The sequence below is a fragment of the Sebastes fasciatus genome, chromosome 10, assembly GCF_043250625.1.
Source record: "Sebastes fasciatus isolate fSebFas1 chromosome 10, fSebFas1.pri, whole genome shotgun sequence".
NCBI classification, from domain to species: Eukaryota; Metazoa; Chordata; class Actinopteri; order Perciformes; family Sebastidae; genus Sebastes; species Sebastes fasciatus.
Window position 1 is genome coordinate 22,807,730 of NC_133804.1, and position 142,691 is coordinate 22,950,420.

General features: G+C 40.5%; 4 protein-coding genes and 1 long non-coding RNA gene across 6 annotated transcripts; 1 reads left to right on the forward strand and 4 right to left on the reverse strand.

The window, feature by feature from the left end:
• Nucleotides 1-11,203: 11,203 nt before the first annotated feature.
• On the reverse strand, nt 11,204-15,059 carry LOC141775550 (uncharacterized). The gene is made up of 3 exons (XR_012595618.1): nt 14,995-15,059; nt 11,558-11,653; nt 11,204-11,301 (listed from the first exon to the last, which is right to left on the reverse strand). It is a non-coding gene; the product is annotated as an uncharacterized LOC141775550 (long non-coding RNA).
• Nucleotides 15,060-32,879: 17,820 nt separating this feature from the next.
• Nucleotides 32,880-58,337, reverse strand: arhgef37 (Rho guanine nucleotide exchange factor (GEF) 37). The gene is made up of 16 exons (XM_074649028.1): nt 58,199-58,337; nt 57,689-57,795; nt 54,110-54,568; nt 50,800-50,929; nt 48,593-48,740; nt 48,258-48,457; nt 47,956-48,086; nt 46,500-46,604; nt 44,986-45,099; nt 44,657-44,826; nt 44,048-44,195; nt 43,780-43,908; nt 41,982-42,177; nt 41,021-41,199; nt 37,076-37,953; nt 32,880-36,394 (listed from the first exon to the last, which is right to left on the reverse strand). Exons 3-15 carry the CDS (start codon nt 54,557-54,559, stop codon nt 37,738-37,740), a joined length of 2,316 nt encoding a protein of 771 aa, XP_074505129.1. The 5' UTR covers nt 54,560-54,568; nt 57,689-57,795; nt 58,199-58,337; the 3' UTR covers nt 32,880-36,394; nt 37,076-37,737.
• Nucleotides 58,338-65,705: 7,368 nt separating this feature from the next.
• On the forward strand, nt 65,706-79,660 carry elp1 (elongator acetyltransferase complex subunit 1). Its single transcript, XM_074649029.1, has 36 exons — nt 65,706-65,820; nt 67,275-67,476; nt 67,709-67,861; nt 68,051-68,132; nt 68,636-68,716; nt 68,894-68,979; nt 69,089-69,279; nt 69,464-69,587; nt 69,706-69,799; nt 70,042-70,272; nt 70,360-70,530; nt 70,824-70,902; nt 71,107-71,262; nt 71,409-71,515; nt 72,515-72,618; nt 72,712-72,765; nt 72,847-72,952; nt 73,164-73,279; nt 73,410-73,483; nt 74,331-74,409; nt 74,582-74,661; nt 74,781-74,918; nt 75,017-75,102; nt 75,219-75,367; nt 75,631-75,754; nt 76,098-76,195; nt 76,525-76,726; nt 76,816-76,877; nt 76,982-77,044; nt 77,147-77,207; nt 77,379-77,492; nt 77,981-78,080; nt 78,201-78,328; nt 78,569-78,720; nt 79,209-79,305; nt 79,513-79,660. Exons 2-36 carry the CDS (start codon nt 67,327-67,329, stop codon nt 79,578-79,580), a joined length of 3,960 nt encoding a protein of 1,319 aa, XP_074505130.1. The 5' UTR covers nt 65,706-65,820; nt 67,275-67,326; the 3' UTR covers nt 79,581-79,660.
• Nucleotides 79,661-80,332: 672 nt separating this feature from the next.
• LOC141775553 (putative carboxypeptidase X1) lies at nt 80,333-95,484 on the reverse strand. 2 transcript variants are annotated; one of them, XM_074649031.1, is made up of 15 exons: nt 95,100-95,484; nt 93,336-93,491; nt 88,944-89,053; nt 88,706-88,845; nt 88,067-88,151; nt 86,756-86,915; nt 86,567-86,658; nt 85,666-85,789; nt 83,245-83,441; nt 82,973-83,152; nt 82,490-82,687; nt 82,299-82,395; nt 81,974-82,113; nt 81,570-81,672; nt 80,333-81,103 (listed from the first exon to the last, which is right to left on the reverse strand). In XM_074649031.1, the coding sequence occupies exons 1-15, from the start codon at nt 95,410-95,412 to the stop codon at nt 80,796-80,798; spliced, it is 2,403 nt and encodes an 800-aa protein (XP_074505132.1). In that variant the 5' UTR covers nt 95,413-95,484; the 3' UTR covers nt 80,333-80,795. The 2 variants fall into 2 exon arrangements, with proteins under 2 accessions (XP_074505132.1, XP_074505131.1); XM_074649030.1 differs by lacking the exon at nt 93,336-93,491 and having other exon boundaries at nt 95,100-95,483.
• An 878-nt stretch (nt 95,485-96,362) lies between these two features.
• smu1a (SMU1 DNA replication regulator and spliceosomal factor a) lies at nt 96,363-104,198 on the reverse strand. The gene is made up of 12 exons (XM_074649033.1): nt 104,066-104,198; nt 102,581-102,791; nt 102,089-102,241; nt 101,694-101,804; nt 101,367-101,495; nt 101,100-101,219; nt 100,854-100,970; nt 100,141-100,268; nt 99,903-100,029; nt 99,630-99,797; nt 99,153-99,305; nt 96,363-97,844 (listed from the first exon to the last, which is right to left on the reverse strand). The coding sequence occupies exons 1-12, from the start codon at nt 104,089-104,091 to the stop codon at nt 97,746-97,748; spliced, it is 1,542 nt and encodes a 513-aa protein (XP_074505134.1). The 5' UTR covers nt 104,092-104,198; the 3' UTR covers nt 96,363-97,745.
• Nucleotides 104,199-142,691: the final 38,493 nt, after the last annotated feature.

Below are 142,691 nucleotides of genomic sequence, written 5' to 3' on the forward strand. Positions count from 1 at the left end.
TGACATTTTATAGACTTTTTGGAAGTGTCTTGTGCTTGATTTCGTGCACGTTTGTCATTTCTGAGAATGTCTTGGAACTAAAGTAGAATTTATAATAGATTTCTTTGGGTTTGAAATTGCTTCTACACACACATTTGTTCTAAAGGACCCGATGACGGGTTCTTTAGGTGTGTTGTTTCAACTATGTGTTTGTGTGTGCGTGATGGCCAGCCAGCATTTCCTGCTTCTGAGCCTCCGTCTCTTTGTGTTTCTGTATCCTCCTCACTGTGAGCTCTTTTCCGTCATAGCTGAACTTTATTACACTAAATATTTCATCTCTCTCTTCATCTGTCTCTCACTTAGTCTGAAGTTTCAGCTGTAGAGACTCTCAGTAGCGTTTAGATGTTGGTGCTGCTCATCTATCCCTCTCTGTCTTCTCTCCGGTGGAGCAGTGACTCACAGAGTAAAGCAGAACTTCACTGTAAACCTCAGATGACTAATGCATTCATAGCAGCCGTGCTTTTCCTCTTCACCTCCTCCTCTTCTTTGTCTTTTTCCTCACCTCAGCTCCACGTCACCTGCTCTTACCTCCCCGCTCTTCCTACGCCCAATTCACACTGACAGCGACAAACGGAGATGAACAGTGGCACGAAATTCAATTAATTTCCCGTGTTGAGAAAGACTGAAGAAAGATTTCCCTCCAAACAGCAAATATCTTGAAGAGAAGTGAAGTCTCATTCCCAGTAGATAAAAAGAAGCGAAAAGTACAGACAGTTGCACGATTACTTGCAAGTTAAAAATGACAGCAGTGACTTTCACACTTCACAATATGTAGTGATGAAAATCAAAAATGGTACTTTCCAATCACACATAGGAGGTAGTCAGGGTGGATGGGTGGGTCCAAAAATACCGGACCATTGCCCAGGAGACCAGCGTTCATGTCCTATGTGAAACCAGAAGTCAACATTGATTTATTTATCATGTAAGTTACGTATCGACGTTACTTAAATCGACATGTGTTGCTGGACATTCATAGGAAAATTACCAAAAAAGGAGGAATAACTTTTTCGTAAGATATCATACGAACCGTTGTATGTGAATACGTCAGTTTGTTTGACCCATCCACCATCTCTCCTTCTGGGCCTTAGAGGACTTCTTTCTCTTAATACTACATCCGTTGCTCTGAGTCGTCTCATAGTGCCGCGGATGGGTTTGTATTGGATTTAGTTGAAAACATGGTGCGTCTTTTACAGACGCTAAAAGCTTAGGTACCAGACGCCAAAGGCCACCGCCCAGGTGTCAGTATTTGACACCCTGGGAATGAGACCGGTTTGTTTACATCTGTGACACTGTGTGGGTCACTCACTGATTAGCAGCAACCAGGCTGTGAACTGGTACTGGTATACATGCAGTGTTGGCTACTGATCACTAATCACTGATATTGATTACATCTAATGTAACGGACCAGTGCGACCAATAAGTGACCACACCTCTGGTCTGCCACAAAAACAACATTTCAGAATAAACAAGACAAACCCTGTGTTAAAAAAATGATTCTGCAGTATGACATAATAAGTTGAAAGGCACAGGCTCAAATCTCTCCGTAAGTGGTGAGTTATATTTTTTGTATAATATTTGTTATGAGGCAGCGATAGCCTCCCTCCTCCCCGCTGAAGCTGTCCATGGTTCTGACAGACTCCCCATGCATCTCCCCGCCTCTTCAGTCTCTTCACACCTCCCGTCGAGAGACAAATATGCAGCAAGTGTACCGCAGCCATGAACTCCCCCTGCACCTCCTCACTCACACTGTGGATGCAGACAGGTAGGTAGACACACACACACACACAAACACACGCGCACACACACGCACACACACACACAAACACACACACAAAGTCATTTTCACAAATACACACTCCCAAATGTGCTTATAAAGAGCTATATATCTGTCATTGTCTTTCACTCTCTCCCATAAACACATGGGCAAACACACACACACACACACACAGTTTTCCCCATAAGAGCACCCAATCCATTATTGAGAAGAACGCCGTCATTTCAGGGCCTGAAGGTCGCCGGCATCAATAACTCTGCTGGTCGCCACTCGACGACCCCGCTACCCACACACACACACTCACTCACAGCTGGTCACATGATGAAAACTGTCAGTGCCAGGAAATCCTGATTCAACAAAAAATCCATTGTAGCAGCAGGAAGCCAGGCTTCAACATGTGCAATAGAACTTGTTAATTCAAGGTGATTTCATTTTGGACTAAAGACAGAGAGCAGATTATAAAATGTAGAAGCTGTTGACACTTTTCTGTGCTTTTTTGGTGTTGACTTTTTGTCAGTTTGGGGAAGACCATTTCCTGTTTCAACATGACAATGCCCTTGAATACGAAGCAAAATCCATAAAGAAATGGTTATTCTAGTTTGGTTTGGAAGTCATTTTGTGGTTAGGGATGTCGCAAGAACCCAAATTCTGAAAACATGATGGTACTCTCTGTTTTTCTACAGTACGGTACCATCAAGGCTCGAGACTAACGGCGTCAAAGCATCGACTACTAGATATCTGGTATCATGGCATCCCTAGTTGCGGTATCCTTTATAAATATGTGAATAAAATGAATGAATGAAAAAGGACAGAGCACAATCTTGTGGCAGGACATTGAGCCTCCTTTCTGTGTGACATTGATCCTTGTTTAAAGGCGACTAAGGTCAATTCAGAGCTCCTTATCAACACTTCACTTGATCTTTTGACAAAGTCATTCATGTGTGTGTGTGTGTGTGTTGGGGTTATAACGAGGTGTAGCTCGGTTATCAGGCAAACACCGTGTCGTGCTGCTGCTGTGTTGCTGTTAATAGTTTGCCTTTGAGGAAGCAGAGTGCTGCAGTAAGCATATCAGCAGCACGACGGCTGAGCGACACGACACACGGCAGCAAAGGCATGAAGGGCGATCAGGAGAGCCGGAGTCACAGAGGTCGTCGGTGTGTTTGTGGTGGTTTACTCATTAACTCTGTGTGCCATATAATGCAGGTATAAACACACGCACATGCTGTTATAGACATTACAATGTCTGATATGTATGTTTTTAAATCAAAGAAACAATAGATATTATAGATACTGAAGAATACGTGTGCACAATATTTTCAAAAAAATATTCATGTAAACAGAAACGTTTTGACTCCTTTCAAATATAATATGCAGGTTACATAAACTTGCATTTTTTAGCACAATAGAATAAGACAAAACTTGTCAGTAAGATTCAATAAAATTCAGCAAAGCCACAAAGAAATGAAATATCAAATTACTACCTGAAGCTTTATGGTGAGTCCCAAGATGCTTCTCTAAGGAAAGAAAAATAATGAATTATTATGAAAGATATTAATTATGTCCTATTGTCCTGTATTTGCTGAGCTTGTTTTCAGCCAGTAGTGTGTTTTTCATGGAGATTATGTTTATTGTAAGGTATAATGCACATTTAATCCGCTTCATTTATCATCTCAACACAGTTTGAATGTTCAAACTTATTTGTTTTAAAGTTTGTATGAGCTTGTGTGACTGTAGCTCTGCAACAGAACTAGAGAGGAGAACTAAACAGAGAGTTTTAAAGCATTTAACCTTGGATATAATGACTGCATGTCAAAGGCTATATGGATTTGATGAAATGAGTTATGGCTACTGGGTGTGTGTGTGGGTGTGTGTGTGTGTGTGTGTGTGTGTGTGTGTGTGTGTGTGTGTGTGTGTGTGTGTGTGTGCGCGCATTCAGATTTCAGATGTGGGATTACAGCATCATCATCTGGCTAAAGAGGGCAGAAGGGTTAACATCTGAACTCTGCAGATTAACAGACTGACAGACTGTCCGCTTTACTACTACTACTACTACTACTACTACTATTGTTACTGAAAGACTGTCTGCTTTACTACTAGTACTACTACTACTAATACTACTACTACTACTACTACTGCTACTACTGGCAGACTGTCCGCTTTACTACTCCTACAACTACTACTACTATTGTTACTGAAAGACTGTCTGCTTTACTACTAGTACTACTACTGCTAATACTACTACTACTACTACTACTACTACTACTACTGCTACTACTGGCAGACTGTCCGCTTTACTACTCCTACAACTACTATTACTACTACCGTTACTGAAAGACTGTCCGCTTTACTACTACTACTACTACTACTACTATTGTTACTGAAAGACTGTCCGCTTTTACTAATACTAATACTGCTACTGACAGACCCCCGCCCGAAAAAAATTTAAGATCCAAGACAAAACTGACAGAAGGGCGGGACTCAGAGAAAAAGTCGCAATTACAAATCCGTCTGCTACTTCAGCACCACAGCCAGCGTCATGACATCGTCCCTCACCCCCCTTCAAATCGCCTACTGACTAAACCTAACCATGTAGTTTTGTACCCTAAACCTAATTGAGAGTGCCACGAGCAGTTAATACACTATAACGCTGATATACAGTTCATATACGGTTCAGATGTCAAGATTCATCGTATCCGTGGTTTGTAGAAAAGTAAGATGTCAGATGTTTTATTCTGGCTACTGGGTTGCTAATTCTCTTACTACTACTATTATTACAGCTACTGCAATAACACCACCACTACTGCTAGTACTACTACTACTTCTGCTGCCACTTGTTCCACTATTACTTGTTACTATTACATCTGCTAATACTATATGCACTGTTTAGTTTTAACATACTAATTTGCCACATTGGTTACTTCATCATCATCATCATCATCATCACCCCAGCAGAACTGGCTCGTACTGCAGAGCAACACCTCCCAGTTTCAGTCTTCGATCGTGACATCCAGCCCCTCTCCTACCGCTCGTCTCTCCGCCTGTCTGTCACGGCTGTCAGGCCGGAGGCTGGGCGCACGCCTGGCCTGAGCTGTCAGTCACTGTGACCTTTGACCCTGAATATGTCACCCATCATCAGCACCGCAGTCCTCTTGTCAACAAGAAACACAACAAGACACGAGCTTTCACACCTTCCTCTGCTTTTATTTCCTGTCCTCTGTCAATCTAGGACTTTTCCTGCACTACATAAACATTTGACTCTTTTCTGGTGTCAACGTGCTGAAACTGGGACTTCAGGGTACTTCCTTTAGCCTGGGCTTTTAAGTGAATACTCGTCTGCCAAGTGCTCATTTATCTTTATTATCATTAGTCATTACTCTGTGCTTTTTCAGTATTTAATGTTTTGTTCACATATTATTTCTCCAAAAATTATTTCTTCATTAACTTTTTTTCTCTATTTTTTATTTATGTTTCCAGAGTCATCAAGTTAGTAGGAAGTCAAAATTTATAATCTATTTTGTTTAGTTGTTTCTCCATTTGGATTTTCCATACCCTATGCACTGCAGTCATTATCACTGCTAACTCTACTGTTGACCTGTGAAGGGCTGCAGAAAGTCATGCATCATCTCTATGGTGTCACCTACCTGCGCACCAGAGAATCACTCTCCTACAGCTCAGAGAGCTATTAAATCACTGCAATGCAAAAACAATATTTCCTACTGCTGCTAGTTCACATTAAAAGCATTCAACTGGCTAAACACAGAGTCTCTTTTATTGTGAAGCAGTCACAGGAAACGCAACGGATTTGTCACTGAGGTAAGCACTGACCATGACTGTTTATCAAAAATATGTCTACAAAAGAAAACATCATTTTCTGCAGTTTGAATAATTATTGACTGACTTCTTGATAACATAACTAATAATGTTCAACCTAGTCGTCAGAAGAAATGTTGACATTCTACGTTTCTGGAAACCAGGGGATATGTTGAATGTCAACGTTTCTGAACCAAAAATACGGTTGCAGAAACACAATGCCATGTGGTTAACGTTGTGAAATGATTTATTAAGTTTAGGCAACAAAACTACTTGGTTAAGGTTAGATGGTTGGTGTTCAAATAATAACGTAACAACAATGTCACAACGTAACAACACAACAACTGTAACAACCGAAGCAACCGTAACTTGCGAGAATAAAGAAAAAAACATCCTGGTTGATTTGGCGACAGCTGTGTTTCCTGGTTGTAACAGAAAGTGCAGTTTAATACTACAGCAAACACTCTTTGAGCAGCTACTTTGTCAGAAACACAGAGGAGCAGCTGCATTTTCTCTTGTCAGTGCAGCCAAACAAACTCATGTTGCTTTAATTAATAATAATTTGTTCCAGTTTGGTTAATTTTCAACTTGCAGCAGTGATAAGCCCACGGCAGCAGTTTCTCAGAGTTTCTGCTCAAAGTTTAACCTGATAAGACGACAAAAAGTGAATCCAGTTCACATATTCCACACTAATACACCACAACATCCATGAACATGCACACGTACATCTTCATTTAATTAACTAAATACACATGCATGCAAATAAATCACCAATGCACACACATTTAAACACTAAAATACAAACACACTCATCTATTAAACTGTACAGAGAGACATATAATTACCAAAACACACCCTCAAACACACACGCACAAAGCACACACATTACCACATGTATATACTGTAATAGATGCATGCATATTGAACCGGGGTCACCGTCCCGTTTCAGCCCTCAAGTCTAATTTATAACAATATTGATCTTTTTGGAAGTAGGGCAGCACACACACACAACCCTACATCCACATATCTGACAGTTACAAACCGACATGCGTGATGTCACCAGGAAACATGCATGTTTATGGTCATGTGTGTGTTTGTATGTGTGACCCTCTCCCTCTAGTACATGTAGTATAGAGACCACACCCTCTCGCCCTCTGTCCGTCCAATCAGCATCAGCCTGTTTACAACCAAACAAGAGGGTCAAACGGAGCATGTAGTTACATTCATGGAAATAAAAGCATATTTACAGTTTATTAGTGAGAGCAGTGGTGGAAAGTAACCAAGTACATTTACATAATTTCTGTACTTAAGTACAATTTTGAAGTACATGCACTTTACTCAAGTATTTCCATTAATTTTGTACTACTTTATACTTCTTCTCAACCACATTTTAGAGGGAAATATTGTATGTTTTACTCCACTACATTTATTTGATATCTGTAGTTATTTTTCAGATTAAAGGAGAAACATATCCGATGCTCATAAAATAAATTAAAGATTGAAGTTGTGGCTCCAAAACCTTTTGACTTGTGGCCCCTTACCAAAAAAAAAACTGTAGTTAGTAAAGTCTGTACTTCACTAACGCCAGCTGTATAACAAACATACTTGTTTTAACCCAAACCACGACCTTTTCCTAAATCTAACCAAGTAGTTTTGTTGCATAAGTAAACCTAAAAACTAAGTAAACCTATGTTGGAAGTTTATTTTGAAAAGATGGATGTAACAAGCAGAAACTGTGCATTTCCTATGAAAACAGAAGTTTATTTTGAAAGAAACTAAGAATGTAATAAGTGTAAACTTACACGCCGTCCCTGACACGTCCAAAACTGACACCAGAGGGTTACGGAGAGCGTCATAGTGTGAAGCGTAGGGCCGCTGACCAAGCGGAGGTATTTGATGCGTTCTCTGGGAGTGTGTTTACAGCTCGTAGGATTATCTGGCTTCTTTTTTGTGATGTCGCCATGTTCCCAAATCACAGCAATTAGCTTGTTGAGTACAATGTTATCAATCCAAAACAGCAAAAGTATGACTCAGACTGTAATAAATCTAAATGATCCTTTAAGGTTAGTAGAAGTAACTAGCGAAGATACTTTTTCAGCTTGCAATGAAGCAAAATAGATCTATCTGTGGCTTTATTTGTTTCAACTTTGTTCTGATAAAATACTGCAAAAATATAAAGTTTGACTCCTCTGAACTCCGAATCACCTCCTCACCAAACCCAGCGTGGCTGCAGCAGGCAGCAGCTTGCCAGCCGGATACTGACGTTCATGTTTAATAGACGAGCAGAGAGGAGCAGCGTGATTTCAGTCTGAGCGACGAGAGAGATTTTCGCACGCACGCACAAACACACACACGAAGAAAATGTGTGTTTGGGATTGCAGTGTATTGACTTTAGTATAAATCCTGGCAAATCACAGGTTGTCCACATGTGCAGGCTTGATGTATGGATGCAGACACATACACATTAACACCCACACACACATACAGGTCAGACTCATAAATACACATGATAGATGGGATGCGCGGTGTTTATCAGGGGCAAACTTCCTCGGCGCAGAAGAAATATATGAAACGGCAAGAAAGTGTGTGTGTGAAGAGAGGAGGAAAATAGAGGGCAGGGAATGAAGGGAAAAAGACTAAAGGAGAAAATATTAGAAAAGTGGTGGAGAAAAATGCAAAAAAGAAAAGTGTGGATGAAATGAATACAATGAATTTATAAGATTAGACCATAGGCATGTGACCAGTGTATCCAGTCCAGACCAGTCCACAACTGACATCATCCAATCTGGACTGAGCTCCTTAATGAAAGGTTTATCTTATGGACTGCCTGTACCTATCTCTACCAAAGCCTTGTGTGCCTGAGAAAGTAATCTGGCCAAATGTCCTTGAGGGACAAAAACACTTACAGTCTCTTGTCTCTCCCTTTCAACCATCCAACACTCACATACACACAGAGTGTTGAGAACCAGCTTAGTATAAACACTGAGAGCAGAAGGGAACTGATAGCTTAGCTCAGTCAAAAGTAAAGAAAAAGTTCACTCTAACTCAAAAACTTACAGGAATAGTTCCATATTTTGGGAAATATGCTTATTTGCTTTCTGGCAGAACGTTAATTGAGGTATTGATAGGACTCCATTAGTTAAAAATAAGGCTACAGCTTACAGCCCGTTAAGATTGCTTAGCATAAAGACTCTACAGCATTACTTCCCAAAGTGTGGGCCGAGGTATTGCAGGTGGGCCTCATCAAAATATAGTCTTTGTTCTGTAAAAATTAATACATATCAAAATAACGCACAAGTATATGGCGTCAAATTTATGTCATATGTCGCGAGCGTGATAAAACATGCTCATGCTCTCGCGAATCAACCTGACTTTAGACAGTTTGGGGACGGAAACCAAGGGAGGCACCGGCCCTCTTATGATTGGTCACTTTGAATCACACCCACATAGACTGCTGTATGTCGCGTCCGCTATGTTGGAGAGGTAAGATCGACTGTTACTCACTTGATTCTGAACCGATTTTCATGAAATGTGGTTTATTATAAACATGAGAAATTGAACATGATACTGAATGCTTATTGGAATTAAAAGTGTAAATTTCTATATCTATTATATTGTCACAAAGTCACCTGGTTGCTTGTTATTGCATTAATAATTAAATCAATTCATTGCTAAAATAAACAAGACTAAATGTGCCATACAAGCACGTTTGTTTGCCCTGTTGTGTGAGGAGATGGGAAGCAACCACAAGCTCTTATTACATACCGAAGTCCGGTTGCTCTCACGTGGCAGAATGCTCACTGGACTCTTTCAGTCACGTGACGAGGTCAGAACACTTTTCTTCAACTCAATATTTGAACTTGAAGACCGCGTCTTTGTAAATTGTCCTATATACTTGGCGGACTATTTCAGCCACTTGAGTGGACTCAACCCAGCGCTATAGGCCGTCACAATCTCCCAACTACACAACACAATAGAGGCGACTGTGAAAGAAAATTGATCTGTGGGGGAAAAGAATGGCCTGAGCAAACTATGAGTCCTCGGAAAACGTGTCAGAGGTTTTGATTAAAGAGAAGAACCCACTTCCCGTCACTACAGCAGCTGCTGTGACAGCGCACGTGTAGGCATTACAGTTACAGATGCCGCACTACTGGATACAGAATCCCTTTGTCAACCATCCTCAGGATGTAATTGCGGGTCTCATCTCCAAGGAGCAGGACTATCTTGTCAATCCATCCTGCGACAGCTCTTTGAAACTGATTTTTACAGGAAGGCTTTTCACTCAGTTGTTTCTGATGTCATTTGCCACAACAACATAACTCTCTTAAAGATCAAGTACAGGAACACGTTGGGCGTTGAATCCGATCTCCGCCTGAAGCTGACTTCTAATCAAGCTTGGACAGCACCAATGCAGCAGTATCACCTATCTCATTAGGCCCTGATGCTAAGTTTGTTTCATCACACTATTACAATGTTCACAAGTTTACAATGGACCACATTGTCATTCCAACGTGATCTCATCCTATACTCATCATATTTTACCGCTCGGGCAGAAGCCTCCACCGTCACTACAATGACGTCGGGGGCAGCCTTTTGCATAGCATCTTAACGCAGAGGCTTCACATGTGGTTAACGTTGTGAAACTGTGGCGGTTAACGCTGTAACACGTGGTTAGGTTTAGTCAACAAAACTACTTCGTGAGAAAAAACATCAAGGTTTGGCTAAAAGTGAGAAGGCTTGTAATGTAATGTAAGCTACGGACATAATGTCATGTGACTCAGTGACATAACGTCACGTGACATAATGTCGTCGGTAAAAATAACTCAACTTGTGGTTTGACCCATCCACCTCCCCTCCCTCTCGCCCTTAGCATCGCTCTTTATACTATGTCAGTTGCTCTGAGCATCTAATAATGACGCGGATGGGATTACATTGGAGTTAGTTGAAAGCCTGGTGGGTCTCATACAGACGTTAAAGGGTGCTTTGTGTGTCAGTGTCAGACGCTGAGGGCCATTGCCTAAGCGTCGGTATTTGACGCCCTGGGAGTGTGACAAGGCTGGTCATTCGGTTTAAATGTGTTTAAATGAGTTGGGCCTGGAAGGTTTTGCTGAACCTTTAGGAGCCTTCAAGCATTCAAAGTTTGGAAAGCTCTGCTCTACAGTAACAGTGCAATAAATCAAACTACAGTCGGCTACATTGACCCAATGACCGACTCATGAGTCGAACCATGATACAAATTATGAATAGTGACCAACCATCTGATTGTGTAACTGTTTGTTTCTCTCTTCAAACACACACACTCAGTGACCCATCAGCTTCATCAACACATTCACAATACAAAAATATCTTTTCACCATCTCAAGATGAAATAATCAAACAGGATTTTCCACCTTCACTTCCCTTTACTGGCACAGCATCATTCTTTTCCAGCTACTGTATACATTGTGTGTCTGTGTGTGGTGTAATAGCCCATCACAGAGGGCTAATAGGAAGTCTGTGTAGGAGACTTGAACATTAAACGATGCCTCAGTGTCTCACACCAGGGAAAAGACAGACAGACAGACAGACAGACAGACAGACAGACAGACAGACAGACAGACAGTAAACTGTTTACTGGCACTCATCAATCTGTTGAGGGCAGGAATTGAAACTTCCCCACAGCCCCCTAGTGGTGACAGCTGAGCACAGCGAGTGGACAGAGGAGTCGCCAGAGGGAGGACAGTAACAGACATAGACAGAGAGACAGATAGCATGTCAGACTTTTTGTTTTACCGACTCTCCAAGTTGGCCTGATCCTGAACAACTCATCTGTCAGTGTCGAAACACTGTAAACACACACACACACTCCCAAAGAGAGAGAACAGTGGGAGCAAACTCCAGTGTACCAGTGTGCCTGTGCTGAAGGCCTACCAAGCAAGGAAATGTTTGTCTTACCTGGTGTCTGCTGATATTATGTGGAAAAACATGCGATTGGAAGCACAGGGTCCAAAATATTCCTGGTATGATGTTTCCACAGCAACGGTTTCCCTGCTGGACAACAAGGCTTACATATTAGATACTATGATTACCCGATATTAACTTTGCACAAGCACTTTGTGTGTATCTGTGATGACTTTAGGGTTCCCTAGGGGAAAAAATAAACACATGAAAATACACTCAGTGCAGTCTTTGACATTGCATTATGTGCCAAGTTCATTCAGTATGGTTGTCACATTAATGATCCTGATATTTACATCACACAAAACCTTTAACACAGTATTATGGCCTCACGCCAACGTGTTCTTTATGATAATGTGCAGTTGGGCTCTCAAAGGTCCTCCACATGTCGTCAGTCCTCATGCCAACTTGCGGCTGTACCTTTGAAGTTGGATATACTGGGGTTGGGGGTGTCATCACATGTACACCATGTAGCCTATTCACACTTTTGAAAATTCAAGCAAAACGCTGTCAACAGAAAAAATAAAAAACGTAAAGATGCAGTGTATCTGGCGGTATCTAGCTGTGAGGTTGCAGATTGCAACCAACTGAAACTTCTCCCATGTGCCAAGAGTGCAGGAGAACTACGGTGGCATGACATGAAAATGCAAATGGCTTTATCTAGGGCTTCATCCGGCTCCATGAAGAGGACTAAAAGAAAACATACTTATTAATATAATATTCCATTTCTGCCTTTATGTCACATTGATTTTTTTTTGTCCCACCCATACTCAACACAGCAGGCCCACTGTACACAGTGTCCTCTTAAAATGCCCTGTAATAACACAACAGCGTACACAACACTGCACAGTATAAGTTCTTATGTATGGTCTTAGTGTACATTGTTTTGTAAGCACATTTTTATGACACAAGACTTCCATCAAGTGCCGATGAGTCTGCATCCCACACTCTCACACAAAGGTATAATATAATATAATTACACTACATGCCCCACAAATACCATCCACAACATTTATTACAACTATTATGACTATTACATCACCATTAAAACATGTTCCCATCAGCATGTTGCAGTTCCAGCCTGTTTGTGCCGTTAGCCTGCCAGACATACAATTAACAGGTGGAGAACATATAATGACAAAACAACAGGCTACAGGTGTGCACAGGTGTGCTGCAGAACGAGGACGCTGCATCAACATTTCACTTGAATCCTCAATATCAGTGCTGCAGTCACATAACCTACTTCTGAAGCCATTAATTCACATTCAAACAGACTCTTCTCCTTTACATAAACTAATCTTTGCTCCCTTCAGACCACAGAGGGGGATTATTTTCAGTAGAAGTTGGCAGCGCATACAGCAACACGTGGCAAGTTTCCAAAGGTCATGTTTACATTTTTTGTGGTTTTGCTGATAACAATATTGTACAGCGTGACTTAAAGTGAGTGCAACTGTGAAATAAGCTTCTCCACCTCAATGGGGAACCAATCGTGTAGAGTCCATACTGTAGGTCTGAGGTTAATACAGTGAGTGCTTAGAGAAAAACAGTAGCGGAGCAATGAAGATATAAAGGATTTTTTTTTTTTAAAGAATCAGGTTTCCACCTCAAACACAACCTTAAAGTAGCAGGTGCCATCATGTGATAGTTTTTCCATGGATTCAGCTGAGTAAAGAAAAAAACTATATTAAATTGTTGAGTCAATATTGCAGTGCTGCTTCCCATGGACTCTGATTAGATCACCGTCCCCTATCAGCCTCGGCACTGTTTGGGCTTCGGTTAAAATCCTTTATGTTGGCTGCTTACACTGTAAACAGTTTTGTTGTATAGTGACAGAGTGTAAGTCTGCGTTGCTGTTGACATGTAAGCCTCATTATAACAGACTCTGGAACAGCGGCCATGTATGTGTGTGTCTTTACATCTACAGGAAACCGATTCAGAGGAAATATGTTCTTAAGAGAGCAGTAGAGTTGGAACATGTTCTTTGTTTCTATCAGAACATGTGGGTCAGATATTCTTGTGTGTGCAAGCATGTGATGTTTTAAAGGCCCTGAAAACTTATTTTCCTTATCAGCGTCTTACTATGAGTGATGGGATCCTACATGTGATACATTAGGTGTGTTTCCATCCACCTTTCATTTGTATGCACATTTTAAAGAGCCTGTGTTAATGTTTATTAAACTGTGTATCAGCTACTGTGTGTGCTAAGGTGCTTATATCTACTTCCATCTGTTCGGAGTCGCATACCTACATGTGTTGATGTACAGTAAGTGTGTGTGTGTGTGTGTGTGTGTGCGTGTGTCGAATGTGGCCGGCAGCCAAGGGAAGCATGTGGTGCAGACTCGTTCCAAATAGCCCACTGTAAGGACCGAGCTCAGGGATTACAGTCACGCTCTAACAGGAGTTTACAGCTCCGTCACCATCGCAGCCAATAAACAAATTCCTTACTGGAAACCAAGAGACTTCAGGGTGAGAGGAGGGCGAGAGCTTCTGAAGACTAACTGCTCACTATACAGGAGAAAAAAAAAACGGGAGCTCAAATCAAGAAAGCAAAACACGACAATATTTTTAGCCCGCGTTGTTTTGCTGAGTAGCACTTTTGTCTGGGAAAGTGTGACATATGCTGCTGAATCCAGGTGTAAGCAGGCAGAATATGCTGACACACAGTCTGCGCTTACTGGCGTCAATCTGATAACGGTGTCTAAAAGGGTGCAACGAGTTTAAAAAGTGTGGTTATAGAAGTGCACTAGGCATCGAAAATCCACCTGTCTCATCATCCATTACTGAAATCTGTGGATTCAAATTATTTGCCTAAATGAAATTCAAAGTTTTTTATTCTGTGTCCCCGGTATCTGTCGGAGATGTGTCGAAAAATATTATAGAGTATTTATATATATCAAAATCCCCATCTCTTCTCTTCCTGTAAAATGTTTAAATGTCTTTCATGACTCATCCTGCACTCTGCGGCGTATACATAAAAGTATGCAATCTAATTTCCAGTAAACTAAACCATTAGCTCATGTAACCTTCCTGCATTCGTCTTAGTTGCTCTATAGTTTACACTTAATAGTTCATTTTCTCCTCATTGAGTTTGACCTTTTTAACCTTATACATCAGTAAACAGATAAATGATGACGCATAATGTTTGTTTTATACATCATACTCATAGTTTAGGTATTGGTGTCAGTATATTAGTTTATATGTGTAGCGCGCACATGTGTACAGTCACACTTAAAGGGGACATATCATGACAAACTCGCTTTTCAGTGCTTGTGCTCATATATTTGTGTATCTAGAGAGCCTACCAACACACAAACTGTGAAATAAGACAATTTAGGGAGAAAAATAATGTGTTTTTTGAACATGAAAGCATGTAAACATGCTGTAGTAGAAACCTGAAAATGAGCATGATATGTTGTTATAGTTCATTGAGTTACCAGAGATGAGCGTGCTGCTGCTGGATGCTGCTGCTGCTGCTGCTGGGAGGACATCCTGTCAGTTGGCATCCTGCACCCCCTAAAGCAGAGCTGTCAAATGCAGGAAGTGGCCAATCAGAATGTACCAAGTGCTCCACATTATGGGGGGGATTAGGATTCCTAGTTTAGAGATTTTGTTTATTTTTTAGATCATATTAGTACGTTAGTGCTTTTTGTTTTTGGTTAATACCTCAAATATTTAAACTATTGGACTAATTATCATGTTTTGCTTTATTTGTAGTTCAATTGATAGTGTTTGTCTTTGTGCTACCCCCCTTTGATTGACAAATGGTCTGATCAGCCATTATATATGTTCCTCTTTGTGTTCAGTTTAGCCTGTTAGGTGAGTTTAGTTTGCTCAGATTTATTCAGTTTATGTTAAATTAATATAGCCTGAGTTTCACCTGAATTTCTGGGTATTTTATGGATTATTTTTGCCAGTTGGAACAGCTAATGTGCAACAGTGCTTTGTTAAGTCCCATGCTTTTGTGATTTAATGTGTTTACACATAAAACAGAATGACAAGGTGGGTCTTAACACAGGAAAGGACTTTAGCTGAGGATTTGAATTAGGCTTAATTGCTGAAAGGTTGACTGGATCACTACAAATATACAGCATACTCACATTTATTGAAACGATATTTCACATATTAGGAGGAGAAAAGAGTGCAGTTTAGATGCCAAAATCAGAGACTGTATATAAGAAGTGGACGTAGTCACCGTGACATCACCTGTTTGTGGACTACAGTATTGAAGCCTTCAGTTCGGCATTTTGGCAATTGCAATCTTGGTTTTTGGCCATCGCCATCTTGTTTTTTTGCAACCAGAAGTAAGAGGGAGGAGCTATGTACAACCGAATGCTGAATAAGACATTTTAAATCGACCAAAAGGTTATAATTAACTTTGATGACTGAAAACACACTGTGAAAGGGTTCAAGTTGTAAGACGAAAACACAGACAACTCCCAGAGTGTACAATGCTGTGGTAGCAACCTGTCAATCGCAAGGTAGCCATGCCCTAAGGCATCCCCTGCTTTATGGTCTATTTGACTCTAAATAGGACCATAATTTACTAAATGAACATCATGCTGTATTGAAGAAGACTTGAAACTAGAGATTGGAACCATAAACTTAATTTTACAATGTTTACTGAGGTAATAAATCAAGTGAGAAGTAGGGTCATTTGCTCATAGACTTCTATACAGTCAGACTTCTTTCTGCAACCAGAGGAGTCGCCCCCTGCTGGCTATTAGAAAGATTGCGGGTTTAAGGGATTTCAGCATTGGCTTCACTTTTCAGACCCTGAGGTTGCTGCCCTGTCAAAATACATAATTTTTTAAAACATGAATTTGGCATCTAAAGATATACCCAAGGCCACAAGGAAACAAGGAAAGGCTTTTTATGAACATGAGACCTGCAATGGAACTCCACAGACTGCAAATGCTTGATTTGATTTTAAATAGGTAGATCATGACCCGACCGCACCAGGAATAAGGGCCCCATGTAGAGCACTGCTCAGTGAGAAATAGATATTTTACCGTTTGTTCAATTTTTCTGTCGGCCTCATACTGAAGGTGTATCGAACGAATGAGCTGCAGCAAAGCAGTAAAGCAGTTTCTCTTGACTTATTTTGTTTCTTTTGACATCAATTGGTTTTAATATTTTTTCTTTTGGCTGTTATTTCTGCCTCATCCTCTACCTTACAGAAGTAGTGCTGCTTGTAAAGAACCTGCAGCTGCTTCCTCGCTGTGAAATGTGCGATAAAAATAACATTTTATTACTACCTAGTGCACTACAGTAGGCCAGTACACTGGCCATTTAACAGCTATGCCGAGGCAGTCTGGGATTCTGTGTCCTGTTCAAGGGCGAATCAACAATAGCTGAGGAAGGAAGTGTTTCTGACCTTGGTATTCAACCCAGTAATCTTACAGTGGTAAAATCATTTTCCCAAACTCAAGCGTGTTGTTGTTTACTGATAAAACTATTTTCTATGTTGTACAAGGCAGTTTGAGCCAAAGTGTCTCAGCAATCACGAGCGATCAGCGGAGGTCCAGTACGTGAGTATATTATCAGGGCGTTGGCGGCCATCTTGGGCAGGGAGCCAAAATAAACACCACCTAACGTTGGAGGTGAACGGTAGTCGTAAACAGCAGCAGGGTGATCCTAACATGGCATGAATGCAGCTACTGTGACTGTCGGCTCCCCTCTCAACCCTCAGCTTCCTCAACACCTCATATCTGCACCTCTACATGCACTGACAAGCATTCCTGCGCTCATACCAGCAGAGAGATAAATGCACCAGCACACATGTACACAAAGTGCTTTGTGATCCCTCTGATCTTTACACATGACATCTTTTTCATGACAGCAGCATTCTCCACACGACAGGCCTCTTATGGACCCGACCTTCGACTGTTTATCGACCTTGAATGACCAGCTTGCCAGTTGGCTGCCTAACTGGTATGTTGGCTTCTTCTCCATCAGACTGGGTGACACTCCACGTAGTCCATGTAACCGCAAGGGTTGATAGAAATGTTGGAAGCTGCATGTCCTCGAGTGTCTATCTGCACATCCTGTGCATCCAGAATGTGACCACGCAGACTGTGCATGTCTACAAACACACCAACACCCAATGCAGTATTTACAGAATTGAAAAACCCTATGTATGCACTGCTTTGTGTCCATTTCGGCTACCCTGGTTACTAGTTGGACGCTGGTTTGGCTGGTTGACTATCTGGTAATCTGAGGCATGTTGGGAACTGGTTTTACTGACTGATTAGCTGTATGGGTTGATTTTTATAAGTAATCTGGACTGTTAAAGAAACAGTGTGTAGTGTTTAGGGGAATCTATTAGCAGAAATGGAATATAATATTCATAACTATGTTTTCATTTCCAAAGAAAACAAAACAGAGATCTTCAAGATTGTAACTTTAAAGGTGCTTAATACGGGATAGGCAGCATTTTTTTTGGGTGCTGCACTTCCACGACGACGCCGTCGGTTGTGATTGCGTTATCAGCTGTAACCGCCATATGAGCAGTGACTGTGAGCTATCCAGTGGGGCACGCTCACATGCATGAAAATGCACCCTGCGTGGCCAGGGGTGTTAACAAAGCAAGGAGAAGCTCTGATTACAACACAAGGTAGACATTACTCCTCTATATCTTTACATAGACAATAATTGTTTGCTGCTATACTAATGTTCTGAATATCAAATTTAGCACCTTTAACTCTGTATTTAATAATCTGACTGGAAGTGAGGCTTGTTGTTTGCTGACTGGTTGCCTTGTTTGCTGGCTAATGTCGTGGTGCATTGGCATGCTGAGTAGTTACTGCATGTGGGTGGCTGTCAGGTTGGTTGGCAGCCAGTGTTAAGTGCACGGTTGGTTGGGTGTTGGTCTGTCAGCCTGATGTTTGCTGGGTGACTGACTGGTTGACTAGATGGCTGGATGGTTCAACAGCTGGCCTTGGTGGTAGAAGTAATCAGAGAGAGAGAACGCGAGAGAGAGAGAGAGAGAGAGAGAGAGAGAGAGAGAGATCCCTGAGATGTTCATGATTGCAGTGATGCAGTCTGACATGTGGAACACTAAGTGTATTAATCCAGCGTACTGCAGCCCTGTCACCATGCATCTGTCTCCTCTGCTGACACCGGCTGTGTGTGTGAGTGCATGTGTGAAAAGTGCTTTTGTACAAGTGTGTGCAGTTTTGTGTCTCTCTGTGTGGGTGTGCACACTGCGTACATTTGCACATCCATGTGTGTGTGTGTGTGCTTGTGTGTGTGCATGGACTCTAAATCTGTTCCACTACAGCTACTGAGTTTGTAATGTACACCGTGTTCCCTGGCAATCTCAGATAGAACACAGAGACATTCTCTCTCTCACTGTCTCTCACACACACGCATGCACGCACACACACACACACACACACACACACACACACACACACACACACACAATGTATTCTTTTCCGTGTCATTGTCCCTCTGTGTGTTTAATGCATGATGCACTACATGAGTCATGCACACTGCACTTTGCTAATTCCTTGTGACATCTGAGGTATGCTATGCCCTGCTTGTATTTGCATTTGTATGATCATGGACTTAAATACGTAACAGAATGATGAAACGTAATCTGATCCTAAGAGATTTGGCAGCATGTGGCCGCTGTAGTAAACAAATTGTAATCATAACCGGTAGACAGACGCCAAGACCAAAGCTATGAATATAAGAAACTGAAATTATCCTTTAAAGGTGCAGTGTGTAGGATCTGGCGGCATCTAGCAGTAGAGTTGCAGATTGAGAACTATGGTGGCTGACGCAAAAGCTTGAAAAGGCGAACAGCCCTATCTAGAGCCAGTGTTTGGATTGTCCATTCTGGGCTTCTGTAGGCGGACTCTATATAGATTTGAACACCACTTATGATTTTTAAAGCGTAAATGCATTCGCCAGAAGTAAAAAGCTAACGTTAGGCTATAAACGAACTACACTACGGTGGCATCAGCGTGAGTATACACAACGAGGCTGTAAAGGAGGACGAGTCGGCATGATGACGTTTAGTAACTTAATTTAGCCACTTGTTAACAACCGCCTTTTTTAAGACACATAAAGGCTTCAAAATTCACGAGTGGGATATTTACTGATGTATTTTATGTCGTAGAACAAAACGTTAAAATCTCTTCAGCTCGTGTTAACCACAGACCTTATTTCAGGCATCTAACTAAAAACCCATTCAAAAAAAGCCATTGACTTCCAGACGAGGGAACTGGAAGTGCTAAAATGCTAACTAATTTCTGGGTTGCAGAACTCTATATAGAATATTCCATTTCTGCCAATACAATCCCTTAAATGTTACACACTGTTCCTTTAAGCAAAAAGAGCTGTTTTTGAAGAGCCACCTTTGTTTTTGAATTATTAGGTGACCATTTTTTAGGTGGCAACATTTTCCAGAACAGACTGTGTCCACCGCAGAGACATGGGCATAAAAGTGGAATGGGCAGTTGTTGGTTTTATATGTATGTTATATGCAGTAAAATGGTTTCACCAGTGAAACGTGTCATCTATCTGCTGCTGTTTAAGGGATAAAAAACGATCTCCGAGGGCGACGGAGAGGCAGCTGTGAGTCAAGGCCAGCAGGAGAACATCTTATTGACAAAATCACTTAAGCTCTCTCCCTCTCTCTCGCTCCTTCATATTGATATACTGGAATCCTTTACTAAGCTCCTGGGTCCTTTCTTCTCCCCCCCAACCTGTTCCCTCTGTTTTTTCTCTCGGTCCGGCCCTGTCTTTACATTGACAGGGTCTTTATGGCTTTAGTGATAACGTGACCTCCTCTTCTCTTCTTTGTCGCCTGCCTAACTGTCTCCTCTTTCTGCCTCATTTTGCACTTTTTTCCCTCTTGTGACCACATAGACCTTCAACTCCCCTTACGCCACTCTTTTTCCACTCTACTTTTCCCTTTCTCCTACCCTATATTAATCCTTTTATTCCTCCATCATCTTCATCTTTTGCCTCCATGCCCTCTCCTCCTCCTTTGGCCTTTCTCGTCCTCACATTTCTCAAACATATTTTCTTCTCTCTTGACTCCCTACCTCCATCTCCTTTCCTGTATCTTCCCATCTTTATTTTCTTCCTCTAAGACAAATAGCCACTTATCCTTTTTTATTTCAGTCTTTTTACAGCTCATTGAGGTGGAGCTCAGAGGTGAATCGAGCAGAGCAAGGTCACAGAGGGATTTAGCTCTTTCTAGGAAATAAGAGATCCCAGGAAAATAGAGAGGGGGAGTGAGGGGAGGTCTCAACCTCTACAGTAGTTATTACCTGTTTGCAGCCTCGCGTGTCACAGGTAACAAATCATGTGAGATTTCCCCTCAACAGAAAAACAAAAGCATTGTTCGTTTAACCAAATGTGTTTTCCTGAAAAGCAACATTGTGTGATTGTGCAAATATTGACTCTGAAGTTGTTATTGCAGCAAAACCTTGAAATAAGGGTGGATGGTTGGGTGTACAAAGGGTGTTAGAGAAACATATTTTTATAATGCATAGAGAATATTCTTAGTTTCTTAGATCAGCTATATCATAATTATGCTTTAAAATGATGCACAGGAGGAAATTTGCTGCTTGTAACATTTTGCTTATACATATTTCATTTTGCAAGCATCTGCTAAATGTTACTGAGCCAAAGCATGGTCTTACAGTAGCATTTTTTAATATCTTATATATTATATATTTTTATATATTATTTAATGTATTTGAGGATTTTACACAGAATAAGGTCACATGTCTCAAGCGATACCATGGACAATGCAGTCCTCATTTTTGGGGGAATTGAGAAAGAAGAGACATGATGTATAAAAGGGAATAGCAGAGCTGTAGAGAAGGAGAACGGATGATTTGTAACGAAAAGAGACTTTAAGAGTGACATGAAATAGATGCAAGTTGAATTAGACAACACTCACTGCACTGATGAATGTCAAGACGTGTCAGTTGTTCCACACTTCAGATTTTCCCACCAAGTTAATCAGGTCTTTGTCGCCTCATGACCAACCTCACTTCTGGAGGACATACAGGCAGAAATAGCTCAAAAACATGATCAACCTTTTTACGTTCAGTTGATGCTCTTATCCAGACCAAAGCATAGAGACTGATAAAAAGAGATGTAATCTAATATTATTGTATCTTTAACATAAATATCATCATGTGTCAATGATCGCTTTTTGAGTTCAATTTCAGAAGCTGAAGCAAACTTTACTCTTTCACCATTTGTTGTTGCTAACTGGACATCTTTTGAAACCCACAAAGCCTTTAACATTGCTGTGATTGTAGAAAATGAATGCAAGATGAAAACAGGTAAAAAACAGGTAAATTAGAAACAATGAAACAAAACAAACATATGAGTCTATTTTGTTTCTATACTTATCAAGCCGTAACAGATCACAATCTAAAGTAGCAACCAAGTTTTAAAATTGAATTGAGATAGACGTAAACAACATATGACTACAGCAAGTAAAAATAGCGACCCACAGTTATTTTTGAATATTCATTTAGTAATATCAAATAACATAACATCACTAAGCTCAGATGGTATTTAGTTTCCTCCGTGTTTTAAGTGAGATTCAGCTGTGCGGGCTCTCTATATAATGTAACACACAGTAAGGCAGCTAATGAAGAGTGACGGGTCAGGCTGGAAGATGAGATGATAACGGTGTGTGTGTGTGTGTGTGCATGCGTTTGTGAATTCCAGTGTGTCTGTATGTCATCAGGACACTCCAAATTTAAGAGACAACAATCATCCGATACGTGTGAGAGCACGAAGTTCTCTGACTAAATATAAACCGCTTCACATAATCTGGCTTCTGTTAAGGTTGTTTGAAGCACTGTGGATCAGTTTACTGAGAGTGTGTTATTATTTTCTAACCTTTATTTATCCAGGGGGAGTCTGCAGCAGCACTGAACTTTATATTTACAACAGTCGTAAAAAAAATTGACACACTGCCCTTCCTTTTGACGTCTTCTGGTCTCCCAACACCTCCCCAACCTCCAGCATGAAATTCACTGCTGAGGCTGGGAAGGCCATCGGGTTCTCCAGTGTTTTTCTCAATTGTGAATTAACATTTGAAAGTTTTCTTTTAAAGGGCGGGTGGAAATGCCCACGCAGCTGTGAGAAAAAAGCAGTGACGTTAGTTACCACACTAAACTAATCAATATGAATAATGTGAATGCTAGAGTCAAAGTTAGCTGTGCAAAGTTTGGAAATAACTAAAAGGGTTAGTTCAGATTTTTTGAAGTGTGGTTGTATGTATACTCCCACGTTCTGAGAGGTACAATTATTATTATTATTATTATTATTATCATCAGTTTAAGTGTACACTATATTTAGAATATTTTCACCCCTTTACTTTGCCATCAGACAGCCCTTTCTGACGGGGAACTGAAGCCGTTATATTGCCGTCTTCAAAGCCACCAGACTCCATTCACAAAAACAGTAATTTTACCTCTCAGAACACGGGAGTTGCTGGTCTACCGCTGCAACGATCGGTTAGTTTGTCAGTGTTATTGTGGGACTTCTGGATCCGAACTAAGCATCCACAGTGTTACATTGCTGAGCTTCCGTGCCGGTACTAACGTTAACTAACTAACGTTAACTAACTAACGTTAATACATTGACTATAAGGATGTATATATACTATATATGTAGCAGCATCGTGATGCAGAAACCTAGGTCAGGTCACGTGGGAAAAAGTTTGAACAGAGCTTGAGAAAATAGCATTTTGACGCTATAACATACGTACTTTGACTAAAATGTGAATGTTTGGATTTGAATGCAAAAGCTACAGAATGATATAGAAACCTAAAAAAAAATAAAAAAATAATGGACCGTCCATTAATGTCACAGGCTGTCATTTGTCATTTTGATTGGTTGCTAACCTAATATGAGCCGTTCTGAGGGCAGATGCATATGGGAGGGGGGCAGCCTGGTCTCCTAAAAATTACATTCCCAGACAACGTAACTGCATTGCCAGTTACGTTTTGAGGGAACGTATTTTCTCCCCTTTTAATGTTTTTATCAAAGAACCAGATATTTTCTAACACAGTTGGTCATCTGTTTTATTTCAAAGTTCATCCAAACCTTGGAGGTGATCCAAGGAAGTGATGTGCGGATCAATACTAAAAGTATCAATACAGAGATACCTGGGTCTTTTTCAAAAGCATTATTTTTCATAGCTCTTTCCTTCCTTCATGTGTTGTGCAAATCAATTCTTACTCTTCCACCTGCTGATAAAGTGATACACCACCTTGCTGCAGTGTTAACAGAAATTACACCAAATACCCTCAGAAAATAGCAGCATAATGGAAACATACAATTACTACCGGTTGGCAACACCAGTATTGTATAATTTGATAATAGCTACAAAAAATGTATGCAACTACTGAGCTTGAGCTTTCAATGATGACCCAAAAAGAATGTCACATTTGTCCATAGGGACTGAAAACACACACACTCACACGTCACGAGTCATGTTTAAAATGAGTTGGCGTCTTGGTGCCGAATGTCAGAGATGGCGAGAGAAGAAGATGAAGGTAGAGAGACATTTCCTTATAGCACAGAGGAGACAGATGATAGCATAGTAAATATAAATTTATATGTGAGTGTGTATCAGCTTCTGTTTGTGGTTGTCTGCACGCGTGGTTGTAAGGGAGTGTACTGCACACACACAGAATACATACGACCTATGTAGGTTAGAGCCATTGACCTAATTTAACCCATGTTATAGAGAGAACGTGTTGATGATGTCACCTTTTAAACATGACACCATCCACATGACTGCAACAAATGGCAAAACACAACAGCTGCTATGAATGAGTGGAGCTGTGAGCATGATGTATATATACAGTATACATAGGCGAATCCCGTGACATGGCGCCACAATTACTGTGTTAGCACGTCATAGTGACTCACTGTCTGCTAATCGTGTTAACTGGTGACTTTCAGCCGAATGTGTTGGCGTAGATAAACACAATTAAGTAACGTTACGTATTTACAGCCCGTTTGCACAAAGAGGCGTATGAATGCCACGATAATGCGCAAGGCGTTTAGCATGCAATAAGTACACCTTTCTTGATTTCTGTGTGTCTTTTGTACGCCATGTATCCTGTACTGACTGCAATGTGAACGCATCCGAGTATGAATGCTACGGTAAGAGTTACTGACGGAGTATAAAAAGCCCACTTATGGTGGGTGGATGGGTCCGACACACACCAGACTTTCAAAGCAGGAGACCTGTGTTCGAGAACGGTGTTTTGTTTTGTAATTGTCAACGTTACCCCGAAGTCTGAAGGCGTGTAATGCCTGGTCTTACAGCAGATATTTTGGTAAAGTGCAGGTGATCAATAATTTTTAACAATGGCTCCTTTGCTCCATTGAAGTGAGTGTCCCAGTAAAGCCAGTGAACCAGCATGCAAACTACCAGGGCCTTGGAACTGGAAAATCTAAACGAAATGCAGCCATAGTTAATGGTATCATTTTCCTACTGCGTCGAGTCAAAGTTGCCGTAAAAATGGCCTATTTCAATCCATATTGGTCAGTCTGATCAAAATCACAGGGTCACAATGATATTCTGCTCATCTGTGAACAGGTTTGTAAAATGATTTGGCTTTTATTACACATTTGATGCAGAAAACAATTATGTTTTTCACTGCAGAAATGTTCACTTGTCAGCAGGTTTGAGTGATAGCGTTAACAAATAACGGCTGCATTCATTCAGTGTGTGTGTTTAAGTGTCAAGTATTGCGTATGCTGGCTCACTGATAGAAGGGAGCCGGCATTAATGATATTTTAATGTTATTAGTTACACCGGCACATTTCCTGCTACGGCAAGTTAAGATGTCTGCTGTGAGAAAGGTTTATAAAGAAAAAGCAAAGGGATCCAGAAAGGAGCTGTGGAAATTAAACTAGCAGGTGACTCACAGAGCTGTCAACCATCACAGACACAGTCTTGAAAAATTGAAGTCAGCCAATCTGCGTCTGAGTCACCGCTGGGTTGGAGGGACGTGCACACAAACGTTGAGGTGCAGTGGATCAATTTAAAAGAAAGTGGTGCGTAGCACTGAAAGGGCGACATAATCTAAGTCTTGGCACGTTTGCCGGCATCTGCATCCCATGATGACATGTTCAGTTTTCAAAGGATCCAGCCCCTGAAATCTGTCGTTATCATCTCTGTTATGTCATAAAAATACTCTCACAACTTCAGCGTGTGAAACCTCAAACTGATTCATCTTGGCAATAAGCAGGGAACGAGGAAACAAGGCAAAACAGGATGTGATACACTGATGATTTATTAACGATAAAACGCTGCATGAGGAATCTTTAATTCCTGGTGACACAGATGTGGGAGAGAGATATTAATGTGTGTATGTGTGTCAGCTCAGCACCTCTCCATCTCCTCGGGGGGTTTGACTTTGGCTGCTCCTAATTTCAGACATCAGCTGTCACTCCAAACACACACACACACATACACACACATGCACACACTTTTTACACTTTGTTCTCACAAGTGTGTAGTGATGTCGTGACAGAGTTGGCTGCAACCGATCCAGTGTGTGTTTGTGTGTGTGTGTGTGTGTGTGTGTGTGTGTGTGTGTGCATACTATAAATCGTGACATTCAGGAACAGCTGTAAATAAGGCAGCGACTGTGCAACACACACACACACACACACACAGTTCTTGCACGCAGAGGCGCAGATGGCTTGCTCTCACCCTGTGGCTGCCATTAGCAACATGAACAGTGTGGTTGACCGTTGTCGCTCTGAACACTCACACACACACACACACACACACACACACACACATACACAAAGACAGCTTCCGAACCAGGATAAAGACTCCACATGCTGGTGGAATGAAGTTTACACACTACAGTCCTTAAACACACACAAACCCTGATGCTGATGACTTTGCTTTTTTAACATTATGTATGTCAGACATGCTGTACACAAAAGAAAATGCTGATGCATGGAAAAAGGGGAGATTGCCAACCACAGTTAAAACGTATCTCCTTCTAACCTCTCAATGGAAACGAGAAGGACTATTACCCATTCTCCAGGCACGACGTTTAACCACGACTAGCTCGAAATCCACAAAACCATTCTGAAAATGAAGAATATCTGAAAGAATTGCATGAGAGTCTATGGAGCAGAGCCTGACAGCTGTCAGACGCTATAATTGGCCAGTTAGTTTTTGAGGGGCGGGACTTAGCAAAGGGTCAATTACAGAGCTGAACTTGTCAAAGTATATGTTCCTTATTTCATTTAATGTTTTATATTGTAGGAAGTGGATTTCTGTCTCAGCCTCACCTGTCCAACAGTGACCACATATAGAGAGGCAAAGTCCCGCCCCTTCTGGTGGACCACCATGGGACCTTATTTCGGATAAAATAGCATATGTACGGTAGTCAACAGCGATAGACAAATCATTTTTTGATCCCGTTTGAATTGCACCATGAATCCCACATATGATGTTTATCAATTTAAAACATCATTTTGCAAGTCAAGAAAGTCTCAGTTTGTGGTATGTGTTTGTTTGGTTGCCATGATTTTTTTGTGTCTCCTTATTTCTATAGCCAGTTTGTGGTCATTGAGCCTGAATGTGGTTAGGATCTGTCTCTGCTTTCTATCTTTGACAGTAGAGAGATATTCTGACAATTAATTATCGTTTTTTAGGGTCAGATAATATTCTAATCTTTGGCTTTTAGTTGCTTCTTTCCATTTTTCCAAATAGGATTCTTGACATTGTAATTTGGTTTACTCTGATTTGTGTTTGGAGAGCAGTGTTGTTGTGTCTTTCTTCGTTTTGTTTCTATAAGCATTCACCCACATATTGATTTTTGCATTCGTTATCTGCAACTCTGCCCACCCCAGTCTCTCCCATCTTGATTTTTTCCCCCTTTCCTTCTTTCCAGGTGAATCATTTTCCGAATCCCCATTAATCGACTTTACCTAACCACACCAACGGACACTGGAACCTCTAATGTATTATTGTAAACAGAAATAAATGATGTCAGCAGGCCTGGGTGCAGTTCTTCTGGTGTCCTCTGAGCAGCAGTGTGAACTGTGGGTCTATTTTTAGCTCAGCGTCAGTTAGCGGACAATCTATTTATAGCCTCGGATCTGTTCACTGTTACACTGCTGAGGCTCAGCCACACACACTCACACACACACACACACACACACACACACGCATATCCTCCCACAAACACTGGAAGGCATATCCACACACTGACACCAATTTATAAACCCACACTGACACTCATACATGTAGTCAATCAGAGGGTAAGAGATGCCTGAAGCTTGCATTAAACTGCTACTGACAGAAAAAAAAAAAGTTAGCTGACGTAAGCATTAATGAGCACCACACGCACACACACACGCACACACACACACACACACACACACACACACACACACACACACACACACACACACACACACACACACACACACACACACACGTCATTGTTAAAACTGAACACATGCTTGAATGGACATGTATGTTACGAACAGGAAGTCAACAGAGGAAATTTTTGCAATTCAGCAATATACATAGACAACCATAAGATATTCATGCATGCATATGTCCGTTTTTTTTTAGAACTAAGCATCCGAGCATCCATCCTCACGCACGCATACTGGCAGCATGCCTTGACGTGCTTCCACACGAATACAGAGGCAGTGTTTGTTCACTAAGTGCCACTCTAAAAGCCCCTAAACCAGCTCTCCAGTTCACACTCCAGTGCCCGCCGAAGCCGGCTAATGCTCCCTGTGGAGACGCTCGGCACAAACACTCATCTGCTCCGGTTCCACAGGCGGCTTCAGCCTTAAACACAGCAGACAAAATACGCTCTGCAGACATGATGCTGCAGCTGGGTAGGCATGCAGCACTGTGAGCTACATGCACGGAGGTTACGGAGGCCATAAAGACAAAAAACGTTTATTGGACTAAAAGAAGAATAGTTTAAATGTGAATATTTATTTATTGGAATACTGGAATCATGGATCATGATTGATAATGTTTTACATGAGAAAGCTCAGCTGCCATGTTCACCTCCATTTTCAGATTCTACTACTGCAGAGTAGGAGAAGCTTTGTGCTCATTGGTTAAACCTTTTCAAAATTCTCTGCATTGCCTGGAAGGCTCAGGTCAGGAAATAAAAACTCTCTCTCCCTGGTACATGGGATGAATCATCTGAATCAGTTTGGCCTTAAAAAAAACAAAAAACACCTAGAGACCATCTTGCAATGGGATCGCACCAGTCGTGACCAAGCAGCAACCTCCGGTGCAGAGAAATGAAGCCAATGCGGAAGTGCCAAAAACTGCATTTCTTTGAATGGTCACTTGAGGCTCCAAAAGCGAGTCAATCTCCATAGACCCCCATGTTAAAATGCCCAACTTTAAAGCAGAAATAAACATGTTTATAACCTGGTACAAAAAAAAGAAGCTAATTTCCCCGTTCATGACGACTGTAAGGGGGCTGAATCTTTATATAACTCACCCATTTAAATGATATTAAGACTTAAAGGGACTATTCGTAACTTTCGAAAATGCTTGTTAACAGTGAAACCTGTGGCCGTTAAGTCAACGTAAGTCAGCGTCGGGCTCGCGCTTTGCTCGCTCTAAATATACCTGAACGAGCATCGCTCAACACAGTGAGGTGACACACGTCAGCTAAAACCACAATATCACTCTATATTTCAGCTGCTTGGCAGTAATGTTAGCTGACCAGACAAAGGACTCTCCATGAATCTTTTCCTGCTTCAGCGTCGGGGCCGGAGCTCCGCAGCGAGACACGTTATCGCCTCCCCGACCGGGTGCCTCAGCCTCCCGAATGCACCTGCAGGGAGACACCGGCACCCGGTCGGAGGCCATAACGTGTCTCGCTGCGGAGCTCCGTCACTTCACAAACACGGGAAACCTCTGTTGGTCTGGAGGAGCTGTAGCATTTATTTCTGCACAAACGTCCACTGAACATTCACTAGATATTCTCAGAGCTAAACTAACTCTTCTGCAGTGTGGAGTGAGCGCACGTTCACGTCTAGAGGTGGAGCGAGAACGCGCGCTGTCTGAGTGAAGGCAAGCAGGCAGAGGAGACGAGAGTACAGCGGCCACACGAGAGTACAGTGGCCACACGCGAGCACGCATATGCAAGCGCATGTGTCCCGACCTGGTACATTTATACGCTTAAAAAGTTGCAGTCTCTTTAAAGTCCGGCATAATTGAGGGCGTGGCCGCTTTAAGCGACAGGTCGGTGTTGCCTCAGGTCCACCGACCATCAATCTCTTAGCCCATTTTTGGATTAGTTGGAAGTTAGGCTGTGCCGTCACTGCCAAGATGGCGACTGACAGAGCCGCCCAATTTGGGCTTCCAAACGGCTCTTCAGAATCCTATGGGTGACGTCACGGAGACCCACGTCTTTATTTCATACAGTCTATGGTCGTGACGCCAAATCGTACCAGGGGCGAAAGTGGGGGGCTAATGGCCCCTTCTTCCAGCACCCTTGCTCTGACCACACCCATCTTCAAACTCAGCCTTCATTTTTTTGATCTCAACTACACACCTGCACATTTTTGTGACTGCATCTTGCACGGTTGTGACGCTATCACGGTGACAAATTGTCCACAGCCGGACAGAAATACAAAGATCTGACAAAGTACTCCAAACCTCCTCTGTGGTAGTTCCTGCTACAGTCAGTGTCTCCAGGACTACATTTAGCCATGATGACACACACACACACACACAGACTCACAAGCTGAAAACAATACCAGCCACACGCTGTCGCAGCTGGCAGAGATATAAAAGACAGCAGAACCCTCACTGGTGTGGTGTTTTCAAGACGTAGAGCTCTGAAAACGGACAACAAATCAGTGTATTTGTCAGTCAGAACTTCATCCTGCAGTTATCCAAACTTATGTTGTTTCCAAAAACTGTAAAGCAACTCACCGAGGAAAACTGCTCGAGTTTGTTTCATCCCCTCCTGTTTGTGTGTTTTTATGTCATTAATATTTGTCATCTTGTGTTTTTCTCTGTCAGTATGAATCAATACTGGGAGTTCTTTGTCTCCATTTAGCGTTTCTTTACTCGTCTCTTTATCAATAACTCAAATAAAATCAGCCTAAAAGTAAACAAAACTGATGCTAATGACACAAAAACAAGCCATTAGAGCACCTGTGGCTGGATGTTTACTGTCTGAGAGATGAAAAAGCAGACTTCGCTAACAGCATCTGACAGGCAGAGAAAAACACAAACTATAGGAGTTAAGGTTCGGCTCAACCAACAAAACACAATATATAAAAAATACTGTCACAGCATTTTCCCCCATTTTCATTTCTCTGGGAAACATTTGCTGCTGAGCTGCTTTACATTCAAACAGCAGGTGAACGGTGCTGAACTCACACGAAACAGAAACAAAGCTAAACACAGCACAGCATATAAATGTGTGTGTCTGTGTATATACACTCACTGCAGCTTTACTGTGCATTTATTTTGCACTCCGCCGCGCTGGAGGTGTATGAAGATGAAAGAGGGACCTGCCGTGAGCGGTTCAAACTCACATCTGCTGCTCCACAGAAAACAAAATGACTAAGGTGGCTCGGAGAAAATGGGAATTTAAGAATTGTTTTATTATACACTGAGAAATAAGAGAGTGACTGTGAATGTTGAAGTGCTGAATCAATCCTGGGAATGAGATGAGGAGTTGAGGACAGGATGTGAACAACAAAGCCAACAGACGAAGAGAGGAGACACTCCAAACACAGTATTATAGATTAGGTGGTGACAGCTGCTGTGTAAATAATCCAACCAGTTTGGGCAGCAGGCCTGTTCCCACTGCAGAGCACGAAACCAGTGAGAAGACGTGTTTACTCTGCAAACATGTTCAATCTGTAAGAATCTACCACAACCAGTAAACTGTTCAGCGGTGGCTTTCTGTGCCTTGCTTAAGGGCTCAAGGGCGCCACAGTGACGGCGGTTGAGGCAGCAAGAAGCTCTTGTCAACTTCCGTTTCCAAGTTTTCCAGCTAGTCTGGGATTCAAACTTGGCACCAGTGAGGTGTGTCTGGGAGGAAAATGGATGGATTTATAAAGAAAATGATAGTATTTTATCAGCTTCAGATAAACTTTGGATTGTATTTCTGCACAGAACAAGGACTGTCACTGTTAGGAAAAGATCTTTTAATGTCCAGTATGGACAGGAGGAAATATTACAGCAAGCAAAATGTGTCTCAATGTTCATATGAGCATCTGACTAGACAGACTGGGCTTTAACAGTGTAGGGCCTACACTGTTAAAGCCCAGTCTGTCTAGTCAGATGAATGCGTAGGCAACCCACTGGGCACCAGTATTGTGATTTGTGGCCAAATTTGGTTAAAAAATGTGTTTAATATATAACCATTGTTTTAAAACCCCTCGGCGATGTCGTATACGACAGCAATGTAATGTCATGGAAAGTAACTTACTTTAAATTGCAGCCGCTTCGTCACCGCCTTAGCTTTCGAAAGAGATCATATCCCTTTCAGAAGATTTGTAATCCATCATGGAACAACTGTGTTTTTTTTAGGAGACTTCATTAAACTAATAAAGCCAACAATGAACATCTTCTGTGAGTATTTATCCATTTATCCCTGCAGAAAGGAGTTGTTGTCGTTAGCTGTTAGCCGAGGCCTACATATGGCAAGATTTATCCCATGATGCATCTGTTGATCTGACCCAATATCTTACATGTTCTTCAATGTACAGCGAGGGTTTCAGTTTATTAAATGTTAGGTCTCTGGGTTTTGGACAAAATAAGAAATTTGAAGGCATCACACTGGACTCTTTGGACGTCCAAAGACATGCAGGTTCGGTTAATTGATGACTCTAAATCGCCCGTAGGTATGTCAGTCCTGTGATTGACTGGCGACCCATCCAGGCTGTAACCCGACATGGACATCATACTCATGGGAAATGGTGATGACCATTTTTCAATATTTTCTGTCATTTTTGAGTTCAACCAGTGTCCATGTCCTTTCCTGTGAGTTCCAACATCTACGAATAATGAAAATAATCACTACAGCCCCAGAGGATTCAATGCCAACCCAAACAAGCACACATTTTCACAAAAAAAATACACTGAAAAGATTTGTTTTGATCCGATTTTAGAAAGGTTATGATTTCCCACGTTCATACATCTCACCTGATCGGATCTACAAACAATAACCCAGGTGCCTCCTTTACACAGGTTTTTATTGGTGCAGGCTGTCATTAACTCTAACTAAATATGTTTTTGGATTTGGTATTAATGCGAGGTTGATATGAGGACACTGAACAGGTTTCTGTTTAGTTTTATTGAAGCCACACAGTCAGTTCACATCTGCCCAGACACATACTGTTGCTGCACTGCAGACACTCCCATCTGCTGTGTGAATACATGTGAATGTGATTTCATAACTTTGGCAACACTTCAAAGACTTCATGATTCATCTCAGGTCAGGTAGACCTGCGGCATCAAATAAGTTAAAATGACACAAAGCAATACATTATAAACAGAAATTGCTGTACAGGCTGTAAAACCAGATTATCAGCAGGTTAAACATGTTGCTCTTCACATGGTGGTGAAGACAGACACATTGGTTTGACAGCAGGTTATTAAAAAAAATAAAAACATCACAGGTGAACTGAACAATATGAACAGAATGTACAGAGTTATGTTCAGGCTCTGCTCTCAGGCAAGCACTAATACTGATAAAGGTACAGAGGTCTAACACACTCGTTACACACTGAAATACACAGGCTCTCATACACACAGCCAACCAAGGTCTCCTACTCCCTCTCGTGGTGAAGAGTTGAAAAACAGCCTCCTTTGGCACACACACACACACACATATTTCTGTAAAGGTATCATCCCACCTGGAAGGACAAGTTAACATAGCCAAAATTGTGTCTAGTTTCTGATCAAAAAGGAAGATTTTAATACAAAAATCCACCCTTTACTTTATATATAAGGTCATATTTCATGTTTCTCAATGCTTTAAGTAATGTAGTTTAGTTTATCAGTGTGTGCATCTTTGGTAAAAAATTTCTTGAGGAATAAGAAACTACTTTAAAATGGATTCGAAATTGCAGGAAGCGTGACCAATAGCAGGTTCCCACTGTTCATTTGCCATTAATAGGAATTAAAAAAAAGAAGAATTAATAAACAGTGGATTAAATGCAAAAAATGCAAGGCTAAAACGTGCAAATTTCTCGGTAGACTAGCTACCCAACGATCTATCCTAACCTTAACTATGTGAGGTCAATGCCTAACTTCAACCATCTCGTGTGAGTTTCCAACATTGTGGGTTAACCTTCTAGACGGGTTGCAGCTAACGGTGCAAACAGTGTAAACAACAGCAACAGTGCTGACAGAGCTATTAGTGTGAACCCAGGGGGGAACCAGAGGGGTGGTGCTACGCTTCCGCAATGGTGACGTCTGACGGGATGGCGTCATCAGCTGTAAACGCTGTATGACAGCAGTCCAGAGTGACGGCTGTGAGCTAGCCAGGGGGGGCACGCTCACATGCACTAACATGAACTAGTGGCCAGCCACCCTAAATTGGCCTTTTAAGAGGTGAAAATGTGGGTTTTTTAACTTGTCCTTCCTCTTACTACCCTTGAGGACATTTGGTATTTGGGTATATTAGTAACATCTCCCCGACCCTCCTGCTGCTCTGCTCCGTCCTGACATTCACACGGATGGGAACAGCTAAGCTCCAGCTGAGCAGCTACCTCCCTCTGCTACACGTCCACAGCAGCTGATACAGCACTACCCAGTGGAAAAGAAGGCTCCATTTTATGCAAAATGTGCCACATGCAGTCAACGTCAAGCACACACCACCATTTTAGACAAATATAGAATAATAAAGAAAATACAGATTTAAATGTTGCTTTTTCCTTGAAAATGTCAAATTTCTTTGTTGCGAAAGATTCAAATTCTACTATGGATGCGGGGAAATTATCATTTTGACTGCATGTTGGGAGAGTTGTTTTCCTCCAAAAACGCATATCTTAAAATGCGCCGACTTAAAAAGTTAAATGCACAGAAATAAGAAATGTATAGAAAAGACTCTCTCTCTGCCTCCGTGTCAAACACAGAAGTGGATGTACTGAAGCCAGGGTACTTTATGGCTCTTCATGTCATGCAGGTCTGTATACTGCGTTGCAAACATTTGCTAAACCGACAAAAACAACTGAAATTCTGCTGTAGCGAAATGTTTTTCACAGTCCATCCAATTTGAAGAAAATGCCACAGAGAGACGCGACCTGCATTCATTGAACAGTATCCATAGCAACAAGCTATAAAAAACCTCAAGGAGTAATCTTACTGTAATAGGAGCTGAGAGAATGAAAGCACACATCGCCTTTACAGATACAGGAGTGAATGTAGGAAGAGAAGAGTAGATATAGAGTGGGAAAAGGGAGGAGGCTGAGACAAAATAGACATCCAGACTGCCTGCTGTTCCTCCTCACATCCTTTTTCCACTTTCCCTCCAACTCCTTCACTTCTTCTCCTTGTATGAATTCCTTCCTGTCTTTACATCTCCACCTCCTCCTCCCCTCTCTCTCTCTCTCTCTCTCTCTCCTACTCGGCCCTGGAGACATTTTACATTTACATCACATTACACAGTCTGAGATGATGAGAGCGCTGTGTACCTGTCAGTCTCGATACAGTACTGCTCCTACCTCCAGGTGAGGAGGAGGAGACCCAACACGCGCGCACACACACACACACACACACACACACACACACACGCACGTCAGCCCAATTTCACATCACACAGATGCACACACACTGTTTGCTCTCTGTGTGTTGCCTAACACACTCTAATGAGAACATGCAGTCTATCGTTTTCAATTCAAGTGTCCTTTTCTTCCCGCTGAGGATCATGGGATACCTCCCTTCGCCTTCGTAACTATTCTCCCCATCGTCTCTGCTGCTTTTGTAATAATGACCATAAAAGATTTGCAGTGCAACTTGGGAGATTGTCCTTCAGCCTTAAGATGCAGAGTTAAATCCCATCTCAGCAAAGCATCTGTCCTGCCAAAGTGCTCATGAGCAAGGCACCATATAACTGCCAGCACCAGAGTTATAGCTTCCTTCATTTTTTTTTTCCAGTGCGTCACATATATTAACACGAGTAAGGTCAAGCATTGTGTGGGGCCATGTCCACAGCAGAGGGATCTTAAAACACTGTTATCAAAGGTTATCCTCGCCCACGAGCTTTTCCAGATTGTTCTTCTGCATTGAAACATCACAACAAGAGTGCAAAATGTGTAAATGCCTTCTGTCGCCGATTGAGCCAGCAGCTTTACGCTCTTCCTGCCAACTGGCTTCCTGGCGTTTTCACACTGTTGCACCGTCAAATCATTTTTGATGAGTTTGGATGTCGTTACAGTCAGATGTCAGTGTTTTTAAAGCTTTAATTTGTTCCTTTACACCATCATGTGAGACTTGTGTCATCGCCACTTTGGAGAGCAAAAGATGTATTTTCGGCGTGGAGGGAAAAATGTATCCGAGTTAGTGCAGAAATGGCCTAAGAGAAGAACGATAAGCCCTTACTAGTAAAAGGTTACGACATTAATAATCCAACCAGGAGTCTAAGGATAGAGGCTGTAAATGCTGTACTACCCTTTGAGGCAAATTCCTGATCTTGAGCTGTATAAATAAAAAAAAAAAGATGTTTCTTTTCCTTTTCATTTTGAAAATTTGCACAGGAAGTGGGTATAGCGTAAGGAGCCGTTCACATTCCGCGTTTTTTGCGCTCTCAAATCCACTGTTGTCAATGTAGACGGGCGGAAAACACGCTCAAAAGTGAGAGCGACGACGAAATAAAAATAGCTTAACTTTTGAAATGCTGTAGCGAGCACCGTGACGAGGAACAACCAATCACAGCTCAGCAGATTTATTTTCTTTCTTCCATAAATGTCAGTCTACAGTAAATATACGGAGAAGTTAATCATTTCAGTTCAGGGCTACCCAGAGCTTTATGATCTGTCCCACGGACTATTTTACTGGCTTCACCCTTTTCCGTCTAAGAACGTCACAGCATACGGTTGAAAGGTCGACCGCCAAACTGACCCAGACAAATTAAGCTGTAAAGCTACTTTGAGGGATTCACGGTGCTGGAAACCCATTTAGCTTTGTTTTGATTGTGTTTAGATTAGTTAGGCTTCCTGCTAAATTACTGCAACTTCATCATCATCGTCATCGCAGCAAACAGGTTTTGGTTGCTTAGTAACGGCAGGAATGACAGGATCTCAACCTCCCACCTTTGATAAAAGGATGAAAGCGACACGGCTGGTGTTTTTTCACGCGTTTTTAGGCGCAACATCTAAACGGTCCCTAAGGCCCCGATTACACAGAGATACTTTGCTGGAAACGCGTCGCCAGCAAAACCACTTTGTTTCCTACGGTATATAGTGCCTGGCTTACGCTCCTTAAGTTAAGTTATTCTCAACTTTTCAGTGCAGGGCTCAGAGTCGCACCATTTCGTCAATGTCACACTGCCCAGGCCAATCAAATCAAACAAGAAGTGGACTTTACTACTTTACTACAGTTTTGGTGCCGGTAGATGTGGTAGGAACAGTGGGACAACGGCAAATGCAGACGAAAGGTTCATATTAGCTGTATTTAATTACGATGAACTATATAATTCAATAGCACAGCAAAAGGCAAGAGCTCGACGTCGGCTTGAATCCATTGTTTTTAATCACACTTGATTGCCTGGTTGCGCACGCAGCCCGGCTCCACAGGCACACCGCACTGTTTTGCCCGACATGCTTTGTCAAGGCGTTTTTGGAAGCGGCCGCGCCTGTAGTGACGTGTCTCGGTGCGATCATTGCCTAAGTCATGAAGATAAATGAAAAAAATTCCAGCGTAAAACTGAAAAACTAGTTGACAGAATTCCGCTTTTTTTAGTTCCAACACTGTGGCCATGAAATTATTGTTTTTAATGGCTCTAATGTCGGTTTAAAAACACTGATTTAGACACTGATGGCCGCATTGTAGAATCAGGCTATAGCTTGAGAAGCAGGTGCACCTTCATTATAAAAACACTGCTGTAAGCCTTCTAAAGACAGTATTGGTGAATCCCCCGTCATACTGTACATGCTGATGCTGATCGATCTCCTTCATTTCCTCCCTCCTATCAGTAGGGCCGGTACGTGCCAGGTGGCCCAGTCCCCATAGGCATGATTGTGAGGTAGTTGGAGGGCACGTAGCCTCTCATCCCACCTCTCGCCTCCACTAGGCTCCACTCAGGGTTCCCTCGTTTGTCGTGGGGCTCCAGGACACGAACAGGCTCGCCGGCCCGAATAGAGACTTCATGGTTTCCTCTCGCCGTGAAGTCATATGCCGCCAACACCTGGAAGAGAGGAGTAAAAAACAAGAGTAAAAGTCAGTCATGACAGGTACTCTGTGAGGCTGTAGTGCTGAAACAAAATGATGGGATGAGAAGAAAATGTAGAGACAACGTTGTTATTCCGTGACCTTACTAGTAATAGAGGGGGAAAATGTAACATTTGGTAGGGTGGCATCAGAGGAAAGGTCATGCACTCAAAAAGGTTTATTTTCTGTAAAGTGGCCATTTTATGACATCTCAGGCTCAATTTGTCCGGATTTGTCACACTTTGTGCAACTTTAAATCAGCCTAAGTTGACCTTATCAGCCTCAGCTCTGATTTGGGCTGAATGCAAATGCTAGCAGGCCTAGAGTTGTCATTTTATCAGGCATGTTGCCTATGGGATGGCTGATGTCTTGCATATAACATGTTAATATGCTCACAATTAGCATGTTCAGTGCAACATTGCTTTGAATTTACAGCACTTAAAGCTACTGCGAGGAACATTTATTTAGTGTTGGCGGTCCCTGTGGACAAAAGTGGTAGTGTTTCTGAAGAACCACTTTTGGAAACCTCTCATTTTACTGCAGCAGGGTCTGACAGTTTGACCTGCTCAGTCCTGGTTCTGGTTCTCCCGTGCCTTTCGTCCCGTGGTCTCGTTTACTCATATAGGTCATATCGAGGCATCAGTATTAAATTGAGACTGTTTCATAACCAGTTAAAAGTTTCTCATAGTAACTTTAGGTAGCCTAAACATATTGGATTGAACTCATATACCCAAACTTAAAGGACTCTGATTTGGATCCATAAATACGGGGGTAAGTAACACACTAATGAAAAACACACCACTTCAGGAAATGAGCATGACGTGAGAATGCATGCACACGGGTACTAATGTGAACACACACACACTAACACAACCAAAAATCATTGTAATGTTCTCCGAAAAGGTTAAGCCCACTAGTTATGTCTTGACAAATCCCATCTCATCACCACACACACACGCACACAGACACACACACACACATAGAATGAAGGCTCCCTAATGAGCCCTGTGTTGGTATGACAGAGTGCCGCAGCAGTGCTAATAGCCGAGTTTAGCCGGCTGCTCGGTGTCATTAACAAACCCTCCACCTCCGCTCACCTCTCAGCTACGACAGCAGCTCTGGCCTCGACGCTCTACACCAATTACCATTTAGCCGGGCAGAGACAAGGAGGAGAAAAAATTTTAAAAAAAGAGTAAAGTGACCATGGCTATCGGCTGCAGAGCGATTCATGTTGCAGGAGCTGGGCACAGCTGTGCTTCTGATGGAAATGAAACGAGTTGAGAGGAGTGTGGCGAAGCTAAACGGCGCCTCTTTGTGTTGATATATGATCACGACAACATGGTGGGGCCACAGATGTGAGAGGAAGGGAGTTAACCGAGACGGGAATTTATTAATAATATTATACTCTCTGTCACAGATCACAGAGAGAGTTTCAGCCAAGACAAATCTGGCACCTTCAATGCTGCTGCTGCTCTTTAAAGGTTGACAGTGATACATCATCTCTATTCTCCTCAGCCTACTAGCAAAGAACAGTATGGTTTTTGAAATCCTAACTTTTAGTGTGGATGAAAGAAAAGAAAGGAGTGAAAAAGATGCATTTTTTATCTGTACCAGTGAGGACATGGCCTGTGGGTGTGTATGTTGTGTATACAAGCAGACTCAGGGTCATGGGGGATGGACGTAGGGAGGAGAGGGCGTGAAAAAACGCCTCTATAAAGGTCACTGGAGCAATCACTCACTTTAACAGGCACTGTGGAGGCATATATCACACACACACACACACACACACACACTGACATAATGCATTCCCTACCCCCTTACCCTACCCCTAACCTGCACCTAATTCTGATCTGAACCTTAAAACTGAGTCTAAACCCTAAAACAGTTCCTCACTTTTCAAAAATGTCCTCACTCTGACGACCATAAATTGGTCCTCACAATGATAGGTGTACAAGTAAACACACACACACACACATGCGCTGTCTGACGCATTACTGCTTCCTCATCCACTCACCTAAATCTCCCTCTCTCCCCTGTACACACCCACATAAACCACCACAAATTTATAAGCTGCGACACTCCCCTCTGACACTCACATGTGTTGCAAATGTAAATCAATCTCACAACACGCAGACACACACACCCTATCTCTACCTGCAGCGCTGCAGAAATGAACCCTTCACACAGTAACCTACTTACAAGGTTAAACAACCAATTATGGACCTTTCTATTAATAACACGCACACAACATGCATGCACACACATACTCCAGTGAGCCCTCATAGATACAGGTACAGGTACACACACACACACACACGATTACACTTCCACATGGCTGGTTATGCAAGGATTCCCTCTCACACACACACACACACACATAGTCAGACATATGACAGATTGATGCTTCCGCAGCAGAACGCTGTCACATCAATCAGTTAAAGCTTCAGACACACACACACAGTCTGTAATGTATAATTAAGGAAATGAACACACACACACACACACACTCACAGTCTGGAGTCTGATGTCAGATCATTTAGTGGTAATCTGAGGTCCGTGTTACAGCCGTAACATATGCTGATTGTTGCACTAGTTAAGAAAATATTAATGTCAAAATATTTCATTTTGCATTTTGAATCATTGAGGAGTTATGCATTAAAGGTGCAGTGTTGGCGGCATCTAGCAGTGAGGTTGCACATTGCAACTGAAAGTTCTCCCGTGTGCAAAGCATGAAGGAGAACTACGGAGGCCGACGCGAAAATGCGACTGTCCCTCTCTAGAGCCAGTGTTTGGTTTGTTCATTCTGGGCTACTGTAGAAGCATAGTGGCCGGTTTTGTGAAGAGGACTCGCTCCCTATGTAGACATAAACAACTTATTCTAAGATAACGAAAACATGAGGATTCTTATTTTCAGGTGATTATACACTAAAGAAAACATACTTCTACCTCATTAATATGCAGATTTTGTAGCACAGGCAGGATTCTGTGAAGTTTCTATTGTTTAGGTTATTTAGGTACAGTCAGTCAATCAATCAATCAATCACCTGGAAGCATGGCTGGCTCATGACTGTCAGTGGGCGGCTCTCTGGGGTGTAAGAGTGTCTTCTGATTTTCTGATCTCCTGTGACGCCATCAGGCAGGGTCAGGTGTGGTGAAGGCGGCGGGTCTTCTGATGGCTGGTGATAGCGAATCAGCTTCGAGGAAGGAGCGTAGCCTCGTCTGCCTGCATGCAACACACACAGATAAAAGGAGGAGTTGTCCATATAAAAGCTGCAAAGTGTTACCATGTTATCATATATTAGGGCTGTAACTAACAATTATTTTCATCGATTTTTCTCAGCAAATGAATTAATAGTTTGGGCTACACAAAATGTCAGAACATATTCATGACATTTTTCCAGAGCTCAAGCTGATGTCTTCAGATTGCTTGTTTTCCAAAACCCAAAGATTTTCAATTTACTATCATAGAGGACTAGGAGAAAAGTTTTCACATTCGAGAAGCTGGAATCAGTGAATTTGGGACATTTTTGCATTTTTCTTTGTATAAATTATGCATCTTAACTTGTATGTAACCTTTTGGAAGTGTTTAATCCAATATCAAACTAAAACAAAACCCTGGAATCGCACTTTTTATGTACTCTGACAACAATATCCGATTTTCCTTTCTGAAATCACACTTTAACTAAAGTCCTCTTAAATGTGCCACCTATCTGCCAAAGTGCCTGGCTTACTTACCTAGACTAAATACGACTGTACCGGTGTTTGATTGCTGGTTAATCGCAATAACACCAAACACCCAAAAGATGGAGCCAAAGAGCTGCATTTAAGAAAAGCTGCACTGGCATTAGATTATTGTCTATAGCAGGATCTGCAGCATCTGTCATTCCTGAGTCTCAAGCTACTAAACATTTAATCAGATGTAAATAAGATACTGATTGAGACAAAACAAATAAAAAACACAAAAAGGTTTTATCAGTTACCCAGTAGAGATATGCTGGTTCTTACCTCCTGCGTCGACCAGCCATCTCCGTTTGTCTCCGCGGGTGTCTGCCTCACTGATGATGGCCACCAACTCCCCTCTGGTCAGGTTCAGGTCCAGGTCCCGGCTGCCCACCACCGTCCCCATCACCTGGTAGATCTTTCCAGAACCGTGCTTATCTGTGAGCTGCTTCAGACGGCGCTGAAAGGACGGACTCAGAGGCTGACGGAAAGAAAAAAAACACGAGGCAAATGAGAACGTAGAGCGAAATGTAAGGAAACTGAATATTAATTAGCCCTGACAAAGGTAAAAAGGACAAGATTGGCCTGACTTAAGTGGCCGTTTTAACTTATTTATAATAGAAAATGGACAATCGTTAGTTTCAGCTTCTGACTGGATGCAGAAAGCACTAATTGGGGATGTGGGGTGATTCATGGAAGGTTGAGTAAAGTAGTATACTTGGAATGACAGCTGAGCAAAGACATCTAACGTGTCCTGGCACTGAATATGTGAACATACCGGGAAGTGATTAATAAAGCTGCAGAACAAGAAGAATATTCAGGATCTTCTCATCTATGACTGATTTTGTAATTACACATGAATGACGTAAAGCTGCAGATATGAATCGCTGTGATGACTTGGCACATTCTTCAGTTTGTACAACATGTTAGACAGCGATGAGTACAGTGGTAAAGAGCTGTTTAAAGTCTATTCTAAGGTTATTATTATTGTAACCTAAAAATAAACATGACGTGTGCAACCTGCTCTTTCAATGGGTTACGTCTGCAGGTTGCCTGGCAGGTTTAAGGAATGTGACCCAGTGTAACACATCTGACAGGTAGTCGAGCAGGAAATACAGGAAGCAGGGACATATGTTAAAGAAAAGTTAATTGTTTAGCCAATTGAATACAAGAAATCAAAGGTGTAATTATGACATAATCACATGCAAAAACCTGTAGTCAATCATTATCCTCTCAACAATATAACAGTGCTGCTATTCTAGAGCAGGAACCATCTAACGTTAGCATCCTCTGTTAGCAGTACAATCAGGGATTTAGTTTTTGACGTATTTGATCGTTTAATAATGCCCGTTATTTGTAAAAGGTTGATTTTGTAGTTGGACTGGAAGACAAAATTAAAACTGAGAAGTAAACAAAGAGCTTCCAAAAGAGAGAGGATATTTTTAAACAACCTTTCTGCCTTCTCTATGAACCAACACATGTAACTGGTTTTACTGGGCTGATGGCAGCCGCTACACTGGTCTGAAATAAACATCACTATACTTAGAGATTACTTACAAACCGTCAGGTGACTCCTGCTACTCATACATACACACACATTCTGGTCATTTTGTTCCATGATTCAATGTGTATTATAAAGTATATGGTCATTTTTAGTAGCTGCCAGCGTCAGGCAGTTGTTATAAGAGGTCCATAAAGTAACGTTAAAGCTGGGTTGAACATCAACTAACTGCAGTGTCTTATGTTGAGTAACATTCATACAGGATGAGCGTGTCTCTTGTGACATTTTGTCCTTCACCTTCTGTGACATCTTTCTATTTCGGAACACGTAGTGTTGCGTAAATGTTTTGTACCGAACGTGCCCATTAAGTAGCTCAAATTTCTTGTGCACCTGGTGCAGCCTGGAGGTCGGTTGCTCAATGACAGCTTGCTGTGCTGACTGTGTTTTTTTACAGTCTGTTGATCTCTGTCTGTCTGTCTTTGACTTATAAAACTAGGCCTGTGTTTCAGAGGATTAATGAAGTAAATTATGCATAAACATATCAGTATTCTTGGTCAACAACCCAACAAAAAAAATCCCAACCTGGACGGCGGGAGCATTGAGCGTGTCCTGTACACTTCGACACAAAGTCTCCAGCCTCCTCGCACCTTCCAGCACTGCAGTCTCCGCCCACTCCCAGAAAGCATTGGGGTTGTGAGAGCTGTGAGGGAGCTGGAAGAAGAAATTAAACAAAAGGTTTCAATTAAACATTTTGGAAGTCATTAATGAAGACATCCTCATAGTGTACTGGAAAAAAATGGTGCCATTTATTTTCTGCTTTACCCACCCCACAGCATTCATATGAGATTACCTGTTGTGCAAAGCTCTGGAACAGCTGCTCCATGTCTGAGGACAGGTCTTTATGCAGACAGCTGAACGTCCCCAACATGCCCCAGATCATCTGCAGAGCCAAACCGTTAAACTGAGGAAGCTCATTGAGGAGCAGCGTGTTCATGGTCCTGCGAGGAGAGGAGAGGAGAGGAGAGGAGAGGAGAGGAGAGGAGAGGAGAGGAGAGGAGAGGAGAGGAGAGGAGAGGTTCACATGTAAGTTGAAGTCAGCGATAACCAAAACCATGGATTTAATTAACATTAATCCTTTCATTAGACACATCTTAACATGACTTCCAAAGGGTGTAATCATAAAGACTGTGGTCATTCAAAAGGACGAGGCTGTAAAAACAGAGCCACTGTCTGGTTTGACTCTGACTCAGACAGACTGGACTTTGTTAGTGGAGTATTTACGAGCCAAATAGCTGAAAATATTCAACAACATTAAACAGTTCAATACAATTAAAGTGGATCCCACTCTACTTAAACTGGTGGCCAAATAAATAAACCTGCTTACAAAATCAGACAAAATTTCAAACCACGCTGAAAGTCAAGTCCGTCATTTTAAAACAACCCCTCCCTCTCTCTCTACCTGTACGTGTTGGCCACATCCTGCTCCTCATAGCTCAGATTGGATTTGGCTTCTAACAGTTCATAGTCGAGCAGCTTGTCCAGTCTTTTCCTGATCAGGTTCCTCGGACCCACCAGGAGGTCGCGGAGCGCACAAAGCGGCTTGTGGATTAACGTCCTCATCCTCTTCTCCTGCATGAAAGAATAGGTGATGCTCATCATCAGACAAATGCTGCAAAGAGTGTGTTTACTTCTGATACTTGTGTAGTTTTTGTGCCAATACTTATACGTAATAATACGTAACTAATAATGCAGCAAATTTATTTGTAGTGTGTCTTTACTACTACTCACAAATGTAGGAAGAATCCACTGTCTGAGAGCCGTAGTGATCTCCTTGTAGCAAATAGGTGCCTTCTCTCCATCCATATCCAAGTCAAACTCCTCTGTTTTGCAGGCCAGGAACGCCTGCAAACCAACAAAGAAGAAGGGGTTGTCATACGCTGCTCAGGTCTCTCATGTCTGTTGGGCTAATTTTGATTAATGAAAAGATTGAGGGATTACAGAATTCACCAGTGCTTACTTTGTTTTTTTAGTTTTTAAGGTACAAACTAATTGCCAGCAAGAAGGCAACTGCATGGCCTGGTGAAAATAATTGGCCTTATATGAGTAAGAAAATGTGAAAAAGAAGGAGGATACAGTGCTGATCTTGGTGGGGAAAAAAGTAGTTTCAGTGTGGGATAATTTTAGAGTGGAAAGGTACACAGAAACTCATGTATTTTAAACTCAGGGGCCTCTGAGTTTACACAGTGTGACTCAGAAACACATGGCGACATGTTCAAGAATAAGATCCAGTTATGTTCCACTTATTCCACGCCTGCACTGGTCAGAAGTCAGAAAGTCTGTAGTTCAAGTCTTTGGACGGGTTGGTGTGATCTGAATAGGGGGAATTAATAAGATATGCACTCTCTTCACCTTTTATTCAAGACCGACAGGTTTTCTTAAGCAAAACACTTGGTTGTTGTTGTAGTCACAGTGAATATGAGGAATTGAATTAGTAAGAAAGGAACAATGCTAACAAAGAAGTATGTCATGCAAAATTAATTCATCTGGAGCCCAAAACATCCAAGGTATGATTTTCCCTTCACAAGTGACACAGATTTGATGTTTACTTTAAACATCCCAGGAATTTGGAAAAACAGGAACCTCCCAAGGTACATAAGTGGCTGGAAACAGTAGAAGACATAAATAGTATGGAAAAGGTAATTTACAAAATCAATAAGAACGAAAAGATGGGCCTTCTTTAAATTAAGTAAAGGTAATTGACTAACATATTATATGAAATATTAAACAGATCATGTTTTGTGAAGATGTTCTAAGTAAAAGTCAGCATCAGTAGAAGACCTACTTCTATAATTAAAAATCAAATGAAACCTTTTTTGTTTTATTATCTGTAGGTGAAAGATACAAATTGATAAAAATGTCTCAAGATCTTTAAATAACAGAAAGGAAAGGAAACGTATCAACGATATGTATTGACACAATAAAGTATAAAAAAAGATTTGATTTTTACTTATAAACAACATATGTGGCAAAAGCTACAAAATGACATTTCCTGAATCCCAAAGAAATGTGATGCTTATATTAGAATTTCCTTTTTTCTTTCTTTATTTCACCTGAGACAGGTTTAAAAATGGAGGTACCAAAGCAGCTTGTCTGAGAGGTGTCACCATAGAAAACAAGGCAAACAATAAGAGAAAATGTTGACATGTTCGGTATCAGATGAAATGCCAAAGTCAACAGCAACATGTTAAATATCACATAATATTATCCATTACATGGCATCATGTAGAACAAAGTCGGCCTACCTGTAGGTGGTGCAGGTACGTCTCCACGTTCTCAAGGAGCTGCAGGATGCCATGCTCCAGAACGTAGAAGAAACCTTCCAGGGCATCAAACTCCTCATCCACCAGCTGGAGCACAACACACAGGGAGACATACATTTGTCATAAAATGTGATAAAAAAAAAGATGCTTTGTTCCACTGAATGTCAGGACTTTAAAAATATTCGGAAAATACAAGATCACATCTATTCTTTTCTAAGCTCTGTAATTTCTCTCATTTCTGAGTTTTGTGTCGCCTAAATGCTTCAAATATACAGTAAATAATGCAAGTAGAACATATTTTTCAATATGCTTTTTATTTGCTTTGGTTGCAAGCTGTCAGATTTCTTTTTTTAGCTACCTGTGGAACGATGCGATACGTAGTTTACGACTTCAAATAATCACTTGTACCAAACCTTAAAATCCTCGTAAATACAGCGTTCCACATGTAGTTATGCAACACTGGTACATTTTGTCAACATGGGTTCTAAACACATAGCTTGTTCCCATCCTCCATCGCTCATCGTTAATTTCTAGTAATAATAGACACATTGGAAAGGTGCTACTGGTCCATTCTGTCCTGTAAGGCTGTAGTTGCACTCCTTTTAAATCAGGTATAGCAAATAGCAGGAGAATGCACAGATTTTTTTTTTTTTTGCGAAGCTTCAAAGTGTGATGCTGCTGCAACCTATATACTGTATGAGAAATGTAAAAAAGATCAAAAGGAAAAGTAGGAAAATGTAATCCCATGAGCAACCGCAGGAGATGTGAGGATGCTCATGGGTGTGAACTCTTTGATCAGACCTTTATAACCCTAACAAAGCACAGAGTATCAGGCCAGAGCAAACAGCAGGTTCAATAAAAGGCTATATCATATATTCTCTCTGCAGTTCAAACACAGATTAATCATTAACCACAGTATTGCAGCTGCAGGCAGGGTGTCTACTGGAAGATTATCTCTGACTCAGAGGCCTAGAAGAGTTACCTTCAGGTAGAAGCAGCCTGAAACAGCTTTGATTTTTATGGGATCGGTTCTTGTTTCTTTTCTTTCTTTTTTTTTAAATCATGCTTTTTATTGTTTCTTTGAGAAAAATTACTACAACAAACGAAACCATAACAAATAAAGTAATATGTACATATAATAACAGATAGTAACTGTAAATTGAAAAATGTGTATTCAAAAACAAAGGAGGAAAATAAATAATAATAATAAAAAATTAAAAAAAATATATATATAATAATCTAAAAATGTAAATAAAAAATAAATAATAATAATAAAAAATAAATACATAAAATAAATAAATTAATTCCCAACACCTACTTAAGGTTCTCGTTTCTAATGCCTAATTTCAAACAAGTGATTGGTCAGTGTCAGTTACAGAGCAGCATCCTAGAAAAGGACACTTCAGCAGGGAGGGTGATATTTAAACTTCTAACCTACCTTAGGTGCCATTCCAGTCTCATGCTTGATTTGCTGGCTGAGCCTCGCTGTCTTCTTTGCGATGCTGTGGGTGTTGAGGCGGTTGATCTTGTCCTTTATGGTCAGGGTTTCTGTCTTCTTGTATTTGTCAGCTACAATCACAGAATCAGGACAGTTAATCTTGAGAACAGTACGATAAACTGTGACTCTAAACAATATTGAATCCTTGACTCTCTAGATGTATCAGTGACAGTACCATAAAAGGGAATAACATTATGTTTTCTGTTATCAGCTTATATGATAATAGTGGACGCCCTTCTCACCAACTTCTCTGAAGCGCTTGTACTCGTTGATGCGACAGTTCAAGGCGATGGAGGTGTTAGCGGTCTGCTCCAGGAGTGAATACGCTGGGTGACTACTGTCCGTGTGTTTCTTGATGGTCTGCAGGAGGAGGGGGTAGCGGGCGATCCGCTGCACCGGCATCACCAGGAAGAAACTCAGAGAGGTGGCGTTCACTTCAGGCCTGAAGAGATGAATGGAAACAATGAACTGTCGTAATGTTAGGTCTATTGCTTATCCAGGTGTAATTTTATGTTTGAAGCTATATTAAATAGGGTCGGTCCCAGTGTGAGACAAACAGAAAATGATAGAAACCTACGCTGAGCTCTTGATGACTCTGACGATGTCGTTCCAGAGCGTCTCCTTCTGTTTGTAGTTGTTCTCCAACACTGTAACTTGGCTGTAGTTGGCCAGGTATTCCTTATAGGCTGCCTCAATTTCAGAAGACAAGCTGAGGAACGAATTACCTGTCAGAGAGGAAAAACTTATATTTACAAATAGAAATCATGCTCAGAGCTCAATAATGGGGTAAAGTATAATTCAGTTTTCATTTTTGTAAGGACAGGACTCACTTTAAAATGCTAACAGATGCTCAAAATAAATACAAATAAGAAAGATAGCTCATCATGTGAAACTCAATCCACGTTTTCAGTGATGCCACTTTAAGAACAATGGACTGTGAGTAACGAACAACACTCTCTTGTTGTCCAGTTAAGTGTCGTCATGGCCATCACGCAGACAGTCATTTAATCAATAGCCTCTGTGCTGAGAAACTAGAAAATGTTGTTAAGGGGACCTGGAATAAAACACATCCTTTACTTTAACTACCCCTCTTCAAAATCACTATTTTCTACTTGTACCTGTATAAAAAGTTGAAGTGTGAAGAGAAAATAAGTTTAGCTTTCTTCTAATTTTGTCTAATTTTCTGCAATTTTGCCTGCAGTATTTCTAGCCTCTGCACCCTCAAACAGAAAATACCACCTCTACTTATTATATACATGTTAGTTAGGTTTGTTTTTTCAAAAACGTATGTGTTTAAGTGTGTTTTTATTAACTTTCCCTGTAACACTTAAACACCTAGTTTCAGTTTAAAACAGGGCTTTTATATTACCTGTTCATATTCATGTATGTTTTCACACTACTAGTGTGTGAAAGTTCTACAAAGTGATATCATCCCATGGTTGGAACAATGGGTGTTATTTCCATTAAATAGGACATAAAGGTTGTTTGGAAGTCTGCTTTGTTGTTGTAAAAGAAGAACAATTTCTCCCAGACAACCTGTCCTATACCTCTTCAACTGTCACCGCTCACTCGTGGCTTTTAGCATGTGCAAATACAGTATAATGTATAACAGCAATAAACTGAGGTGTGTTTGCACTACATAGGAAATGCACACATGCACCACATGCAGAGACCTTTGCCGAGACTCTGAATTTAGCAGTGTGAACTCGTTAAGATTCTCACAGGAATGTGAAAACCACCTCTGATAACAAGAAGTGTGAAGATTTTATTTGTTTCCTGTTAACAAGTGTGATCACAGCAATTGATCTAAGAAGAGAAAAAAACTCTTTGAAACCAGCAACTATCTCACCACTTCCTGGTGGAAGGCTGAACAAGCAGAATGTTGTGACAAAGGCCCTGTTCAGAACTGCATCTTGGGTGATCCAGTCACAAGTGGACAGTTCTTGAAGTACAGGTGTGAATGCACTCCAGACACACTGAGGACGCATTGTGATCCGGTCGCTCAGACCACATTCAGAGGTGGTCTGGGACGCAGATGGCCACATTCTTATAGCAGTATGTACGCAAATGTGTCCTGGGCCACATTGTGGCCTACTCAACTGATGTGTGTATGTGTGTGTATAGGTGTCGTGCTGCTGGAGCGCACCGGAACAACGCTCCGCCACTGTTTTCTCCAAGTGAGGAAAAAGAATATTTGTGGTTCGCATAATCCGGTTGTAATTCATAAACATTTTAAGAGCTGGAAGATCTAATCATCACTAAATCGTATGTCAGGCAATAATTGTCAGGCTAATAAAAACAAATGGAATGATCAAAGTATTGACATTTAAGTTGTGTTAATTGATTCATGACATCAACTCATGCATTGAGTAACATGCACGAAAATATTCCACTTTATTAGCTGGCGGTAGCCTTTGAGCAGCACATTATTTTTCCTCAGTCTATACCTAGTTAGCTGCTTCATTTGTTCAGCACAAGTGAGTAAATGAAATCATTCAAAAGAAAGACTGGTTAAAAACAACAATACATTTGGTCTTTGCAAACGGAAATGATGTGCGTGTTTATTTGCATATAGAGCGAGGAAGTGAGATCAGATCACAAGTGGTCAGTGGAGATACATTCTAATGCCAGGTGTGAACTGACGTACTTAAAGCTGTCCACTTGTGATCGGATCACTCAAGACGCATGTTAATGCAAGGAGTGAACAGGGCCAAAGGTAACATAACAAAACTATATAATAACACTGATTAACAGAAAAATGAAAGTGATAGATTTCTCCCTTACAGAGTGTCTCCAGGAAGAGAGGGTCTCCAGACTGAAACTGCTTCTGGTCCAGCAGACTGAGGAGTCGACTGGACACGTCAATCACCTCCTCTATGTAGAGAAACATGCTGTCCAGGTCGGCTGGAGGAGGCTGCAGGGGGCAGGCAGACAGAAAGACACACTAATTAACTTTCTGGCAGTGAATGTGCTGGGATGAAGTGTTGGAAAGTTAATTTTTAAGTCTTATCACTTTTCCGCATTTTTCATATTTTTTCAGCATTTTGTGATCATCCATAGATTTGTTTTTGCACCCCATAAAGCCTGATTCCATTATGTTTGAGTCCTCATTTCAATACCAGAGTGACTGAGAGTCCTTTATCTATTTCTTTAATTTTGCCCAAATAAAATCCATATTTTTTATATAATATGATTTATTTCAGGAACTAGGAAACTTCTACAAAACAACACGTTAAAGTGCGAACACTTGTTCAAAAGATATACAGTAAAAAATTAAATATATATTAAAAAAACAAGTCAGTACAAATTAAACAGAAAAATAAATATCCACTTCTAAACATGTTGATGGCTCTAATAAAATTAGTTGGCTAAATAAACCCAGTGACGACAGGTATTTCAGTTTTTAGAGGTGACTTCGCTACTTAAAACAGAAAACTAAATGTTGAATGGCAAAGCTAACAAAAATGATTTGGGCAAAACTGTGACGACTACATGGTATAGGGTTATTAGCATCAGCATCATGCTCCTCCAGAACTGACGTTTCTGTGTTACCATTACAATTGTTTAAGATTTATTCACATATTCAAATGAAATGTCCATCTTATGCAACATATGCGTGTGTCTGCTCCCTTACAAGAAAAAATGCTGATGCACAGCTGATAAAGAGCCGTTTTGTTTAGCTCCGTTCTATTCTAATGAGAGAATAGTGGGCACCGCTGCAACACTGAACAATCTGACAGAAAACAAACCAGCAACTCTCCTGTCTCACAATGGCACCATTCATTCAAATATTTAATCTATTTCTCTGTCCAGCCGTCCTTCATTGGGCTGTCTTTCTCCGCCTGTCCTCCCTCCATCCATAATGTTACCCATATTTCTGTAATCCCCTTTTCAACTCTATCTTTCATTTCATTTCCACACATTTACATTTTGTCTCTAAATTTGACATTGGACAATGCCACATAACACACAAATCTCTATGTTATTGTCCATCTCATGAACAGTTCCTCTTATTCACCAGTTCATCTCCTTCCTTTAACAGGTCATCAGCCCATAACGTAGCCCTTCCACTCCTCCTTTCTATTTCCATTTCATTCTCTTTCCCTTCATCTACCGTTTCCTCGGTGCGTTATCATTTTCATGCTCATCTACAGCGCAAACCTTCCGGCCCATAAAGACTGATTTCATTAGATTTTACGAGGCCTCGTTTCATTACAGCCGCGATAATAAATGGTTATTTAGCAGTAATAAGCATTACCTCAGATGTAATGAAAAGCAAACGATGATAAACCGCAGAGCAGCCTCTGCACAACACTTCCTCTGGATGCTGCGGCGCCAATTCAAGATGTAGTGATTACTTTTTAATTAAAGACACAATCAAGAGGGATGTGCCACAATAAATAATCCAAATATAGAACTAAACATGCTCTAAAAGTGATTGACAGATCTTTTAACACAGGGACATGCAGCCTCTTACTTAGCAAAATCATGCTGGGCTGCACGGTGGTGCAGTGGTTAGCACTATCGCCTCACAGCAAGAGGGTCGCAGGTTTGAATCCGCCTCGGTGGAGTTGGCATGTTCATGTTGCATGTTAGCGTGGGTTTTCTCAAGGTTCTCCGGCTGCCTCCCACAGTCCAAAGACATGCAGGTTGGGTTAATTGTTGACTCTAAATTGCCCATAGGTGTGAATGTGAGCATGAATGGTTGTCTGTCTCTATGTGTCAGCCCCGGTGATACTCAGGCGATCTGTCCAGGGTGTAACCCGCCTTCGCCCAATGTCACCTGGGATCTGTTCAATGTACAGTATTTGCTCCTAGAAGCTGTACAACCAGTACAAACAGCAGTAAACACCAAACACATTTGTTTGTTGTCATGGGGTAGATGACAGGGATAAATGTGATAAATATTCTGCAGGATCTACTCACTTTAGTCTTCCGAAAGCTCCAGTATCAGCTAAGTAAGTGGACCTTGCATTTGGAATATTTATCACAAAATCAGATATGTGGTAAAATTAAGAGTACATCTCCATCCATCATATTTGATACTGCAATCTTATGGTAAAATATATTTTACTTAATACACTAACCTCTCAAAGCATGGTATGTTTAGTGAGTTTATGTACTGTTCCTGATAATGAATGAACTAAAGTGAGGGCAGTTTTGTATTTTTTGCTCCAATGTAATAAAATCAAATACTTTACTATCTTAATACAAAGGTTTTCAAGTAGCTGCTACTTTGAGAAATATTGCAATGGAAAAAGTAAAGTGAGTTAAAGTTACTACAACAAACTTTCATTTTGTGTTGATTTTGGCGGCCACTGTGGACAAAAGCGGTAGTGTTTCCAAGCACCAGAGTCCCTTTAGAAAACCTCTCATTTTACTGCAGCAGGGTCTGATAGTCAGTCCTGGTTCTGGTTCTCCCATGCCTCCCTTCCCTCCAGCAGGCCCAGTAATACGGCCTGGGCCTCCAGCAGCGTGGTTTCGGTTTTGGCATCCAGCACAAAGCCGGATCTTGGATATAGACATAACCAATCTTCTCGCTGATTGTCTCGTTTGCTTTTGTAGATTTTTTTTTTTTTTTTTTGTATTTTCTTTCCTGAAAGATTAAAAGACCTGCACACTGTCAATCACTTGTTGGCAACTGACAACACAAGTAATTTGAAGACCTCCACTTTGGGCTCACAGGACTTGATGGACATTTTTCGGTCTTTTCTACAGAGAAAATAGTTTGTTGTTTGTTCTTCTTTCGGCTGCTACCGTTAGAGGTCGCCACAGCGGATCATCTGTTTCCATGTAGTTGGTAACCCGGGTCTCAACCGATCCAGTATGGAAATCAGAATTTTTTTTTTTTTTATGATTTGCAAACATGCAAATTCCACAAAGAAAGGCCCTGCCTGGACTGGGGATACAACCCAGGATCTTCTTGCTGTGTGAAGCGACAGTGCTGACCAATGCACCACTAACCTCTACAGATGAAACAGTCCATAGCAAATAGCCACAGATTAAATGATACTGAAAATAACAGCAGCCTTAATCAGTAGTGTTATAGATTCCATAACAATGTTACTAAACGCTACACACACTTCATTCCTACCTGTAGTTTCTGCAGGTTGCTCCTGATGGTCACAGTGCTGACCTGCAGCAGTCGAAGGTAATTCCTCTCAGACTGGACCAGCTCCTCTATGGAAAGCATCTGTCTCTGGGCGGCCCTCTCTTTAGATGCTGCTTCCTCCTCTTCACTCTTCTTTCTGGCCTCTTCTTCCATCTCTGCCAACCTCTCCTCTGATATCGAGCTCTCCTTGGAGAAACTATCCTGTGAGGTAAGTTTTACATTTGTATCCACAAGTTCTGATGTCTCGTCCGGTGTCTCCACAAACACAGACTCATTCGACTCCTCCTCTGTCTCTCCTCCAAACTGATCTCTGTCTGCGGTTCCATCCATCTTTGCGACCTTCTCTACAGCTCCGATGGGAGACAGAGCAGATGAGGCCGGTTTAGGGAGAGCCAGTGTGAAGGAGGGCTGAGGCCTCCTGGGCACCTCCATGCTGGATCACTGTCAAAGAGAAAAACTGTTAAGACAATCTGTGTTCATGTTTTGTACTTACACATAATATCTCTTCATGAGTAACAGGTTCTTTATCTTTTCCATAGTCACTGTTGAGCATCTTTCTAATATTATGAATGCATTTTACTGACATTTAACAGGATATAGTATATATATATATGTTTATTTCTTGAATTTAATTGTATATTTATATTTTATTATTTTTTTATTTACACTGTGGTTATATATTGTATGTATTTGATGCACATATTTATGATATAGAGTTATGGCAAGTGGAAAAAGATGAACCCCATGGTTTTGAATTTGAACTGCAAAGCACACCCATCTTAACAAGATAAAGCTTTTCCCCCCACTATTGATTGTCTGAGTTATCAGTGTGAAGGGCAACTGCTGCATGGTGTCGAATGTCCTCATTCCAGTGTGGACCAGATGGACCACACAAGATGTACAATGATACTGGATGACAAGGAATGGTAGCTCAAAACTTTACGATTAAATCATACATTTTCTTGCATTTCCAAGACATCAGGTAAATGTTGTGGTGAAATATCAACCTGAATGAGCAGCTTTAGCATCGAACATCGCAAGAAAAAATACTTTAAAGTCCCAATGAAACGAAAGTTAGAGCGTTTTTAGCTTCTGTACTGTGATGTATTCCCCACTGAAACGGGGCGGTGATATTTGAGAGGTATACAGGTACAAGAGGGATTTAAATCAAATCCTTCACATTTGATTGGAACGCTAGAAAGTGGACCATTTTCTACCGTCTATCTGTTATTCAAACACCGCAAAAATTAAGACAGAGTTCAAGAAAAGGTTTTCCAAACATATGGAAGATATACCTTCCACATTAAATTCCTAGAATTTCAAGGCTGACATCGTAACATTCCTGATTTTAATTTATTATCACTTGGGAATGAAGTGCACTGATATCAGTCATCTCATAACAAGATGACCTCCACAAACCTGCAGACAGCAGCAGATGTGATGGCTTTGTTTATATTGTTGACTTCACACAAACATGCAGAGAGGGGAGATGTATTGTCATGGACCCTCTGAGCTGGAACACCACGTGTTGGCCCACCGGGAGGCCGGTCAAGCTGCTTACAGAGCGACTAATGCTGCCACCGCTGTGACAATTAGCCACTACATGATTCAGCTGAACTTTCTGTGACTTTAAAGGACAGGAATCTAATGGCGGTTTTATTTTTGACTCAGTGATTGAATTATAGTGTCCATGTGAGGAGTTACTCATGGCAACATCAGCAACAAGGCTCAGAGTTTCTTCCATGCATCACGGTCTGTTGGGCTGGGCGTCGGTATGATATCTGAGTTTCACCACTGATACCAAAACAATAGCTTTGTGATACCTTAGAGTACACTGAGAATTATGAACATGTTTTTTTTACACTCTTCATCCTCTGGAGTAGGGCTGCAACTAACGATTGTTTTCATTGTTGATTTAATCTTGTTGATTTTCTTGATTAATCGATTAGTTGTTTGGTCTATTGAATGTCAGAAAATGGTGAAAAATGTACATCAGTGTTTCCAAAAGCTCAAGATGACGTCCTTAAATGTCTTGTTTTATCCACAACTCAAAAATATGCAGTTTACTTTCATAGAGGAGTAAAGGAACCAAAACATATTCACATTTAAGAAGCTGGAATCAGAGAATTTTTAAAATTTTTTACTACTACTACTGCTACTACATACTCAAACCGATATATCGATTATCAAAATAGTTGGCAATTAATTTAATACTGTAGTTGACAACTAATCACTGCAGCTCTACTCTCGCGTACTGTTCTACGGATACATTATAGTCGGTACCAAAACTACTAGAGGTTCTATATCCATTTGTCTGATACTGTACAACCATCTATTAACATGTTGCACCAATGCATTATTAAAATATCACTTTCAGCTGCACCCTGATGCAGGGATGTACACAAACGGTTGTGTTGTATGTATTTCACTGTCTGTTTGAATTGAGTGTGAGGTCCTGCAATAATGTCACAAAAACAATTTTCTTTACATTTGTTGTTGTTAGTGCACAAAGTCAATCTGTTGGAATCTACGTCTGAAAAATGATTCTGTTTCTCAATCATTTTAGTCGGTTTCATTATATATACACTCAGTGTTACTTGTAGCTAATAAACTGGCAGCTATCTCATACAACAGCCCTCCATTAATCCATAAAGTCATAGAGGTTATAATGTTCAGTTTTTGTTTCAGAGAGGTGTTGACTCAACTTAACTGAAGGCTGTAGTTTATGGTTTTATTTGGTTATACGAGATAATATTTTCTACACAATACATTTCCACATTTTCTTGTTATGATTATCTGTATGGCTACACTGACTGGATTTCATTGTATTTTTTAGGTCTACCACCTTTTCATCACTATCAAAATAGGTTATTGTTACTTATCCATTTTGATCTAATCCTACCTCACAGATTTATCTTTTCCCTCCAACAAAGGGTTTAGGGCTTTAGCAGCATATGGTGACCCAGAGTTGGGGATAACAACTAGAGTAGGGTGTCAAACATCAATACTTTTTAGTATTGACAGAAATCAATCTGCAGCAATAACCAAAACTATACCAAAAGCTGGCATCGAATACCTGCTTGCTTCAGATAGTTCCTTATTTAAATCAAACATTTTGCCTGTTCTAAACTTTAAGGCAAAGTTATTGACGTGCTGCTTGTGTTGAGACATAATTTAACATTGAAGAACTTTGACTCCTTTTTAAAATGAAAAAGGAGCTTGTAGAAAAACATGTTTAGAACTAAACTATTCATAAGATATCATTTTGGTACGAGAACTGAATCCCAGGTATCATATTGGCGTTACCTATAACCTTTCTAAAACATTACGTTGCTACAATTATGGCACACAAACACACAGCGAAAACAGATGACTCTTAAGTCACAACCTGACGCAAAAACTTTCTTTACATCCCAAAACAAGAGCTCCAGGCTGAGATATCTGCTGCACCACAAGCAGAGCCAAAACCACAGCAAACTGTCCACCATCCTGACAACAGCCGTGTGCATTAGAATGACAGAGTATCATTAAAACATTTACATGAGATCATGCTATCATTACCTTGTGCAGAATCCTGGATTCAGCTGCGGTGAACCTCGAGCTCCCCTCTCTCTCTCTCTCTCGCTCTCTGTCTTGTTGTGCTCTGTCCCAACTGAAGTAGAAATCTGCTGCAGAGGAGACGCTGCTGCATTAAAAACACACACACACACACACGCTAGTGTAACTTTCTCCAGTGACTCACACACAGCAGGCTGCTGCAGGGCCTCATGTGGCAGGAGTGTGTGAGTGTATATTCACAAGTGTGTGTGTGTGAGAGGAAAACACAGTGTATAAGTGTGTGAGGAAAGGGGGGATGGGAGTGGAAAGGAGGGTAGGCTGGGTTATTTTGTAGAGGAAAAAGAGGAGAGGGGGAGGCAAGGGTGGCCGGCCACACACACACACACACACACACACACACACACACACACACACACACACACACACACACACACACACACACACACACACACTCGTGCTGCTGAATAAGCTGATTGACTGCAGCAGCTGGTGGGAAGAGGAAGCGGCACTCACCCAGGCAGATGCTGATTGGCTGACCAGTCTTCACAGTGGAATGAAGGACCAATCGGAGGTTTCATGAGACACTGCACGGACCAATGAAGACGGAGGGTTGAAGTGATTGAAGATTTCCTCTCACAGGAAACAAAAGCACCGCGGGACGTCCCATCCTCCTCCAATTGCAAAGGGATTGTCTGGATTTTCTGGTGGAAGGTAACAAAAAGAGATTTAGAGCTCACTTCTTTGGATTTTTTCAGCCGGAAATAAAAAGATTTATGGTTGAAGTTTATTTCAAACAATTAAACAAACAATTAAAGAAGGTGCAGAAAGCACAAAGCTACTCAAATGAAAGTTCAGAGCACTTTGTATTTTGAGAGTCCACAGCATAACTATTCACTTTCATTCAATATTAAAGGTTGTCTACATGATATCCGGAATATTAATATATCATCAACAACTATTGTCTATGTAAAGATATAGAGGAGTAATGTCTACCTGAGCAGAGAATGAAGTCTCTCTCTCTCTGTGTAATGTAATCAGAGCTTCTCAGGGTGGTGTCCAGATGGTAACCCACAAATTGCAAAAACGTGTGAAAATTGTCGCGAGACTGGCTGCCTGTTGACCTATCCTAACCTCAACCATCTCACGAGAGTTTTGCAACTCGTAGGTTACTTTCTACACATGACTGCTTCTCTGTGCTTTATTTACATAGTGTATGCCTTTTAGTGCATGCTAGCGTGCCCCACTGACTACCTCATGGCCGCACTGTGCTCATAAGGCGGTTAAAGCTGATAACACCGTCCTGTCTCATAGCGTGGTCACGGAAGCGTAGCGCCCACCATCCGGCCCCATTATCTATGATCCACCAGCTCAGCCATCGCCATGTTGAGAGCCATGTGGAGTCAATAGAAATGCTCTGAATTTCGTTTTGAGCACCTTTAAAAGGTTGAGTTTCCCCTAAAGGTATCCAGTCATGCAAATATCTGGTGTTAATTGGACACACCTGTCACAATATGGTGGAAGAGAATTTCACTTTCACTTCACTAAAAACATTTAAAAAATGCATCTAAACAAGACAAAGAGTCTACAGGCTGTGTGAGGCTGTACTTACACACAGCAGTGCTTTGCTGGGCTGATGGTAATATCATTAGTTTTGCAGGTATTTGGGCATGAACCAAAGTATTGGACAAATTAAAATTGTAATGATGGCACTAGATGAAAAGTTAAAGGATCACCAAAGTTGCTACAAATTCATTTAAAGGGAGCCACCAGGAGTCCATCTATTTTCTGATTATCCCTTTCGGTGCAGTCTTATTGTACACTTTTGATATACTGGTATAGTAATTTCTGTTTTGAACAGTGCTATATACTGTAGATATTTATGTATTTTATTGTGTTTTTTTTTCCTACACTATGTATTGTGTTTTTAGTTTTGCACTTCTTAAACTCGTGGCTTGTGTGGTCACATAATCTTATATGATTTCTTTCTTGTATGCTGCATAATGCCCTTGTTAAAAACTTTGTGACTTATGTCTGTGAAAAGTGCTATATAAATAGATTTGACTTACTTAGATATACAGATCACTCACTTTAACTTGCAAGTTTTCATATTTTCACAAACAAAATGCAGAAATAGAGAATGAATCCCTGCTGACTCTTTCGTTCGTAAAATGCTGCTTTTATGAGAAAGTAATAGAGAAATGATCCTTGTCCTACCTGATGGGAAAACACATTCAAAACATAACTTTCAGCAACTTCCCTTTTTAAGAGCTACAGGATTATCAGTGACTGCTTCAGTCAGCTTCAGCGGTTTTGGTTCCACACCAAAAGATCAATTTGTCATTTGTGACAATAAACCTTCCTTCAACACACAAAATCTGTTGTTTGATAATAGAGCAGAGAGGTGATGTGGCTGCAAATCCAAAAGCTAACAGGGTGGAGATTTACTACTGACAGAGCAGAGCAGGGTGCAATCATCACTTCTTTTATTTTTACCTCAATCTGTCATCTTTATTTAGACTTTAGATGTTTTAATAGAAGACAAATATGTCAACACTAAACTTGTCAACTTTCCTGAGAATGAACTGAATGAATATTCTGTTATATAGACATAGTATTTTATTATTTTCCTCACTTTTAGATGATTCAATAGTTTGTTCAAAAACAATGGAACCAAATAGCCAATAGCCATTTTATGTGCCTATGAGCCCTGAGAATAATTAAAGTAAGATGTCTGCATGAACCCAGAGACAATGAAGGGATTCATTGCATTGAGTCTGGAATGAGGGAGGCAGGGAGGAAGGGAGGCAGCGGCTAATCTTCATCAGTTCAGTATGTCAGGGAGGAATGCTGCAGGACGGGATTCTTTTATCAGCTGACTTATGTTGTTTTGACGACAACTTAAGGTGTGCTGCAGAACAATAAGGCTTATGCAAAGTGAAAATATACACTTCAGGCATCTATCCAACTCTTTACAGTGAACTAGGAGAGCAATCATCTTTCCCAGAGCCAAAACCTGCCTTCCACAAAACGCTCCATTCCTGGAAAGCACTCAGTATATCTCTGCCAAGGCTGGGCAGACTTCTGACATTGTTTTGTCATGGACAATAGAGCATGACTGATAAATTTGTGATGCGTTGATCTGATACTCTGTATTGTACCGGTCAGACCAAAATCACTGAATTGGATATTGGAAATAAAGTATAAAAAAGTTTTTTAAAAAGTATAATCCGATACGATCCTTTAGCCTAAACTATCAAACAACGGTCATTGAGGTATAGGCTACACAGTGTTGAGTTATATACAGCATTTTACACTGGAATTAGAATTCCTTTGTTATACTCAGCAGTAAACTTTTGCACAAAGTTGCACTTTAAATTTCAGTTTGAATGTTTGAATGGTGCTGACCGATCAAAAATGCTGCTAAAAGTTCTGTACGCGAAAAAGTTTAAATAAAAAGAAGCGGCAATAATCATGCCGTGGGCTATGTATTTCTTCTTTAGGGGAGTAGATTATTTGTTTCACAGTTTGAGCATGATGCTTGTAAAAAAAAAAGAGAAACAGGCAGAAGCACCGGCACCGGAGCAAAGCAATACAGTGACAGCAGAAAAACTTATTTTAGCCACCTAAAAGAAAGGCTACGCCTAAGTGTACGCTATATTTTGAATATTTTCACAGCTTTATCTTGCTGTCAAAATGCCCTTTCCTTCTCCTTTTCAACAGAGAACTGAACTGAAAGTACTCATGTCTGTTTCTCGATGCTTGAGGCGTGCCGATCGTCATCTACTTTAAGTAATACACTTACTGTGGATAAGTACCTCATACAACCCAATTTCAAAACACCCAAACTATCCCTTTAGCACATCATGCTGTGTCTAGCGCTTCTTGGACTGGAGAGCTTTTCAGTTAGCAGTTAGATAGTGACTGATGTCAGGACAAGAGCGGGATGGTGATTCAAGAAGAGTCAGAGCTGGGTGGAGTGATGACTTCCTAAAAAGGCTAAATGTAGAACTGTATTTGCTGTAATTGCAGGGTTGGTCCAGTTTCAGGCTACTGTACAGTGCATGCATTTCTTCACATAAAGACATGTAGCTTGACTTTGGTAGTGTGCTAAAAAGGGAAACTAATTTATGACTGTATATGACAGTCTTTGATATCAGACGTGTGATACCAGCTATCAGAGGGCAATGGTCCATCTTCAGAAATTAGGGATACAAAATGGTCAAGATCACATTACTTTTCTTTTCTGTTTTTCGCAAAGTCTGTTAACAACACATAATAAGGTCTTCCTGCTGCAGGCCAAGTGACAAACAGCTGAGGATTGATGACATGGCTGTAAATGAAAACAGTGATGATCGCATCCTGTCTGCTCAGTCAGCAGTAAACACTCCCTGTCAGATTCACAAGTTGCTGCAGCCTCACCCACAAAGACTGAAGGATTATTTCAAGATGAGTGACAGCAGATTAAAGGTGCAATCACACCTTTACTTTGCTGTCTTTGGTCTGAACTATAGTGGTTTACGTTATGTGGCTTGTTTGGTTTTGCTATGCGTCATGGACTCACAAGCTGCTTGAATATTGGAGTGTTGGTGACCTGGCATCACACTGGGGAAGAGATACTGACTGAGAGGAGGGTTTCAGTGAATGAAAATATCTAAAGACAGCAATGTGATTATAGTGAGTTTATTCTAATGTGTGCTGGAGGATAAGCAACATCTGTGAATTAATGAAGTAGCTTCACATGTCATCTATTATACACACACATTTCACCAGGTAACAACGCATGAAGATGGCATACTTCCCATTAAAATAGATTTTTCGAAACTGTAAATACATGTTTATGGTTGACTACACACATAAAATGTAATACCATTTAGAGTTATATGTACACACCTCATCTCGAGATTGTATGTGAGAGGTTCATGTGACATATGTGCACATATTCCTCTTATGACAACCATACCATAGCTCCATGTGCAACAGGTGGACATCATGTATACAGGAATGTCAATTCACCCTCAAGCAACCTCTTGGTGTAAATGAAAGGTTTGTTTCACAGCACCTGTGCCTGCTTTACAGTAACTTCATCTGTTAGCATCATGTTATCTTTTGGGGGTAAGAAATGAGCAAAACATAATTTGTTTGTTTTGATTTCACTATGAATGAGAGGAGGAGATGTGGGCAGGAAACCATTCAAGAAGACTTGGATTTGTTTATGCTTTCAAGCATCTTCTTCAGCTCTATCAGCTCTAAATTTATTAATGGCTATTTTAATTGGACAATTAGTTATTAATCAATTAAATGCTTTACTTATACTATTTATGTGACTCTTGTGGTCCTCCTTAAAGGAGAGCTTCCAGTGGTAGAAATCTTAATTTGGTGGCACAAGAAGAGGAGAGAGAGTATTTTGCATTATAGCAGCACAAAAAAAACAAGAGAAAGATGAGAACATGATGCAGATAAGTATAACATTTGAAACATTTGAAATGTATATTTGCATTGAATATATGCACAATATAATAAAGCATATTGTGAAAAATTATACAGCATAAATATATAAATGTAATATGTACAATATATAGAATATAATATTAGTTTGTGATACAAATGTTTATTTAGCTCTTACTTGAAATTTTAAAGCTATATTTAGGAATATATCTAAGTGTTTCTCTCATACATAGTTTCCATTTACTACATGTTTTTGCCTTCATTGAAAGCAAGCATGGACACAAGAAGAAGAAGCTCTATCCCCTTGGTAACGGTTGACGTGAAGCTCTATCCCCTTGGTAACGCTTGACGTTAACGTCAGCTAGACAGCCAGTTGGAGGACTTTAATATCAACAACATCTCGTCAGCAGACTGCAGCAGAGCGGGGTAAAAAAGGACAAACCCCTCGTTTTGGGGAGAGAATAACGCGGTCTGTCTAATGCCTTGTGTCTGGATAAAGACATGAGAGAAGAACAAAGGAATGTGATAAGACGTTTACCTTTCTGTCACCGTCACCGTCCTCTCATCACGCATTAATCCCGCTGTGATGTCCTGAGCGTTTCTGACATTGAACTCGCGTTCACCTGTTGTCATGTCAGCAGCCTGTCAATCTCGCGATAACAACAGACGATCACCACGTCCGGTTACTACTTTAGAAAATAAAAGCCTTTTAAATTAGCAACATCCGTGTTTATTTCAGAGTAAAAGCCGAACAACAACTTCTTAATTTATCAATTTAACAACAACTGTGAAAATATAAAAAAGGAGCATCTAATTTGTATAAATTTGTACCATTTAAAGCTGATAGGCGAGATGGAGCAAATATGATTAAAAAAGGTTATTTTTATAAAGCGGTCGCTATATCGTGACAGTAGTACATGAAACAGGTAAACTGAGAAAATCATGTGCCTCTGTGTCCTCCGGTGCTCCTAATGGCATCTGCAAGATTTCACAGACCGGAGGAAAACAAGCAGTAAGAGCTGATCTAAGGTCTGCTGTCCATGAGAGCCGGCTGTCAATCACACGCAAACGCCGACCAAACGGTCAAACTAGGCAGCGCTGATCAAATATGAATCAATATAATGTTATGTTAATGACTATTTCTCTCCTCAAATGTTTTCAGAATCATCTTGTAGGCAAGGCAAGGCAAGGCAGCTTTATTTGTATAGCACATTTCAACAACAGGGCAATTCAAAGTGCTTTACATAAACATTCAAGAACATTGCGACAAAGTGCAAAAGAACATTAAGACATAATTAAAACAGTTATAAAAATATAAAAACATAAAAACATTAAAGATTAGAGAATAAAAACAAGCTAAAAATAAAAGCTAGGATAGAAGCTAAAATAGAATAAAACACAAAAGAGTAAAAGCTCTAGTGCCGTATCAGATCATTATCTGGTTTAATTAAAGGCAGCAGCAAACAGGAAAGTTTTAAGCTTTGTTTTAAAAGTTTTCTGGGAGCTTGTTCCAAATATTTGGAGCATAAAAACTGAACACTGCTTGTAGTTGTAGTGCACGGTTTAGCTGTAAAATGAGAAAGTTTGTGAAGCGGCCGCCCTTATGAAATCTAGCGAAGGACCGCCCAGTTCCGGTCACATGACCGGAGCACAGCCAATAGGAACGCTCTCTCTCTGAAATGACCTGTGATTGGTCAAAGTCTCCCGTCACAGGCTAGATTTTCTAAAGCCTGAAAACAGAGCCATGATGAGGTGCAGAAATCTAGTTTTCTCTCAGAACACTTGAATTATAATATGCTGAAAGGTTATTATGGAATTTTTGCCCAATGATGCTAAAAATATACTGCCTACTGCCACTTTAATATAAGTGGAGTGGAAGGGGTATGGAGGACCACAAGAGTCACGTAAATAGTAATAGATGTATTTTAAAATGATGTATTTGTTGACTGTTTTATGGTGTTTTTGTAAATCCCTTTTTAATTTTAATAATTTATTGATGGATTAATATTTCATATGTAAATTATTTTTATAATTCTTCTTTTTATTGCCCATTAAAATGTAAAGTAATTAATTTCTTTGTAATTTAGTCCATTTATTCATAAATTAACTTGTAAACAAATGTATTGATGGCTATTTTTATTGGACAATTAGTTATTAATCAATTAAATGCTTTACTTTTACTATTTATGTGAGTCTTGTGGTCCTCCTTAAAGGAGAGCTTCCAGTGGTATAAATCTTAATTTGGTGGCACAAGAAGAGGAGAGAGAGCATTTTGCTAAATAAATAAATAGATGGATAAATAAATATGTAAATGAACAGATAAATAGATAAATAAATAAATAGATGGATAAATAAATATGTAAATGAACAGATAAATAAATAAATAGATGGATAAATAGATATGTAAATGAATAGATAAATAAATAAATAGATGGATAAATAAATATGTAAATGAATAGATAAATAAATAAATAGATGGATAAATAGATATGTAAATGAATAGATAAATAAATAAAGATTTACTCCCTTGGAGGTTTATACTCCTGGCCACCAGGTGGCGCCACCGCCGCTACGTCACATAACTACGTCAGAGGTGAGAGGTCATGAGTCTGACAGAGGCCACATGCATGATGTTGTGTTGTTGATGCTGGGCATTTAAAAGGTCTATTACTTCAAGCTGATTCTTCTCGGTGGGTTTATACAATTTTCTTGCGATCTTATTACGTTTCAAAGTTTTCATTTTCTGTTTGTAATAATTCTTGAAGCTGCATTTCATGTCGATCCTTCTGGTTTAAAGATGAGCTAGTTCAATCTACGGACAGCCTGTAGTTTAGTCTCTCCTTCCACAACCATCAACAAACTAGTTATTTACACTGTCAGAGTAGTTATATTAGTAGATAGTAGATATGTTACCTGTCTGACTATCGGTGGATTAATATACTAATGTCTTGTAAAGAGGATCAAGAGAGGCTAAAGATACTGGCTAACAGGCAAAGTTGTAAGAAAACAATAAATTAAATATGAAGTGTTAATTTAAAATGTGATGGTAAACCTGATTTTAAGCCGTCTACTGATTAAATAGGGGTGTTGTCGTCCAAAAAGCAAAGTTTAAGATAATAAAGTGTTGGGACAGGACTGTGTCCGATAAAGGATGCATGCGGTGTACTGGCTGTTGTAACAACAAACAAGAGACAATAACCTGATATTTTCAGGTGGAATTTCATTCATTAATTCATTCATTCATTCTCACTGTGCATTATCATTTTCCACTTGTGTAATTTTGTTAATAGTCTGTTTATTGTCAATACTGTATATATTGCTCCTATTTTTATACTTCCTTCTATTTAAATGGTTCATATTTTGTTACTCTTTTTTAGCTCTTTTTTTTTACTGTGTTAGTTGATGCATCTTGTTTTTTGCACTATCCCCTTTGCTGCTGTACGCGGCAAATTCCCCCACTGCGGGACTAATAAAGGAATATCTTATCTTATTTTATACAGTAGTGTAAGTCCAGCTGGGATGCCTCCTAAGTGTCTCATATTATTGAAATTACAATTACACAAAACGGGAAACATCTTTCTTTCACTTTTGTGAATCTGAAGTCAGCAAATGCTTGTTTTTACTTCATAAGTTACTGAAACGATTCATGCTAGATTTATTTAATTTCTCAAGGTTCATTACTTGAGTTATTTGTCAATTCCAGCAAAGCAGTCATCGGCAATGAAACATGTTTGGTCTCAGATTCCTTCAGTAATGCTCATAACATATTTATATATAAAAGGGGAAATCAAAGTGATAATCTAAGGCATAAAATAGTGCAGTTAACATAAATATACTATAGTAGAATAATAATATAAGTAAATATAAAATAGTAATGTAAATTTGTAATTTTGTTGACAACAGTATTTAAGATGGGAAAACTAAATGTAAACAGGATGTAGTATGTAATAATGAGAAGTACTAATATATATATATACTGTGTACATATATACAGTATTACAGTATACATTTCATCCTGTTACAATAACTAAAATCCCAGAGAGACTTCTGGTGTTTTATCACAGCAATGATAGTACATATCACCCAGATATAGCAGTCAATGTTTTCAGTAGTGAACATGTTTTAATTTGTGCTGTCTTTGCAGCCTGTGGGTCCAGACTCAGGCTCCGTGTGTTATCAGTCAGTCCTGAGGTAAAATGAGGAACCTGAAGCTGCTGAAGAGCCTGCGGAGCTCGGAGCTGCAGGGTCCAGGCTCCCCTCAGTGTTTATCTGTGCGGGCTGACACCGGCTCGCTGCTGGTCGCTTCTCACTACTCCATCACAGAGTACGACCCACGAACTGGCCAGGTGAGCTGCTGATGAAATACTGTGCTTGTCTCTTTATCTCTGGATTCAAACAGCACACTAGCTCTGTTTACTCATCGATTTTTAGCTTTGTCTCGTTGAGGATAGTATTGTGTTTAGAGATGCATCCAAATTAGAAATTTAAACAAGTAATAAAGTAAAGGAAAGTTGCAGCATTTCAATTAGGCAGTTTAGTTATAAACTACATGTAACGTTCCTCCATTCTGTTCTGTAGGTGGTCAGTGAGGGGTCGTTGACAGCTGATGGTTTCCTCCCAGAGGACGGCAGCGGGACGGTGGTTGGACTGCAGGACCTGGCTGAACTGGAGTCAGCTTGTTTGGCCACAGCTGGTGGAGATGTCGTCCTCTTCAACTTCAACACCTGCCAGGTTAGCTGCACAGAAGAATTAAAAAGTTAGGACTGTTTTTTAGGGGGGTTTTCAGCCCTTATTTCTTCAAAGAGTTAGCAATTAGGGTTGAGGTTAGAGTTAGTTTTAAGTTAAGGGTATTATAAGGGAAAGGGGGATGTATTATGTCAATGAGGATCCTCACAAAATGTATGTGGTTATGTTCCTCAGTTGGAGTGTGTCGGCAGTGTGGACAGCGGCCTGACCTCGATGAGTTGGAGTCCTGATGAAGAGCTTGTTGTTCTCACTACTGGTCAGTATGTTATACAAATGTCAAAAACATGTGATTTATAAAAATGTTAAATCCCTTCTTTTAGTTAAATGCTTTGAATCGTCAGTCAGAGAGCACCCAGTGGCATTGTCAGTCTATCTCTGCATCACTGCACACAGAATAAAGCACCAAAATATTAAAGTCTATTCTTAAAGGCCAGTTGTCTAAACTTTTATAAAGTTGCTACCATTAAAGGTGGGGGTGAGAATGTGATCTTCATAGTGAGGTGGGTTATTATAAAGTGAAGGCAGTCATTGGTAGTTGAGACAGTATAAGGTAGCTCCATTTCTTTGTTTGGAAATCGTCAACAAAAGTGAACAAAAGTTCCAGTTTTCTTTATAAGATGAGTTTAGTTAAGATACCCTGTTGCTATAGATATACATATATAACCATTGTTACAGATCAATGCTTAGTTAGTTGATTCTTAGTTAAACGTATTAAGAAGTATTACAAATGAATAAATCACTAATAATTTGTGCTCACAGGTCAGGAAACAATCATCATGATGACCAAAGAATTTGAGCCGATCACCGAGGTTGGAATCCACCAGGATGACTTTGGTGAAGGTACGGTGGCTCCAGATGAACTCTGTTTAGATCAGTGGTTCCCAACCTGAGGGTCAGGAGTCAGGACCCACAGAGGGTCATGAGAGGATTCATGGAATGTATAAATAGTTGTAATATTTCTACATAATAATACCATTTATATAACATAATATATTGTGTATATTGTGTGTTTTGCAGGGAAGTTCATCACGGTGGGTTGGGGGAAGAAGGAGACTCAGTTCCACGGCTCGGAGGGGAAACAGGCAGCGCAGAGGAAGAGCCAGGTCAGTGTCCAACAATAGAAACGGCAAAACTAAGAAAAAAACTCAATATATAAAAGAAATAGTTGAAAATGAACGAGTTTAATATGACGATTTAAACATGCACCCACAGGAGGTGCAGCCTGCTGCAGCCTGGGACGACCGCACGCCACGGGTGACATGGCGAGGTGATGGTCAGCTGTTTGCCGTCAGTGCCGTCTGTCTCCAGACCGGAGCCAGGAAGGTCCGGGTCTGGAACAGAGAGGGCGTCCTGCAGGCCACCAGCGAGACCATCAACGGCCTGGAGCAGGCGCTCTGCTGGAAGTAAGAGTGCTGCCGATGCTATTTATAATTTTTTTTCCTCCCTTTATATGTTAATCTTTCCCATGTAGAGAACTGAATACATGTGTGAAATATCCTGGTGTCTAAATGATCATTTAAAATTAAGGAATAAAAGAGAGAATATTAGAGGTGTGAATTTCTGGTAAATCTTCTCCTGCTGTTTCAGACCGTCAGGCAGCCTGATAGCGAGCACTCAGCGTCACCCCAACAAACACAGCGTGGTTTTCATGGAGAAGAACGGACTGTTGCACGGAGACTTCACCCTCCCGTTCAGCAAAGACCAGTCCAAAGTACGTTCAGCTCAACCTGACTCGCATATGATTAAACCGAATAATCTTCGTCTTCAATTTGTGAATTTTTTTTTAATTTTTCTAAACCATTATAAACCTCTGTGATTGTGTGTTGCAGGTGAAGGATTTGCTGTGGAACAGTGACTCCACAGTTTTAGCTGTTTGGTTGGAGGACATGACAGCTGGAGAGGACGGACAAATCAACACTTACGGTGAGTTCAGCCTAAGTTGTAGTCCCTCTCCCTCAGGAAAATCAGTGTGATTTTGAACAAGTTGGACCACATCAGTGACATGAAATCACTGCTTGAAGAGTCAAAGTCTAGTCACACGAGACATTTTACATGTAGGACAGAGTTCCTCCTCTGATGTTTGATGACTTTATTCATGAATACATTGAATAAATGAATTATTAAATGGATGAGTAAATGAAGTGTATGATAATTTGTCTGTGCAGTCCAGCTGTGGGTGGTGGGAAACTACCACTGGTATCTGAAGCAGAGCCTGGACTTTGACAGAGACTCTCAGAAGGCTCCGGTCTGTGTCTGCTGGGACCCTGAGCGCCCCCTGAGGCTCCATGTGGTGACCCGGGGCTGGACCAGCATCACCTACGACTGGGGCTGGACGACTGAGAAAAGCCCCGGGCTGGACGCCACCGACAACGCCAACGTGGCGGTGATCGATGGAGGTGAGGGCCAATGAGAGGAGAGGACGTGATGGAAAACTGTTGGATGATTCCAGGACGATGTTAATATTTCTCTAAACCCCCTCTCAGATAAAATCCTGGTGACGACCTTCAGGCAGTGTGTCGTTCCTCCTCCCATGTGTTCATCTGAGCTCCAGCTGACCTCGCCAGTCAACCAGGTGACCTTCCTTTGCCAACCTCAGAGGACCAATCAGCTGGCAGCGTTGACTTCTGACGGACAGATCTCTGTCTACAGCCAAGGTGGGTTACACCATGTTTAGCATAAAGACAACAATCAGTGTTGAAAGTGTGAAATGAAGTTACCTGATGTTGGATATGAATATGAGTGGGGAGAGTAAAACACAAGGGATCTTGGATAGAAGGAGACAGATGCTGCAAAAAGTGAAGTCTGGGCTGATGCTCACATACAGTATAGCATTTTTTCTTCATGTGTTTTAAATTGACATAAGCACTGATGTGTATCTATTTTGTTCTGGGTCTAAATATTGTTCTGATCAGTTTGTTCTCTTTACTTCACCCACCAATCTGTCCAGATTCAGGAGGACAAGTTGACAAAACAGCAGATGGGTTCAGGACGATGTCTCGTCCTCTGGTCCTCCAGAAAACCTTCAGGTAACAAAACAAACTGCCGTGCTGCTGTTTCCTGCAGCCGATTTGCTGTCCGAACTTCACCCGATCAGTCTGTGTCATGTTGACTTTAATCATTTGGTGCTGGTGTTCAGCTTGGTAGCTAAAGATGCTAACAGTCTGATTAATGCCCATAGTTTTTTCATGGTTTTCTTAGTGTTTCTTCAATGATCTCTGATTTTCCTGCAGAGTGGCTGTAGTCCAGGAGGAGCCTCTGGCCCTGCGGCAGCTGCTATGGCTGCAGGACGAGCTGTTTGTGGGTGTGAGCTCCAGTGTGCTGCCGACCTCCTCCACCCTGCTGATGCTCCGCCCGGCTCACGACGATGATGACACGCTCACTGTCAGGTCAGCAGGGCTGAAGCGAAAACACTAGAGTGGCAGCAACTATAGTCTAGTCGTCATCCTGTTACACTTTTAAATGAACTGAAAGTGAATTATTCCACGGCCTTGTTGTGAATCAGGACTCAGCACGGTGTTTTTGTGTGTTTCAGGTCGGAGATAGAAGTGGACGGTGTTGTGGTCAGTATAGTTCACTGCTCCCAGACCGGCACTGTGGCTCTGCAGCTGGAGGATGGACAGATCAGGAAGCTGCGCTGGGGTGAGTCACCAACACTCTTCTTCTTCTTCTTCTGCTGCTGAATTATGTGTTTTGCTAAGTAATGTTTTGTTGGAAAATTATGTATTATTTGATAATTCCAAAGTGCTCTGAACAGCATGGAGATTGTGCAGAGGGTCTCACTTTCAGCTTCCCAAATAGGAGATATTCTTCCAGCTGACGTACCATTGAGCAGCATAATAATTTGCCTCAAATGATCTATATGAAAGGCATTTAAATAATATAATAATAATAAAATATGACGTTAAGATGTCAGTCCTTTTTTTGTATTTCTTTTTTTTTTTTTGTGATAAATTTTTTATTGGTATTTAAGCAAAATGATATAGGGTGGGGTTACAAATTGATAAGTCAACAATAAAATAAAAAAAAAAATATATATATATATATAATCACAAATGTCCATGTACTAATCAATACAGAATTGGCAAGCAGCTACAGGAAAAAGAAAATGAAAAAAAAACAAAAAAAACAAACAAACAAACAGGAAGAAGGAAAATAACAACAAACAACAACAAAAAGTCATTTAAATAAAAACTTCTGCGCCCCCCTCCCCCTACCCCCAAATCCCTCCCTTTTGGTTCCCTCCCATCCCACCCACCCTAGACCTTTGGGACACGGTGAACAATTATATGAAGGATTTAATTGTAGTGATTGCTTGTTTCCAATGTGATATATTTTCTCTTTTTTCTTTTTTTGTATTTCTGTCTGTTAGCAGGAAAAATACAAATCTAAATCCAGATTAAAATATTCATTATTATTCATTAAAATAACACATTTTAAATATTTTTCAGCAAATATATATGCTCTATTTGTGCCTTCTTGTTATTTGAGAGATTTTTCTTCCATTTTTCCCAGTTCCATTTTCCTGACATATATTGATGCTTGCTTTCATAACCGAGGAGAATGTCACTATAGAAGTATGTAGGATGGGTTAGTTTACAGAATGTTTTTTTGTTTGTTTTTAATTTCTGATTTCTGTAGATGGTCCTGAGCTGTCAGTTGAGGAATGGCGTGACTCCAGCAGATGTAGCATCAACTTCCCTGTTCCCTGCGTTCAGATGGCTCTCTGCAGCATCAGTGAGGAGGTACAAACACACATATTTATAATAACATGACTATAAATATAAGTGAGTTCTTGTGTAGAGAACTAAATGCATATGTTGCCTTTGTGTCTTCAGGAATATCTTCTCGGCCTGACGGACAGATCCCACCTGTACGCTGGAGACACAGAGGTACGCTGTGCAGCTCTCTCAGTATGTTCATCACCAGACAGGTGAAGCTGCTGTCTTCATTTCTGTCTGTTTCTTTCTCAGCTGGCCTCCAATATTTCCTCCTTCGCCGTTTGCAACGACTTCCTCCTCATCACCACAAACTCCCACACCTGCCGCTGCCTCCAACTGAGCACACTCACCGTCAAAGGTAGTGTTACTTTTGTCAGCTATTTATTTATCACTAACGCCACATTTATTTACATATCCATATAAATAAAATGGCTTATTGTTTCAGTTATTTGCGTTCAACGTGACCGTGACCTTAGCTTTGTTAGATGCTCCTATAGGTAATTTTAGCATCTGTGCTGTGTTGGCACATTGTATGGTACAGCTGAGTTGAATGACCTTTGACCCCACAGGGCTGCAGGCGGCCTTGGCCTCAGATGGAGGTCAGAATGACGAGACTCTGCGGCGGGTGGAGAGGGGATCCAGGATCGTCACTGTGGTACCGCAAGACACCAGAGTCATTCTGCAGGTCAGTATAACACACACACACACACCAACACACACACGCACACACACACACACAGACATGTTGCTACCTGTATTATTATGACACATTTAGAGGTCTGAATTCTGTGATTTATTTTGGTGTTCGTGTCCAGATGCCTCGAGGGAACCTGGAGACGGTGAATCATCGAGCGCTGGTGTTGGCTCAGCTCAGGAAGTGGTTGGACAGGTCAGTTTGATATTCTTTCATTATATCACCTGCTTGTTTTTTTTACAAGATGTGTTGAGGGTCACATCACTTCTGAATCTCCTCCCAGAACAACACCGAGTTGGACTACGCCAAACCCATCTGTTATCTTACATTTTTTTTTTTTTTTTTTTGCTCAAGATCTTTTTCTTGATATTTAAAGTCATATAAAATGCAAAACATTACAGATACAGTTGGATAGACACAATATACTGCTCTTTCAGCTCTTTCTTCAATTATAGTGTTACTGTACTGTTTAGTAATCAAATAGAATCGGTTCCAAAAAATTGTAAGTGAGACTAAAATAAAAAATATAATAAATAAAATGTAATGAGCGGAAAAAAAAGAATACAAATAAATACTAATAAATGAGTGTAAGAAAAACATACAAAACATAAAATTAAATTTAAAAGTTACATATAAATAAATAACAAATTAAACCATATATTACATAGGGTCAGTAGTACAAAACTACAATACAATATCAGTGGTGATCATTGCTATTACAGCCTCTTATAGAATAGCGAATATTCTCAAATGTCATAAGGTATATATAATGATATAATATAATGATATATAAGGTCTTTAATCTGTAGCTTAAAGTTTGGAGGATCTGTTTCCCTCCATTTAATGCAGTATAAGTCTGAAGCTATCATATTTTTTGCCTTTTTATTTAAAACTAAATTTAGCTTTTTAAATATTTAAACATCGTCCTCTTGACATTATGTAAATGTCACGATTTGTAGTCTGGAAGCAGAGAGTGAGCAAAGTGTTAAAATATCACCATACCATATCTGAGTGTTAAACATGTCATGTTTGTTTTTTTCAGTTTGAGGTTCAGAGATTCCTTTGAGTGTATGAGGAAGCTGAGGATCAACCTGAACCTCCTTTATGACCACAACCCAAAGGTACACAAAAGACTTAACATCTTTTATTCGGTCCACAGCAGGATGTTTATTAATATGTTAATATGTTTCAGTATTTCTACTGTTTCCGTCTCTGACCTACGAGGATTAAAGCATAAAACCAAACACCGATGCCACGTGAGTTTCATGTTTCACTGTCCATTTCTTCCCGCAGGTGTTCCTGGAGAACATGGAGCCTTTCATCACACAACTCCAATCTATCAGCCACATCAACCTCTTCCTCACTGAGCTCAAGTAAGACTCTTTAGACCTGCAGGAGCTTTTCTGTTTCAGATAAGGGAAAAACAAAACATGTGCATTTAACAACCATTTTACACATATATTTTGCATCTTTCTCTTTCTTTGGTACCCAGAGAGGAGGATACAACCAGCACCATGTACCCCCGCCCTGAGAGCAGCCCGGTCCAGATTCAGCCTGTTTCTGGGCAGAAGAAGGTTGATGTAGTCTGTGATGCTTTACGGAGCTCCATGGAATCAATGGATCCTAACAAGTCAGTGATACTGAAATTTATTTAACAAACATGTGCTGTTGTGTTTAACAGTATTTAGAGCAGTAGTGGGATGTAAAACCATGTTGTCATCCCTCCAGGTTCTTTCTGTCCGTACTGACGACTCATGTGAAGAAGACCGTTCCAGAGCTTGAGATCGCTCTGCAGAAAGTCCACGAGCTTCGAGGTGAGCAGCACGCTGACGACCTGCAGGAGGTTGTGATAAACTCCTAACCTGAACTCTGTTTCACTCAGCGAGACACACGTTTTTTTAGTTCCTTATTGTGTGCTGTGTTTGTCTAGTGAACCCTCCTGCTGCTCCCGGTGCTGTGAGTGCTGAAGAGGCGTTGAAGTACCTCCTCTTCCTCGTCAACGTCAACGACCTGTACGAACACTCTCTGGGAACATACGACTTTGATCTGGTGCTCATGGTGGCCGAGAAATCCCAGAAGGTAAAATCTTCTCTCTCATTGGAATTAACAAATAAAGAAACATATGGAGGATATGATGAATAGAGCAAAGATGTAATTAGATCAAATTACCCAAAAATTGTATTGTGCATGGTTTACTTTTTCCATTTCCAGAATTTTTAAATGGATTTCCATCATTCCACAGCCAAAAATGCACCAGCATTAATTTTTGTTTACCCTCATTATATAACTAAGCAGTGATTTGTCAGTACGTAACAGTTCATTTTTGTCTACGATGCCTGCAGGACCCCAAAGAGTACCTTCCCTTCTTAAACATGCTGAAAAGCCTGGAGCCGAACTACCAGCGCTACACCATCGACAAGCACCTGAAACGCTACAAGAAGGCCCTGCATCACCTCAGCAAGTGCGGTCAGTCTCAATGTTTCCGTCAGCTTTTACTGCTCTTCAGTTTTATCAGGAAGACTCGTAGCCATAGGTAACGGTCATGCAAATGTCCCTTTTTGATGACGACTTTCACAGAATGGATCTATCAAAATGTGGAACTATTTAAAGCTGAACCGCAACATTATTAGCTTATGATTCACAGTTATTAGGAAGTTTTTATCCTGCGCACGTGATTTAGGAATAAAAAATTCCTGGCTAACTTGAGAAAGTTTGTGCTAATGTTTCGCAAAGCCTGGACCGGCTGTGTTTTTTCAGCTGAATGCAAGTTTACTGTGATCTGATGTGTGTTGTGCTGCTTTGTGTTCAGGAGATGAACATTTCCCTGAAGCTTTGCAGTTTGTGAAGGAGCAGAAACTCTACAGTGAAGCTCTGCGACTCTACACAGCAGACGGTGCTCACTACAAGGTACAAACACAACTCACAAAAAAAGTTAGGTGTAATCATTTCCAAAATTCACAACAGGTTTTTATCTAACGAATCATTCTACTTCAATCCATATTTGTTGGCATTTAGCCTTTTCAAAAACAACATTCTCACTGAGGTCAAAAAACAGTTTGCTGTCCTGCTCGCTGCACACAAAGGGAGGCACACACCTGTATTAATGTCATAAAATATAACAGACATTCAAAGCTTCATTGGAAAACCTCAATAGAAGCTTTGACCAGAAAAAAAAGACATTTCGTATAGCCCTACTTTCAAGGAAAGTATGACCCCCTTTGACCTTTGACCTCTAGGCCCTGAGCTGTATTTACGCCGAGCACCTGATGGAGCAGCAGCAGGCGGAGCAGGCCGGCCTGTTGCTATGGCGATGCAGAGAACCAGCCAGCGCCCTGCAGGCGTTCGCCAGCAGCTCCAGTTGGAGAAACGCCATCTGTGTGGCGCAGCAGATCCCACTACCGCCCGACCAGTTAGCTCTGCTGGCCCGGGACCTGGCAGGTAACCATGACGACAGGTAGATGGACTGAAAGGATTGAAAGAATGCAGGTCATTGCATGTAAATCCTGTTGGTTTCCTTCCTTTTCTAGAGAAGCTGACTGAACAGCGACGGTACGCAGAAGCTGCCCTGCTGTTGGACCAGTACGCCAAAGTAAGATCCTCTGCAGCAGGAAGCTGCTGGACTAAATGTCTTCTAATGAAGCAGCTTGCTTATAGCTGAAATATTCTAAAAATCATCTCACTCTTTTCCAATAGGACTGTGAGGAGGCCATCTTGGCTCTGATCACTGGTTCAGTCTGGGAGGAGGCGCTCCGATTGGTCAGTAAAAAAATTGTACCATTTTCTTTTTTAGTTTTACTTTTGTTTATTCATTTATTTATTTTTGACATTACCATGAGATATTTTTTTTGTCTGTTATAGATTTACATGCACAACAGACAGGACATCACTGAAACCAACCTCAAACCTGCTCTGTTGGAAGGTACGGACAGTTCATTCATACTGGTCTGTTCAGCTATGATAACTACCCAGCTGTTCTTCTACTGTTTACTCCTAAACAGTAAAAGGAGGAGTTGAACAGAGAGGCCAAAAATAAACCTTTTGTCTTGTGATAATGTCTTGTTGAGTTGTTATGATGTTGTATTTTTGTCAGCTGTCAGCACCCAGACTGCTTTCCTGGAGGCCCAGGTAGCGACGTTCACACGGCACAGGACCCGTCTGGCTGTGGTTCGAGAGCAGAAAGAGAAGGCCAGACTGGACATGCTGGGTGAGAATCAGTCAGAATCAACAGAACACATAGTATCCAAGCTAACGTGTATATATATATACTGTATATATATATATACAGTATATATATATATAAAAATAAAAAAGGCAAAGAAACAGAAATAAAACTTAATTTATTGCAAATTCTGTTCAAATACAGGAAACAGAAAATAGTGTCAAAAGAATAAATAAAGCTAGAATAATGGATTTAGAGAGGGGTAAAAAAGAAAAAAGTAAGGAAATTGATGTGGAATATGTCAAAAGTGCTTTTGTGATTTTTTTTTTTTTTTTTAAAGGCGAATGGGTCAAAATGTTCATAATGTTTCTCAATATGTTACAGTCATATTATGACCACATTATGACTAAATACAGTCCGTGCAAGGTCAAGATGTAAGCTAAAAAAGAAAGGAATAAATTATAGAATATATTCTGCCTCTGAAATCATAAGTAAAACCTAACTTTGCAGTAACCCTCTGTGTTCTCCATCAGATGAGGACGGTCCAGACTGTCCTGATACTGAGCTTTACTCTGAAGCCAGCACTGTGATGACCGGCTCCAAATACTCCCAGAGTAACTCCCGCATCTCCTCGTAAGACTAAACACAAATATCTGTCATATTCTGGTGATTTCCTCAGTGTGTCAAAATGTAGCCCATGTGATAAATAACTACATTTTGGTTGCTGGTTTAATGTTGATGCTCTGCCTGCAGGAGATCATCAAAGAACCGTCGGAAAGCAGAGAGGAAGAAGTTGAGTCTGAAGGAAGGAAGCCCGATGGAGGACAGAGCGCTGATGTATGCTCTGGGGGAGATCCTCACCACCGTGGACAAGATGAGAGGTACGAACACTTAAAGGCTCTTTATCATTTACTTCACTTCATATTTTTAATAATGTTGAGATCATCTGTGTTTGATTTGGCAGTTTAAGAAAGAATAAGTTGTTTCTGCTTGTTGAAAAATTCCCACCATTCTGTCGTGTACAGTAAAACAGCCGGGGATGGTGTTGAAGGATTTAATCAGCATTTACAAGACAAAAACCTCTAAATGATTACTGAACCATTTAATTGTGCTTCCTGCAGAGGAAGTGCACGGCCTGCTGAAGGCCCTGGTGCTGTTCCAGTTTGACAAACAGGCGGAGAAGCTGCAGCCGGCCTACGAGGAGGCTCTGCAGATGATGGAGGCAGCGGTTCCTGAGGTGTGGCCTGATGCGCTGCAGAACAGTCAAGCTCCGGTAAATAATATATCATATATTTTCATATTTGTATTCATATTTATTATATTTTTACTTTCTGTGTGGAGTTTGTATGTTCTCCCTGTGTTCCCGTGGGTTTCCTCCACCAACACATTTATCCCCATCAGGAAGGGCATCTGGCGTAAAACCTATGCCAAATCAATGTGCGGATCAATCATCCGCTGTGGCGACCCCTAACGGGAGCAGCCAAAAGACGAACAGCATTTTCATATTTGCTTTTTATATGTGCTTTTTCACACTTGTTTTAATCTAATTTTAGGTATATTGATGTGATTGGTTTAACACTGTCAGATTTGTTTGGACACGTTTTAAAAAATTAAAATTTAAAAATATAGCAGACATGATCCTATATGTGGGATTAAACCTTTTCTATGAAGTAATGAGGAATAAGAATGCAGTTTTGTTCATAGATTTTTAAATATTTTTGCTCTTTTAATGTTAACTGTGGTCTCATTCTTGCATTTCAGCTCACTGGGCCGAATTCGACAGCAAACAGCATCATGGCTTCTTTCCAGCAGCAGCAGCAGCAGCAGCAGCAGCAGAGACCTGCAGCTTCACAACAAGGTCAGCAGAATGAGTAGTGTTACGAGTTTCATCTGATTATCTCACAGCTCACTGTTCAACTTAAATTTATGTTTTTTTTTTAAGCATATCTGATCTGTGCCATGTGTGAGCACACAACTAAAGACTGTAGGGATATATCTGAAATCATTTTCAGGCACTGCAGATGAAGTAATATCATTTCTCTCTCGTTATTTTTGTTCTTTGTAGCTGCTGACGTCCTGATGCCACCAAAGATGAGAAACGGTGTCAAGTGGAAGCTCGCTATTCTTATGTGAATTTGTTTTGTTTTATTTTATTTTTTTTAACTGTAAAGTCAAACGCTAAATGTGTAATAAATAAAGATTCAGTTAATGTCTCCTCTTACCAAATGTGTTCATTCTCTGGAGTTCAGAAACATGATATCACATCTAGGTATTTCCAGAATTGAAATAATAAAAGGCATGGTGTCTCAGGGAAGGGTTTTTTGTGCATATACAAGTTACAAAGCCCAAAGCCCAAAGTCCATGCCAAAGAAACACTGCTACTGAACTGCCTGAAACGCCTTGCTTGAAGTTCCGCCTTTTATTCCGTAACGTGGTGATGTCACCAAGTAACACATTTGCATAATATCTGCCTAGCGGCTAGTTTGACACAACCTTAAACAAAGCTAGTTAGAGCGGAGCTGGAGCAGAGTCCGAAGAGTTTGATTCAGTTGACCAATCACAACAGTGGGCCAGCTGACCAATCAGAGGAGCCTAGGCTTTTGTTTTGGTGTGGATGGGGGCAGGAGCTCTAACAGAGTGTATCAGACAGAGGGTGAAAAGTGAAAAGTGTTGTCAAGCACAGCCGGTATGAGAAAAGTAATGCTTTTTTTAAACATTAAAGCATGTTAACATGTTCTAGTAGAAACTCAAAAGACAAGTATGCACCAGAAAGTGAGCATGATAGGTCCTCTCGATGAGGGGATAACCTCTAATAAGCTGCCAGTCGGCAAGGTCTATCATAAGGGCTGTATAGGAAAATCACAACTAGAATTTGCCCTCCCAGATGGTACCGGTAAGTTAACATTTTTATTTAGACAATGACACATTTATATTTGTTTTGGGTCTGATTTCCTGCACAATGGATATGAATTGAAACAATGACGACAGTATGAGTGTGGATGTTTACATTAAGATTCTGTAAACTCATTTTCCTGCTGTGTATAAAAAGTGAACAACTCTTACACTGGATGTGAACACCTTGACAGCTGAAACTCTACCCTCATAGTCCTTCATTTCATATCCAGTGAGCCTCCACAACACTGGTGTGTAAATGTGGCCTGAACTGTTCCCTCAGTTGCTCTGCTGCTCCACAGCAGAAGATGAAATGTGGAAGAAGAGGAGCACGGTCCCCAGCTGTGATAACAGCATTAAAAAACAATAAAGTGACATGAATCCAGTGAGGCGTCTCTGAACCCAGAGTGAACTGAACTAAGTCCAGCTTTGTTCTCATATTATCTTCCACCATCATCATATCCTCTTTGCCCGTTTGGCCGCAGCAGCAGTACGCCGCTGGTTGAATTTCTTGGTGGTGACACGGAGCTTACGCAGGCGGAGCTGTCGCAGCCGCAGCTGCAGGTCCTTGGGGAGTTTACCTCCCTTCGCCAGAATGTCTTTTATCCTCTGTTGGGGCATCTTGGTGAGGCGGAAGTCACAGATTGTGGGGTAGTGGTCGTACATGACCTGGCAAGTGCGGGAGGAGGGGATGTAGCCCTCTGCGCTGGCTGTTACCCGGTACTCTCCAGGATTCAGCAGCCGCCAGTAGTCGCCATCAGTAACTGGAAGAGGAAGGAGAGCAGAGATCATGGGTAATAATAACACTCAGGATATGATGAAAACTATTAAATAAAATACTGTTAAGTTATACAGCAAGGTGGAAGTACATCCCCAAATCCATCGGCCTTTATACTGCTAACAGTTGACTATACTATGACTTTTTAAGTCATACTAAGCACTTCATTCAACTTATTACTACAATACATTTCTTCTGATAAGAAAAAAATATTAATTTCAGAGCAACTAACTTAAAATGAAGAGTGGCTACTCAACAAGACAGGATGTGCATTATTCAAATGTTCTTGTAAGACATTTTTTTTAATAGTTTAATTGGAGCGTGACAATTGAGTAAAGTATAAAATAATAGTTAATAATACTAGTTACATACAGAAAGTTTTCTTTCGGTGTTTTCCAACCACAGACCTTGATCTTATTTTATATCTGATGTGAGATGTAAATAGACTGTACCTGATCTAATATGATGATCAATGTCATCAACTTTAATGATGGCATCTGCTATACCAGCCTCTGTATCTTTGTCCCGAACCACACCCTTAATTCCACGGTGGACCTAAAACACACAAAAAAGAGCCGTTCACGTTTTTATTGGTGCTGTAGACTCAAAATAACAATGCACTGTAAAAAGAAATTAGAGGAATTCTAATTTTTCTACAAGATGTGGAACCTCCTGTCTTCGGGAAGGGATGATCATCTAACTGTTTTACTTTAAAATCATAGGAAGGATAATAATAAGAAGAAGGATATTAAGATATAGTTGAAAACAGAAAAACAAAGATTAAGGGAGAAGAACTGAAGATGAAAAGAAAAAAAGAGTATAAAATCAATGATCGACATCACCAAAGCAGACCGACCTGCTCCATGTAAACCAGCAGAGACTCTCTGTTGTTCTCCCACTCGATGGGAAGCTCGCTGACGTGAGGAAACTTATCACAGGACAACTCCACCGTCACCTCGAAGCAGTTGGTGTGCAGGTAGCTGAAATCATTCATACCTGCAAGGAGAGAAAGAAACACAGAAATGGATATTTCTAGTTTCATTTTTCTTCTTTGATAGAGTCTGCTGGGGTTGTGTTCAACCTCCTATTATGGTGTATATCTCATTTTAGACTTAAAGGGTAACTTCAGACTTCAGCTTTTAATCACACAAGTTTACTTAAAAATACACACACATTCTTACTTCCTGGTACGTTGTGCCAGTCGGCTCCATTGATGATGTTATTGTATCTGATGAAGTCCTTGTTGTGGCAGGGCCGCCGGTCTGGGTTGGACATCACCTGGTTATGTATCAGATACAGGAACATGTTAGTGGTGTTACCAGGAGATGTTTTAGAAATGAGAGCAGGAAGTGACAGGGGGAAGAGGATTAACCTGATTGGTGCTGGCGTACACCGTGGCCAGCCAGCGGAAGAAGCTCTCGTCAGCAGTGGGCGTGTGCTCGCGTGGCGCCCAGTCCCGGGTCATGTCAAACGGGTAGGTCACCACCAGCTCTCCACCGTGGAGGTTAGCGCCCAGAACAAATGGGATGTCCTGCATCCAGTTGATGACAGCACGCGTCTCTGAAGCCACCTGATGATGGATACGGAGATTCAGTCAGAGGATAGTCTCCTCTCATATTTTGTACATTTACAGTTTTTGTTTCTGGACCTTAAACGGGGGAGTCAGTCACAGTGTCTTCGTGATATGTAAACTGGGGGGCACATTTTGGTTTTAATGCAACATGTAGCAACATTAAAGATGATTTATAAATTTAATTGTGAAGCCATAAATAAAAGAGACCAAATTTAAGACTGATTTTCTTACAAATCCTTTTGCAAAAAGTTGTCATGACTGATGTGTGTATATAAAACTTACAAAGGCCTCCTCAGAGGTGTACATCTCCGGGATGGGGAAGTAGTGGTTGATGAGTTTGGACCGGTCTGTCTCCAGCTCGATGGCGTTCCACATCTCTGAGTTGAGGTCAGCAAAGTTGTGGTTCATGTCGATACCTTCATAGCTGTAACGCCCCCAGGCCCAAGCTGCCAGTTCTGAGCCCTGCAGATCAGAGACAGTGAAATAGAACCTTTACTGTTATGTTATGGTCTTGTATTTGTCATATTGGGCTAAATAAATAAATGAAAAGTCACCTTTTTAAAGGCCATCTCATATCCGTCAGGGTTCATGGAGGGCAGAAGATGGATGCGAGTCTCTGTGACCAGGCGGATGACGCGCGGGTCGCCCCGCTTGTACTCTTGGCACATGTACTGCATTAGATTGAGCAGCACCTCTCGGCCCAGCACCTCGTTCCCATGCATCCCTGCAACGTACCGGAACTCTGGTTCTCCTGCAGGTGGCGCCAAAACACAGACACAGGGATGGAGTTAAGAGCACTAGTTCTGATATATTTTACCATTTAACATGTTTAAAGCTTTTACTTATGATTCCCAAAGACAGAATGAGTTCATACAGATAGATAGATGAAGTCTATCTACAATCAAAACCACAACAGAGCAAGACCCCAACAGGCAAATCAAATATCTTCTTAAGGAAGCAGCATGCTACATCATCCTCAAAAACTTTAATACGTCTACTTGATCCGTGCTTTCAAATATACCTCCTGTACAGTTCAACCTCTTTCACAGGCCCCATTGAAAGACCTGGATGTGTTTCATGTTGGGTCTGCATGCATTGACAGGCAGCTCTGAAATCTCACACATCCTCCTCACACCGTTTATGAGGAGGAGTTTCAACTCACACACATATTTTTCTTGACTTGACAACTCCGTATGGAGACGGCTTTACTTCAATAACTGGAGCTGGACACACTACTGAGGATCTTGAATCAATATTTTGGTTGAGCCAGTTTGAGTGGAACTGCTTATACAACAAAACTTTACAAAAACAAAAGCTTCTTTAAGGTTAAAAGTGAGTTTTAGAGTTTAAGTCTGTATGTGGCACAAAAGTGTCAAGTATCAGTGGCCCAGCAGCCAAGACAGCAGCATCAACCTACATACAAGTTTTAGTAGAACAAAACACACAGTACCACAGAGCAAACATTCATAAAAGTTACATAGGCCTAACTGTGAAACAGGGAAGGGGCAGATGAGGATATTTGACTTCTTTGTTCCAACTGTAACCACAGAGATGACAGAAAATACGGAAAACTCAGTCACATCAGATCGTTCCAACACATGGAACATAAGACCGCATCGAATCAACACTGGTCACTGGAAAAAAGACTTTGAGGTGAACGACTGAGACTGAGCAGAGTGGAGGGAAAAACTGATATTTTCATTTGTAAAGGCCACCAATTATCTGCAGTTCTGACATTAGAAGAAACAAGACAGGAAGTCCACAGCAGTTTTGATGATTTCTGTATTTTTACTTTGGTTGAATGATCATGTTTCACTCATCGACTGTATATAAAGATGGACAACATGACAGCTCCCCAAAGATGAAGCCAGAACATCTTGATCGCCCCCTGGTGGCTGGCTGCAGTATATAAATCCTGCCTCCTTCATGTTAGCGGATGGGACATGGGCCAAACTAAAAAGTCAAAGTAAACGTTACATGCATTTTTCCCAAAGATTGTTTCTGTCATTTTAGGTAGTTCTTATCGCGCTGATGTATGTTTCAGTGTTCCTTTTTCTGATAAGTTTGGTTTTAATTAGTTATTTGATTCTGTAAAAAGGGGGTGAGACGTCATGATTGGCAGCTGTGAGTCTCTCTCGCTGACAAGCTGCGGCCGTGTTCGGCTCGCAATTGGTTCGTGCTGGTGAATGGGTGGGACCTCGATGCCGCGTTTCCACCGCCCGATCCCTACTACTACTACTACTTCCACTACTACTGCGCAGACTCTGTTTCCAAATGACGTAAAAAGCGCAAGATGACACTGCCCGTATCCAGGTTATTTTGGCTTCACTTCTGTACAGTGGGAGGAAGTGGAGATGTGTCTTCCATCTTTATATACAGTCTATGGTTTCAGTTACTAAAAAAATGCATTGAAACAAGCTGAAATATCCTTTGTCTGAGAGAGGATTGCATTTGATAACTGAATACAAATTTGAAATGGACAGTAATGATGATCTTCCAATCTCCTTCTGCTCCTCCGTGCTGCCTTCACTGCCATGTGTGTTGGCGGGAAAACCTCTCCACTCTGCTGCCATGTGGGCATGCAGAGTGGAGGACGCCAGAGAAAACATTTGTATGCCTCAGAGCAAACGAAGGGGAACTCTGGTCTGTATAGGTTTATGGTCTACACAGTGCTGGACTGTGTAGCTTTGCAGGGTTGGGATACAGCGGCAGCCATTGCAGAAGTCCTCTCTGACCCTTTAGATTACTATGTGATCGTAAAGCATCTGTCCCTCATTAGAATACATGATTCCTGCTCTTAAACCAGAAATAAGTTCATTGAGCTTCTCTAACTCAAAGCCTTTGACCCTGAACTTATGAAAGAGCGTATTACTTTACCAACTGGATCTTCTACATTTTAGATATGATGAACCTTTTCCTTTAAAACAGGTGTGGTACATTTTGAAAGTTTCACATCTGTCTACGGTGTGCCTCACCCAGCTCGTGTTTTCCAGGGTTGTCAGAGATCTCCATGACGTAGAGCTTCAGACCCGTGTAACTCTTCCCGATGCTGTAAATGCGGGTGATGTCAGGACATGCCTCGTTCACCGACTTCATCAGCTGGGAAACAACAACAAAGTTACACATTTTGTCTTTTACAGCGTGAACATGTTTCAGACTCAAAACAAGGTTTGAATTCCTGCATGCGTGGTATGCATTTGGGACTCCCTGACTTATTGAACGGTTTCTTCTCTATGACGGAGGATGTTCTGCAGATTCCTCCTTAATTCGGACATACCCTGTCTGATTTGTTTGTGGTCATTAGTGATGAAAGTACTGTCTGTGAGAAAGTACACTGCAGAAGAACATGGAGGCATTGGATCGAGCACCAGCAAGGGGTTTAAAATGCAATTTTTTACACATGAAAATGAACTATAAAAGCCACAAAACACCTCGAAACAAACACTTTAAACACACCATGACAAACACTCAGGATTGTGGTGCAGTGTGTAGAATTTGGTGGCATCCACTTTCACTCATGTCTGACCTCTCTAAGTCGTGTTAGAATGCTGAATGAGGATCTGTGTTTGTCTCTGTGGGCTGTTTTCTGACCATCACATGCAGGACGGTGTCTCCAAACAGACCGCACAGTTAGGACGCTGCCATGAAGGAGCGAAGCCTCCCATAATATTTGTTTTTGGTCAGAAGACCACACACACTGTGGCAGCTTCCTCGACCCACTGCAAAAAATAAAACCTGGTAGGTGTGTCAACATGGAACTGGAGTTTTATTTATAAAAAAAATAGCTCTTAATGGGAATGCTTTTTTGTGAAGGCCAAGAAATGTCTTACTAGTTGGGTTAACATGTAATGACTGTCATCTTCATTGTTGTCTTACCTTTCTCATCTCCTTGTAGTTGTGGTGTCTGAAGTCCAGTTTGTCTCTAGACTCTGTTCGCTCTGTCTGCCACGGATAGATATTATTTGGATCTGTGATAATGTAAAAGGTGTGTGTTACAGCGGATAAACATAGTGTAAAAGTTAGAAAAACTCAAATGGTTTCCAGCAGTTGGCTTCCCCTACCTACCTGGAAGCGTGCAGCCCAACACCTCGGCTCTCAGACAGATGTCCCCCTGCGTCCCGTTCTCGTACCAGCTCTGTGGGTTGATCCGGATGTAACGGGCCACCGTGGACGTGTTGAAAAGGGCGAGGACAGGTGTATCCAAGTCCTGGTTTCCTACAAACACCTGCAGCACAAGGAGACGTGGTGAAACACAACGGATCTTGAGAGTCTTGTGGGAAAAGTGGTTTAATACAAAACATGAAATCCCGATGCTGAAGTCCAGCCAGGGACCTTTCTCATGATGTCTTCCCTCATCCTGTCCGTCCACGGTCTAAATTGCTTGATCTTCAAAATAAACTGAAAACACTTCTCCATATACAATACATGGCTCTTGGAAAGTCACATTTAGCTGTGAGGAAACAAACTGGGCTCAACAATGACTTTTACATCATTGCAAATAATGATTTTGCTCATATTTTGCCAAGCTTGTCTCCCTCTACTTTCTTTTGCTTTGACGTTTTTGTTTCTGAGATGTACTTCTTTTTCTTCTCTCTTTGGAACACTTGTATTATGCTCAATAAAATAAAATAAAACCTATAAACTGACTCATGAATAGATGTATTTCTTCCACTCATTTGTCTCTAGAGAACCTTTGAACCAGTCTGATGCCCCATGGAAAAAATCTTGGCATGACTGACACTTCATGGTCAGCTGTGGCTGTGGCACAGATGCCTTAAAGACCACTCGAATAAACAAACGTAACCACGGCTGAGGCGAGTTTCATCATTTTATTCAAACTTGAAATATTTTGTCTATAATTTGATTTATCCTATTTTAACATTTTTAATCACATGTTTCTTTTGTGTAAATTGTTTTAACGTTGTAATATGATTTTTTTACACTTTATGTGAAGCACTTTGAGATTTTGCTGTATTTTAAAGTGTGCTATAAACATTTAATTTATTATTACTATTATTATGAGTAATGAGAATTTCAATAAATATATATTTTTTAATTATTTGAACAGCACTGCTAACCATACATCAAAAAAAATCATGTGTTTCACTGGCTTCCAGTACATTTAATTTAAGTTTTCTACTTGTAAAATACTTCCATTTTAACATGTTCTGCCTAACATGCTGTAAACGCTTCATGTTGCAATGTTTTTCATAAGAAAATGAGAAAGGTAAAGTCCTTACAGTGTATTTCACCCACAAGCTTTTACCACCATTATAACAAAAGCCTTGAAACACAGAAGGCAGGAGAAACGTACATGAGGAGAGAGATAAGAGTTCAGTTTGGATGTTGTAAAAGAAGAACAATGTGTTGACTCACAGCCTCTTGGGTCCCGTTCATACTCGGCTTCCAGACCAGCGAGTCGTTACTGAACTGCACCTTGTAGGTATGAACCGTGTTCCAGCTGTGTGTGAGCAAGACACATGTAGATCTGTAGTACTTATATCACATGGGATACGCAGAAGAACCTTGCAAGAGAGTCCAAAATAAGACCCTCATGCACCCTTAAAAAGATTATGCATTTATCTATTTATAGGATTAATAAAAACATATTACATGGGGTTCAGCAGGGACAGAAAACAAAGAAGACAGTGGGAAGCCTGGTATTTATGTGTCTTAGATATACCAATAAAAGGAAAAGTACACTGCTGATTTTTAGCTTTAATTTGAGGGTCAATGTTTAAAAATGAAATGGCAGATTTGATTTCAGATTAACACTTTAATGAAGTGCTACAAAACTACATTTCCCAGGGTTCACTCTGACACTATATAAAATTTAAAGGAACAGTGTGTATGGTTTGGCGGTATCTAGAAATGTGGTTGCAGATTACAAACAACTGAGCACTTTAGGAGCAACAAAGTCAGACAACTATGAAAACATAGTTTGAACATTATATTCTGCTAATAAAAAAATCCCCCGACATGTTACACACTGTTCCTTTAACCTTCAGTACTGACCTCCAGATGGAGGTGCGACCCTGCAGGACAACACCGGTGAAGCGAGTCAGTCGGCCAGCATCCACCTGCAGCCACTGCTTCTTATCTCTGTACTGAGCACACCAGCCTCCATCGTAGATGTCGCCGTCCTCTATCCCAGACTGTAACACACACACAGCAAACACACAGTGATACAGTTACTCTGTTGGTAACATGTAATAGATTACATTCTTGGTTTGCTGTTAGACTGTGTGGTTACCTGGATGTTGAGTCGGCCGCGGTGAGCGCCCAGGCCTCTGCGTTTGGAGGACGACGCTCTCAGCTGGTTGTCTTTGACCTTCAGTGACTCCAGACCCAGCGGAGGACATTCTGACACAGTCAACAGGGATTTACTCACCATTTTAATATTATTATACCATGACAGTAAAGGACAGAGCAGCAAAGTAGAATAAGCCAGTGTTCTAGGGGTAAAACTCTAGTCAAGGGTAAAAAAGATTGTATTCATAAGAAATATTTTAGGGCTGCAACTAACGATTATTTTCATTATTGATTAATCTGCAAATAATTCTCTAGATTAATGATTAATCGTTTGGTCTATAAAATGTCAGAAAATAGTGAAACATGTCCATCCCAGTGAGAGAGGCTGAAAACAGACATTTTTGCATGAAAAATTTCACGACAAACTTTAACGATTAATCGATTATCGAAATAGTTGCCAATTAACTTTCTGTTGATCAACTAATCTAATTGTTGCAGCTCTAAAATGTTTTACTATCTGAATTGTAGTTGGCTTCTCTCTCAAACGGACATCCAATTCATGCGCCTCTTTAATGGCAGAATGAAATGTGTTAAATAAATTCAGCTTGACTCATTTCATGCTTTACTTTGGATCAACTTTGAACCAACTCTGGTGCCGCGTTTGATTCCTGATAACAGCAACAATTCATTCTGAATATGTTAGATATTATTGTCTGTGCTGAATGATACTGAGTAAACTTTCAAATCCCAGTTTACACTGGAAAAAACTGATGGAACCAGCATCTCATCCCACTTTGCTCCTCAATATACCACAGTAAGAGTGTATGCAGGTTTGCACACTACATTACACTACAGTTATACAAACACACACACACACACACACTCATATGTACATATATAATATTAGACATATGTACATGTACACACACTTGACCTTGTGAGAGCTGAGAGGTCACAAGAAAAGCATGTGAGAACAAATCAAATCACTCAAAACAGACAAAGGGAGAAAAACTTTGTCTGTTTGTCTTCAGTTATTTCAATGTTATATAATGCACACGAATTATATAACGCTAACGATTATCAATGTGACAAATGACAGGTGACAGATTAAGGATAAATAAATGAGTGTAGAAACCAAACAAATGCATATGCTTCCATACAGGACAAGAAGGCTCAGTGAATGTGCAGATTTCAGAGAGATGTTAGACGATGCTCTCCACCTACATCAGCAAAAAAACATCAATGATGATCAAATAGTTGAGTATTTTTCATATTGAGGTATTGCTGATGGATTTACAAATCAAGCCAAAGAAGCAAACTGAAAGAGGCGTACAAAGGAGAGGGTGAAACTAGAGAAGAGAGGGGGAAATGTTTCTAAATCTGTCCAGCGTCCTCTGTTGCCGTGTTAAAGCCTCAGACAGACTCTCATTGTCTGGAGGGTTCAGCTCTATTCAAACTGCCTCTTCCTGTCAGGAAGCTTTACTGGCTGCTAAAAAAGTCTCAGGCAAAGGTATAGACGCAGAATAAATGAATGCTGAATGTAGGTGGCGTTTCCTATTAAGACCCTCTCCCCTCTTCTGCCTTGTAGTCCAGCTGGATCTCTGTTGAGCAGCGTGGGACTCAAAATGTTGCTGGGCTTTTAAAAAGTTACGTCTCTTTGTTGCTGTTGATCAAACCTCACACTTCAGAAACTACTGAAGCTGAGTCAAAGAGACAAACTGACAATAATGCGAGAAGACAAAAAGTAGTCCAGCTGATTATCCGGGTAAATAAAGTCCACAAGGAGAGAAAATAAATTAAGATTGTTTGTTGGTTTGGGGGGCAAAACCTTTAAGCGCTTGGCGGTCCTGAAATGCAAACAAAGAAAAATGTGGTTTTGAGGGAGAAGAGCTTTATTCATTCCCCTGAAACTGAGGACATTGTCTTAACCCTTTCTTTCTTGTCTATTGCAGTTTTCACATTTGCTCCCCCAAAACCCCGTTTTCACTTCCTTTCTTCTTCCCTCCTCTCTCTGAAGGAGCTACAAGAGGAAGATGGAGCCCCGAGACGCCTCATCAAAGAAACGTTACCCCCCCACCCAGAGTCTCATCTCCATGGGTTCCTTGACACGATCTTCTGGCTTCATGATTCAAAGAATGCTGTCAGGTAATATTTAGGTTTTAATGAAGTATTAATTGTGCAAAATGCAAGCGAGTCAAACTCATGATAACAAAGCAATGTCAGTTTAAATGTATAATATTGCTTTAACCCCACCTGCAGGCGAAACACAATCAAATGACGGATTTAATAACAGAAGAAAAATGGCTGGATATTGGTGGCCTGTCCTGATAGATGTGCCTTAAATCGAAAAATACAATAAACAATTCTGCTATACTTTCTCCTCGAGGTTCAGGAGCCAAAACATGAAGTGCATAAACCTTAAAGACAACAGTAGCATTTCTTACTGGAGTTGATTCTAAAGGCTCAAGTTGTGACCTGAAGCGTCTTGAACAGCCAACAATGAGTCTAAACTCATCACCATCCAAGCTGCATGCAAAACGGATGGTGAGTAGTAACTCTTGTATTACTGTGACATTAATAAGCTTTTTTCCTTTCATGCTGACAGCATTTGAAACTTCTGTTTCAGGATGTGAAGGTAGTCGACCTGTTGTGCTATACGTGACCACCCATCACATTTAATTGTCCAATTTTGCTGTCTTCATCAAAACAGTTGACACATCACACAGACAGGAGATAATGAACAGCACTGAAAGCGAACCAAATAATTTCATTACATGGCCAATCGATTTGACTTAATTTGGAAACTTTTATGGAGTGTTTACAGATTTTCCTTCATGATAAAACTAAGAAACTGTCTGTGTTTGATGAATTGATAAAAAGAACCACTGAACAAAAATTAAGTCAGAATATTATTAGTTTCTACTTCCACACTTTTACATACTTTCCCAACATGGCAACTTTTGTGGCGTATCACTCCCAGTTAATCTGACTCCAGCTCTGGCTGACAGGTCTGACCGGATATTAACGAGCATCAGCTCTGATTTGACATGACAAGTTGCTTACTCAGCATATTTTTCTAGCCGAGCTTTCTCTCTCTACACACACACACATTATACAGGCTCTCTATATACACACACACTTCCTCAGTCGGCTCAATATCCGGTCCACCACACATACGAATATGCATGCATATACTTACAATACAGTATATACAAGCTTTTGTACATATACACACACACATTTACAAGGGCACAGAGCAGCTGGTAGAACAATCGCAGCTCTCCAGAGACTAAAACAGACCAAGCAGACTGCACAGACTCAAAGGAAACTCACACTGCTCTAAACCTCCACTGTGTTCTAAGGTCAGGACTTGGTTTTAAGGTTAAGGTTATAATGAATATCCTTATAAGTACGTTAAGTTTACGTGCGTGTGAGAGAAAGTTATAAAAAGAAAGAAAGAAAGAGACAAGCTGGAGAGCAATACAGAGAAATAGACAAAGGTGGAGAAATAGGAAATCGGACAGGAAGAGGCCAGTGAATAAAGATGTGGGACATCTTTGAGGCCAACAAGCTCTCTGATCACCTTTCTATTGTGAATCAAGAAGACTGGCAGCGGTTTTATCTGTGTGGGATTATTCGATTTCCTCAGCAAAAATGTAAAAATAATATAATGTACTGGGCTTTGGCAATTATTTTGTAAGACAACAAAACTTAAAACCTCAAATAATCAATGAAATCTCGATTTTACAGCTAAATTTAATAACATAAATCCAGTGTTTTGCATGCAATTTTACTGTCAATCGAAAGGAGTACAACATTTTCACAAAATAACAATATATTTAATACAAATATTTCAATTTCTTTGAACTGAAATCATAAAGATAAACCTATTTCACAGATGAAGTGACTTCCTCTGTTTTTTTCTTGACACCAATATTTTCACAGTGTTCGGCAGAGAGAGGTGAAGCTGCTCCAGTGTTCTCATTTATCAGAGATTTGTTTGTGGGGAGTTTGTGCTTTCAGTAGTGAAGCAGCATAAAAGTTTAGATATACAGTATGCATGACCTCAGTATGGGACCCACATGAATCAGATCTGGGTCTGAAGTAAATTAGCAAATAGTTTATGGTTTGTTTGACGCTTTCTTGGGTGTTTTTTTTTTTTTAACTCAACTGACAATTCATTGTGTCCCACTGAGCTTCAAATTTCTCATTAAACTTTTATAAGTTGGTGTAGAAAGTATTAATGAATCAAAAAATCCTGTGAGACAACTTGAATTGTCCTGACACAGTAAAAACCCCCATCTGAAAGCTCTTTAAACTATTTGCAACTACTATGTGACCCTTGTCTGATTGACATACTGTATACATCAGGGTTAACCCCGCCCATACATACGTGGGACCCTCTCCGCGGCCTCTGATTGGCTCACACTGGGTTTGACCTGAGGTTTGGTTTTCTTAACAACCTTCGTCTTCTTGGTGATGAGTTTGGGTTTCTTCAGGATCGTTTTGGGCTTCTTTGCTACCTTAATGCTCCGGGTGGACCTCCTTTCTACAAAAGTACAAACCGTTTTATGCATAGCAGGAAACGTGCATACCTTGAAGAACACCAGAATTAGTCCTGTACACCAGGAAGAACTATTCTGCATAAAACTTTACTTTGAAGAAAAATTATTTTGGGAAATAACAGGCTGATGGCTGTAGCTTCATAATTAACTGAAATATATATGAGAGAGACATCAATCTCCTTACCTAACTATCGGCAAAAAAGTGGGTATTTTCACAAAATGTAGAACTACGCCCTTAAAGGGACAGTCTGTAAGATTTGGCGGCATATCGTAGTGTGGTTGCATATTGCAACCAACTGAGTACCCCTTCGCTCGCTCCTCCTTTTACAAGACTTTAATAACGGGAGCCGCCGAGTGCAAAACCGTGGTAATGGCGAGGCCATCCTTACCATAATAACACTACTTCAAGAGCAACAGAAGTCAGACGGCGGCTGGCGGTACCACGGTTTTACATTCTACGCCTCACGTTATCGCCGTTTCACAAGCGTGACGGAGAACTACGGTGGCCTTCAGGTAACGTAAAAACGTGAAAGGCTCTATCTAGAGCCAGTGTTTGGTTTGTCCGTTCTGGGCTACTGTAGAAACATGGAGGAGCCTCATGGTGGACTCCGTGAAGAGGACCCGCTCCCTATATAGATATGAATGGCTCATTCCTAGCTAATGAAAAAACAATAGATTTTAGTTTCAGGTGATTATACACTAATGAAAACATAGTTATGAATATTATATTCCATTTCTGTTAATAGATTCCCTGTTACACACTGTTCCTTTAACATTAATTAGAAAGTTATAGCTACATTTACCACCAACAGAGGAATACCATGGAGAGCCACAGCAAGCAGCACAAACCAGCCTTCAAACCCCGAGACTGGATTAATGTAAATACTGCTGAGTTTGTTGGCTGTTTGTCTATTTACATTAAAGCCATTTGCTTCAGTGAGTGTACAGTTGAATTACTGCCTGCACGGACGACATCACATCAGTTGGTTTTAAGGAGTGTGAGGGGTCTTGTTCTGTTTTTTTTTGTTGGTCTGATGCATCACACAGCCCATCTGGTTTTCATCAGCAGAAAACAGCTAAAATGTCTCAGTGGTAGAATGTGGAACATCCTCCCCCAACCCTCGGACACTGACTCTCTGACCGCAGATACGCAGAGCCAACAATAACGATAGATATGACTCTCTGAATATCTATGAGGCTTTTTGGAAACCCTGAAAGATGATTTGACTTATTATTTAAATCCTGAGGCATCTCATACTGGGGTTTGGTCTGAGGGACCAGAGGAACATTTCTTATTCCCAGAACCCCACCAGCTATGAGTTACTTTGCTCTCAGGGGAGGTTATGTTTGTTTGCAGAGTAACTTTACCAGCATGCCTGTTTCTGTTTATGGGAATGCAAAACCAGTGAACAATTAGTCAGGTTGTAAAACACAACTGCCCTTCAGGTAAAGTGAATATAATAATATTGAAGAATGTTTTAGAGATTCATTTGACCATTATTGAATACAACAGTCACAAATATTATATTTTCATAGGGGGTAAAACAAAAACAATTCAAATTCCAACATTTAAAATAAAAACATCCACTCACCCAGTTCCAGAGGACCCTCTTCTTCTTCTGCATCTTTTCTGGGCACTGCTCTCTCCGCTGTTTGACCAGCAGTCACATGTTTAGTAGTTGTGGTGGTACTGAGAGGTTTAGATGTTGACTTGCTGTAACTGGTAGTGAACCTCGTGGTGGGAACCTCAGTGGTGTTGGTTTTCCCTGCAGGAAAAAGGCTCTCAGTTGTAGGAAAAGCTGCATCTGCATCTAGAGTAGGTTTTACTGTAGTTGTGGCTGAAATAAGAATAAAAGATCCACAAAGCAGAAATAACAGCAGAATGACATGCAGAAGTCCTGCCATAGTAACTCTTCTCTGCAAGAACCCTTCTAACACTAAACACTCATTCAACCTCTCTGACCTGCACTCTGCAGCACCATCAAGTCAGCCGCAACGCAGAACAACTTCCTGTCACAGATCGAAAGAATAAATGGTGTTGATATAGTATGTTTTTTGGGTAATAAATAGTGAGGTAAAACCGAGTGTAAAGTTGTCAAAAAACAGAAAAATAATTTGCAACTATTTTGATTATTAATTAATCCTTTAAGTCATTTTTCAAAGTTACTCAAATCTTCAGGTTTAAGCTTCTCAAATATGAAGATTTGCTGCTTTTTGCTGTCAGATATGAAACCAAACTGAACATGTTTAGGTTTTAGACGGATGGTTGGATAAATCCAGGAATTTGAAGATGCCACATCTGGGAAATTTTAACCGGCATTTCTCACAATTTTCTGGTATTTTATAGACAAAACAATTGCGTGAGAAAATAATCAATAGATTAATCAATAATGAAAATGATCATTTGCTGCAGGCCTAGTAGTTTTCACCCATAAAGTACAATACAGAAAGCCACATAAGGCATGCAAGCCCTTTAAAAAAGCTTTAAAGTCAATTTTTTTGCTTGTAATGTTAGCTGGGTATGGCGAGGTAGAAAATTCACAAACCCTCAGGTTGTAATTTTGTTATACTTTGCCATTATAAGGATCAAAACCAAGAAAGAGTTCACAGAGAACGTATTAGTCTATCTAACATTTAGCTTTTAAGACAATTATCCCCTTCAGCTGATTGTCCAACATAACACCCAAACTGAACATCCAAGTCTAAAATGTATCATATTGTCAATTCCATTGCTTCTGATCATCAGATGTTCAATCTACTTTTTAAGGGCATGTTTGAAAAAAGGTGACAACAGATGCAGCAGAGATGCAAAGTCAGTAGCACACACTTTCAAACTCTTTGACATACTAAGTGAAATGGACAAATCCATGCTTTTATTTTGAAGGTGCAGTCAGAATCCTGGCATGAGTCTTGCTGACTGACTTGACACTTCGTCTCCACAGAGCTGCTGTACCAACAACCATCCAACCAGAGTTTATTCAGGGATCAAACTCGGTCAACTCGCTTCCTCTTTCTATCACACAGAGGCAGCATGCACGGCTGAAAATTTAGTTATTCTGGGTTATTTTTTAAAGTCAATGATGTTTAGTGATGACTGTACAGTGACATCTGGTGTCCTTGTTTCTTGAAACCTTCTAAGAAAATGTTTTCATATTTTCTGATTAGATAAAACTCAAATTTGTTCCACATTCCAGTTCTCCAACACCACAGGTCAACTTCTCTTCACTGTTCTGGTTAAATAGCTTTTAATGGCACAGATGAGATATATTAACGGGAATTTTGTACATCCAGCAAGTTATAGATCCATGAAATGTTATGACTAATTCCAAATGCATGTACTCAATGTGGGGAAAATGCAATACAATACAATGACTTGTGTTATTTGATTCTCAATGTTGAAAGAACCAAATCATTTCAGAATACAAAATATATATAAAATAATTTTGGAGCCATTCAATTCTAGTTGAAAATAAAAAAAAGAAAAGAAAATTAAGACACAAACAACAAACCACTATTTAACCAGGTCTTCTTGGAAAAACAAAAAATTCAAATAAGAAAATATATTTACAAAAAAGTGGAATTTTCAAAACAAGACTGAGTCTAGTATCTACACCCCGAACATCTGACGTCTCCCCTCCTCTCTCTGAAGTTGAGGCCTCCCAAAAAGAAGCTACTGAATGTCTGTAAAGCTCAGGTGTTGAACAGCAGAACCTCATTTATTTTACCTGCAATTGAAACAATATCAAACTATGTGTAATGAACGGTTATAGAATATTTGTAATTAGCATATGTCTGGTTCACATTTTCTTTCCAAAATCATATCCACCGCTTAAACAACATGACACCTACCCTTACAAATTCATAAAAAGCATAAAAGTAAAGCAAATGACATTGCTTTGTAAGATATTATTAAATCATTTCTGTGTTAGACAAACTGAAAACAGTTAAATAAGGCAGGTAAACAGGTAAATAAGGCTCTACTGTGCAAACACTCCAAAACCCCAACTTGCCGTTAGTTGCTCATATTCAGCTGTATGGCTTCATGGTAAAAAAAAAAATACCATGCAGCTGAATATGTAAAACCTATGGTGTTACTGAGATCGTCAACACCAAAACCTCGAGTTCACAGTGATGTGAAGGAGAAGGATTCCACCAGTGCTGGAAAAAGACAAAACTAAGCCAGAATGGGCGGTTTGGGGCGGAGCAGTGTCCAGAGTGAGAGTGTCCAGTCAAACAGCTCAAGGCTTCCAGAGCTTCAGCAGGCCGTCCTCGCTGTAGGTGCTGATGAGGTTCTGGTGGGGGTGGTGGGCGATGCCGATCACATCCTTCTCATGGACCTGGACGGAGGAAGAACATGGCGTTTGAAATTAAAGGAAGCTTTATAGAGGTAGACTATTTGCTACTTTAAGTTGGTAAATGCAGACCTAGAAATTACATTAAATGAAGTTACAACAAGGAACAGATTTGCTTTAGCAAACGTAATTCACAAAACTATTTTTTAAAAAGGTGTGGAAGACGTTTTTGACATTTCTTGATCAGACCTAATTGTATAACTCATGAGTTTTGCTGCTATGTTGTTTCTTTATTCTGTGCAAACTCTGTTTTATTCTGTATGCTGACTGATATTCTGGCAGTCCCCCACCCACATGTGTTTTTCTTTTTTGTTGTTGTTTAAGCTGTTGTTTCACTCTTTACCCTGAAGAGGTCTCCCGTTTTGTCAATATTGCAGTCATCTGGCAGCTTTGTACTTGTTCTTCACATGTATCCCCTGTCTTTTTTTCTGTTAAATTGTATAAGGGTACTGTGTGTTTCATGTCTTGTGTGTGTGTTTATTTTAAAAAAAGTCAAAAATAAAATAATCAAATCCATTTTTTTACATATCCAGATTATATCCAGATTGATTTTAGAAAGTCTGCAAATAAACATTTTTGCAATTCGGAGCCAAACCACATTTGGAGATGGTTTGAAATGCGATTCCAGTTGGATGTGTCTCAGTCTGGCCGCTAAAATCAGATTTGCTGAGCAGAATCCATGCTGCTACTAGCTGAGAGCTATGGAGGACAACATGGAGGAGACCAACAGTCTTTGGACAGATGCCGAAATAAATTATCTGCTGCCACTTCCACTTTCAGCTACTTCCTTCTAATATGTATACCAGCCTCCTCCATCGCCGAGTTTGTCTGGCGTGAGTTCTGCACTGTGACTCGACAGCGTGATTGTTTTTCGAGGGTGAATGCTTCCACGTTGGAAAGCTGCGTCACCAGCGTAGCTCTGTAGTTACTGACGCCTGGTCGCTGCTGGAGTCTGAGCTGAAGGAGTTTCTGGTGAACCTGCATGATTTCGTCTGATTTTGCTGGAACTGGACCCGGTGGCACCAATGACAAGCATTAAGAATAACTATATAGAAATAGCCAATCTGTTCTCTAATGGTCTCATTTACTTATGTAGGTTATAACCAGGAATCAGTGTTACATTGAGAGTGTTTCATAACCAGTTAAAAGTTGCTCATAGTACCTTTAATAAGCAAGACAAAAGAGCTTTAAGACTTGAATCAAATTTTTTTTTAGCAGCAGGAGCAGAGGAGGGAATGTGCTGTGGTATTTTTGGATTCACTTTGATCTGAGCTTCTGAGAGCAGTAACGTACCGTCAGCGTTCTCTCCAGCTTGCCGGTGACGGTGCTGAAGCAGTAGAGCACAAAGTCTTCACCCACGCAGTAGATCCACTCGCCTCGGGGCGACAGAGTGCAGCACACAAAGTCACCACCTTCCCTCTTACCGGAGCTGAAACTCCTCACGATCTGCACGCCGAGAGACACAAGTGCATTCGGTAGGTGTGTTAAAGGGCAGGCAGGTAGGCAAGTTCAGTTTCATGAGCAAACAACACAAAAACACTTAAAATACCTACACTATTCCATGTTTATTACTCACTATTTAAGAGGTAAAACATTATGAGCTCAAAATTAATTAATCATGCGACAAGTAATGATTTTTTATCAAACCAGACAAAACCAGTTTATGAAATGAGTCATTAGAGCTGATTTCAGCTCCCTGTCGTCGCTCCTAAAAGCACTTATGGAGCAACACTGCGCTCCGATTTCCTGCAGAATTGATTTTGGACTGACCTGTCCCTGCATGTTCATGATGACCACCGTGTTGGAGCGGTTACACACTACAAAGTGCTCCGGGTTCTTGGGCAGCTGGATGACGTTGTTGACTGTGATGTCGGTGCCGGCTGACGTGCCCAGAGGCTTGAAGGTGTTGGAGCACTCGGTGGTCTTCATGTTCCACATCTGGACACAGTGAGATGAGACACAGGTCAGACATTAGGACATTTAAAAACAAAAGAGACAAAAGTAACGAAGAGACGTCTTATTTTTTTCTGCTGCTTCTCTCACCTTGACTGTACCGTCGGAGGAAGCGCTGATGACGTGGTGGCCGTCTGGAGTGAAGGTGGCCTCGTTCACAAATGAGGAGTGGCCGCGGAACTCCTTAAGAGTTTTACCTGACTTCAGTCCATGGACTCTTAAGCAAAAAGACAATAATTTGTTCACAAAATGAGCCTAAAATAAGGTTCAATAAAGAGCACAGGTGCCACATTGAAAGAAGAATAGGATGGAGGTGTATGGAGTTTACCTGATTATCTGGTCGAAGGAGGCACTGAGGAGCTGGCTGCTGTCTTTACAGAAACTGACGCATGTTACTCCTTTACTGTGGGCGCGCTCAAACCTCCTCAGACACTGACCGCTCTGGATCTTCCACACCTACACACACACAGACATAATTCCATTTGTTATTGCAACAGGACACTGTGTCTGCAGGCAACCCCATGAAACCGAAACTGAAATGAGGTTTAATGAAAATGATATGATTCAATCTAAACTCTTCTCATTGGCATTTGACTGAGCTTGATTTCATCTTCTTTTGTGCTGGTATTCTTTTACTAGTATTATGTGCACATTATGCCTGTGCCTGTTCATTAATGCAACTTGGACTCCAAGCATTGCTTTTCAATTAAACAAATGTTTTACTTCCATAGTTCAATGTTCAATAAACAAATAATATTTTTTGCTGAACAGAAAATCAAAAGGACTACATAAGTGATTTCATATCGAAAGACTAATGCTGTCTTTAATTACATTTAATTATATACCATTAACATTGGCGATTTTCAGGGTTTCAAAGTAAAGGTTTACTTGAGAAAGTTTCATTTATCTCTGACTTCACACCTCATAAAACAAAATAAATAAAGCACTATAATCCTTGTGCACAAGAGGAAGAACTTCTTATATTTAGCTGTAAACGTAAAAAGATCAATGAGAGAAATAGAAGCAATGTTTCTCATCTACCTTGATCTTTCCATCCTGGGCTCCGGTGGCCAACATCTCTGTGTCTCGACTGAAGCCCATACACAACACTGCATCGTCCATCATCATGAAGTTGTCCTGAGCCTGGTACTTCAAATCCTGCAGGACACAATAAATACAATTATTTCTAGTCAGCAGAAGTCATTTCGAAATGATTAGTGTAAATGTAGCATTATAATACACCAGACAGTGTGTTTGGTTTATGTGTCTTTATGTTGCATTAGCTACCTTTCTGATTTTGCCGGTGGTGAAGTTCCAGACCTCGATGAAGCCGTCCACGGAGCCAGTGACCAGGTACTGACCATCAGGGGAGAATCGGGAACACTCCACATGAGATTTCTGTCCAAACTGTGCAGGCAAGGAAAACAAGTCACGTCAGAACACTTAAAGCGTTAAAGTCCTGACATTTACCATAACTGAATGCCCAGTCTGGAACAGTGAAGCAGCCCTTTAATGTTGCTTTTTAAGATCCATACATTGGGACAGCGTGGGTACCTTGATGTGTCTGCTCAGCTGGGTGGGGAAGCGCTCCTCCTCCACATCTTTAACTGCAGCTTTACCCCTGAACAAATCGATAGTCATACCAGGAGGCAGGAGGCCCTGATGCTGCTGCCACTTCAGAGACTGAAGGAGGAGAATGTAGACAAAGTCATCATCAGCACGTTAGTTGGATGGTAGCATAACTTTTATGTATGGGGAACATTAATTAAGAGGCACGACTATGTAAATGTATCAGGATTACGATACAAATTCATTATTTAATGGTGAGCCTCTTATTGAGGATCGACACTCATCACAGCGTCTGGTTTCTAGATCACTGACCTGTCCCAGCAGAGCCATGAGACGAGAGGGCGGTACCACGCTGACCTCCCCTGCCAGCGCTTGGGCGATGGCCGCCCGGCGCTTCTCCTTACTGCTGCCGTCTGGGTACGCCTGGACAACAAGAAACACAAACATCATGAAATTTCACACAACTGTAATCTTACAGATGTTCTCTTCATGCAACATTTTGAATTTACCCGATGAGTTTTGAAGGCAGATGCATATATAATGTGTTGTATTATATTCATCTCTCTTGTTCTTGAAGAATCAGCTGAAGGGTCTTTGGTATTTTAACGCCAAAAGCAAAATGAGCAGCCACAACAACTGATCCTAAAATGATTGGATGGATGGATGAACAAAGATTGCATCTTGTTCCACGTTAGATTTGGACTCACCTCTCTGGGATCGAAGTAAGAGCGGGCCAGCAGGTTCTCCAGGTGGATGTACCTCTCTGGCTGGGTTTGTTTCAGCATGATCATGGGGTCGGTCTGCCTGAGGAGGGAACGGGCTGCACCCAACTCTCTCAACTCGATCAGCTCCAACACCACCTGGTCGGGAAAAAACACAGACATTCAGATTTAGAGGACACGTGACTTCAGGCTTGATCCAACGGGACCTTTTCACTGAGAGATCTGTTGACATGAGCAACGACAACAGCAGAACAAATGCTGGGTGTTTTTATTAAATCTCATAAACGATAAACTGTAACATCTGTATGAGCAGATAAATGACAAAACTGGTGAGTTTTATGACAATAAAAAACAATATTAAGAAATCAAACAGCAGGTGAATAAAGTTCACTTCAATATGTCAACTCAAAATTCTTATGGATGCACTGAGGATGCAGGAGGATATCAAAATGTAAAGATGACAAAGTGAAGTCTCACCTGTTCATAAAGGTCTACCAGGGTCTTGTCTGGCAGCTTGAGGGACTGGATGGCTTGCAGGACAGTATCCCAGTGGCCGCTGTTTATGTCTGCCACAAAGCTCTCTATACTGTCCACAGTGTTCAGCGACACGGTGGTCTCCTCCTGCAGGGTGACTAGAGTCCGCTGCAGATTATTTTCTTTCAAGTACTGCATAATCAGACGGATCACACTGTGGAAAAACACACAAATAAGATAAGATATTCCTTTATTAGTCCCGCAGTGGGGAAATTTTCAGTGTACAGCAGCAAAGGGGATAGTGCAAAAAACAAGATGCATAAGCTAACACAGTAAAAAAGAGCTAAACAAAGCGTAACAAAATATGAACCATTTAAATAGAAGTATAAAAATAGGAGCAGTATATACAGTATTGACAATAAACAGACTATTAACAAAATTGCACAAGTGGAAAATGATGCACAGTGAAAATGAAATGAATGAATGAATGAAATTCCACCTGAAGATATCAGGTTATTGTCAGTTTTTTTGGTGTGTACAGTTCATAGTATATTTGTGTAGGTATATAGAGCCTATATAGAATACCCTTTTCCTGCCTTTTAGTAAGAGATGTTGTGAATGAGGACATTAGAGTGATTTAATATGACATTTGTGTGAGCAGTGCTGGTTGTGGAGTCTGACAGCTGCAGGATTAAATGACATTTAAATAAACAAATATATATACATTTAAATAAACAAATATATATATAATATTTACAATAATATAATATATAATATAATATATATTATTATTATAATATAAATATATATATATATTATATTATAATATATATATTTATATTATAATATATATTATTATTATAATATATATATTTATATTATTATATATATATATTATATTATAATAATATATATATTATAATATAATATTATTATATATATAATATAATATATATATTATATATATTTTAATATATATATTATTATAATATATATAATATATTGCAAGATAGCTCAGCTGTAGCATTTCAAATTACAACGTGTTGATGTATTGAATAAGGAGTTAGATTTCAGTGGATTATTTAAAGTAATATTAATAACAATCAGCTGACTTTAGCTGCTTTAGTCTGAATAGTTTATGGTCAGAGTATCTGTGGCAACCTGCAGGGCTAACGTTAGCTAATGCTAACACACCTAGCTTTCAATTCTGTTTAGCGACTCAATGGAGAAGTAATGAAAACACAAATGCTCAATTCAATACTTTAAATAACAGAGCAACACTTCAGACTGAAATTACCACCACTTCGCTGAAAAAAGAGCAAACAGTTTCCATCATGTGGGGGTGACTGTGAGTTAGCTTGTTAGCTTCAGCTAGCTCAGGATGAGGCAGGCCTCACTGACAGGAATATGTATTAAATGTGGAGTAATTAGCAGACAAACTATTATATAAATGAGCCTGTTTCATGCATTATTGATTGGACTACTTACTCTGCGGATTCCACCTCCAGAGACATGATTATTTATCTCAAAACAGTCGCTACAAGACAACTCTGGGATCTGCAGGAGAAGCAGGAGGACACGCAGGACGGACGCAAACACGGAAGTAGTGGGAGGAGTCAGGGACTTTCAAAATAAAACACGGATCGTGTACAGGTAGTAACAAAAAATATATTTTTTTATTTTTTACAATTACAATTTTTTTTATTAAATGTATATTTATAATAATAATAATAATAATAATAATAATAACATTATTATTATTATTAGCACTAATAATCAGATATGTGTGTTTATATATAAATATATGTTCTTGCCTTCTTTTTTACCATCATCGTTTAGCAACTTCTTTAAATCTAATTCTCAAATTCATTCACTTAATACAGGTTAATCATCTTCACCTGCCTTTTTACAAAACAAAACATGGCCAGTACTCCCTCAGATATCGTGGTGTACAAATATGGAACACCAAAATACATGTTATCAAGAGCTCGTTATCCTTAGAACATTTTAAAGGGAAATTATCATCACATTTAATTCAATAATGTCTAACTATCTTTTGATATGTTTAGATATATTTTCTTTTCTTCTCTACTGTTTTTTGTATGTATTTCATTGTTTTTATTGGATTGTTTTCCACTGTTTAATTAGGTTTTTCTGCACATTTTGTGTACTTCTTGTTGTTGTTTAACTTTTGTTGTATTTTTAAAATTATGTAAGTTTAGATCTTTCTTCCTTTTTTGTTATTGTTTTTTTTTTCTCCTGGGGTTTGGTTGGAGGTCCTTTGTCCTTTGAAGGACTGTGACTTTGAAGGACTGACTTTGAAGGACTATGGCTTTGAAGCCTGTGGCTTCTTGACCTCTCCTGACACATTTCTTGGTTTTTTTCATTGTCTGGATTTTGTGCAGTTTTATATATGTGCAAATAAATAAAAATAAAAAAATAAATAAAAAAAGAATAACATATAACTTAAAGAGGACCTATTGTGCTTATTTTCATGTGCATACTTGTATTTTGGGTTTCTACTAGAACATGTTTACATGCTTTAAAGTTAAAAAAACACTGTTGCTGCAGCACCTCTTTTCACCGTCTGTCTGAAATGTTCTGTTTGGACTCCGCTCCAGCTTCACTCTGACTAGCTTTGCTTGACAGTGTGCCAACCTAGCTGCTATAGGCACATATTATGCAAATGTGTTACTTGGTGACATCACCAAGTTACGGAAGAAAGTGTTTCTGTGAGGGAGAGTAACTCATTTTGGTGCGAACTTAAAACTTATATACCTAAAAAAACGATATAACACACTAAAGGAAAGGAAAAAAGCTAAAAAGCACAATAGATCCTCTTTAATTAATCTATATATGTACTTTATGTGTAAATTAGTTTGCCTTGAGTCAGTTACCGGTATATTCAATTTAATTCAACTCCATCCATTCATCCCTCCACAATAATAAGCCTTCATGGTGGTTATCATATGATAGATTTAATATACACTTGAGCTCAAAACATTTTAAAGGGAGTCCAGGGACCAACAAGGGTCCTTGAAGAGCCTCCAATGGACACCAGCAGGATTACTGCTAGAAATTAGTTGAACAAAGAGAATGCATCAGAATGACTATTTTGTCGATAGTGGTTTCAACGGACTGGTTTTCTTCCAACCTCCTTCTATATCAAATCAAGGAATGTGTGACCCCTGGGACTCTGTCAATAAGAGGATCTATATTGTGAGACTTTTGTGCTCATAAGCATTAGTGTGCACAGCCATCCCCATCTGCGTTGATGCTGTTTGTTTCCCTGATGATCAACAGGGGGCGCTATCTGCACAGCTATGACTCCCTCTTTACTCTCCCCTCTCTGCCAGTGAAGGTCTTTCAAGGTTATGATGATGATGATATTCAGTGCAGCACCACTTCAGTCTGCAGCCCCAAGGCCTGGGTTTGATTGTTTTGGGCAATCATGACATAATCCCACAGTGAGCCCCCATCCACATTGGAAATGAATTTGGCACCAAGAACACACCAGACCTCCTTTTTGGTTTAATTTGCTTTTGCAGATGGAGAAATATATTGGGAGGCAATGAGGAGGATGGGGAGGTGGTGGAGGGGTGTTTTCAGACAATACCATAACACTGCAGTCATTCTGAATACATTAACATAAGAGCAGAAGAGAGACGTCAATATAATTTTGCCATTTCCTGGCATGACAAAGCAGAGGCTGTTTGGGGAACGCTCACCAATGAGGGAGACGCCGCCATGCTGGAAGAATGACAGCGACACAAAAGGCTGTAATGTAATCACTTCATCCTTTCTGAGAAAAACAAAGGCAATTCTAAATTTATGTGAGGTGCCGTTCTCGCTGTGCAATAAAGTTGCCCTTTTCCATCATAATTAGAACACATTACCGCCACAAAGAAATGTAGCCTTTCTTTGGTCTGTCAGGAAGGAAACTAACATTTTGTGAGAATAAACACACATAGAGTCCACCTGCTCAGTGATGGTGGACGGCATCAAAACACTTCCCAGCTATGATGCCCACAATGTTTTCAAAGAAAAAAAAGCAAAATAGAAAGTACTTACTGACCAAATCCTGACATTCATGAACTAAACCCTGTTAACTATTCTGCGAAAATATAACCATTTATCCACGATTCACTGCTTCTGAATCACATTTTTGCAAAAACACTACAGATAATTCTGCATTTCTGGCACGACCTTCACAATCCCAATCTCTTGTGTTCTCATGGAAACCATTTAAAATGCTAAACTGAAATGACCACGCCGAATACTCACAGCTCTGACAATAATATCAAAGCAAGGCACAGACCCCAAGGGCAACTTGTTTGAGAGATGAATAGACGAATGAAATCAATTGGTGACAGCAGTGCAGAGTGAGGCAGAAAAGAGAGGGTGATGAGGGTGAGGAAGAAGTGGAGGGATATCTAACTGTCAGCAGAATTGCACACAGTTGTTGCATCACTGTATTTTTGTTGTGTTTGGTCGATACAGAAACAGGACAGACTTTAGAAAATGCTCGACAGGATGCATGAAATAAAATAAGAGACACCCTGGAAGAAGCTTGTTTAATGAAATCACAAATGGAGCCTTGAGGCAAGTAAAAGCATTGTCTGTTGGAAAAATCTAGGTTTCATTTAAATACAAAATTCAGTAGTGACTTGACATAACAAGGATTTGAATGTAATGATTACTTCCCTCTAGTTTTGCTTTATTTACACATCTTCATTTGTGTTTTGAGGGAAGGGAGTACTTTCTCTCTGCGCACGCCAATTATTACAAAACAAATCTAAACCAACTCACTAGGAAATAGGAATGCCTGCTGTATGCCACAGCCTAGATTCACTCACATCACTTTTTTAATGGGGATAAAACCAGATAAGAATAAATTACACATAATAGTAAATCTTTGCGATGTCTTTCGGCTAAAGAGAGGATTACAGTTGTGCCGCTGGAGTAGGATGCGTCGGCTTTTCTGAGATTTGAACAGCGAAGATGCTGCTCTTCAGCTAAGCACTGCACATTACCACACACTGAGATGCAGATGCCAAAAATTTGAATTTCATATCGATGGTTTGACTCAGGATTAGATGTTAGATTCATGATCCACATCAGAGTAGAAAATGATAATCAATGCGGCATTTTTCAGTTCACACTAACTGTTGGATTATGGTGATTTGAAGGTATCAGATCTATGTTACATGAAGGCAGAAATCATGGTTAAGTGTCAGTAATCTGTTATCAAAAACATGTGACTGCATTAAAAAATGTGTGACCATTTTTAATGTGGTATACTTTTAATGGGGTTATAAAATCACCTTAATTTTGGTCCAAAAAGTTCTGCAGCTCAATTCCATAACGTAAGTAGTTGAACGGCCCATTGGAGGTGTTTCCCAAAGTTCTTAAAAAAGATGATAAAAATGATAAACCATCGTGACCCACTTCACAATAGGCCTTATAAATCATGAGAAGAGCCAATTTGTGCATAAATGAATGTTCCTCCTGACCATTTTTACTACCATTTCCACATCACCTTATATTATCTTGATTAGGTGAATCAGCCATTTCGAAGAGATATACATTTGATAAATCACAAATTTGTTTTATGCATGTGTTATTGAAAACATATACACATGTTAAATACTTTATAAATGAGACCAAATAAATGCATTCAGGGGGAGTTAACAGGCCTTTGTGATTTCTTAAACAAACAAACAGAATGAACACTATAGCCTTTCATATTGGATTATTATTATATATTGGATATTGGATTCAGCGACCCTAATAAAATCTCCTGCATCCTGACTCAGTCTTTAGGAATGACTGTTCTAGATGACCCAGCAACGAGTCTTCATAGCAAAACGGGACATTTTTCAGTGCCTTATACAGAGCAGATCCATATCTACAAACGACTGATACAAACTCTGCTTTGCAACCTCTGTGGTTAAGGTTTAGGTTAAAGGTCCCATATTGTAAAAAGGGATATTTTCATGTCTTTCTTATTATAAAGCAGGTTTAAGTCCTATTTAAATACTGTGAAAGGATCGAAATGCTCAATCCATGGAGAAATAAACACAACCCGTATTCAGAAACTCTGTCTTTGAAACAAGCCGTCAGGATTTCTGTAGCTTTGTGATGTCACAAATATACAATATTTATAGTTGTAAACGTAAAAATTCGAAATGTGTCCCAGTTTATTTCCGGTTACAGCGTATGTGAATGACATCAGCTGACAGGAAGTAAACATGGATAAACTGTTGCCTAGCGACGCAATTCTGTTCCGTTGAAATGAGCTAAAACAGCGTTTAAGACAGAGGGCAAATACAGGCACATTCAGGAAGACAGTATGAAGAAGACACGTACTTTTTCTAGTGAAAAGACAACAAGTTGTTAGAGGAGGATACTTACACACCAGTCTAATCTTAACACGAGCTAGAAATTGAAATCTGATTTGTTGGAATTGAAAGCAAACCCTCTTTTATGTGAACTTGCATGGAGCATGAAAGTTGTGTAAAAGCTCATTTTCATACACTGCACAGTTCCCAAAGCCTCATTGATTTGTTTGGTTATGTTTATGTGTCTTTAAGAGCTCTGCCCCTGAGTGTACCTGGTGGCCGAACACAATGAACAAAGGTCCATTAATTTGCTGCCGAGGAGCTACTCACAGCTCCTTACTAATTGCTGATTTATCCGCCAGTCAGTCAGCCCTCGAGTCACAAGTAGTAGTGGGTGGGAGGTGTGTGTGTGTGAGTGTGTGTTTCTGAGAGGTATTGGTGATGGTGGTGGTGGTGGCGGTAAATCTTGATGGATCTGCCCCTGTAGGTTGTTTGCAGCTTCGGTCTGAGCGTCAGTCCTATTGGCATGTCCATTAGTCTCAAAGGACGCATTAGAAAGCCAAAGGGGACTCATTGAGAAACTACTACTGGGATTCTCAATCTTCTTGACACACAATCAGGAATAAGGAGCTCAACACTGTAGCTCCAGAGCTGTATTCAGCTTGCTGGAGACGAGGTGCAAAAACCCATACAGAGGCGAAGAATTGGGTTCGTTCATGCTGCAGCAGCTTGCATTGGAGCGCGATGAATTACGGGTCATCAAGGTGATAAGGCACTGAGCTGGAAATGGGATTGTGTCTGTAAGGCAGTGTACCAGGCAGCACACATGTGAACTGATATATATGGTAGCCCCTGAGCAGTCTGGATAAGAAAGATACGCAGCAGGATGTTTCAACCCGTGACAATGTAAATAGAGGCTATCCACTTACCGGGTGAATGCGGCTGCTTCTCCTCAGCTGAAACGCTCCCGGGGCCCCGTTGTATTTACAGAAAAAAAATTGCTGACACAAGTGGATGGTTTTGAGGAGAGTATAGCTCTCTCTTTTCAATTACTGGTCTATCTCAGCTTGTTCCAGCGTCTCTATTCATGTAAGTCTGACATCTACAACTTGAGGCGTCTTTTTTTTTGTCAGGTTATTTGGGAATTCACTGGAGGGCTTTATGGACATTCATGCAACATACCAGACTCTTTTCAGCTGGAGTGGAAATGAAAGGCATGCTTTTGGAGACTTTTGAAGGCTTTTTGGAGGGTCACAATGACTATGATGAGCTTTGAGGTTTGAAATGTCAGCCAGTGTTTACTTGTTGAAGGCGCAAGTCCGTAGTTGCATGCATTATGAGTTAGCAAGTAAGAGTAGTGTCTGGACTTAAAGCTAAAAACAGCAATAGCTTCAAAAGGTTTCTGACTCCTTTTGAGGCTGTTTTAGTGGAAGCTGCAAAAAAATCATTAATACCATGACCTCAGTATGCTTCAAAAAGTCCTCTGATCCTACGACTATGACGCTCCACTACGGTCGCAGTAAACACGTGGTTAATGTTTTAAATTCAAACAAAAACAGTTGCTTAGGTTTAGGCAACAAAACCACTTAGTTAGGTTTAGGAAAACCATCATGGTTATGCTTAAAATTACTAAGTTTGTGAAGTGAAACTGAAACTTTGTGAACACAAAGACAAACAACACGTTGTTCGTTTCTCATGGGCCACGAACAGCGGTCTCCATCCACCTCCCCTCCCACCCTAGGTGTGTTTTTTCGCTCTTTAAACTACGTCACCACAGTCCCTCTCCAAACATTTGATCTAAGCGTTTACTGTTGCCACAGATGGGTTTACATTGTAGTGAATGGAAAGCCCAGTGAATCTCATACAGGTGCTAAAGGGTGCCTTGTGTATCACATGCTGAGGGGCGTGACACAGAATCAGTATTTAGTGCCCTGGGAATGAGAACGGGCTGTTCTTCCTTGGCCCATGCTACACCCTTCCACCAAGTTTCATGAAAATCGGGCCAGTAGTTTTTCTGTAATCCTGTTGACAAACAAACCAACAAACCAAACCAAAAACATACCTTCTTGGCGGAGGTAATGAAGATGTAATTTTATGCTCTACCTAACGTAAACTATGTGCACTTGCATGTTTGGTATGAAGACAGGTAAGGATTCCTCACTGCTCATGAAACGATACTCTAGCTAGCAGCTCCACTGTTGAGGGAAAGTGTGACGTGCCTTTCTTGCTCTAATCTTCTGAACCAGTCTCAAGAATTAAACTGTCAACTGTCTCTAACCTTTAGAGAAGCCCATCTCTTGTATCATACTGTAAAATCCTCCGAGGTGCAGAGACACAAAAGCCTCTGATCGTTCTATTGAGGCTCACAATTAAAAGCTAATTGTGTTCAGAAAGCCATTCAACAGAGCTGACTGTGGGGAGATTCGGCAGGTTAAAATGAGGTTATTATGCAAAACATAGAAGACAAAGGGAGGCCATTTGCAGTTAATTAACGTGGTAATTTTCTTATAGTCTAATAATTTATGCAACAGAATGAATGCAGATACTAAAGGCCTCTCTGCTTACTTCTACTGGTGCGATTGCCTCGTTTGTAACCTGGCTTGACCGTGCATTTATATGGCCCTCACACTCCTGCCGGGGAGTTATTGATTCCCCGCGTCTCGCTCATTGGCATGCACAGGCACGATAATAAGTAAATCCATCTTCTGTCAGCCTGCTGCTGAAGGGAATGCAGTCCTAAGGGAATGAGGGCAACATATTCAGGTCCAATTTTCCTGTCTTTTGCTAAGGATTACCATCGTATTGTTTTCTCCTGTACAGTCCCAACACGCCGCACCGAGCTGCACCAGCGCATGATGTGCAAGGGGACTCAGGAACATTTGGGATTCTCACCGGCAGAGAGAATCCAATAATAGAATAAATTCATCCGTGGTGGTTTAATTAACGTGTGCTGTTGGAGTGGAACAAAGCCAGTTGGTGGGATATAAACACTCAAAAAAAAGATGTTCATGAGAAAGATACACCTAAGCTAATGTACAGGGGAGATTATGTTGTATTGTGTCCCCCCGTAAACATACACAAGCCATGAAAAAGACCAAAATCACAGGCTGGTCTCATACACTGTTCGTACTATACGAAAAGTAATGCACTGTAATTTGTTTATATCCCAAAAAATCAATTAGTGTGTAATTAAGGTAATCATGAACCAGGAAATATAAAGAGCGGTGAACGCCACATAGGGAGGAGATCGGGGTGGATGGGCGAGTCAAAAAATACCAGACCTTTGCCCAGGAGACCGGCGTTCATGTCCCGTGTGAAACCAGAAGTCTTCGTTGATTTATTTGTCATGGAACTTACGTACTTAAGTAACGCCACTTCTGGACTTATTTTAAGCCAGACCACGATCTTTTCCTAAACCTAACTAAGTAGTTGTGTTGCCTAAACCTAAGGAAGTTGTTTCCTGTGAAGACGGAAGTTTATTTTGAAAAGACTGTATGCTTGTAACAAGTTGGAATTGACACGTGTTGCTGGACATTCGTAGGAAAACAAACGGAAAAGGAGGAATAACTTTTTCTTAAGATATCATATGAACCGTTGCAGGAGAATACTGCCAGACATACTGAAGTACTTAACTTATGTATTTCAGTAGCGTTATTCTTCAAAACCCTCCCAAAAGTACATACTGGGCTTTCTTCTTGCATGTTAGCATGCATGTCAACTGTCCACTTGGCCTACGAGACCCCGTTGGTTTTGAAAGGAAGTCTTCGACATTTCATTCTTTGCAGATTGAGGCTATTTTCCCTGTTCCACAGTAGCATATCCCAGCAGGGAGGCGGTTTCAAGCTGAAATAATGGGCCGTGGACTGTCAACGTGCCCCATGGCAGTTGTCATCTATAGAGACAGGACTGGCGTGCACGGGTCCTTTTCAAATATTGGATCGGGCTGAAAATCACTAGTGGGTTCTTCGTGGGGGGGCGGCTGCAGGAATGGAACAAGAAATGTGAAATGTCACTGCCTCTCCTCATCTGTCCAATAGCACCACTCTGTGCTATATTACTTTTTCAATGGCATTTTGTCTCTATAGGAACGGGCTTGGCTGTCACAGTTGAATGAAAGTGAGAGAATAACCCATTTGCAAAGGTCACAGCCGGATAATGAGAGCTAGTTGGCCGTTTTTCATATCTGCATTTTGAATTTATGATTTGTGATGCATATAATAAGATGAGATAAGATATAATTACTGTCTGTCAAGGTGAAATGATTTGAATTCTTAGCGTTGGAGAACTATAGAAAAATACATTTATTCTTGTATTTCTTAGGGGCGGCACTGCATATTTAGTGGAAAATACCTTTTTAATAGCAGACAATAAAACCATACATAATCAAAAAGGAGTGTTAGTATGAAGAATACAAACTAACATGGACATTGTCCCTAACACATGCCATGCAAATTTAACATTTGTTATCAAGTACTCTATGTTAGCTCATTTACATGCCAGTGTGCAAAGAAAAGGTTGGGAAAACCTGAAAGACGGTGCATCAACATAATGGAAACACAGACATTCAATTTACATTAAGTCTTTGACAGGAAAAATCTTTCAGCCACATATCGTGGTCTTCCTCAGTGGATGATGTCAGTAAGTAACAGTAAGTCGTGGTTAAAAAATCTGGACCTCCAATTTGTGAGATGTAGTTTTTGCACCATTAGTTTAGCTCAGTTGGTCCGACCAACACTTTTGTCCCGGGTAACAGAACTCAACAACTACTGTCCAGATTGCAGTGGAATTTATTGAGGATATTTATGATCTTAAGGGATGAATCCTTACATTTATGTAAGGTAAGCCCTCCACCTTCCCTCTATAGCCATCATCAGGCCATTTTTACTTGTATATCAATATCATCAATCAATCCATTTCTTATCCTTTGCTGGGTTGCAGGTAGCTGGAACTTCCAGACGTCCCAAAACACATTTAGCGAGAGATGAGGAATATCCTGGAAAGGTTGTCAGTCTATCACATGGCATTTCTTGAAAGTTAAAGGGCTATTTGCAATTATATTTACACATTCATGCTCCCAAATCCTTTTGATTTTAAGAAAAACTTTAAATTTTTTAACACTCAACTGATCATACAGGAATAGATTGAACACTTTGCTCCTGTGCATGTAATGGACATTACAGCCTCTAGGGTGCCGCTAATGGGTCTTCATTCTGGTTTTCTTTCTTTTTTTAAAGGAACAGTGTGTCGCATTTCGAGGGATCTTTTTGCAGAAATGGAATATAATATTCATAACTGTGTTTTCATTAGTGTATAATCACCTGAAACTAAGAGTCATTGTGTGTTCGTTAGCTTAGAATGAGCCAATTATATCTAAATAGGGAGCTGGTCCTCTTCACTGAGTCCACCATGTTGCTCCTCCATGTTTCTACAGTAGCCCAGAACGGACAAACCAAACTCTGACTCTCGAGAGAGCCTTTTTTTTACGCTACCTGAAGGCCACCGTAGTTCTCTGACACGCTTGTGAAACTGCGGTAACGTGAGCCGCAGAGTGCAAAACTGTGGTACCGCCAGCCGCCGTCTGACTTCTGTTGCTCCTAGAGTAGCGTTATTATGGTAAGGATGACCTCTGAGTGAGGCGAATGGTGTTACCGGGGGTTTTAACTTGGCGGCTCACGTTACAGCAGTCTTGGAACGGGAGGAATGAGCGGAGGGGTACTCAGTTGGTTGCAATCTGCAACCACACCGCTAGATGACACCAAATCCTACACACTGTCCCTTTAAGATAAAAAATAAAATAAAGTACCTTTGAGACTGGAACTGTGCCAATGTGCTATATACATTTAATCAGTGATTTCTAAGTTGTTTGGTTTGTGTCCCCTAAAAATGGAGCAGTACGCGGGACCCCTTGTCACAGATTGCATGTAGTGTATATCTAGGAGCAGTACTGCCAAAGAGTAATTTTCCTCTACCAATTTTCATAATTGATAGCAACAAGGTAAGATTATCCAGTATTCCACAAGAGAAAAGCCAGAAAATTCTTCATTTTTTAAATTACTTCAGTTAAGATAAAAACACAAACACAAAACTCTGCTGCTGACTGACGGAGACACTTTTCTTTGCTGTATCCTGGAGGTTGAATGCTCACTGATGCAGATAAAACACCTGCGAACAAAAACATGGACACATTCACAAAAATGTAAATTTTTCTCCAGCAAGCGCACTCAGACACACACACACGCACACACACACACACACACACACACACACACACACACACACACACACGCACACACGCACACACACACACACACACACACACACACACACACAGAGATACTCAGGTGGACTGGAGTGTGAAACAGAAGAAGCGGAGTGTGAGCATCCGTCAATCTCTCCCTACACCATCCCCGAGCTTCAAAGAGGCGCACGATGAGCAGAACGTGGGGAGAAAGACAACACGCCGGCTCACGTGGTTTTATCTCCCACGGCGGTCTGATGCAGGTTCAATGTGATCTCACACAATACCATCACATTAATCTTAATCTAAAGCTGTCTAGCTGAATCGAAACAATAATTTTTTACTCTTTGTTGTAGAAGATTTTGTAGTAGAAATTATGGACTGAATGTGCATCGTGCATGGTCGTTTTCTTTCTGTTTATTTATATCAATAATTCATAATCCTACCTAAGAGCAAGTACCGAAACACAGAACATTTGCTGCTTATCAAATGAAGCTCACAGGTGGATGGTGTGTTCACGTTGTAGGCGACTGTGTGATCTGTGAGGGGTGAAACAGGGGCCAAGTCTTGAGAAGCATGAGCATCATTTCAAACAGTTCCTGATGCAGAAACATTCGTCTCCCGGGCTAATTGAACTAGTGGAACAGACTACGCTCTGTTGTTCCCAGCTTGTGCAGCATGAATGTTAATTACTGATGGAGAGACAGAACTGACCCGAGGTCTCAGAAAATATCTAGAAATTTTGCTTTGTTGCACAAAGTCATTAAGTGGATATTTTTTATCTGATATGCCTTGCAGTTCGATTCATAGTCCATAAACAGATCAACCTTTATTTAAAGCTCAAGGTTATGTGGGGGATTGGAATATACAGAGCCCTAGTTGATACCTTAATCATGCAAAACTCATTTTTTTCAGTTCGTGTGCCCTTCCTATGTCACATGCAGGATCATTAGAATATACCGCCCACAGCTTGAGAACTTCCTTTGCAAAGGTGCACCATATTTTTCTCACAAGCCAATCAGAGCAGACTGGGCTTTTTCAGTAGGGGGTGGCTTAAAGAGACAGGCGCTAAAACGGAAGGTTTCAGACAGAAAGGTGAATACAGACAGTGCTCGAAATGGGCCGGTACTCACCGGTACGCAGTACCAGCACTTCTACATTTTACTCCTTGCGGTACCGTGACTTTTTCTTGTGTATACTGGAACTTCTCACAAGCTGCCAGTACTCTTTCCTGTCCTCTCCAGATCAGGTTCTCTGTGAGATTCATAACGCAAATTCACAGCACCAGCGTATTTGTGCCGCGCCTCATAAGCCGTATGAACATAAAATCTATGTTGGGAACATCTGGACAAGCCGACACATGTCACATTATTCAAACGATTTCTTCTCTTCTGATTTCTAGAATATGATTTGACAGAGAAGAAGAAGAAAAGAAGAATTGAATGTTCAGACAAAGGCTGTGATAAATAATAAAAATAATAATTTAACTAGTAATAATAATGGTCCAAAATGATGAATTGAATAATTTTAAATAAAAAACCTTCAAATTTTCTTGGGGGAGGATCCCCAAACCCAACATCTTCTAGTATCTAGTCTCTGTATAATATGTAGGAGCATCCTGACTGGGACACTGCTCCTAAAACCTGAATGAATTGCTCACACAGGTTATAGGCATCCTATAATATATTACAGAAGGATACTATGGGAATAACACAGTAAAGCACTTTAAGTATTAACACTATATACAAACATACCAGTATTGGAATATTATAGGTCTACTATGGAAGGCGCATAGCCCAAGTATAATAATAGCAATAAAACCACAGCTGGTTATGACTGACACAATATAACATGCTTAAAGAAATAATGAATGAATAGGAATAAGTTACAAAAGACTGCTGATAACAGACGATACAAACATATATGGGGGGTTACTACTAGATGTTTACATGCTTCAATGTTCAAAAAACACACATATATATGTATATATATATATATATATATATATACACCTTTAAGTACAGGATGTATTTATTTCATGTTTTGTAACATATTCTAATATAAATTAAGTTAAGTTGATTTAGTCTTTGGGAACAGTCACACCACCATTTATTACAGTGGAATTTCATCAGAGGATTTGTTCACATCAGCAAAGTAAATCCTTGTGGAGCTCTTGTGCAAAGTTCAGCCTCGGAGACCTTTGACAAGTAATTTCATCGACCAGCAGCAAACTGTGTTGCTACTGTTGACCTCTGAGGGGCAGTCCGGCTGTCCACAGGGGCATCAGCTATACATTGAGCCTATATCTAAAAATAAAACCTGTTCTATAGCTCCTACATGTAATTAAAATTACGATGACCCATGAAGGAATATCATTCTGCCATTTCTGGTGTGCCCAGGCTCTTTCAGACTGAACAGAAAGCACATTTTCATCCCAATTTATTTTTGTGAATTCAAGCCCTGTAATGTTTTTGCAGACAGCTCTGACTCAGACAGGTTTCAAAACCCACCAGGGACGAGAGTTGTTTCCCGTATTTTACTTCAGACTCGCTCGTTTTGCTCCTGCTGTCTCTGTATACATTCATGTACTCATGCAGCTTCGGGATGAATAGAATTTTTTCTCCCGGACTGAAACATTTCAAACCCGACTGACCTCAGTTCTTGCTTTCTGCATCAAACCCACATCTGGTTGTGCCTCCGGTAAATGCAATCATGGAGCCTTCAAAATGTTCTTTACGATGTTAACACATCTTTATATCCTATTGATGTGGTAATCTGTTTTACTGTTTGTGACTAAGTGTTGGGTGCTGGGCACTCACTTCTGTGATGTTGTTCTGCACTGCACCTCTACATTCAGTGAAATAGTGGTTGGTATTGAACTTCGTTTTGTTGTTGTTGTTGATGAAGTCTGAATCTTTGCAGATGGATTGTCAGCTCAGCAGTGGCTATTTTTTGCTCATTCTACCTGCTGAGTTCTTCTATTTATTTCAAAACAAATTGGAAACAAGAAAGGCATCACTTTCTGTACAAACAGCCCTGTCTCCTAAAAATTACATTCCCACAACGAAACTGCATTGTGAATTTTCGAGGGAAATGTATTTTGTCGCTGATTAAGTTGTTTTTGACGTATCACAAATATGTTTCTAATGATAGTCTGCATAGGGAGGTGGCCATGGATTAAACAAAGACAGGACTTTCACCCAGGAGACCGCTGTTCATGTCTCGTGCAGTGGGAAACCTCCGGTTCTGAAAAGTGAAGCCAATGCTGAAGTGCCTTAAACGTGCATTCTTTCTAATAGCCAGCAGGGGGCGACTCCTCTGGTTGCAAAAAGAAGTCTGATTGTATAGAAGTCTATGAAAAAATGACCCTACTTCTCACTTGATTTATTACCTCAGTAAACATTGTAAACATGAGTTTATGGTCTCAATCGCTAGTTTCAAGTCTTCTTCAATACAGCATGATGTTCATTTAGTCAATTATGGTCCCATTTAGAGTCAAATAGACCATAAAGCAGGGGATGCTTTAGGGTGTGGCTACCTTGTGATTGACAGGTCGCTACCATGGCGTTGTCCGGTCTGGGAGTTGTTTGTGTTTTCCGCTTAGAACTTCATATTGTGTTTTCAGTTCATGAAAGTTAATTATAACATTTTGGCCGCTTAAAAATGTCTTATTCAGTATTCGGTTGCACTTAGCTCCACCCCCTCGTGTCACCCTGGTTGCAAAAAACCAAGATGGTGACGGCCAAAATGCCGAACTCGAGGCTTCAAAACCGTAGTCCATAAACCAATGGGTGACGTCACGGTGATTTCGCCCACTTCTTATATACAGTCCATGGTCCCGTGTTAAACTAAAAGTCACCATGATGTTTTTTTACTAAACCTAAAGTAGTTTTGTTGCGTTTTTTGTTTTGTTTTGTTTCAATTTACAACGTTAACCAGACGTTTAAAATGTTTAAAATTCCAACTGTAATCCGGTAGAAAATACGTTTCCATTGAAACATAATTAAGAATGCAGTTTAGTTGTATGGGAACGTAATTTTGAAGGAGACAGGGTTGTGACATACAACATAAAAAGAGCTTTGAGACACCTAATGTTCAGCACAGCAAATAAACCGGTTCATACAAATATAAGATGTTCATGAATTGGATGTACGTTCAAGCACTGCTATATGTAACAGACATTTGTTGACGTTAAATGTTGCAGATTATTACTATTACACACACACAGTGAATCCGCGGCAGTATAGTTGCCCTTTGCACTGAGCTACACAGAATCCCTTTAGCCTGGCAGTGAAAATAAAGAGCCTGTATGCACAAGCCGTTGCTCCAGGCGACTCCCTACTCTCCTTTTAGTCAATATTTATTCAGAAAATCATTATCAATCCCATTTGCCTGTTTTATGTCTGAGAAGAGGCGCTAGAAAAAAATATCCTTGGGCGTCTTCTCTTGAAGAGAGAGATTATGTAACAATAAATGTCTTTTGTAGCCAAGGAGAATGGAAGGAATGAATGATGTCAGAGAGCAGAGGTGTTTCCAAACCTCCATTCAGTGGAGTAAAAAGCTTATACAACACTGAAGCCCACACAGCCTAACACGGGAGAGCTGATAAGACTCAAGGCTGGTTTCTCCCTGCAGAGAGAAACACCCAGAGTGTCCACAATAAGACATGAAAGGCAAGTTTGGGACTTTTAAGTCCAACTGAAATCAAATTTCCGCTGTATGGAACGGCACGGCTCTACTCAACTCGACTCGCACTTTTTTGGGTTTTCCATTAACAAAAGTTGTGGACAGTACCTGGTAGGGATAGGCGGATCCATACTGTATCAATACTTTGACACTCACAAGCTAATCATTTGGTTTTGATTCCTCTAAAAAAATAAAGATAATATCCTAAAATTAAAGAAATACAAACGTGGATGACTGCATCACTTTCAGATGTTTTCAGTACTTTTGTATAACGTTTGTGCCAAAACAGCCCTGACATATTTAGCTGGCCCGTGTCACATGACTGTGGAAACCATGTGACATCAGAGCTGCACAGTGGCACACTTCAACATCAAACGTGAGAGAATGGCAGAAAGGAAACGTAGCGTGGTGTGATGCTATTTGTCACTCGTAGATAAAAATACAGCAAGATGCACGATTTGTGACAATGAATTGAGCCACACACAGAACCACGAGTGACCTCTTCAAACATTTAAAAACAACGAACCGTGAAAGTTATAAGAAGGCTTATTATTTAATCATATTATTTCTGTAAAACACTTACACTTAGTAGTACATACATTTTTATTTCGAATGTTCTCACATTTGCTTTTGTAATGAATTTGTTATTAACGGTCGGTATGTGTCATGTAATTTGCTTTGAGCGTAATTTTATTTTAATTTTTTTTTTAAATGACCATTATTTTGAAAATCACATACCCATTTAAGAAATCATCAGTATTGGTATCGTTGAAATTGTAACAAAAAGTATAGGTATCGTATGGAATTAAAAAAGGTTGGTATCGCCCATCCGTAGTTCCTGGTACTTTTTTTGGTACCACCTCGGTCAAGGTTCCAAGCGAGCTGAGCCGTTACTAGAAGGTGGAGTTAAAACACTGCAGACCACTGATTGGTCAGAGAGAATCGTCACTGGTGCAACACGGGACATCCTGCACAAACATGCCATTTTTTAAATAGCCAAGTTACTATCAATAATGACCGCAATTTCTTTATTTCTTTAAGCATGTCGTCTTGTTTAATTGACAGCAGCAGGTGAGTGCTGGTGTTACACTGTAGAGAACCAGAGACAGAGTAAATAAACCTGAGCTGTAGCCTTCATGGGCAAACAGTGTGTTGTTATTGAGGACCACACTTGCATCTCACCGGACACAAGTGACATTTACAGGGACGCTTACATGCTGTTTAATTTACTATCCAGCCTGAAAGCTGACGTTAGCAGGCACTTTTCCCTGGTGAACATTTGTTTAGTGGCTCGTTCAATAAGCTAAGAAGCAGGACAAGACAGGTACATGTTAATAATGCAAATTAGATAAGAAGGAGACTTTAGCAGGAAAGCTAGTGTGGGCTCTCTCTTGTGTCACTGCTTTGAGTGGCTGAATCGAAAGAAAGTCTCCATCTACAGTACGTTGACAGATAGAAGAAGAAATATGAAATATAAATTTATCCCTGTTGGCTTCTGATTCTTTCTCAAAGGAGCACTCAGAGGAGATATGTACGCTGTAGCAGACAAAAAACACAGTCTAATTTCAGTTACTTTAAGGTTGTTGGTTGAAATCTCTGGATGTCAGTGAAAAGGTTTTACACCAGCGTGGCAGCTTTCAAACATCATATTAGAAAAGAAGCACTTGTAGGTTTTCGAAGAGCCGACCGCGGAGACTGAAAGAAGAAATCAGAAATGTCACTGCTTCTTTCCTCTGTCCTGTGGCTCTGCTGTTGCAGCTCTCCTTCTAAATGAAAGTGACATTTTGTCTGCAGAGAAATGAGCCCGCCTGTCGGATATTAGTGAAATCAAGGAACTGTCCTGTTTGTAAAGGCCACAGCCTGTTAATGAGAGATGGACGCCAATTTTTCATCCTCATTTTAAATTGAATCTTCATGACGCATGATGCGATTACTGTGCTCTTATAATTAGTTGGATCATACAGACACACAACATATACAGATGCACATCGAAAACCTAAATCAGTTTTCATCAGTGCAAATGAAGTTTGCTCAGTTGTCATGGAGACGGATCTGTTGCCATGCGAGCTCAGTTTCATAGAGAGCACTTTTACGACTTCTTGTCTGTCTGAAGAATTAAGCATGAAGGCTCATTCCTGCCATGGAAGTAGAAGTTTGACCAAACAATTTCAAATACTTAGATCCTTTATACGATACTAGACTTTAGATACTTTTTTATTTTTTTATTTATAGCGTATTTTGTTGCACTCTGCTTGGAAATATATCTTAGGCATGTCGAGCTTTTGTTTTGTTTTGTCTCCTTTTGTTTGGTTGTCTGTATTTTGGATTATTGTGTTTGTCTATTGTGTTTTTTTTCTGCTTTACAAAAAACAAGTTTAATAAGAATATGTTTGAAAAAAAGGAACCCCATTCTAAACTATATTTCAGATACTTTACACAAATGCAGTGACAATAACAAGATTTGAATATTTAATTATTCCATAAAATTCTTTAAAATATGAAGTATAATAGGCCTACACAATTTCTGAGTTTTCCACCCTGTTAGCGACGTCTCCATTTTACTTTACTATATTTATAATGTTCATTAAAATCCAGTGTCTGCAAAGGTGGTATCTTAGTTTCATGGTGCTTTATACTGCCATTGCTTTAGATCCCTTCCCATGTTGCACTGATCTCTTACATCTTAGCTTCAACTGAACATACTTTTAAACTACAGAGGAAAGACAACTTTTAGGAGACAGTGGTGAAAACATCTTTTATTCTCTTTGAACTGCATTTCATCTGCATCCTTTATAAGTCGTAATGAAGCGCTGTGTAAGTACTGAGCCTCGTAGTGGTAGAGCTAGAAGAAAAAAAAAAATGTGCAGACATCTTTTTGCCCAATGAAATCGTGTTCTTAAAACACTGCTGGCAGAGGGAATATGAGCAGAAGCCAGTGCCTTAGGGTTAAATGATGTGTCCTGTTGACTAGTGTCAGAAAATCCTGACTCAGTATCCTGCGGGGAAAAGAAAAGTGTAGCGTTAAGCCTCTTTCCTTCTCTCTCTATCCTCGGCCTCCTCATATGAACCCACCCTGTTTGTATTCAGTAACATTACATCATCCCACCACATTTAGTGATTCCCCAGCAGTTATTAAACATCAGAAAGATCTTTAATATATTTCTATTTTATTGCGTTCTTTATTTATATCCTTCATTGCCGTTTTATTCTTATTTCTAGTATCTTTAGATCTTTTCTTCATCTCCATTCTTCGCGGGTGCAGCGAGCCTCTTCCCCCTCAGGGATCAATAAAAGTTTATTTTATCTTATCGTGTTTCTCCAGGGAAAGTTGACTGAGCATGAATCCTCTTTATCACTAATGTGATCAGACTTAGTCACAGTTTAATGAATTCACGCCAGGATGCAGCCTAAAACAACCACAGTCTGTTGAACACTGACTGAACAGCTCCGCCGGAGAGCTTTGGTGTTTCTCTGACTTGCTCAAGGGCACTCTGGTGGTATAGATCTTGAGGATAGTAAGTGTTTCTCATCCATGTTTTTGTTTAGACATTTCTAATTTTTGATTCAAATCCGGTACCAGCGAGGGGAGCTTTCTCTGCAGGGTAGCTGGTTGCTCTCTATGTGATTTGGGCCTATTTTAAAGTGATCATTTGGGTGTTTCAAAGTATGGTTGTATGAGATCAATGTATCCACATACATATGATATCTTACGAAAAAGTTATTCCTCCTTTTTCGTTCATTTTCCTTCAAATGTCCAGCAACATGTGTCAATTTGCGCTTGTTACATGCACAGGAAACTTGTGTTTAAGCAACAAAACTACTTGGTTAGGTTTAGGAAATAACTACACGTTAGGTAACTAGGTACATAAGTTACGTGACAAATAAATCAACGTTGACTTCAGGCTTCACACGGAACATGAACGCCGGCCTTCATGAGTATACTTAAACTGATATAGAGTTTTTTAGGTGAGCCTTTCTGTACGGTGGCTAAAATATTTCGGTGAGGACTTAAACCCCTGGAGGTCAGAAAAACAAGATGCCTGAGTTTCTCTTTAAAGTGTTTGCGGTGGATTTTCCTTTCAAATTAGTTGAACATAGAGAAACTGAAAGACAGATTTCACTGTCTCCTTTTCTTTTCCCTACAAATAGTTGCACGGACAGTACTTCAGAGTTCAAACTCTCTGTGTTAATAATTGGTGAACAGATGTGGATTTTAAACTTGGTCGGGGTCCTCAGTACGGTTCAGTCTTGATTTGTTAATCGCTGTCTGAGCCCTGAAACTCTGGGAGATATTAAAATACACATCCAGACTATCACAGCCGGGTCTCCCTGGTGGTTAAGTGCACTTATGTATAAGAGAGTCCATTCATACGGTATTACAGTAGAAGTCATTATAAGAGAGACAGTTTTTGCCCGCTTTCTCGACAACCCAAACCCTTAATATCCATTTATCAGATAGCAAGATTGCAGATTTTGTCTTGGCAATAAATTATTTAAAAATGCATTTATTCAAGAGTTTTTTCCCAGTTGTTTTTCTAGCTGAAAATGCTGAGCCAGCCTCACTTCCCTACAGATCATGAGGGGATCTAATCACATTTTAGGGTAAACTCAAAATCAGAAGAATGAGGCACGGTATAGTTCATCTATGGACAGCAATCCTTAAAATGTTGCAAAAAAAACACACTGAAATGGCACAAATAGTGCATACACACACACACACACACACACACACACACACACACACACACACACACACACACACACACACACACACACACACACACACACACACGCACACACACACACACGCACATGCACACACACACACACACACAAGATGCACTTTGAAAACCTAAACTTTCCATTTCGTCAGTGCAAATGAGATCGCGCCCTGACGCTCTCTACTTGGCTTCGTCTGACCTCCACAGTATGACATTTCTCTAGACACTCAAAAGTGAATTTCTCATTAACACCGATGGCATTTAGACTTTTTTGGGGGGTTGGCTGAATCAATAATTTATAAGTGGAGATGAGATTTGCATCTGGTGATTCAGATTCAGATAAATGAACATGGTCCTCAACTCCAGCATGTGAGTCTGTAGTCAGATGAACCTCTTTAATAATGCAGAGTTTACTAAGTTTTGTGAAATGGCTCTCTTTTTATTTCAGGAAACCAGAATAGTTTATACACCATTTTAATCATAAAATGGTTTAGCAGGTATTTGTGAAATCGTCAAATAGTTTACTGCAATTTCAATTTGTTAAATACAAACGTTTCCAACAGCTACTACTTTGCATCTGATTCAAAATTGATAATTAAGCTCAGAATCTTAGTGTTTAGTCTCTCTTTTAAGGTAGTCATTAATGTTTCATCTAGCGGGCAAAACAAAAAAGAAAAGACCAATACTGCTCTCATATCTGTCATTTCACAACAATGACCAGCTAGCAGTACATTATCCCACTTATTACACTTAAGAAATCAATAATTTGACACAAAAACGGTCCTCCAGAGTCCGAGATCAGTCGATAATCAGTCGATTGTTGAATCAAACACTTCACATACTGACGCACTGTTAGACCCCTCTGCGTCACTTTGCTTAACGTTGTGAATTAAACAAAATCACGAGCGAACAGCTGATTATAAAGTGAAACATAACACATGGGACAGGAATAGCGATCTCCTCGATGAAAGCCTCGTGTTTGTTGGATCCATCCACCTTCCTTCCTGCCCACCTGCTGTGTCTCTTTCGCTCTTTAAACTGCGCTGTCAAATAACCAAATAAGCAACACCAACAAAAATGTAGTAACCCAAACCTAAAGAGATTCACAAAAGCATTCAGATATAATATCATTCCTGGTGCATGGACTCCGCTTTACTAGACTACAACATGTCACTCAGAACCCGCGGAGGGTGAAATGTAGTATTCATGAGAGAAATAAACCAGTCCATTAGATGACACTTTGGAACCAGAAGAGGCATAAACAAAAGCTGCAGAAAACGGGTGACAAATCGCCTCCTTTAGATTCAGCAGATCTTATCTGAAAGGGGGAGATCTCATCTTCTCGCTTCTTTTATCGACTATCAAACTCATTCTCCTGAAGTCGGCCTCTCCGCCGCAAAAACATGACAAACACAATCAGAGTGGCTCGGGGGAATTTCAGGGCAGATTCGGCATGATATTAAAGGTCATCTCATTTTGCTCTGATTAACTAACTCCCTTGTCTTTTATACTCTCGGAAGGCAATACATCTTTTTCATCCTGCTTCCCTGCAAGCTCTTTCTCATACACATATAGTTTTAATCAATCTTCCACCTCGAGAGTATAATGGTCGTGGTGTGTCTGAGTTACTCCCCCGACCCCCGTCCTTTGGAAAACGTTACAGTGATATGATATCACTCTTCTCATTCCCCAAAGTGAAATAGAATTAGTTTAAGTCCAAATAATGAGCATTTGTGTGGAGGAAATCCCTCTCAAAGCTCCAGTGCAATCAGCCCTGGCTGTGAGCTCACTATACCTGCACTCCATTAGGCTTGATGACTCCTACATACACTCCTAATATCCATCTTGTTGAAAGGCTGCTCACGATGAAAGCATGCAATTTATACAGAGTCAATGAGACTCAAAGTAGTCCCTCTGACAAAAAATCAATAGCATTCGTTGCGCTTTAGTTTGCGGTAAATTATGGTACATTTAAGAGTGTTTATCTTCAGAGCCGGGCAAGAAAATTCCAAGATCCAATTCACAATTTACGCACTACATTATGCATTACTTTGTATTCCCATACAGTGACACTGCATTGTGAATTATGTTTCAAAGGAAATGTATTTTGTCACGGATTATGTCTGTTTTTCAAAAATACGTTTGTAATGAAAGTCCGCGAAAGTCCACGTAGAGAGGAGGTCGTGGTGGTTAGATGGGTTAAACAAACAGAGGACATTTACCCAGGAGACCGCTGTTCATGTCCTGTGTTTGTGTCCTGTATGAATTTAAATAACATGATTGAAATGTAGTCATTTTAAATTAAACTATGATGTTGTTTTGTTGCATTTTTTTTTGTTTTGTTTTATATTTACAACATTAATCACGTGTTTAAAACTGTTTAAAACTGCAGCTGTAATCCAGGAGAATCTGCATTCCCTTGAAACATAATTGAGGATACAGTTTAGTTGTATGGGAACGTAATTTTGTATGCGACAGGATTGGTTAGGAGTTGTTTGCAAGTGGACCCATACCTTGAACACAGACCAGGAGGCAGATCAAGTTTAACAGGTTTATTGAAGGAGTTACTGAGGCAAGAGATGACCAGGGTGAGTGAATGGCAGGAGAACGGCAGGAAGGAGATGGGGAACGAAGAGTGGCTGATCGGCGTGGCGGCAGAAGAAACAGAGGCAATGAGTTGGGAAACAGGTAAGCATGTGGGCGAGAAAACAGCATTCCTGGAGCACATGGAACAAGACGAGGTAACACATACACAAGTAGATTCTACCAGTAAGTCACTAGAGTTGAGGCCTGGAAGTAAATACCACTGAGAACAACGATCTGGCGAAGATTGGGAGGAAAGCAGACCCACTCCCAACACTGATACTGTGTGACCAAACTGTATAAAATGTTTTAAGTATCTGGGAACACACACAGATGACAAACCGAATTTACAGACAATATTGATTTTATATGTAAGAAAGCTAGTCAGAGACTGTTTTTTATGTCTGCCTGATAGAGAGCATCCTTGTTTTTAATATCTCTGGTATGGGCACTTGACTAGTAAATAGAAACAAGCAGAACCAAAGCCATTAGATGATTAGATTTTTGTGTATATTTTCCTGGGTGATACCAAAAATAATTATCCTGCTTTGGCTGAATAACAAAGTTTCCTCAACTGTGGGTTGATGAACTGATAGTTGCCAGGTGTGCGGTGAGCCAGTCAGGAGAGGTGATTGCCGATTGCCAGCAGGTGTGTTGGTACGCTGGGATCAGGTTAGTGGCAGGACAGGAGCAAGACACACACACATACACACATACAGGCACAGAGAGAAACCGGGGACTCGGAAGACACAAGAGGAGTTGGGAACACAAGGAAACACAAGGGAGAGACAGGAGCATTACTGTGGCCGTGACAGCCCACCATCCACCCCAACATCCTCCCTTCAACTTCACTGTGATACAATAATGTAGCACTTCCTTGACTAAAAAAAAAACTGTCAGTGAATATATTTGCAGGTGTTATTGGAAACATAATTAGCAAAACAAATTAGTGACATAAGGAGGCATCCTGATAGTCAAATTGTTAAGCGCATACCACATTAATGCAATGTCCCTGGTTTATCTCCCTTCATTTCCTGTCTGCATCTTCAAAGTCTGCTTTCCAATACAGGTGGAAATGCAGAAAAATAATCCTAAAAAAACAAGAGCAGATATGGATTACTGTCTGGACCTTTTCACAAATATCTCTTCACACCAAGGCTTAATAATCTTCCGTATTTACCTTAAATGTGTTCATTAGTTTTTGCGATATCTTAATAAACAATGGTTGAAAAACATAAAATTTAAAATCTTAGACGTCATTTTGGACCTCCATGACACCCTGGCAGGGAAAAAGATTTCAGAGAGCCTCAATCCATCCTCAGATACACTTAATGGAAGTGTTTTTTCTGGTGCTCTGGCGTATCCATTAGGCTGTTATAGAGGCTTCCTTACCAGTGTTTGTGTGTGAGTGTGCATGAAGTCATCTGTCTCTTCCTGGTGCAGGTAAACAGCTCTTGTTTTATTGCAGAAGCCGTCAGCTTCCTCCCTGAGGCGGGTCCTTCCCCGAGGATTGCCAGTCAGCCTCAGCTTCCTCTGGCTTCCCTGCGCCCTGGTCCTCTCATCCTGTATGACGATTAAATAATGGTTGTTGAATATCTTGTTGATAGCGTAATCACATGTTGCCTCGGGATGTTGCACACACGGCTGGTCTCTGGTGGCCATGTCAGAGCGGCAGATAAGTGTATGTGTTCCTCTAAAAAATAGTTGGCGGGATGCAGATTGTGCTCGCTGTTGAAGTGCCACTTTATCTCGTAGCGGGGTGAAGAGTCATGCCATGAAATTCACTTGGCTTTTACTCAGATTTGATGAATTTAGCTTTCACGGCAATATACAACACTGATCTTCCGCTGCAATCGTGCGATTTCACAGTGAAGAATGAGTTTGAAGGGAGTCACAAGTTCACCGCTGTCGTGTGCGGAAACTTTTATGTATTGATTCACCCACAGAGGATTAAAAGTGTCATCTCAATATCTGCTTTCAGGGATACAAGGCATAAAGATTTCACAGTGAAATGGGGCTCCATTCAGACTCCATTAGCCTCAAGGCCAAACAAATACCGCAGCTGTTCACTTCACCTCGGCCTTGTTTGGGGCCAGTGCTCTATTATCTATAGACCTTCCGTAACCGTAACCAAAAGCTTTGAATTGCTTGAATAGTAATCATGATTTAGTTGTTAAAAAATGCATTGACATTAAACGTTTTGCAGATGAATCTAGTATGAAGATTTTGAGACTTTCAAAATATGTTGATTAAAATGTTTCAACATTTAGAAAAATATTATTTAGACGGCATTACGTCTCTTTCAAAGTGTATTTGTTGTTACAAATCAGCCCGGTCTCACCAAATGGTGCATGAATGACACAACAATTTGTGAGTCATTTTGAATGCAATTACAACGGCGTTCTTGCTTTTGCCGTGTCATTCCACGCCATGTAGTCTGTACTGACCGCAATGTAAACGCATCCACGAGAATATGCTACACTCAGAGCTAGTGACGCAGAATAAAATTTGTGGAAGACGGCTACTGGCGTGAGGTGGATGGGTCCAACAAACACAGGACTTTCAAACAGGAGACTGGTCTTGTTCAGTTATTTTGAAGCAACATATCCTCATACAACGGTTTGTATATTTTACGTAAAAGTTATTGCTCCTTTTTCGTTCGTTTTCCTATAAATGTACAGCATAACTCGTCAAATACCCCTCTTGTGTTACTTTTGGATGGACTGGGGACGGCGTGTCACTATACTTGTTACATGCATAGTGTTCTTTCAAAATTAACTTCCACTTTCGCAGGAAGATAGGTTTAGGCAACACAACAGCTGTTTCATACCATGCCACTGATGAACAGGTGGTGGTAACAAGCCAAGAGATGCAGCAATGCGCCAGGAAAAAGCAGAGAAGAAGAAAACTGCATAAGTAGGTATGAATGTAAACTGAACTTTGTTTGTCTATAAAAGAGAGTTCTGATTGTGATGGTCTATTAAACGTCATTGACTTATGCATGTCCAGTGAGAGAAGGAAGCAAAGATGTCTTTGTAGTCTTTACCAAAGCTTGTGAGTGCACTTTCATGTTCAAACTATACAGAGCTGCTCAAGTGTTGCTGAGGAGGTCTGTGTCTCCAAGCAACTGTCAGGTTCCCAGCTGAGGGGGAGCTGACCATGAGCAGTAGTAAGAAATCAACTCACTTGTCCCAAATTAACTAGGCTACAGATGAATTAAACATGAATATCTCTCTTTAGTTACAGCGCTCCACAGAGAGGCACACTTCCTTCTCTCATCATACACTGTTGTTACTGCTGTTGTTGTAAAGAGGCCGCTGTGAGTGTGATGCTTTGATAATATCCCAAGACTCATCTTTAGTCTTTAGTTTAATTTTATCAGGGTAATCAGTTATCTCATTATGTACAAGACTCTTTTTTGTGCTTTCCTGCCAGTCACGTGTGTGGATCAGTTGGCTGATGTGTGTGCTCTGAAAAGGAAGTCAGAGAATCATTAACTAAACAGTTCTTCTGTGTAGTCTGAATAAACTGGAGAGATAGGCTATGTAACACTTCCTGACAGCTAGAGGATTTTCCTGGAAAGACCCACCAGACGTCGGGGTTTTCACCTCCCGGTGTTGCTGAGAAGACTGCTAGTACTCAGGGCTGTCCTAGTCTGAAACCAGCTACTGCCTGAGGGATCTCTGTCACTCTGTAATACCCACTCACCCATTATACAACACACTGACTGGAGGTTTGCTATCCTGCTGACTTTGCTCGAAGGGGAAAACATAATTTTGTTCAGCCCAAAAGCCGGGAAGCAGCGTATATCTTTAACTTAATTCGATAGAATAATTTTTACCATATTGCTTACAAATGAAGCTACAAGTGAAGTACACAAAACCTGAAATACAACCCTGACTTTACCGGCCACAGCAACACCTCTGCTTCTGTCAACATGTAAAGTCACATACTGACACTTTGTCAGACTCCTCGGCGTCACTTGTCGGTCGCAATAAACACGTCATTAATGTTGTGAATTAAACAAAAACATTAGCTTAGGTTCAGGCAAAAAAACAACACTTAGTTAGATTTGGAAAAAAACAGCATGATTGGGTTTAAAATGACTATGTTTGTACAGTGAAGATGTGACTTGACGTTGTGAACACGGGACATGAACTATCAGCTGATTAATGCATTGTGCGGCGGTATCGAACGCTGACAGCCGTGACACAGTCTCTGTATTTGACGCCCTTGGAAGGAGAACGGGTTGGACATTTTAAGAACATTCCGTGTGTCATGATAATGCATTTTAAGCTTTTCACGTGTCATTTAACGCAACGCTGTTATCGTCAACAGTCCCGGTCAGGTTTAGGCAAGAAACCACCTAGTGAGGTTTAGGAAAAAACATCATGGTTGGGCTTCAAATAAGTACGTAAACTAAGTAAAATGTGTAAACAATGTGTAAACAACGTAACATCAATACGGAAAACGCATTGCATACGTCACTAATAATACTCCAAAAGCTCAGAGCGTTGCATATTCACGCGGATGTGTTTACATTGCAGTTAGTACAGACTACATGGTGTGAAATGACACACCAAAAGCAAGAACGGCGTTGTTATTGCACGTAAAATTACTTACAAATTGCCGTGTCATTCATACACCATTTGGTGACTTGCATCAAATAAACAATCAAATCAAACTAAGTCAGTTACCCACAAGAACAGCGTTTAGGATTTTACTGCTCTATCCCATACACACGCTGACATGTTAAATATATCAGAATGCCAATGTCAATAAACCAAACCAGAGACGTCACTATAAAGAACATATATTCTGTTCAGCTAGCGAGACTGAACAAATTGCTGAGGAATTTTGGACCTCATCAGCCGCTGTGCTCGGTGGATAAAAAGGTTAGTTTCTCGCCCCGGTGACAAAGACCTCAGTTCATCATGTGGAACCGCAGCCGCAGCTCCATTGAGACAGATAGATGTGTAACCGTTATATCGAGGTGGTGCAGAATGACGAATGAGAGCGCGGGGAAGATGGAGGGATCAACGTTATCAGTGGTGTCAGTCCAATCTCTTTCCATCAATGAGCTAGGGACGCAGTCAGCTGCCATTAGTGTGAACTTTCTCCGGACTGCTGAACAATTATTTAGCCCCAAGGCCACTTGAGAGGATTGGGATTTGTTCTTTGCCATATGAACCACAAGCTGTTATTATTTTTATATTGCGTTGAGGATTGATGCTATTTGTTCTCTCTGTCCAATTTACCTGACTCTGTTTCCAATCCATGGAGTCTGGTGTTGAGTTTAACAACAAAGTAAAACTCTCAGAACAGGTGGAGACGATTTCCCATTTTTCCGATGCACTTTTCACCCGTTTTGAGGATCTTCAGTCAAACAAATGACAGCTTGAAATGAGATGTGTCACTCTGCTTGTTAATTTAAAACCCAATTCCACATAAAATAACTTCCTTCTTCTTTTGTGCGACATATTTTTTTTTTTTAACCCGATTTGAGTTTCTTTGTCTCACCCACAGTTTGTGTTTGTTATTCTCTGCCTTATCTTTTTCTATTTTTTATTCCTTTCATATGCAAATAAACTTCAAACATTCAAAACCTTCTTTGCCTTCTTTGCTTTTCTGAATTGCATTGTAAAATATTTCTTTCGTAGGGCGCAGACCTCCATCAAGGCCAATAGACTCATCTTCCATGATCTGCAAGCACAACTATATATACAGTATATGTCTGGATATATTTCCAAAACTAATTACGTCGAAATATGGTTGTGCCTCATCATCTCAGCTGTGTATTTGTTATGTACTTCTAAATTGTTAATATTTCACATAACCAGAAAACATCTTATTATCATGTACATATGTATAACATCATGAACATGGCGGATAAAAGATCAAAATGACACGTGGTTGAAGTCCACAAACACAAACTTCATAGTAAATATTGTTGCTTGTTCTCATTAAGCGTAAAGTTTGAATATTTTTTCTTAATATCTCTGGTGGAGTTTATTGCAGGAGTTTTTTTCGTGCGATTAATTCACATGTCAATAAATTTGTCATGAATACTTTCATACACAATGCGAATATTACACAGCAAATTTTTCTGAGCACTAGGGAAAAAGCCATCAACCAATCACGTCATGTGTAAAGTGAATAATCAATAAGTACTCTATAGTGCGCAGCAACAACACGGAGGCAAGAACTTTATGAATCCTTTCAACCTTGATAAAGGCAGCAAAGACCAGATGCACTCCTTCCGTTCTTACCTTTCCTAGACATATACACTGCTTAACTGTTTACCAGAGGCTCAGGCAGACTGCCAGCCGCTGTTCTGGGTCAATAGGATCACGGTAGTTGGCGCTGTGCCTGCACAAATCTATTTAAACCTTTTATTGAACACATATTTTCAACTGTCACAAATTGGCATCGCTGCTGGTATCAATAGTTTTGATACAAAATATTCTCAGGCGAGTATTTCACATTATTGTGTCGTTTATTTGTATATATTTATACCCCTGTGGGGTGTAATAGTATAATGACTATTTGTGTATTGACGTTTCCTTGAGTGAAATCTAATGTGTGTATCCGCCCCGTGATTGGGATCTGAGCCCATGCTACACCCTTCCACCCTTCCAAGTTTCATGAAAATCGGGCCAGTAGTTTTTCCGTAATCCTGCAGACAGACAACCAGAAACATTACCTCCTTGGCAGAGGTAATACATGTACATATATTTTCACAAATTTCATATGAAAATAAAAAGGCAGAAGAGGTAGATCAGGCCTGGATCTAAATCAATGCCGCTGCAGTTGTGTGGTTAGATTATACTGTCAGATATAAGCCTGGTGCCTCTGTCGACCCCTGACACACACACACACACACACACATCCTGTCAGTCTGTCACCACAGCTCTATCTCGTCTGCCTGCTGAGACGGACAGCCAGAACACAAACCCAGTTTCTCTTTGCCAGCCTGAATCCTCTCAGCGTCCAGAGACTCTGTGTCACAAAAACACTGTCATCGTCTCTTTTACTGTTTGAGACTGTACGTGTTTCTGTTTTCCTCTTGTTTTGCCCCTAGAGAGTTGAGAGCAGCCAACGTATGGGCTGTCATGTTTCAGCACTGCAACAACTTGAGCCGCTATGAAAAAAAACAAGCTGTCACGCACATCAACAGTGTGAGCTCCCATCTCGTGTCAAAGAGCACACACACATCCGCCGTCCGTCCGCCGTGGCATTTCTCCGTGTCACCACATGCCAGCTACCGCGGCGTCAAGTGTGTGGAACAAATGTCAGGTTTCTCTAACCTTTATTTAGTCGGGGGGATTCATCTCCAATAACATGTTGCTCCACATTCACACCCGCGAGCTGTCGGGTTTAAATGCAATCTCTGGAGCAAACGGAGGTTTGTGGATTAATAAAGAGCACTCCAAAAGTAGCTGGCAGTATTTGATATTGTATTCCACAGAGAGGGTTGGTTAGATGAAGTCATTTTTGCTCAGAGACAGTGTGGGTGCTACCAGACACATTGATGTGATCAATAAAGAGGCATCCATCCACCCATCCATCTTCAACCGCTTATCCGGGATCGGGTCGCGGGGGCAACAGCTCCAGCAGGGGACCCCAAACTTCCCTTTCCCGGGCCACATTAACCAGCTCTGACTGGGGGATCCCGAGGCGTTCCCAGGCCAGAGTAGAGATATAATCTCTCCACCTAGTCCTGGGTCTTCCCCGTGGTCTCCTCCCAGCTGGTCGTGCCTGGAACACCTCCCAAGGGAGGCGCCCAGGAGGCAGCCTTGTAAAAGTTGCTGGTTCAGTCTCATTCAATGTAATAACCCATACTGCAGATCCCCAGGAATTATAATTAGTTATAACCTGCTCCAACCAAAGACATTATTAATAGGATATGAAAAAAGCTAGTACAGTGTGTCGTTGTGGTTTTATCTATTCACAAATGCATAATATGCACACATTAACCGGTATATGTTGAGGATTTCAAAAAACAACATGAAAATGAGATAGATTAAGGGGATATGTTAACGTGCTCATGTTGATAGTGAATTCATAACCTTTTTTTACAACTTTTTTTATTTATTTATTTTTTGCCAATTTGCATGCCACCGTCTCTCCTGTCATTTCAGAACCTCCTCCGTATTTTGCAGTAGGCCTTAGTGTGTTCTCGCTTCTCACCATCACTTGCATCCTGTTGCACCATCTGGATGCAAGTTTGATCACAACTTTGAGTGTAAAGTCAAATAATAAGACCATTTTTAACTAGTTAGTTTCTCACTAAATGTGACAGGAACACAGTATATGATATTCACTTATAAACTCTAATTATTCTATAAATGCATTGACTGATTTCAAACATTGCTGCAGAGTGATGTTTCAATGAGTGCAGATAATTCATAGATTCAGATAATATCAGAGAGAAGATTCTGTCAAAGTCAACGCCTTAACAGTTACACGTTTCTGTTAAGCGACTAGGGCTGACAGTGACAATTCCCATCTCACATGAAGGCCGCATAAAATCTCACTTGTGCCCTTGTCTAATCTCAGCAATGATGACTATACTGCACAATTAGTTCATGTCATCTATCCACCCATCCATCCATTGTCCTAATGTTTAAATATTGCAGGGGCAGCAGGCTTAGCAGGGAATTCCAGACATCTCTCTCCCCAGCAACGTTTTCCAGCTCTTCCTGAGAGACCCCGAGGCGTTCCCAGGCCAGAAGAGATATATAATCTCTCCAGAGTGTTCTGGGTCTACCCTCACCAGTTGGACGTGCCCGGAAAACCTCCAAAGGGAGGTGTCCAGGAGGCATCCCGAACAGATGCCCAAACCACCTCAGCTGGCCCCTTTCGACTCGAAGGAGCAACGTCTCTACTCTGAGCTCCCTCCGGATGTCTGAGCTCCTCACCCTATCTCCAAGGCTGAGCCCAGCCACCCTACGAAGGAAGCTCATTTCAGCCGCTTGTATCTGTGATCTCATTCTTTCGGTCACTACCCAAAGCTCAAGACCATTTTACCTCAATTTGTGAGCAAGACCCTGAGATACTCCCTCGCTTGGGGTGGTAACTCACTCCCAACGTGGAGGGCGCAATCCACCGTTTTCCGGCAGAGAACCACGGCCTCAGACTTGGAGGTACTGACTCTCATCCCGACTGCCTCACACTCGGCTGCAAACCGCCCTAGTGTGTTCATCATCATCATCATGAGCAATAGTTGAAGAACAGTCAGGTAAAATAATGAATAACTGTATACTACTGTATTTTTACATTTCAGACTTTGGCATCCCCCAGATGTTGTATAAAAGAAAATACACTGGCATGCTGGGTTTGACTCAATGATACGAACATAATTGGACTAAATGCAACACATTGACTTCACCAATGATTACTGGGATTGTCTCATTTTATGCTGTGAGAATAATTTGAAATAATCACATTGCAATTTTACACTTAGTGGCTTTAAATTGAGGCTCAGTTTCAGTTAAAGACAATTAACTTGAAAGAAAGCTTTCCTGACAATAAAAACTCCCAACACCCCCACCACACCTCTCTCCGCCTGCTTCCTGTCTCGCCCATGTAAGCCGCGGCCTGTCGCACATTTTATGCCATTTTCCTTGACATCATGGGTTCTCTCAAATGAACGTCTTCTCACCTAAATAACCTCTAATATTATCAAATCAGATCTCTGCTGCAAGGCGATTCCAGACTCGACATGTGTCTTATTCACAACTACCCCTATTTCTACCATTTAACTGAGTGCTTCTCTCGGTTTTCATGGATATTTTCCTGTTCACATAATGACTCCGCGATTGTCTGCTGTATCAAGACTTCACTAATGATGAGAAATGACATGAAATGAATGACACAGCATGTCACAAATGGCTCATTCCTGTTATTGGTACAACAGCCTGTGATTTCACTAACAGCCTGTAATTTCTCCCTCATAGCAAGCTGGGGTCGAGAGAACAGGCAGGACCTGCGATTGGCCTATTTATAGTGAGAATGTGTGTGCGCGTTCGTATGGGTTTGTAATGAGAGGCAGTCAGTCAGCAGCCTGAGTCATTTCAGCTGGGCGGATCGCTCTCTGCCGCCATTAGTGGAAATGTCAACACTGAGGTAAAGGCCCTGAATTATTTATTCTACTACTATAGACACATTGTGTTTGCAGTCACGCCATCACCCTCACAGAATACGCTGCACGCACAGTATAGCCGACAACAAACCCCCTTTATGTTCTCTCTTCATGTTATAGGCATTGGCTAAATTAGCTTTCAGGCCTAAGGAGAAACATGCCATTCATCTTGGTGAGCGGTCGCACATCTCATCGCTAATTAGATGTCTTGGAGAGATGAGAGTGATGCAGTCAGCTGTTACTGCTGTGACCCGTTTCATCAAAGCTCGCCGCCAATCCAAGATGGCATTCTGTCCAACACGGGCAGCAGAAGCAGACACAGTGTTTGGTCCTCAATCAGTTTTTTTGTCAGGGTTTCTGTTTTCCTTTGTGTTTGCAAATATGTGTCTTTTAGGGATGCAAAACCAAACTCTACAAAAACAAACTATTGGCTTATGGAGCCGTTGCACCTATGCAGGCCTGCTAATTATTTGATGAGGTGCCAGAGACATAGAAGAGGCAATTATCTAAACATAGGACTACATGACCATTAAGTAGTCTGCCTTATTTAATGTATAAAATCTGTGTTAAACTGTTAAACCAAAACCAAAACCGCGACCCAAAAACCACAATACAAACCAAACCATGGGCTTGCTGAACCGTTGCACCATTAGTGTCTATCATCCACATATGAAGCATTTTGGATATGAAAGTTGAGAGCACTCAGCTCAACCAACCAGAAAAAAAGGTAAAGCTGGCAACATCTCAGTTCAGTTAGGTTGGGACAAGATGGCCACATGGCAGTGAATAATGGGTTAGTGCTTAATTGCATCAACATTATTCAAACAAGATCTTATTTGCTGCCAGAAGGAGAAGAGAAAGGGAATTTAAAAATCCCAGAATGGAGATTCGGTTAATGACATTCGTCCAACTTGAAAGGATAATTGCTCCCCAGATGCTTTCCCTTATCCCAACCCTATGTTATACTGAACATTTTTATCTATACACTATTTTTAACATTTTGTCTGAATCATACATCACCCATACATATTGGTTCTGTAACCTTATTATTGTACGAAACTGCATAAAGATGTGTTCCGTTTAGCTGGAAACAAAGAAGAAACCACTTTGGCTGAATGCAACAGCCAGTGCACAAGTACAAGATTCAGTGACTAAAGGATGCTGGCTCCAAAGTTTCTGAAAGAAACACCAACTTCCCTCTCAATTTCTCCCCACAAGTTTGTGCTGGCTCCAGCAACCTCCAAGGGGGTATTTATAAATAAGCAGTGGGTGGTAACATGTCTTAATGATGCATGAAATGGATTGCCCAGTGAATGAGTAAATTCATAATGTGTCAATGAATTAAATACACATACAAATACTATACTACTACTACACAAACACATACATGCATACTATCCAGACTCTCAAAAACATCAGCACATCCACCCATGCATGTTCTTTTCACTAACTAATACAGTAATATTGTAACTAATTTAACATTTTTGTACTTCAAGATTTCCACCTTTTTCGCCCCTATAATTAAATGTTTTTGTGATTAATGTGTTTTTTCCTTTTATTGCTACTGCGGCAAAACTAATTGCCCCTCGGGGACAAATAAAGGTCCTGAACTTGAATAATCAACGACATTCCTGCCAACAATATCCTTTTTTAAGTTAATTGCTTCTTTCTGACATCATGTTTCATCAGGTATTGAAAAAAAGAAACCACATCTGCCCTCTCAGCACAATATCTCCCCCAGCGCAATGAAATCACAGTGGCCTATAATGAAGAAATAAAACCTCAGAGGTGAAAACCAATATCCTCCTTGGGTTGGTCAGTAATTAATTCAGTTTGGCCTTAAGACTCTGTGTGTATGGCTCAGCTTAAAGTCAGTGGTATTAGAGAAGATATTCTATGGTGTTGCCCTTTGTTACAGCAGTAAAGTAGAGCTTACGTGGGAGTTGAAAAGACAAAGTCCTGGCCTGGCCTGCAAATGACAGAAACAAAAAAATGGCACAATATATATTGATAAGTAAGCTATCTAATGAGAGCAGGGGACAATCACAAATGATTTTAAAATGTCACCATGTTGGCGACTGGAATAATTAAAGTCTCTCAAATGAGATGTCACATGATGATCGCTGAAAGAAAGGTATGTCCTCCATAAATGAATTATAGAAGTGGATGAGCTTTAAAGGCTCAAATAAGCTAGTAATTGTTGAGTTATTGGTATTTGTTTTGTTACGTTCCACGAAACGTAATGTAATGACGTCGCCACGAGCGAATGAATGTTCTAGCTATTATGTTTTTTTTAATTTTAGATCAATTTAAACAGGATCATGCAAACAATAATCGTCCCGCTTTTAGAGGGTTAACCTAATGGTCTGACCCTTCTCTTAAACTAATCTTAACTTAAACCCAATTCTAAACTTACTTCCTAACCCTAAAATAGTCCATTGAAAAATGTGACAATCAGACAAATGTCCTCATTTTCCAAAAACATCCTCGCTCTTAAGGTCTAAAATAGCTTGTTACATAGACGTATAACAGCACAAACACAGTCTCTTCCTCTCATCCTCTGTCTATTTTGGTCTTTTGTTCTGTCTCTGACACAAACACAATGACATACACATGGAAAGAGCATAGGCAATTCACAGCAGAGCCACAATGAGTGTTTGTGTGTGTGTTTGTGGGCGACTGCATCAGTCATGACAACAGCAAATGAGGCTTTTAAAAGCACTTTGTCCATACAACATGTAACCTAACTGGCTAACGCGTCACCCAACGGAAAAAGAGAGAGGCCAGGAACGCGGCGTGGAGGCTAAAGGCTCATTAGTGGGCGACTAGTATACGTGGCTGAGATGATGAGCGCTGACATGAAAGCTTTCTGGGTATGTTTTAAAGCTTGTTAGAGCCCTCCGACTTTGAGCCAACTTTCTGTGGAAGGGCTTTGAATTAAACAAGACTGGGTGTTTGCCTTGAGAGCTGATTCCTGTCAACAGCTGCCAAAAGCTCGGGTCTTCCTATCATCACTATCTGCTACTGACAACGGCACAGTGTCCGTCACACACAGGGAGCAACAGACTACAGCAAAATGTGGCATCCACTGAGGCATGGAGGCCTGCAGGCTGTTGTGGCTTTGTGACAACAAGGCTTCCTTCAAAGACAGTTTCTCCAGCAGGACCTCATACAGTGTGTTGCTCCAAAAGCAAAGTAGATGGAACAAGCTGTGCGGCTGCAGTTTGTTTGAAACCACGGTGTCCACTGGGCTACGGTGCCTCAAGGCTGCTGGGCTACTGTGACAGTGGAGCTGCTTTCAAAAATAGTTTTTCCAGCCAATTCTCACAGAATAAAGGGGTCTATGAAACTGTGGAGCCCCGTGGATGCAGAGCTTACAAACTGGATGACGTATGGTACAAAAGTTCACACTTTTTTTCACCTCTAAAAGATGTGAAATTTGAATTTCACAGCAGAATCAATCAATTTATTTATTCATTTTTGTCAACTTGGGGCAGCAGAATAAACACAACATTGACATATTATCACCATATGAGAAAAATATGTGGCTCTAAATGCTCCACTATGTTCACTAACTGTCTGCTGTTTGGTGCTGGACCAAGCCATACATTTTTACCCTAGTGTTACAACCCACCCTAAATGACTCTTTTTATTATCATTATCCCATTAATGTGTGCAGGTAGCCAACAGGAAGTCAGCTGGCTCGGCCAGAGGAAATCTCCAGCCCCTTTGCTCGAAAAGGCGTATGAATGCCACAATAATGTGCAAGGCATTTAGCGTGCAATAAGAACGCCTTTCTTGATTTCTGCGTGTCATTCGTACACCATGTAGTCTGTTCTGACTGCTATGTAAACACATCCACATATAAATGCTACGGTAAGAGTTAGTGGTATAGTATAAAGAGCGAGAAAGGCCACTTGTGGTGGTCGGGAGGGGAGGTGGAAGGGGTCCAACAAACACAGGGCTTTTAACCAGGAGACGTGTTTTGTTTTGTAAGTTAGGATTTGAAGCTTGTAACATGATGATCGTCACGTGTTGTTTAGTGACATTTGGGACATGTTTTCTGTAGTTGTGTTACGTTGTTTCTGTACGTATTTTACTTAGTTTCCGTACTTATTTGAAGCCCAACTATGACGTTTTCCCTTGAGTACGCATTTTAGCATTTTCACGTGTCATTTGTACGCCACGTTAGGTTTAAGTAACAAAACCACTTAGTGAGGTTAAGGGAAAATGTCAAATAAGTACATAAACTAAGTCAAATTCATATGCAAACAATGTAACATAAGTACGGAGACAAACATCATTAACGTAACTTCAAAATAACTCAACAACACTTTGGGACATGAACACCGGCCCCCAGTCACCAGTCCAGTGTTTGTTGGACGCATCCACCTCCCCTCCCACTCACCATAAGTAGTCTTTCTCACTTTTAATACTACATCACTTGCTCTTCCTCACTTGCTCTGAGCATCACTCGTTATTCTACGTCACTAGCTCTGAGCGTAGTTTATTCACACGGATGGGTTTACATTGCAGTCAGTGCAGACTACATGGCATAAATGACAAGCCAAAAGCAAGAACTGCATTGTGATTGAAAGTGAAATGACTTACGGCATTTAGTGAGACCGGGCTGAGGTGGCATACTGTGGATTTATACGAGCTTTTACGCTGAAAACAACTGCCTGCTGCTGGAAATTGGACATTGATGCAGTCATTATAACTAGATATTAAAAAAAAAAAAAATTCAATGCAGACAAAAATCTTTTTTTACTTACAAGACCCATATACCTACACAATGGGCTATCTACTGAGGCATCCATGCTTACTTTAGAAAAACAAATTCATTTTAGCTTGACTGAGCAATGCAGAATGAGTCCAGGATGTGATGGGACTTCACGGCAGACTGGAGCACAGATGTTTGGTTCTCAGGAGGATCACAGTTTGACGTCAGAGTGCAGGCAAGAGAAGAGCCGAGGGATGTTAATCGGAACTCACTCTCACCGCTGGGACAACAGAGCAGAACAGACTCACAGCGTAATTTTACCTACAGAGCATAAGGAGAAGGTTGCACACAGTAGTGGTGAAATATGATGAATATATACAAATTTAGCCAAGTATATTTCAAGAAGCCAGTAACATTTTGTGGTCATTGATAAATGAAATCTTGCACCTCAAAAATGTTAAACTTTCCAGAACCCTAAAGAAAAAAAGATGTGCTTTTGACAAAGACACAATGTTGAAACCGGTGATGCTTAGTTTTTGTTAATAAAAGAGTATTTGTCCACATAAATTGTTGCAATTCACTCTGGGAAATTGCTGCTTTTACCTTTCTGCGGTTTTAAAAAAACATGCTTATTCAGAGCCTGAGAAAAATTGATTTATAACTTTAATCCTTCAGGTA

Excerpts from the sequence above, each read along its gene's own strand:
- arhgef37 (XM_074649028.1), bottom strand. The coding sequence starts at position 54,559 with ATGGAGGTGCCCAGGAGGCCTCAGCCCTCCTTCACACTGGCTCTCCCT. Across the intron at positions 48,741-50,799 it reads TCTCTTCCTGGAGACACTCT|GTAATTCGTTCCTCAGCTTG; the intron begins GTAAGGGAGAAA and ends CCTCTCTGACAG. Across the intron at positions 46,605-47,955 it reads AGACTGGAATGGCACCTAAG|CTGGTGGATGAGGAGTTTGA; the intron begins GTAGGTTAGAAG and ends GTTGTGCTCCAG.
- LOC141775553 (XM_074649031.1), bottom strand. The coding sequence starts at position 95,412 with ATGGCAGGACTTCTGCATGTCATTCTGCTGTTATTTCTGCTTTGTGGA. Across the intron at positions 85,790-86,566 it reads ACTACAAGGAGATGAGAAAG|CTGATGAAGTCGGTGAACGA; the intron begins GTAAGACAACAA and ends GTTGTTTCCCAG. Across the intron at positions 82,396-82,489 it reads TGTACGCCAGCACCAATCAG|GTGATGTCCAACCCAGACCG; the intron begins GTTAATCCTCTT and ends ATACATAACCAG.
- smu1a (XM_074649033.1), bottom strand. The coding sequence starts at position 104,091 with ATGTCTCTGGAGGTGGAATCCGCAGA. Across the intron at positions 102,792-104,065 it reads CTGGAGGTGGAATCCGCAGA|TGTGATCCGTCTGATTATGC; the intron begins GTAAGTAGTCCA and ends GTTTTTCCACAG. Across the intron at positions 100,269-100,853 it reads CCCAGGATGGAAAGATCAAG|GTGTGGAAGATCCAGAGCGG; the intron begins GTAGATGAGAAA and ends GTGTGTGTGTAG.
- elp1 (XM_074649029.1), top strand. The coding sequence starts at position 67,327 with ATGAGGAACCTGAAGCTGCTGAAGAGCCTGCGGAGCTCGGAGCTGCAG. Across the intron at positions 72,619-72,711 it reads TCTGCAGCATCAGTGAGGAG|GAATATCTTCTCGGCCTGAC; the intron begins GTACAAACACAC and ends TTGTGTCTTCAG. Across the intron at positions 77,493-77,980 it reads GGCCAGACTGGACATGCTGG|ATGAGGACGGTCCAGACTGT; the intron begins GTGAGAATCAGT and ends GTTCTCCATCAG.